Source organism: Equus caballus, chromosome 8, assembly GCF_041296265.1.
Source record: "Equus caballus isolate H_3958 breed thoroughbred chromosome 8, TB-T2T, whole genome shotgun sequence".
NCBI classification, from domain to species: domain Eukaryota; kingdom Metazoa; phylum Chordata; class Mammalia; order Perissodactyla; family Equidae; genus Equus; species Equus caballus.
Window position 1 is genome coordinate 728,755 of NC_091691.1, and position 124,081 is coordinate 852,835.

At 48.9% G+C, this 124,081-nt stretch overlaps 5 protein-coding genes across 8 annotated transcripts; 3 read left to right on the forward strand and 2 right to left on the reverse strand.

Annotated features, from left to right (window-relative positions):
- Positions 1-10,888: 10,888 nt before the first annotated feature.
- Positions 10,889-17,248, reverse strand: LOC102149136 (uncharacterized). The gene is made up of 6 exons (XM_070275925.1): positions 17,206-17,248; positions 15,094-15,783; positions 12,929-13,040; positions 12,347-12,503; positions 12,133-12,204; positions 10,889-11,532 (listed from the first exon to the last, which is right to left on the reverse strand). The coding sequence occupies exons 1-4, from the start codon at positions 17,246-17,248 to the stop codon at positions 12,482-12,484; spliced, it is 867 nt and encodes a 288-aa protein (XP_070132026.1). The 3' UTR covers positions 10,889-11,532; positions 12,133-12,204; positions 12,347-12,481.
- Positions 17,249-47,883: 30,635 nt separating this feature from the next.
- CLDN5 (claudin 5) lies at positions 47,884-50,385 on the forward strand. The gene has a single exon (XM_005614710.4). The coding sequence runs from the start codon at positions 49,089-49,091 to the stop codon at positions 49,743-49,745; it is 657 nt and encodes a 218-aa protein (XP_005614767.2). The 5' UTR covers positions 47,884-49,088; the 3' UTR covers positions 49,746-50,385.
- A 2,625-nt stretch (positions 50,386-53,010) lies between these two features.
- CDC45 (cell division cycle 45) lies at positions 53,011-90,286 on the reverse strand. The gene is made up of 19 exons (XM_001488568.6): positions 90,147-90,286; positions 89,962-90,021; positions 89,035-89,127; positions 87,794-87,931; positions 86,458-86,604; positions 76,411-76,466; positions 75,059-75,107; positions 73,639-73,700; positions 71,352-71,402; positions 69,844-69,963; positions 67,898-68,029; positions 67,555-67,653; positions 66,802-66,963; positions 61,570-61,708; positions 61,404-61,487; positions 59,893-60,011; positions 56,765-56,841; positions 54,731-54,797; positions 53,011-53,142 (listed from the first exon to the last, which is right to left on the reverse strand). Exons 1-18 carry the CDS (start codon positions 90,195-90,197, stop codon positions 54,733-54,735), a joined length of 1,704 nt encoding a protein of 567 aa, XP_001488618.1. The 5' UTR covers positions 90,198-90,286; the 3' UTR covers positions 53,011-53,142; positions 54,731-54,732.
- Positions 90,287-90,410: 124 nt separating this feature from the next.
- On the forward strand, positions 90,411-114,953 carry UFD1 (ubiquitin recognition factor in ER associated degradation 1). 4 transcript variants are annotated; one of them, XM_070275947.1, is made up of 13 exons: positions 90,411-90,724; positions 90,849-91,024; positions 94,002-94,134; positions 94,705-94,737; positions 97,701-97,822; positions 100,721-100,851; positions 103,167-103,239; positions 107,663-107,731; positions 108,609-108,674; positions 108,938-108,985; positions 109,618-109,706; positions 110,642-110,723; positions 113,958-114,953. In XM_070275947.1, the coding sequence occupies exons 2-13, from the start codon at positions 91,022-91,024 to the stop codon at positions 114,030-114,032; spliced, it is 924 nt and encodes a 307-aa protein (XP_070132048.1). In that variant the 5' UTR covers positions 90,411-90,724; positions 90,849-91,021; the 3' UTR covers positions 114,033-114,953. The 4 variants fall into 4 exon arrangements, with proteins under 4 accessions (XP_070132048.1, XP_070132050.1, XP_070132049.1 ...); XM_070275949.1 differs by having other exon boundaries at positions 90,457-90,724; positions 94,002-94,108; XM_070275948.1 differs by having other exon boundaries at positions 90,568-91,024; positions 94,002-94,108.
- Positions 114,954-116,663: 1,710 nt separating this feature from the next.
- Positions 116,664-120,811, forward strand: C8H22orf39 (chromosome 8 C22orf39 homolog). The gene is made up of 3 exons (XM_023648113.2): positions 116,664-116,768; positions 116,909-117,076; positions 119,815-120,811. The coding sequence occupies exons 1-3, from the start codon at positions 116,745-116,747 to the stop codon at positions 119,941-119,943; spliced, it is 321 nt and encodes a 106-aa protein (XP_023503881.1). The 5' UTR covers positions 116,664-116,744; the 3' UTR covers positions 119,944-120,811.
- The last annotated feature ends 3,270 nt before the right edge of the window (positions 120,812-124,081 follow it).

Genomic DNA, 124,081 nt, shown 5'->3' on the forward strand with positions numbered 1-124,081 from the left:
GGAAGGCTTTTAAATACAACTTCTATTTCTTTAGCACATGTGGGGCCACTCTGATTTTCTCTTTCTTCTTGAGTTGTTTTTGGTAACTTGAGTATTTTAGATAGTCTACTTCATCCAAGTTTTTGGATTTACTGGCATAAAGTTGTTCATAGTGTTCCCCTATTTTCCTTTTAATGTTTGTGGAATCTATTCTGTTATTTCTCTCTTTTCTCATAGTGATAATTTCTGTCTTTTTTTCTTTTTCTTAAGCAGTCTAACTGGAGGTTAATTGTATTGATCTTTTGAAAGAACCAGGTACTGGTTTCATTGATTTTTACCTATTGTTTGTCTGCTTTCTATTTCACTGATTTCAGTTGTTTACTATTTTCTTCTTTATATTTTAGGCTTAATTTGCTCTCCTATTTTTAGCTTCCTAAATGTGAAGTTTAGATCATTGGTTTTTAAGACTTTTCGACTTTTCCAGTACAAATATATATACGTGTGTGTGCATATATATATATATATACATTGCTGAGGAAGATTCGCCCTGAGCTAACATCTGTGCCAGTCTTCCTCTATTTTGTATGTGGGATGCCACCACAACATGGCCACAACATGTGGTGTAGATCTGTGCCCGGGAACAAAACCCAGGCCACCGAGCATGCTGAACTTAACCACTAGGCCACAGGACCAGCTCCCCCCCAAAAACATTTTAAAGTATAAATTTCCCTCTAAACTGCTTTAGTTGCATCCTGCCAATTTTATGTTATTTTTTTACATCATTCAATTTAAAATATCTTCTAATTTACTTTGTGACTTCTTTCTTATGGGTTATTTGAAAATGTGTTAATTTACAAATATTTAGGGATTTTTCCAGGTATCTTTCTGTTATTAATATGCAAGTCAATTTTTCTTGTGGTCAGAGAACATACCTTGTATCCTTAAACTGATTTTCTGCCCACTTGTTCTATCACTTACTGTGAGAAATGTGTTGGAATCTCTAAGCACAAGTGTTTCTCTACTTATCCTTTTAGTTATGTCAGTCTTTGTGTGATGTAATTTAAAGCTCTGTATTGGGTGCTTATATATTTCAGATAATTATGTCTTCTTGATGAGTTGATCTCTTTATCAGCACGAAATATCCCTCTCTGTCTCTAGTAACAGTCCTCGTTCTGAATTCTACTTTGTCAGATATTAATAGAGCCACTCCGGCATTCTCATAATTCATATTTGCATGATCTTTTTCCATTCCTTTACTCTTTTGCATTTTCATTGTGGTAACATATACGTAAAATTATCATTTTAACTATTTTTTAAAGTGTACAATTTAGTGATATTAAAAACTTTCAAACATTGTGCAGCCCTCACCATCATCCATCCCCATAACTCTTTTCATCTTGTGAAACTGAAACTCATACCCATCAAACAAGAACTCTGCATTCCCCCCGCCCCCACACAGCTCCTGGTAACCTGTCTTCTGCTTTCTGTCTCTGTGAATCTGCCTATATTGGGTACTTCATATAAGTGGAATCACACAGCATTTGTCCTTTTGTGTCTGTCCTATTTCACTTAGCATAATATCTTCAAGGCTCATCCATGTTGTAGCACATATCAGAATTTCATTCCTTTTTATGGCTGAATAATATTCCATTGTGTGTACATACCACATCTTGTTATCTATCCATCTGTTGGTGGACACTTAGGTTGTTTCCACCTTTTGGCTATTATGAATAATGCTGCTATGAGCATCTGTGTACAAGTATCTGTTTGAATCCCTGCTTTCAATTCTTTTGGGTATATACCTACGAGTGGAATTCCTGGGTCATACGGTAATTCTATATTTAACTTTTTAAGGAATTGTCATACTGTTTTCTACAGTGGTTCCACCAGGAATGCACAAGTGTTCCAATTTCTCCATACCCTCACCAACACTTGTTATTTCCTGTTTTGATAGTAACCATCCAAATGGGTGTGAGGGGCTATCTTACTGTGGTCGTCATTTGTATTTCCCTGATGACTAGTGATGTTGAGCATCTTTACATGTGCTTATTGGCCATTCACATGTCTTATTTGGAGAAATGTCTATTCAACTCTTTTGTCCAATTTTGAATTCGGTTATTTGGTTTTTCGTTGTGGAGTAACATTCTGATTTTTCTAAAACACATTTTATCTTGACTTGTCTTGCCAACTGAGACGTTTTATTTTGAGCATCAGAAGCTGAAAGAAAAAACTACTAATTCGTATTCAAAGCCACATTCTTTCTTCCACTGGGTGCCATAATTTTTAACCAGAATGCCATTCCATTTAAATGATTAAATGTATAGAAATATGAGATTTACATTTCTTGCCATCATTCATGTAATAATCCACATTTAGCAATGTGGCAGGAAAAACTTGTACATAACTGCAAAATGAAAATCTGTTTCTTCCTATCCTCCTGGAACGTTAGCATTCCTCAAATTACTGATATTCATGATTTTGACCACACTTTCTTATAGATATGTGGCACCAACTCTGACAGTAAATGAATGGTGATCAGATTGAAGTACCTCTCTTCCTATGTGTTTCAAAACAGTGACAGGAAATGGAAAAAGGGAAAACACCTCAGAATTTGCAAGCTAGTGATGGAGCCCTGACCAGCACAGGAAGGAAATGACCTTGGGAACACCTGTGTAGCAGCTAGAGCCAGGCTTGCCTCTCTCGGATGTCGTGCAAACAGCACGCGTGCCCGCTTGGGGCGGGTAACTGACAGCACGCTGGGCACAGCCCGCCCGGGGCTGCCAGACCCGGACTCCACCAGTTCACCTCTCCCTCAGCCTTTCCTTCCAGAAGACTCACTTTGGACACAAACTGAAATACTTACACACGGCATGATACGATATCTGGGGGTGTTTCTAATTAATCCCGGCATAGGGGCAGGCGGCCTGGATGAAACAGGACGGCCGTGAATCGGGACCTGTGGGTCTGGGCGATGGGTCACAGGGGTCACTACACTATTCTATTTGTGCACATATTTGTATTTGCCTACAATAAAGTTGTTTTTAAAAAAGAACCTTCGTCCCTCCCTTTCTCTCCTTGGAATTTGCTAAACCTCCAAATGTTAATAATGTTCTCTAAACACAAACAAAAGTGTGATTATCTCAGCAGAAACGCGTCAGCGCTAGTCTTACAGATGAGCTCTGCATCTGCTCACTCAGCGTGTACTGACGCCCCAGGTCCTCTCCTGTCGTCGAGGAGTAGTGGTGAGCAGGTGTCCTATGGGGGAGGGTTGGGACGCAAAGTGGGGACAGAGTGGAGAGCGGAGCCAAGCAAGGGTGGGCCATGGGGCTGGGGGCTCTGTGAGGCTGCAGTGCGGTCAGGCTGGGCTGGGCTGAGGCCTCGCAGGCCCTGGACAGACTGTGGCTTGTATCCAGGAGACAAGGACCTGCCTTCACACAGGCCTGACTAACCATTAACCACATTCCAACCAGTTTGTTGTTTTACCAAGGGATAAAGAGGGACCCCGCCCAAGGACAGGAGGAACCCAGCCTGCGCCGTCTCCACAGCCTGGTAGCCAACAGGCACCAAGCGATCGGCCAAGGAAGGCAGCGGCACAGGCTGTCCTCAGGCTGCAGAGCTGGGCTCTGCTGTGGCGAGGAGGAGGGTGCTGGTCCTCCAGCCTCCCACCCAGGGCTCACTGCCTCTGACAGCCCCACAGAGCAGAGGCCACTTCTCATGGCTCCTTCTCTCTTGAACTCCAGCAGTGTCAGAACTGTCAGATGCAGGAAGGAGCCAAACAGTTCTCTTAGTGACAGAAACTTGAGGCCTGGTGAGACCGGGGGCTCTTCCACTGGAGCCTTGACTTTCCACACTCACGACACAGTTGTTCACTCTTTCTTCCAGCAGATACTTCTGGGGTGCCTACCACCACCAGGCCCCAGGTGTGCTAGCACCTGAGAAAGCAGGATCTGGGCAGACTTGGAGGAAGGGAGCGGGGGATGGGGCCAATTCAAGAAAGCAGGAAAAACCTGTGCAAAGGCTCCGGGGTGAGACCATGCCTGGTCTGCCGGGGACCAAGGCGGCTCGTGTGAGTGGGAGAGCTGCAGGTCGCACAGGCCATGGCTACAGTGGGGCCTTTGGCTGTTACTAGGCGAATGGGGGCCACAGCAGGGGTCTGAGCAACGAGCAAGAGGATCTGAGGAGTCAGGTCTTCTCTCTCACACAATTGGAGAGAAGGTCCCTGGGTGAAAGGACCGTTTGACTTTGCTCATTATTTCCCACAGGGCTTCCCTGGCACACATCTGACATGACAACTGCCAGGGAATCGATCCTGAAGGCCAATCACCAAAACTAAGGTGACAGCAGACTTCCAGGCTCATTAAACTAATTTCTTCGAAGTATTAAGAAGAAAGTGCTTGAATTAAAATAATTCACCCTAAGACACAGGGATGGTTCAACATCTGCAAGGCAATCAACGTGATACACCACATTAACAAAATGAGAAACAAACACCACGTGATCATCTCAATAGATGCAGAGAAAGCATTTGACAAAATCCAACATCCATTTACAATAAAAACTCTCAATAAAATGGGTATAGAAGGAAAGTATCTCAACATAATAAAGGTCATATATGACAAACCCACAGCCAACATCATACTCAACGGACAAAAACTGAAAGCCATCCCCCTGAGAACAGGAACAAGCCAAGGGTGCCCACTGTCACCACTCTTATTCAACATAGTACTGGAGGTTTTGGCCAGAGCAATTCACCAGGAAAAAGAAATAAAAGGAATCCAAATAGGCAACGAAGCAGTGAAACTCTCGCTGTTTGCAGACGACATGATCTTATATATAGAAAATCCCAAAGAATCCAATGGAAAACTATTAGAAATAATCAACAACTACAGCAAAGTTGCAGTGTATAAAATCAATTTAGATAAATCAGTAGCATTTCTATACTCTAATAACGAACTAACAGAAAAAGAACTCAAGAACACAATACCATTCACAATGGCAACAAAAAGAATAAAATACCTCAGGGTGAATTTAACCAAGGAAGTGAAGAACCTATACAATGAAAATTACAAGACTTTCCTGAAAGAAATCGATGACGGCATAAAGAGATGGAAAGACATTCCAAGTACATGGATTGGAAGAATAAACATAGTTAAAATGTCCATTCTACCTAAAGCAATCTACAGATTCAACACAATCCCAATCAGAAACCCAGTGACATTCCTTACAGAAATAGAACAAAGAATCCTAAAATTCATATGGGGCAACAAAAGACCCTGAATTGCTAAAGCAATCCTGAGAAAAAGAACAAAGCTGGAGGCATCACAATCCCTGACTTCAAAACATACTACAAAGCTAGAGTAATCAAAACAGCATGGTACTGGTACAAAAACAGGCGCACAGATCAATGGAACAGAATTGAAAGCCCAGAAATAAAACCACCCATCTATGGACAGCTAATCTTCAACAAAGGAACTGAGGGCCTACAAAGAAGGAAAGAAAGTCTCTTCAACAAATGGTGCTGGGAAAACTGGAAAGCCACATGTAAGAGAATGAAAATTGACCATTCTTTTTCACCATTAACAAAAATAAACTCAAAATGGACCAAAGACCTAAAGGTAAGACCTGAAACCATAAGGCTTCTAGAAGTAAAAATAGGCAGTACACACACTCTTTGACATCAGTATCAAAAGGATCTTTTTGGACACCATGTCTTCTCAGACAAGGGAAACAATAGAAAGAATAAACAAATGGGACTTCATCAGACTAAAGAGCTTCTTCAAGGCAAGGAAAACAGGATTAAAACAAAAAAACAACCAACCAATTGGGAAAAAATATTTGCAAGTCATATATCCGATAAAGGGTTAATCTCCATAATATGTAAAGAACACACACAACTCAACAACAAAAAATCAAACAACCCGATCAAAAAATGGGCAGGGGACATGAACAGACATTTCTCCAAATAAGATATATGGATGGCCAATAGGCACATGGAAAGATGCTCATCATCACTGATCATCAGGGAAATGCAAATCAAAACTATACTAAGATATCACCTTAAACCCATCAGAATGGCAAAAACAACCAAAACAAAAAGTAACAAATGTTGGAGAGGTTGTGGAGAAAAAGGAACCCTCATACACTGCTTGTTGGAATGCAAACTGGTACAGCCACTATGGAAAATAGTATGGAGATTTATCAAAAAATTAAAATAGAAATAACATATGACCCAGCCATCCCACTACTGGGTATCTATCCAAAGAACTTGAAATCAGCAATTCCAAAAGTCCCATGCACCCCTATGTTCATTGCAGCATTACTTACAATAGCCAAGATGTGGAAGCAACCTAAGTGTCCCTCAACTGATGAGTGGATAAAGAATACTACTCAGCCATAAAAAAGGATAAAATCATCCCATTTGCAACAACATAGATGGACCTTGAGGGTATTATTTAAGTGAAATAAGCCAGATAGAGAAAGACAATCTCTGTATGACTCCACTCACATGTGGAAGTTAAACATGTAGACAAAGAGAACAGATTAGTGGTTACCAGGGGAAACGGGGTGGGGGTGGGCACAAAGGGTGAAGGGGTGCACCTCCAACACGACTGACAGACAATAACGTACAACTGAAATTTCACAAGGTTGTAAACTATCATAATCTCAATAAAAACTTAAAAAAAAATAATTCACCATAAGATGTGAATAAATGAAAATGAATGTCAAAACCTTCCATGGGGCTGGCCCAGTGGTGCAGCAGTTAAGTTCACATGTTCCACTTCGGTGGCCCGGGATTTGCCAGTTTGGATCCCGGGTGTGGACATGGCACAGCTTGGCAAGCCACGCTGTGGCAGGCGTCCCACATATAAAGTAGAGGAAGATGGGCACAGATGTTAGCTCAGGGCCAGTCTTCCTCAAAAATCAAATAAACAAAAGGACAAAACAAACAAACAAACAAACCTCCAGAAAAGCTTACGGTGCTTATTTACCCAGCATCTAATTGGTGAAATTTTCAACAGAATAAATTTCCGGCCATGTACAGCATCAAAGAACAAGTGTGTCCAGGGCCTAGGAGACACAGAAAGCAGAGCTCAAGTTCTGGGTCTCTCTAGATTACAGGATCCAGAGGTCCCTAGGAGCTCCCATCCATGACCACTGCCACCCCCTGTCCAGTTCCATCTGGTCCTGACCAGAACGCCCAGAGTGGCCGTGACTCCTCAGGTCCTGCCCGTTACCCGGTCCTGGGCCTCAGCTCATGGGCCCCCTAGGCAGGGCTAACTCACGCGTCATCCGGCCCAGAGCTCACAGTTTGGATGTTCAGCAGCCTAGCCTCTGCTCCCATCTTTAAAAACAAGTGGACACAAGCTGTCTGATTCCACCGATGTGAAACACCCAGGCAAACCAACCGAGACAGAAAGCAGATTTTCAGGGGCTGAGGGGAGTGGGGAGAAACGGGAATGACTGCTTAAGGGGTTCAGGGTTTCTTTTGGGGGTGAACAGGTCCTAAAATTGATTGTGGTGATGGTTGCACAACTCTGTGGATATGCTACAAACTGTTGAATTGTATACTTCAGATGGGTGAAGTGTATGGTATGGGAATTATATCTCAATAAAGCTGGTATAAAACAAAGAAACAAAACAAATCAAGCAAGAAGAGGGAGATAGGAGAAGGTGACACCCCCAAGAGCTGGGGACAGAACTGTCTGTGCGCAGCCCGGGAACTAACTATGGAGGACGAGGGGGGTGCAGAGGAAGACTGGGGGGCAACTGGGCAGGCAGCCTGGACAGCCCCTGGGGCCAGAGCCCTGGGGGCTTCCAGCCTTGACCATGGAGTGTTTGGAAGAACATGGGGTCAGAAGCCAGCTCACCAAGATTCTGGTGATAGCCTGGGCCTCAGACACCCCCGCCCCGCGCAGCAAAACCCAGAGAGAAGACACAGCAAGGAAAATCGCTCCACTTCTGGCCTCGCTGCTGCAGCGCCAACAAGCACATCAGGCCACACCAGGGACCTTCCGTCAATGACTCACCTTCCTGAAATCATCACGCTTCACAACCTGCATCCTATACGGATGGATCCCCCAGGGTCCCACAGCTCCAAGGACTGGAAGATTCCACACATTCTCAAGAACTACATTCTGCTTTTCAAACCAAACATCTTTGTGACATGTTGATAGTCACTCTTTTCCCCCACTGGCCACCCGGGAAACTGAACTGACAGCACGAGCAGGGGCAAGGCTCACGCCAGAAATGTACAGTGTCCTGAGATGCTCACCAGTGACAGCCCAAGTGAAGTCAGACCTGGGAGGCCTTCAGGGCCCAACACCCACCAGTGTATCATTCAAAGCTGTCACAGAAGCAGAAGCCAGGGCTCCACCCTCAGCGTAAGCTCCCGGGCAGGTCACCTCACCCTCAGGAACCTGCAGGGTATGTTCTGTGGAGTGTCCTCGATCTTAAGGGGCCAAGAGCAGAGTTGTCAAGATGCTTCAAGGAGAATAAGCAGGGCCTGATGATGACAGACACGGGGCACAGAGGGGGACATGGAAGAAGGGAAACTTCTCAGACTGCTATCTAAAGGTGGGCATGCCCTTTTTAAGGAGCTATTAACAATTAACATCCATATCATATAAAGAACTGTTACAACTCAATAAAGAAAAAGGAAAGCAACCCCAAAGAAAAACGGGCAGAAGTTACAATTTTCTCACGGTAATTACCTATAGTCAATAAACATTTAAAGATGCATAAATTTGCAAGTAATTGGTGGAATGTAAATTAAAGTATCGATAAGACAAGCTTTTTCACCCAACAGATTAGAAAAAACTTAAGAAGGGTAAAAGCCAGTGCTGCTGAAAGTGTGGGGAAACAGGCCTTCTCGGGGCCATTGGGCAGCATCTGCCAAAACTCCAAAGTGTTTGCACTCCAACCCAGCGATTCCACCTGGAGGAATCCAGCCTCCAAAAATACACACAAATGAACACACACACTCAAGGACACTCACTGCAGTGTTATTTTTAATAGCAGGAAATCTACAGACAACCTAAGTGTCCTTCAACAGAGAAACGAGTGAACAAATGACGATGTCCCCATATAAGCAGGGACTCCACAGGCGTGAAGAGAAGGTCGGAACATGTTACCAGGGACGCCATGTGTAGGATGGGGTTTCCAGAGACTTTCATTGTAACTCTGTATTAAACTTTCATACAGAAAAATCAGAAAAAAAACTTCAAAGGAAACAAGCTACTGAGGTGATGATTATGGACCCACTTAAGTAAAATATAAAACCAAGTATACAGACACATATGTACATACATGGAACTGTACAGAAAGGCTCTGAGGGCTCATATCTGTATGCTCCTGTTATGGTTTAACTTTTTTCTTTTTGAAGGCAACATGTTCTGAGTTTTTATTTTTATACTTGTTATCCAATTTTTTTTTTTTTGAGGAAGATTAGCCCTGAGCTAACATTGCCACCAATCCTTCTTTTTACTGAGGGAGGTTGGCTCTGAGCTAAGATCTGTGCCCATGTCCCTCTACTTTATAGGTAGGATGCCTGCCACAGCATGGCTTGACAAGCAGTGCATAGGTCCAGGCCCAGGATCTGAACCAGCAACGCTCAGGCCGCCAAAGCAGGGTGCACAAACTTCACCACTACGCCACCAGGCAGGCCCCTATGTTTTAACATTTTTATGACAACCATGCTTAAGCATAACTTTAATTTCAAAAGGAAAAAATCCAGCCTGGGCTAGAGCCTATGCTGGAGACAGCCAACAGAATGCTGTTCCGGTTTCCTGCTGGTTTGTGACTCTCCCCCACCATCGCCCATGTGGGAAGAAACCCTCAGATCCCTTATGACCATCGCCCTCGGGGGAGGAGTCCCTCAGATCCCTTATGGCCCATCGGAGGAGGAGTCCCTCAGATCCCTTATGGCCCATCGGGGGAGGAGTCCCTCAGATCCTTTCTACCATTGCTGTGGGGGAGGAGTCCCTCAGATCCTTTCTACCATTGCTGTGGGGGAGGAGTTCTCCAGCTCCTTTCTCCATCCAGATCCCTGCTCTGAGCTCCAAGTCTTTACAACCAGTCTCCATGGCAACACCGCCCTCCAACTCCACCAAATGAAAGCAGGACTTGTCCTCCACACTGATCCCTCCCTCTGGTGTCCCATCTCAGCACAGGACAGGCCACCACCTCCACAATGACCCCCCTCTCCCTGACTGTATCCACACTGTCACCAAATCTTAAATCTCTCTCAGACACATCTTTGCTCCCACCTCCCCCTGCCCCACAGAGAGCCTCAGTCTCCCACCTGCTCGTCAACTCCTACCCCCGCATTCGCCCTCCATGTTGCAGCCAAAATGGCAGCCTGAGAAGAGGAAGTTGATTTGTAGTTACTTCCTGCTTCAACTCTTCACTGACTGTCCACGGCTCCCAGGATCAGGGGCAATTCCTTAACAAGGCCTGGCAACGCGCCTGGCCGCCTCCCAGCCACCCTCCCCACCCCCTGGGCTCCAGCATCCTGACCCGCCTCAGGTCCTGGGTGCTGCACAGGAGAGCCCCATCTTCTGGAACTCTCTTCTCCTTCTCCCTCTGCCCCACAGTGCCCAGTTAATTCCTAGTCATGCTTTAGACTTCAGCTCGGTCCTTAATCCTTCCGTGCTTATTCTGACCCTCCCCCTAACAGCTTCCGCTGTTCAAGGTTTCCATAATACCCTGTCACCGTGCTTCAAAGAATTCCTCTCTGTTTGAAATCCAGTATTTCTGTGATGTTAGATTAACGTCTGCCCCCCAGCTCTGAGCGCCGTGAAAGCAGAGAATAGTCACAGCGTCCAGACGCCCAGCACAGCGTCTGGGCAAGGCTGGGCGCAGAGGGTAGAGAGCGGATCAAAGGCTTAAACAAATGTTTAAATACTCTACATATCTTTAGACCTTTTTATTTTAGAATTTTCAAATGTACACAGAAGCAGAGAGAAGAGTAGACGGAACTCCCATGTGGCCATCATCCAGCTTCAATTACCACCAGCGTGCTGCCATCTTTTCTACCCACCCCCTCATACCCTTTTTCTTCTTCTTTTTTTGTTTTTTGAGGAAGATTAGCCCTGAGCTAACATCTGCTGCCAATCCTCCTCTTTTTGCTGAGGAAGATGCCCTAACATCCATGCCCATCTTCCTCTACTTTATATGTGGGACGCCTGCCACAGCATGGCTTGCCGAGCGGTGTCATGTCCGCACCCAGGTGGCACATGCGAACTTCACTGCTGCGCCACCAGGCCGGCCCCTTTTTTCTCCTTTTACTCATAAAAACTTCAGCACGTAGCTATACTTTTACGCACATAAATGCACATACAGGGGGAACACTGTGCATGTACCCAGAGGCGCACACACAACGACCGGGCAGCACGCTGTCCGCAGCGAGCACCGTGCGGGGCTCTGTGGGCCACGCGCTCGGGTCCTCAGGCAGCCTCAGCAGGGCCCTCGACACAGCCGCCCAGGACTTCAGGTGGTAAAGTTATTTGGCTGGGAGCCGAATCTCTTCCAGCACGCTGTCACACCCTTCCCGACCTGAACAAACACAAAGAGACACGTCCCATCGAGTCACCCACTTGGCTGAACTGTGCACCTGGTCACCCTCTGGGACGCTTCCTTTACGGGCGTTCTTCTCCCCTACACAAAGCATGCCTACGAAGCAAACGGAGAACGACAAAAACAGGAAGGCCCGAGCCTGCGGAGGCTGAGGAGCCAAGGCCTGCCCGAAAATGGGGACAGGCTCCGAACCTGGACCCCAAAGAAAACAAACGATGCCATGGTTTCCATGCCCACTTCCAAAGAAATATAGTAGGGAGGGTCCATCGCAGTTACAAGCAGGCACTGCCAGCACTTGCTGATTGTATGACAAAAAGGGACAAATATGTTTATCCCAACTCACAAGTCATTTCACAGCTGTTCGTTTTGGCAGCCACCACTGTGGAGGCAGTGTGGGCTCGTGGCACACATCTTCACCGGCACCCTCAGGGGACTCTCATATGCCAAAGGCACATACGTGTCCAAAGGAAAACAGGTTGAAGCAACAGAGTCAATATTTAAAAGCACAGGAAAGCTTTTTTAAAAAAGCCCACTAATAAACTTAAGAGCTTTATCAGTGCCCACGCCTTATCCACTTACCAAACCAGATCACACGCTGCTTCCAGCCAACTCTCCGGGCCGGATGCACTGAGCAGGCCACCGCATGGAACCCTGTTGAGAGGCCCACGTTGGCTGAGCGTCCCTCCGCGGTGGCCTGTGCTGAACCAGCCGCCCAGCCTTCCCTGCCCGTCAGCTCCCCGCTCCAAGCAGCGCCCGAGACTCCCCCAGTCGCCCCCATGCTCCGTCTCCGCACCAGCACGCCTGAGTCTCCAAGGCCAGGACCAGCAAGCGACACACTCGGTCAGGGGGCTTCGGCCTTCCCAGGGCCGCGAGTCGCTCTAACCTCGCTCCGCCTCACTCAATCCCACCATCAGTAAAAACGGGATGGTCACACCGAGCTCATGAGGGTGCTGTGAAGATTAAATGAGAAAATACATATGAAGCATTCAACAAATATTAACTATTTTTATTAGCCTTTGAAGATTTCAAATTTGGTTAAAAATTATGAGTAAAAACTCCAAAGTTATTTATAAATTAACTTCAGATAAACCATTATTGCTACTTTATTAAAAAAAACATTAATTTGTTATTTACATTGTTCTGACCGGAACTATGAAATCCTTCTGGGATACAGTTCAGATAGTCGAGGGAAAGAAAAAGTCCTTCAGATGGCTGTGGAACCTCTGACAAGGTACCTAATAGCATCATGCCTTAATCTCAGCTATGAAATGCGATAACAATTAGCCTACTCTGAAAAGCGGCAATAACAAACAATAAAAGCTGCTGTTCCACTCTTACGCACCTAGCAAACACACGATACTTTGAAAACACTCACTGGATGTTGAGAGAAGGCAGGCTCCTGGCAAAGCCCCATGGGCCTGGGTTCCTCCCATGAGACTCCTGGTAGTTTGCATCCACACCATTAAACTCCGAGAGCCAGCTCCTCTCTGCACAGACACAGAGGCACACGGGTGATCACTGGAAGTTACAATACCAAGGAAGAGCTTGGGGATCACCCAGTGCGAAACCATCATTTTAAAGACAGCCTTGCCAAGGCCGTTCAGACACACCTCAGTGCAATCCCTGCTGGCCAGCACCCTGTCATCATGCAGCCTCCACCTTGCCCAGCAACTGGGGAATGCTCACTCACGCCATGCTCTTCTGGGAGATTTGATGTGGACCATAGCCAAATCTGCACCTCTAATTGGGCCTTATATTTTTACCTTTACTTGTATTGCCTGTGTCTTTTACACTGCAGCAGTCCAGCTGAATCCCTGGCACCCAGAACACTGGAAAGTGCTAAGTAAATATCTTGTCGAGTGACTCACCCCAGCATTATGAGGTAGGTACTGCCATCCCTACGTTGCACGTGAGGAGACAAGCTTACCAAGGTTAAGTCAACTGCCAGTCGCCTTAGCTAGTAAACTGCCATTAGGTATCTTGACTGGGATGTCCCCAAGGCCCCATGCACCCACCCTCCCCACTCCGCCTCCACTGCCCCTCCACCAGTCTCCTTCCTGTACTCCCCACGCTGGCCCTGCTCCTGCCCTGGCCCTGCTGAACTGTCCAGGTTCAGCCCCCGACTCTGGCTCCCCAGCACTTCCTGCCACGCCCTTCCCTACAAGCTTCTCCTCTTTTGAGCTTTTCCCTACAATGCACCCAGGCTAAGCCCTCCCAAGCCAAATCTGAATGAGCTCTCCTGCAAGTAAAGCCTTGCCATGGCTCCCCACACCCTTGAGAATAAAACTCAAGCTCTACCTCCCACTTCACACGCCAGCACCTGGCTCGATGAGATCCTCTCCACTCCAGTGTCTGCTTCTAACTCTCCAAACACATCACAAACGGCCTGGCCTTCCTGCTCACACACTTTCTGTGCCTCAGATGCTCATATTGCCTGGCAATTCCAGTTTCCCTGACGCTCAGGCCTCCCTCCTTCGGGAAGCCCTCCCTGCCCCAACCCCACCTCAGGCTCAGGCAGGGACACGTGATGCTCGTCACCACATGTACAGAGATATAATCACCTAGTTACGCATCCACCTCCTGGATTCAACAACAAACGCCTTAAGGGCAGAGACTAGGTCTTTTTTATCTCGGATGCTGAGCACCTGGCACAAGGTCTGCACTTCACAGAAACTCAAATGTCTTAATGACTCAGTCCCCCTGGTTCTCCAGAACTAGGAGTCATCTTAGATTCAGCTGTGATGGGTAGCCAGTGACGCCTGTTGATTATCTCCAAAATCTCTCTGAAATCCTGCTTAAATCCTGCTTCCATCTCCATCCCCACTGCACTCCCCGGGCTGAAATTAACTTCCTTCCTCCAACATCCCCTTTGTACAAATACAATTCCTATCTGGTTCCTGCCAGAGTCGCTTTACTGAAACACACATCTGTTGTTAGTTCCATGCCTGAGGACCCTCTGCAGCTTTTCACCACTTGCAGGGGCACTGGGGGTCCTCCACACTCTTTCCCCCTGTCCCCCTCCAAGCCCACCTACTGTCTACCCACAGGCCCAACACTGGTCTGGCAGCCATTCTCAGAACTCTCCAGACACATCGATGGCCCGTGCAGGCTTTCAGGCATCCCTTTTGCCAGGAGCGGCCCACTGCCACCTCATCTTCAAGGCCCAGTTTAGAGGTCATCTCCTGGGTGGAACCTGCGCGGACTCCCCCTCCTGCCACGCAGAACTCACGCCTGGCCTCCACTCTGTCCTCTACCGCACTTTCAACGCTACCCCTTTCACTGCAAGGTCTGGTCCCTCACTGGGCCCCCCGCAGGTGAGCCAGGCCAGGCCCAGGCCGTGGCACCCGCTGCAAGCACGCGCGTGAGTCAGCCACAGGCCAGGCTGTTTCCTTCGATTTAACAAGTGCAGTGTTGAACAGCGGCGCACCCTGCCCGCTGTAACAATGGGAATAAAGAGCTCAGGAATAAGACGTGCCTGGCTCAAAGCCAGGGGGTGGGCAGGGCTGGGACCCGGACCATCGGACTAGAAGTCTTATTCACCAACAGTTAAACAAAACCCCGCACAGCCGGCGACGGCGGGCCTAAGAAACCACGGGGGGCTCCGGGGCCGGCGCCGGCAGTTCCGCACCGCCGCCACCGCGCTCCTGCGGACCGAGCTCCTTCTATCTGCAACTCCCCGCCGCGGAGCCGAGCGTTCCGTTCCCTGCACACACTCTGCTTCCCGCAGCCGAAGTGGGAACTTGCGGGGACGCTGATGCTTACGGCGCCCGCCAGCGAGAAGCAGACTGGGCCGACCGCACCGCTCTCCTGAGCCGGGCACGCCTCCAGCCTCGGCGCCCCGGTGCGCATGCGCCCCCGGCCGCCGCCCGCCCCCGGCTCGCGTGCACACGCCGCGCCGCGCCCGCCGTGCGCACGCGCATGCGCAGCCCGCCCTGGCACGCGCCTCGGTCCCTGGGGCGGCGGCGCGGCCCGGGCGGGGCGCGTGGGCCCGGCTCCCTCTGCCGGCCTGCGCGCCGGCCTCCCGAGCGCCCACGCTGGGTGTCCCGGACCGGCCGGGGGTGAGCGGGCGCCGGGGCTCCGGGTCGTGGGCCCGCGCCTCCCTCCCGGCCACGGGCGGACCCTGTTCGTCTTGAGTGGCGGCCGAGCGCACGGCTCTGCGGGCCGCGTCTCCCCGGCCTGTCCTCCGCGGCAGGCGGCCCCGAGGGCGGAGGCGGTCCACCTCTTCTGGGCCTCAGTGCCGCAGCCGGAAGGCGGGCAGTGATCGTGATCGTGCCTCCCGGGGCGGGCTGCACGTGAGGTCACATGAGTTAGCGTAAGTGGAGAATGAGAGTGGTCCCTGGCAAGCGCTAGATGAGCGTTTTGGTGTTATTATTACCGGTTTTATTAGAGCTGTGTGTAACGGGATGTTTAATGGGCCTTTTCCTGTTACCCTGGAATTTATGAGTCACGGTGCAAAGATGACCCAGATGCGTTTCGCATCCCACACGGTAAAGAGAATTCGCAACATAAAAGCACCCAGAGCTTGCTAAAGAGCTGCAGAACCAGACCTGCCAGAGGAGAAGAGAGCGTGGGGGAATGTGGGGACAGAGATGGCGATATTCCATGTCTTGATTGGGTGGTAGAATTCAGAGACCTCTACACCTAAAGAGGGTGCTGTGTAAATTGCACCTCAAACCTGAAGAAAATTAATTTTCTGGGAGACTCCATTAAGAAAACGAAAGGCAAGCCCCAGACTGAGAGGTTATGAAAACACATATCTGATAAAGGACTTCTATCCAGAACAGGTAAAGAACTCATTCAACCGTGTAATAAAACTGCAAACAACAGAAGCTTCCCAGAAGGAGATACACAGATGGCAAATAAGTACAAGAAGGATGCTCGACCATCATCTTCATGAGGGAAACACAAAGCCACAGTGAGACACGGCCACACCATTGTCCGTCCACTCGAGTGGCCAAAGAAGGCTGACATCGGCAAGCACCAAGGTTGCAGAGCTGCTGAAATTCTCATCCGTTGCAGACAAGAGGGCAAAATGGTACAACCAATTTGGAAGCATTTTGGTGGTTTCTTCTAAAGTTGCCATACACTTACCCTTCAACCCAGTACTCCCACTCCTAGGTACTTACCCAACAGGGACGAAAACGTGTCCGCACCAGACTTGTACTAAGTTCTCACATTTTTAATTGGATCTCCAGTTATCACGATACGAAGGTTGTAGTTGGTCACGCTGATTCAAGCACTTGTTGCCATTCATTTTATTGTGACTCCTGAGGACATGTTGATAATTTTCTATTGGTTTCACTCATATCTCATGCAGTTATAAAAACAGTCTATATACTGGAGGTTTGTGGGTACTCATTTTCATTCTTTGGCTCAGCAAAGACTAGGGTTAAGTGTCTGGCCCTTTGCTGGTCCCTGTGTCTACAGAGATGACCAGTCACGTCCTTGTGGACTAGTGGAGGGCAGAGTAGCAACTGGCCACGAGCCCTGACTTGAGCGACTGCCCGGTAAGATCCTGATTCTGATCCTGACTCTGCCACTCCCTAGCCCCGTGACAAGTCAGTGTCATCCTCTAGACAGTGGGTGTTCTGGTGGCTGAGCTCGAAGATTAGAATCTGTGATATTATGAGTTATGATAAGAAATTCAATCACCTGTGCTCAACAATGGGGATATATTCTCAGAAAGCTGCGTCATCAGGCGATTTCCTTGTTGTGTGAACTTCGTAGAGTGTACTTACGAACCTAGCTGGTAGCCGGCTGCACACCGAGGCTCTGTGGTTAGCCTGGTGCTCCTCGGCTGCAAAGCTGTGCAGCATGTCACTGTCCTGAGTACTGGAGGCAACTGTGACACAACAGTATTTGTATATTTAGACATATCAAAACAGAAATAGCACAGTAAAAATATGGTATAAAAGATAAAAAATGGCACATCTGTATGGGGCGCTTACCGTGAATGGAGCTTGCAGGTCTGGAAGCTGCTCTGGGTGAGTGAGTGGGTGATGAGTGAGCAAAGGCCTCGGATGTTCCTGGACACTGCCGCAGACGTTATAAACTGTACACTTAGGCTACACTAAATTTATAAAAAAAGATTTTTCTTTCTTTAATAATAAACTAACCTTAGCTTACTGTACCTTTTTTATTTTATATACTTTAATTTTTTTAACTTTTTGACTCTTTTGTGATAAGACAGCTTAAAATGCAAACACATTGTACAGCTGTACAAAACTTTTCTTTGTATCCTTATTCTATAAGCTTTTTAAATTTTTTTATTTTATTCTTTTACTTCTTAAACTTTTTTTTTAAAAAGTAAGACTAATGCACACATTAGCGTAGACCTGCACAGGGTCAGGATCCTCAGTATCACTGTCTTCCATCTCCACATCTTGTCCCACTTGCCAAGGTCTTCAGGGACAATATCACACGTGGACTGTCGTCTCCTATGGTCACAGTGCCTCCTCCTGGAACACCTCCTAGAGGGCCTGCCTGAGGCGCTTCTTGAGGAGTGTCACTCTTTCAGAAATATGACTATGGCGGTTTGCTTGGTTTGTTTCTTTTTTTTATCATAGATTTGCTTGTAAGCAGATAACACACCATACACATTCCTCTCTATTAATGAAAACCTTTCAGTGTTGGGGTGCATGTTTTCAAACCTTTTAAGAGGCATGTCGAGCAAAAGCGTCTGCTGAACCCCTCACTGAATTTTCTTGGGGGTTCCTTTTCTTGTCTTGTGGTTTCCTTTTCTCTTGCCTCTTTTTTAGCTATGCATTCCTGTCCGGTTCCAACAACTCGTCGTCCGTCAGTTCCTTAGGAACCACCTCCAGGAGCTTCTCAACGTCGTTCTCACCCAGGTTAAAGTTGTTTGCCGTCTCAGCCACGGCCTTGTTGACTTTTGCAGCCTCCTCATCCTTGGCAAATCCTTTGGAGTCATATACGAACCTCCTGAGTGTCTTCTTCCAGATGCCATTCATACACTCCTTGGTGACATGACTCCAAGCCCAAGCAACGTTCTTGATGTAGTCGTAGATGTTGTAATCCTTCCAGAACTGCATCAGTGTCTTCCTCATGTTACTGAACCAGGTTCGTTTTTGCCCACCGCCCAGAAAGCCAAACACCGAGACACCGAGATTGCAGCAGAGAGAGGGTTTACTCATTAGGCAGCTGCGTGAGGAAGGGAGAGCATGAGGCTCAAATTTGCTTCCCTGCAAATAGGGACTCAGGGATATTTATGGGATGGGGGAAAGGTGGTCTGAAATGTGGAGAGAGGTGATTGGAGGTGAGGAGGGGTGAGGTCATTGATGACCTGCACAAGTGTAGTCAGATTCCATGCCTCTTCACAGGACGCATGTACACAAAGTGGCAGCATTAGCATGATCTGAGGGTGGAGTTTTTATCCTCTTGACATCAAAAGGTCACGTATTGGTGGCGTAGCAGTTAAGTGTTCACATTCTGCTTCGGCGGCCCAGGGTTCGCTGGTTCGGATCCCGCGTGGGGACATGGCACCACTTGGCACGCCATGCTGTGGTAGGAGTCCCACATATAAAGTAGAGGAAGATGGGCACAGATGTTAGCTCAGGCCCAGTCTTCTGCAACAAAAAGAGGAGGACTGGCAGCAGATGTTAGCTCAGGGCTAATCTGCCTCAAAAAATAAATAACAGATTTTTTTTAAAAAGGGGTCACCTATCGGACATCTCCACCTGCCCAGTTGATGAGTTGGTGGTCTCAACAGGCCCGAACTGGACAAAGGGGTTCTAATTCCTGAAAAACAGCTCACACACCCATTACCATGGTGACCCAGGCTGCAGGGAGATGTTATCTGTAGGAGCCTAGTTGGAGTCAGACAGCATGTTGCCTAAGCAGCACAGTTAATGATGGGCGAGTTAAACAGCTGAAAGCTACAATCAGTAATTGAAAACAGGAAAAAACTTCAGTACCTAGATACTTAATCATCAATGGCTGTTTGCCAGTTTCATTCAGTTGCAACAATAGCCTGGGCAAAGGTCCTACTCAGGTAGCAGGTCTTAAAAGATGTTATAACTCCTTGATCCATTGGTTGGATCAAAGAAGTGGTATTTGGAGGGAGAAACGCCACTTCGATACTGAGATAAAGATCACCAATAAAAGGAGGATGTCTGGGGACATTATCAACAATAAGCGAAAATCTTGAAAGGCATGCTTTTCCCCAAACAGCAGTTCTCCATTTTGCTGGCACAGCAATTCAGGAGGGCATCTTGGAAGAGGAGCTGAGTCATCCATGACTTCTCACTGCTGTAGTACACTGCCAGTGTGTACTTATCAGTGTGCTTGAAGGCCTGGGGTTCTCACTGGGCCAGATCATAAAGGGTTTCAATTTGTAGCCTGCAACATTACCCCCAAGTAAGACTGTCCTTAAAAGCCTTAAAGGCCGGCATTGACTTGGCCTCCTTAGGGATGAAAGTCCTTTCAGACAGCCATTTCTAAAATAGGGAGGTTTCATCCATAGTGAATATTTGCTCTGGCAAGTAATTTTTCGCCACAATCAGCTTTTCTAGAGTTTCCAAAAATTCTTCAGCTGCCTTCATATCAGCACTCACAGACTCACCCCTCACTTTCACATTATGTGATGAATGATGATTCTTGAATTGTTTAAACCACCCAGAGCTGGCAGTAAATTCAACGTCGCAGTCAGGTCCAGCCTTTTCTTTCAACGTCACAGCAAACTTTTTGCTTTGGCTGTGATCGTCATGGTGCTGAGAGGGATCCACGTCTCTATCTGGTCTTCAGTCCAGGTCATGAGAAATTTGTCCACATCTGATATAGGCCCCTCTCTAATTTTTGTTATTCTTGTTGCCTTCAATGAAGCAGATCCTTTAACAGCTTCCATCACTTTGTTCCTGTTCTTCAGGATCGCAGCTGCGGTGGAATGGGACATGCCTGACTGGTGAGCAATTACCATCACTGATTTTCCACCTTTGTAGTCGTTAATGACTTTTAATTTCATTTCCAGGTCAATCACTCAATGTGGCCTCTTACTGGCAACATTAGCCATGGGTTTTGTATGCTTAGGGGCTGTGATGAACAAAACAACATGAGATTAAATCAAGCCCAAGAGAAATGATACAATTAAGAGAAGCAGTAAACACAAGATGTCTGAGGCTGCTGCCAGCACAGTACAGCAAACTATTTTATAGTAAACTGTTTTTAATGAGCACTGTAGAAAGAGTGCTCTCTAAAATAATGATAACAATTATCGTATAGTAAACACGTAAACCCATAACACAGTCACTTATTATCAAGTATTACATAGTGTACATAGTAGTATGTGCTATGCTTTTAAAAGTGACTGGCAGCACAGTAGGTTTGTTTACACTAGCATCACCGCAAACAGGTGAACAATGTGTGCGCTGCAGTGTTACAATGGTTACGATGTCACTAGGTGATAGGAATTTTTCAGCTCCATTATAATCTTATGGGACCACATCATATATGTGGTCTGTCTTTGACCAAAATGTCGTTATGTGGCACAAGCCTGCATATATTTGGTCTTCGTCCTGTTCCTGGCACAGAGCTCCCAAAACTCTTGGAGTTTCCTAAGTCATGAGAGCAGTAAATGTCTTTTGTTATTTTAGTGAGGTGGCTCTTGAAAAGCACCTAAGGATGGAGCCTGGTTGCTGAAGGAACCAACCATGATTAGAGGGTTGGACCTTTCCGTCCCACCCGGACCTCCAGGGAGGGGAGAGGGACGGGAGATGGAGTTCCGTCACCAGTGGCCAGGCCAATGATTTAATCAGTCACGCCTGCGTAATGAAGCCTCTATAAAAACCTGAAAGGATGGAGTTTGGAGAGCTTCTGGGTCAGTGAGCATGTGGAGATTTGGGGAGAGTGATGTGCTCCCAGAGAGCATGGAAGCTCCACGTCTTTCCTGACCTTGTCCTACGCATGGCTTCCATCTGGCTGTTCCTGAGTTACATCCTTTTATAATAAACTGGTAATCTAGTGAGTAAACTGTTTTTCTGAGCTCTGTGAGCTGTTTCAGCAAATTAATCGAAGCCAAGGAGGGGATCGTTGGCACTTCTGATCTACAGCCAGTTGGTCAGAAGCACAGGTGACAACCTGGACTTGTGACTTGACGTCTGAAATGGAGACAGTCTTGTGGGACTGAGCCCTCAACCTGTGGACTCTCACAGTCTCTCCAGGTGGAGAGTGTCAGACTTGAGTTAAATTGTAAGACATCCAGCTTGTGTTGGAGAATTGCTTGGTGGTGGGGAAAAAAACCCACCCAGGGGAATTGGGAGCAGAATCAGAGAGTCGTATGTGTGCATTCCTCTGAACAGCACCTGGCGCGCAGCAGGTGCCAAGTGAGTGCGTTTGCTGCTGCTGTCATCATTACATCACTGGCTGATTAGCTCTGATGGGTTTTGGCACCATGCTGATGACACGTAGGACACACTTAGCTCATGTGGCAGGTATGTAGAGAAGAGGAAAGTGGGAGATGCCGACCACACCTGGCCCTGAACCGAGGACGAGCGGAGCTGGTTCTCACTGCTCGCAGTGCCAGGGGTGAGCGCAGAAGGACTGCCCCCAACGAAGACATGGATTCTTTTCACACAGCACAGTGTTTGCCTTGTGGACTGTGAGTTGGCAGGGGCCTCTAACTGGGGTCATATCTGCTGTTGCCTGTGGGGTTCCCTGGGCCCCTTGAGCTCATTTCAGGAGGCCTGTAGAGCAAGAGGCAAGGTTGGCCTGAGTGCCGGGCATGTCGTGTCTGTCACGGCACCGCCCTGCCTGTTAGAGTAGGCAGGGACACTCCTCCACCTTCCTGTGTCCACGGCTGGCCCAGCCGCCTGCTGTTTCTTCTGAGAAAGCTGCCTGCCACAGCAGCCCTCCCTGGCCGCTCGAGGCACTGTGAGAAAACTCCCCGTATCCCCAAGCCCATCACTCAGCTCTTAAGAGCACAGTGTCACCCTGGCTGGGGGGTGTCAGAAAGCTCAGGTCCTGGTCACACCTCCCACTGATCCCTCCCTCCCTGTCCCTACCCTGGGCTCCGCGGAGAAGATGAGCTTTTCTGACTTTTCTGTTTGGGGGCACCTCCCAGGCTGGCACAGCACGTCTGGGAAGGGAGAAACGCCTCCCCATGGACAGGACGAGAAGTCTCTGGCATTTGCTTTGGACAAGAGGGCTTTGGGCCAGACAGTCTAGACAGCCTTCACCCCCAAAACAGCCCTGACAGCAGGGGGGTCAGAGGGAGCCGCATCCCTCCACTGTCCAGGGGCACAGCTGTCATCGCCTCTTCCTCCAGGAGTACCCATCCCCACTTGGTTCCCCAGGACATCCTGTCGGGCGGCCCGTTGCCCAGACCTCTGAGACAGTTGGCTGGGGAATCCATGGTGTGAGCTAAGCCAACTGGCCACAGCCGGCTTCCAAGCAACGTTTGTTTTTGATTTTGTCCTTGCATTTTTAAGCCCCAAAGACTACCGGTTCTGGGAAGGACCGGGTCACTCTGTGACCTTGGGAAGGTCCCTTGCAGCCTCTGTGACTCCGTGTTGCTGCTCTTGGCTTGCTTGGATTGCAGCGTCCTCCTCATCTTGTTGGCAGTCGGCAGCCAGTGCCTGCTTCTCGGGAGGGAGGTGGCGAGGACATGGTCTGTGCTAAAGGAGAGGAGCCCTGCTCCACTGGTGCCCTTCCCAAGGTGCCAGGTCGCACGGTGTAGCCACAGGCGCTGGCCGATGGGTGGTAGGCAGGGCTGGGCTGGCAGAGCACTGAGAGGCAAGGCAGGGTTGTTGGCCAGTAGCCCCGTCCTGCTGACTTCTCCATCACTTTTCTTTGTTTGTTTTATTATAAAGATAACAGCTGCGTGTAAGAAAGTTCAAGTATAAAGAAAAAAAGTAAGATTTGCCTGGTCTCACTCCAGCCCCTCCCTGGAGGCTGCACCATTTCTGTTTCCAGTTCTTACTGTGGTTACTGCTGTAACTCTAAAGTGTACACCTCGTGTCTTCATTTCTCAACTGTAGACAGTTTCTCTTGGTTCTGTTCCATGAAAAATGTGAAGTGAACACATTTACACATTTACACTCTCTTCCTCTCAACCTCCCAGCTTGTTTGTTATTACTGTTAGCTCTTCCAATCCAGTGCTCCCCAACAGGGCCCACAGAGCACCTCCCTAAAATGCAGATTCCCAGGCCACAGACAAAAGTATCGGCATTTGTGGTGGGACCTAGGACTATGCATTTATAATCACCACCCCTAGTTAATTCTTGTGTGTACTAAAGTTAGAGAAATATCATCCCAATGCCTACCTTTACAGCTAAGTAAATCTCTTATCCATTGAGATGCTTTGTCTGCTTTATCAGAAACCCACCTAAGGAGTGATGTCAGCAAAATGGAGGAGTAAGGAACTCCACATTCCACCCCTATAAAAGCAATGAAAACTTGGGCAAAAACTGTCAGGATCAACTTTTTTGGAACTCTGGAAATTAACCAAAGGCTTGCAGCAACCTGAGGAAAACTTATTCAAGAAAAACGGCTGATTGCCGGGAAAAAATAAAGGCTGAAATCTTCCCAAATATGATGAATTTTGAGTTAGTAATAAAAAATGTCAACAAATAAAAGCCCAGGACCTGATAGTTTTACTGGTGAATTCTACCAAATGTTTAAAGAAGAATTAACACCAATCCTTCTCAAACAATTCCAAAAAATAGAAGAGGGGACACTTCCTAATTCATTCCATGAAGCTAGTGTTACCCTGATACCAAAGACACACAAGGCCATCAAAAGAAAAATGCAGATCAATATCTGTCATGAATGTAGATGCAAAAATCATCATCAAAATGCCAGCAAACAAACTCCAGCAGCATATTGAAAGAAATTACATGCCACAACCAAGTGGTTGGATTTATCCTAGGAATTCAAGGTTGGCTTAACATAGACAAATCAATCATAGGCCAGCCCAGTGGCATAGCAATTAAGTTTGTATGTTCCACTTCAGTGGCCCAGGGTTCGCCAGTTTAGATCCCAGGTGCGGTCCTGCACACCACTTGTCAAGCCATGCTGTGGCAGGCGGCCCACATATAAAGTAGAGGAAGATGGGCCCAGATGTTAGCTCAGGGCTAATCTTCCTCAAAAAAAAAATCAATCAATGTAATATACTATATTAATACAACAAAAGGGAAAAACATGCAATCATCTCAATAGACAGAAAAAGCATCTGACAAAGTCAAACACCCTAGCACGATAAAAACATGCCACAAACTAGGAAAAGAAAGGGACTTTCTCAATCTGATAAAGAGCATCTATGAAAAACCCACAGCTGACATACTTAATGGTGAAAGACTGAACAACTTTTCCCGTAAGATCAGGAACAGGACAAAGACGTCCACTCTCACTGTTTCTATTTAACGTTATACCAGGGGTTCTAGGCAGGGCACTTAGACAAGGAAAAAGAAAAATCAGAAAGAAAGAAGTAAAACTACCTCTATTTGCAGATGACATAACGTTGTATATAGAACACCCTAAAGAATCTACAAAAAACTATTAGAGCTAATAAATGAGTTCAGTAAAGTTGCAGGATACAAGATCAATATACAAAATAAGTTATACTTCTATACACTAGCAACGAGCAATCTGAAAATGAAATTAAGAAAACAATTCCATTTATAATAGCATAAAAAGAATAAAGTACTTAGGAATGAATTTAACCAAAGAAGTGCAAGTCTGGTATATTGAAAACTACAAAACATTAAAAGAAAACGGACCGGAAGACTTACTATCAAGATGGGAATGCTCCCCGATTGACATTCGGATTTAATGCACTCCCTATCCAAATTCTAACTGTCTTGTTAAAGAAATGGACAAGCTGATTCTGAAATCCCTATTGCTGGGATACAGATTTGCAAAGGAGACAGAAGAGCCAAAGCAGCAGGAACAATGTTAAAAGACTCACGCTTTCTGATTTCAAAACGTAATACAAAACTACACTGATCAACACTGTGTGGCGCTGGCATGAGGATAGACATAAAGACCAATGGAATAGAATTGAAGGTCCAAAAATAAATCCATACATTTACAGTCAATTGATTTTTGACAAGGCTGCCAAGACCATTTGGTGGGGAAAGAACAGTCTCTTCAAAGAATGGCGCTGGGAAAATTGGATATTCACATAACAAGGAATGAACTTGGACCCCTACTTCTACTATATATGAAATTAACTTGGGGGCCGGCCTCATGGCCGAGTGGTTGGATTTGTGCACTCCGCTTTGGCGGCCCAGGGTTAGGATCCTGGGTGTGGACATGGCACCGCTCATGAGGCCATGCTGAGGTGGCATCCCACATAACACAACCAGAGGCGCTCACAGCTAGAATATACAACTATGTACCGGGTGGCTTTGGGGAGAAGAAAAAAAAAATTGGCAACAGGTGTTAGCGCAGGTGCCAGTCTTCAAAAAAAGAAAAAAATGCAAAGTACTTAAAAAAAAAGAAATTAACTTAAAGTGGACTAAATACCCAAATGTAAGAGCTAAAACTGTAAAAATTCTAGAAGAAAACATAGGTGAAAATCTGCATGACTTTAGATTAGACAGCAATTCCTTAGATATGACACCAAAAGCACAAGCAATCAAAGAAAAAATAGATAAATTGTATTTCACCAAAATTAAAAACTTTTGTGCACCAAAGGGCTTTATCAATAAGTGAAAAGACAACTCGCAGAATGGGAGAAAATGTTTGTAAGTCATATATCTGGTAAGGGTTGAGTATACAGAATACATGAAGAACTCTTATGACTCAACTAAAAAAAAGTAACTCAGTTAAAAAATAGGCAAGAGACTTGAATAGACAGTTCTCCAAAGAAGATATACAATGGCCAATAAGCACACGGAAAGATGCTAAACATCATTAGTCATTAGGGAAATGCAAATCAAAACCATGAGACTCCACTTCACTAGGATGGATGTAATCAAAAAGAAAATCAACACTAGCAAGTGTTGGTGAGGATGTGGAGAAATTGGAACCCTCAGACATCGCTAGTGGGAATGCAAACTGGTGCAACTGCTATGGAAAGGTTTAGCAGCTCCTCAAAAAGTTAAAAAGAGCATTACCACATGACCCAGCAATTCCTCCTCTAGTTATTCAAAAGAAATGGACCCTATGTCCACACAGAAACTTGTACACAATTGTTCATAGCAGCTTTGTTCAAAATAGCCAAAAAGTGGAAACAAACCAAATGTCCATCGACTGATGAATGGATATACAAACTGTGGCATATCCTTACAATGGAATACTATTCAGCCTTAAAAAGGATTAAAGTGCTGACACAGGCTACAATGTGGATGAACCTAGAAAACATTACGCTAAGTAGAAGAAGCCAGACACAAAAGGCCACATATTGTATGACACCACTCTTATGAAATGTCCAAAACAGGCAAATTCCTACAGACAGAGAGTAGAGTAGCACTTACCGGGGCTTTACTATTATTTCATGTTGTCAAGGTTTCTAACACTGGCCTCTCTTCTCTCATTAGCTGGCTGCCATGTGGGACTTCCTGTTGGCTGTGCAGTTTTCCTGGCGGCTGGTGTGGATTTCTCTGGTGGTCACACTGGCCTGCTGCTCCTGGAGCTTGGGCTCTGCATGGGAGGGTGGCTGTGGGAAGCGGGGGTCCTGCCCAAGGCCAGGCTGCTCTGTATGATGCACGGTGGGGGCTGCTGGCAGATGCTCGCCCCACATCATCTGAGCCCGGAGCATGTTACCTACATTCTTCTACTTTCTTTGGGAAAAAATGCTTTTTTATTGTGAGAGATAACATTCAACATAAACTAACAGCTTCACAAATTCTTATAAAGAAATGTTCATGTTGTCACTCCCCAGGTTTCACTTCAGGATCTCCTTGTATCCTGTCCACTCACCTCTCTCCAGGATAAAGGGTGTCCTCACTTTCATGGTAATCATTCCTTTGTTCTTCTTGATAGTTTTACCACTGTATATGCATTCCTACACAATATGGCTTAGTTTTGCCTACTTTTAAACTTTATAGAAATGGAATCTGTTTATCTACCCTGCATAGCAAACACCTCAAACCTCAGGGGCCTGAAACAAGCATCATTTTATTACTCTCCCTCCAGTCCTAGGGTCGACCAGTCTCAGCGGCCGGTTCCTGCCCAAGGCCTGGCATGTTGTCACGGGGGTGGGGGTCAGCTTGAGAACTCCCTCCTTCTATCTCTGGTAGTTGATGCTGGCTGTCGGCTGGAATATCCACATGTGGCTTCTCCATCCGATCAGAGCTTGCTCATTACCTGGTGCCTGGGCACCGAGAGGGAGCTGCTGAAGCAGACCAGGAGGAAGCTATATTGCCCTTTAAGACCTAGCCTGGAAGTCACTTAGCATCATTCTTGTCATGGCCTTCCCAGGTCCCAGGGGAGGGAATAGAGACCCAACATTTCACCAGGGGGAGCGCCAACATCCTGCTGTAAGAAGAGCCTGTGTGTGTCCACCCGTGTGCATAGCAGCTTTATTGCAATAGCCAAAAGGTAGAAGCAACCCAAGGTCCATTGGCAGAGGAATAGATAAATGTGTTCTATCCATACATTGGAATATTATTCAGTCTTAAAAAGGAAGGAAATTCTGAAACATGCCACAATAGGATGAACCTGGAGGACATTATGTTAAGTGAAACCAGTCAGTCACAAAAAGACAAATAATGTGTGATTCCACTTACACGAGGTACCTAAAATAGTCAGATTCATAGAGGCAGAAGATAGAATGGAGGCTGCCAGGGGCTGGGGAGGGACACAGGAGCTGTTGTGTAATGGGGACAGAATTTCTGCTTGAGAGGATGAAAAAGTTCTGGAGATGGATGGTGATGGTTGCACAACAATATGAATGTACTTAATGCCACTGAATTGTACACTTAAAAATGGTTAGGATGGTAAATTTATATGTGTATTTTACCACAATTTTTTTTCTTTTTGTGAGGGAGATTGGCCCTGAGCTAACATCTGTGCCAATCTCCCTCTATTTTACGTGGGACGCCTCCACAGCATGCCTTGATGAACAGTGCCAGGTCTGAATGGGGATATGAACACACGAACCCCAGCCCACCAAAGTGGAGCGTGCGAACTTAACCACTATGCCACGGGGCCTGTCCCCACAATTTTTTAAAAATTAAGTTAAATTAAAAAAAGAGAATGTGCAATGAGAGATATTTTGGATATCTCTGAGTTTGTGGCAACTTTGGAAAATACTGTCTGTCACAGAATCATACAATATACAGTTTGGGGTCTTGTCTCTCTCATCTCTCACTTGATACTATGTTTGTAAAATTCACAGAACTTGCATGTTGCTCCATTTGCCCATTTTCACAGCTGCGTAACATCTGCATAACCCACATGGCTAGGCCACCGTGTATTTATCCCATCCACTGTGGGTGGACAATTGTGTGCACTCCAGTGTGGGGCTAAAAACAACGCTGCTATGGACATTCTTGTTCATGGACCCTGGGACACATGGGCACTTGTTTCTCTGGCTCACGGATGGGGGCTCATGCAACTTTTTAAGATAACTGGCAAACTACTGTCCGCAGTGGTTGTGCCGCGTGCATGCCCACAGGTGTGAGAGGGCCTGCCGCTTTGCCTCCTCCCCAACACCCTAGCAACGCCAGGAGGCCTTTAACTGACCCCACCTGGTTTCTCTCCTGGCAGGACCGGCCTTTGTTTCCCCCCAGCTGCTCGGAGGAGGGCTGGCATTTGCAGAAGCGCTTGTCTGCTTCTTCCACAGCCGCAGCCACCACCCCAGGCCCTCCTGGGTCAAGGGGCTCCCACGGCTACGGCTGGAAGCTGCGGCCCTGCTTCTCCCGGGCCCGTGGCTCCTCGTCTGCACACGGGGTCGGTGTTCACCTCAGCCCGGGTTTATCCCTCTGTCTCACCTATCTCCTTCCTCTCTTCCAACAGCTCTTCAAAGTCTCTCAAACTTTCTGACCCCCTGATGATATGCTTTATTGTTTTCCGTGTCACCGTGAGTTTGTTAGCTTTCAGTGTCTTGCCTGTTGGATGCGATGGGACGCTGCGATGGGAGGGAGGGGAGTCTGCAGGCAGGTTGTGTCCCGTCTTGAAGTCCGTCTTCCGCCCAGGGTCTCTGACTCACTGCTGTCTCTCTGGCCCTGAGCCCAGCACCTGGCCAGGGATGGTCCCCTCCCCTGAGAGTTGGAGGCCGGTGTCCTGCTAAGTCTGTGGCCACCCAGCTGAGAGACTACACTTCACCTTTCCTGGAAGCTGGGTGTGGCCATGTGACCACCGGGGGACGGCAGCTTCCGGGAAACATTAACTTCCCAGGAACCTGGGCTCTTGGCTTTGTGTGCTGCTAAGTCTGAGGCCACCCAGCTGAGAGACTACACTTCACCTTTCCTGGAAGCTGGGTGTGGCCATGTGACCACCGGGGGACGGCAGCTTCTGGGAAACATTAACTTCCCAGGAACCTGGGCTCTTGGCTTTGTTCCCCTGAGCTCTCTTCCAGCACTAGCCCTCGCCCTCTCGTTGCTCCGCTGTCTCCTCCCTCATCCCTTACCACCACCCCCCATCACCTCCCCGCCCCTGGTGCTTGTTACTGCTCTTGTCCAGGGTGTGCCCTTTCACAGAATGTCCTTTCCCACCTTCTCTCTGGTGAACTCCTACCCATTCCTCTAAACCCATGTAAGGGCAGCTCCCCTCCACAGCCGCCCAGTCTCCCAGGTAGGTGGCCATGTCCTCTCTGCCCAGCCCTTCTCCACCTCCTGTCCCTCAGTCTGTGGGGTCTGGGATGAGAGCAGCAGAAGGCATGTCCTGGGCATGGTGGACATGCATTGGGTCAGCATTTGCTGCAGGGCGGGGCCAGCCAGGGCCGGGCACAGGGCGAGGCATCCGCAGCTCTGCCTCTTTGGTGAAAATGTGAAGAGAAGGAGGCATCTACAGGGGCAAACAAGGGCAGCCGAGGGGAGAATGCACAGGCTGCAGGCCCTACCAGCCTCTGGGGGCGAGAGGGTGAGCGGGCACCGGGAGGCGCCACTTCCTCTGGATCCTGGGAAGGGCGCGGGCTGGGATAGTGTCCCCAGATCCTTGGCATGGTGGGCCTGGCCCTGCTTGGCATGGTCTGATGTCCAGCTCTGACTCACTGCTTGTTTGGGCAAACGCTGGCCTGGATGCCAAGTCCTGAGGGCTTGACAAAGGCAGGGTAAGCTGGAGATAGGATCTGAGGCCGGGCTCCTGGGAACGGTGTGGGTGCTTGGCCTGTGTCCACAGCGCTTCCTGCTCCTGGCTCTCTGTCTGGCGAGCTGGGTGCGGCTACCGTCTGAGGAGGCAGGAGGTGGAGGAGATCCTCTGTAGGTGGGCCCTACACACGAGTCCTGAGTGTGTGACACAACCACAGGGCACCAGGGACAACAGCATGGGAGCTGGCAGCAGGTGACAGGGTTAAAACATTCCAAGGATTTGATGTTTTGGGGGAGGAGGGCAAAGACATTAACTTCAGAGGTTACTAACTTTAGAGGGTGACCACTGGCATAGGCTCAGAAGGTACCATTTCCAAACAGGTAAAGGGGAAAAATGGGAATAAAAAAGGACAAAAAAATTAACCCGAAAGAAGATGGAAAGAAAGAGTGGGCAGAAGCTGGACATAAGGTGTTACAAATAAATCCAAATGCACCTGTAGTCACAAAAAATGGAAGGGACCAAATGCTCCATGATGCGGGGTCAGTGAGCCGAGGAGTCGAAAGAAAGATTTCTTAGACTCTTAAGATCTGGCAGTAGTGCTCTTTTATTTAGAGAATAGTATGGAATAGCATGAGGACAGGACCCATGGGCAGTCGGAGCTTCTGCTGCCCCAAGTTGAGGGTTAGAGCTAAATTTAAGGCATAGGTATGTGAGTTAGCTCTTTACAAGACAAAGGAAAGAATATGAAAAAAAGTTAAAATGGTATCAGTGCGGGTGGGGTCTGGTCATTGGGTGATCCCATGACTTTTAGACAAGAATCAAATCGGATTAAGTAAAGGTCAGAAGCCACCACCCTAAATCAGTTACATGAGATTGCCAGACAGCAACCCGCTTAAGTTCTTGCCTTCCCCATTAAGAGTTTCTAGGGACAAGGTGATCTCTCTTCTTCCTGGTACAGAGAGGGAGGCAACTTTTACAGATAGAGATTTACCTTACAAATGTAAATGTGTCCCAAGAAGGGCAAGTTCCATTCCCCAGAGCCTCCCTCCCTGTCCCAGTTTATCAAAAGCAATCAGCCCCAAACAGTCCCGATGCCAAAGAGACATATCCTGGGGTGGCCAATTTCAGGTCCCTACAAGGTCATCCCCCTTCCTTCACAAGTGCAAATATCTCTGGAAGAGCAAGCAAATTCCAGTCCTCGGAGCCTGCTTCTCATCTGCAATTTTAAAAGTAACCAGCCTAAAATCCTCATCACTCCAGACAGAGAAAAAGATTGCCACATTGTATGAAGAACAATCTAGGTTTCTGCAATTACAGGAGAGCCTCCTGAAACATAAAGAGAGTATACTGAAGGTCGAGGGAGAGAAAGATCCACCATGCTATGACTAGCCAAGAGCAAGTTCCTGAGCCGGGTCAATAGCCGATGAAACACAACTGAAGGCAGCAAAGCCCAAAGCTGACTTGTTGAAAATACAAATATAAAGCCAAGCTTCTGGTAGTATTAACAAGAAAAAGAGGAGGCACAGGTAAAAACATTAGGAAAGAAAACGAGATTTAACCGTGGAGGCTCCAGCAAGTGACGGGAAAGGCAGGAGGCTGTCCGCTTCACGCCCGTAAGTGTGCCAACCGGCGAACCGGATAGTTTCTTAGAAAACACAGTTTTCCAGAATGGAATCCAAAAGAAATAAAAACCCTGAACTGTCTTACAATTAAAGAAACATACTCAGTATTTAAAAACCTGCCACTCCCCCACCACAAATGTTCAAATAGCTTTGCACACAAATCCTACCTTTCAAGGAGACCACGCCAATCTTGTACAAGTTATTTCAGCAAATAGAAGAACAGGAAACACTTCCACCTCATTTTCACAAGGCTGGTATAACCTTGATATGCAACCTGAACAAGAACAGGACAAGAAACAGAATTACTGGTAAATGTCACTCATGACTGTGGACGCAAACTGAATCCCACAGCGTATCCACACGGTCAGTCACGGCTGGGTCGGGTCTGTCCCTAACATGCAAGGGTGGCTCAACGCTACACAGTTACACAGTGTCAATCACCACAGTGACAGGAGGCGGGAGGGAAGCCACAGTAATATTTAAATAGATGCAGAAAACACTATCCAAAGATGTTCAATTCATTCATGATAAAAATTTAAAAAGAACAAAAGCAGGGATAGAAGCTAACCGAATAAAGGGCATCTACTAAGAAACTACGGCAGACCACACAATGATGAAAGCGTTTCCCACAAGATCCGAGACTTGACGGGACACTCACGATGAGGACGTCCATGTAACGAGCTGCTGGACCTCCCAGCCAGGGCAGTGGAACAAGAAGGGCAAGCAAAGTACACGACTTAGAAAGAAAAGCACAACGCTGTCATTGTTTGCAGATGATATGATTATCTATGCGGAAAACCCAAAGATATCTACAAACAAATTATTAGAATTAAATATATTGCTGAATTCAAAGTGAAATTCGTTTGCATTTCTATACATTAGCAAAAATCAGTTAGAAAATGCAACTTAAAAAAGATTTTAAAAATAGCGACAAAAATATAAAGAATCCAGGAATAAATCTAGTTAAAGAAGTGCAAACCTCTAACATAGTAAAAATAATATCTGTGGCCCTTGGTATGGGCCATTACTACTCTAAGCACTTTAATCCATGTGCTGGTTTAATCCTCACCGCATCCCAAGAAGACGCTGTCCTTACCTTCCCACCTTGCAGCCACCCAGGTTTGGGCCCGTGGAAGGAGGATTCAGGCACAGCCAGCCCAGCCCCAGAAGCTGGACTCTAGCCACTGTGCTTCACTGCCACTTGTTGGTAGTTGTTGCCTTGGTGTAAACATAATACACGTGGATACTAGAAAAATTACTAAAAAAGAAAAAAATCAAGAAGAAAATATGATCAGCTCATTCCCCCACCACTGCTACCTTGTTCTTGGACACTCCCTCTGGCTTCCCTTCTAGTTCACTCCCATAGGGTGTGGGCCATGCCAGCGCTGGGGCCCACAGCCCCTCCGCAGGGACCCGCACACAGCCCAGGCAGGCTTTACCCTAAATCCTCTCAAGTCTGATTCTTTTTTTTCTTGGTGAGGAAGATTCATCCTGAGCTAACATCCATTGCCAATCCTCCTCTTTTTTTTTTTTTTTTTCGCTTGGGGAAGATTAGTCCTGAGTTAACATCTGTGCCAACCTTCCTCTATTTTGTATGTGGGATGCCTCCACAGCATGGCTGATGAGCGGAGTAAGTGCACACCTGGGATCCAAACCTGCGAACCCCAGGCCTCCAAAGCAGAATGCATGGAACTTTAATCACTCGGCCATGAGCTGGCCCCTCAAGTGTGATTCTTGAAGGATGAGATCTTGGCTGATGGGACAAAACTTTTTCTTTTGCTTGGTGTTTTGTTAAGTAAACAAACTCAAAATCAGAGTTTTTCTCTACTTTTTTGCTATCAGACGTACTCCCTGTCCTCAGGGAGGCTTCCTGGGGTGGGCTGCTTGTTTGGTGGTGTCCCCCTTGCTGGCGACCCTCAGCTGGTATCTGTCAGTGGGAAGGAGAGCTCTCCCCCGCCTCTCGCTGGTGGCAGAACTCCCGACTCAACCTCTTGATGGTGCTGTGAACTCGCCTGCTGTCATCACGGGCTCTCCCATGAGCTCCGGGGAGTGAGCCCGCCGGGCTGCCTTCTGAGGCTGTGTTGGGGGTCAGGAGACGCCGGGGGTGTGTCACCTTCTCCTCTTGGGTGGGGACACAGGACTCCCTGCCATTGTGGTGTTGTCCCGGTGCTAGAGGCCCAGACCAGTTCAGCCTCCTCTCGGCACCTTTGAGCTCTCCTTGGGCTGACTTCTGAATGACTTCCAGAGTTCGCAGTTGTACTGAGCGGAGAGGAGCAGGGGGACATGAGTCTGTGCCATCTTGCCCTGACCGGAATCATCCTTTTACTACTTTAGCCTATTTGTGTCTTTCTGTTTAGGGTGAGTTTCTTGTAGGCAGCATATGGTTAGGTGTTGCTTTTTTAATCCAATCTAACAGTCTTGGCCTTCTAACTGGGATGTTTAGACCATTAATATTTAATGTGATAACGGAGATGGTTGGGTTTAAATCTAGCAGCTTGCTATTTGTCTTTTTTATTTGTGCCATCTGTTAATTGTTCCTCTTTTCCTTTTTTTGGTCTTTTTGGGTTAATTAAGTATCTTTTAAGATTCCATTTTATCTTCTTTGATTGCTTATTACTATACTGCTTTCTTCTGTTTTGTTTTTTAGTGGTGTCTTTACTGTTCGTAGTACAGATTTTTGACATATCACAGTCTACCTTCAAGTAATAGTATATGATTCACATATAAATATAAAGACCTTATAATAATATGCTTCCATGTCTCCCCTCTCAGCCTTTGTGCAAATATTGCCATCCGTTTTACTTGTACATCCCCACAATACATTGTTGTAATTTTTGTGCTAAGCAATAAAGTATTTTAGAAGAGATTTTAACAATAATTTAGAATTTGTCAAATTGACTCTCATATTTACCATTTCTGGTGCTCTGTATTCCTCTGTGTACATTCACTTTCCCATCTGGTGTCATTTTCCTTGTGCCTAAAGGACTTCCTTTAACATTTCTTTGTAGTGTAGATCTGTTGGTGATGAATTCTTTCAGCTCCTGTATGATTGAAAAAAGTTATTTTGCTTTTAGGCCAGCCCCAGTGGCCTAGTGATGAATTTTGGTGCACTCTGCGTCGGTGGCCTGGGTTGGACCTACGCTGCTCATCAGTTAGCGGCCATGCTACTGCAGCAGCCCACACTACAAAGAAAAAAAGAGCAACATTGGTGACGGATGTTAGCTCAGGGTGAATCTTCCTCAGCAACAAAAAAAGGTTTTTTTAAAAAAACTTTTTCTTTTGAAATAATTATAAATGCACAGAAGCTTACAAATAAGTAAAGTCTTGTGTACCCCTCACTTAGTTATCTCCAATGATTACATCTTACGTAATTATAGTGCCATATCAAAACCAGGAATTTGACATTGGTACAATGCGTATATGTAATTCTGTATCATTATACATACACAATGTGTGTGTGTGTTATTCTATATATGCATGTATATAATTTATCACATGTGTAGATTCAAGTGACCACAGCTGAATTGAGATACAGACTACTGCATCACCACACAGATCTGCTTCCTACTATCCCTTAATAGCTATACCCACCCCCTCCATCCCCTACAATCCCCAACGTCTAGGAAACACTGTTTCCAGCTTCATAGTTTTGTCATTTTATAGAAATGGAACCATATAGTATGTAGCCATTTGAGATTGGCTTTTCTCACTTAATACCCTTGAGATCCACTCAAGTTGTTGCGCATATCAATGGTTTGTTCTCTTTTATTGCTCAGTTGTATTCCAAGCTATGAATGTACCATAGTTTGTTTAACCACCAACTTATTTAGCGACATTTTGATTGCTTTCAGTTTGGGGCTATTACAAATAAAGCTGCTATAAACAATCATGTACAGGTTTTTGTGTGGTCATAAGTTTTCATTTCTCCAGGATAAGTCCTCAGAAGTGCAATTGCTGGATCATATGGTAGTATATGTTTAGTTTTTCAGGAAACTGCCAAACTGTTTGCCAGGGTGACTGTACCATTTTAGTCTCCCACCAGCACTGTGTGAGAGACTCGTTTCCTCTGCATCCTCACTAGCATTTGGTGCTGTCATTTTTTATTTCAGTTGTTCTAATAGATATAATGATTTCTTGTCCTTAAATATGTAACGATCATGTCATCCTTAAATCTTAATTTTCTTTTCCCTAATGGATAATGATGTTGAACATCTTTTTATTTGCTTACTTGCCATCCTCTTTGGTGAAATGTGTCTGCATGTCTTTTGACCAATTTCTAATTGGACTGCTTGTTTTTTTTAATACTGAATTTTGAGAGTTCTTGATACATTCTGGATACTAGTCCTTTGTTGGACATGTGGAATGCAAATATTTTCTTCCTTCCGTCTTTTCATCCTTTTAAAAACATCTTTCACAAAGCAAAAGTCAATTTTGATGAAGAAACACTAATCATTTTCTCCTTTTATGATTGTGCTTTTGGTACGTGTACATCCCAAAGATATTCTCCAGAGTTAGCTTCTAAAATTTCTATGGTTTTATATTTTATACTAGGATTCATTTTGAGATTTTGTTTTTATGGTGCAAGGTTTAGATTGAGGTTGATTTTTTTCCTATGGATATCCAATTGTTTAGCATATTTGTTGAAAAGATTATCCTTCCTCCATTGAATTGGGTTTTTTTTTTATGGTGGTAAAAGATACATCATATAACATTTATCATTTTAACTGTTTTTACATTCATGTTGCTGTGCAACCGTCACCGCCATCCACCTTCAGGACATTTTCGTCATCCCACACTGGAACTCTGCACCCATAAGCAGTAATGGCCCCTTCTCCCCTCACCGGCAGCCATGATTCGACTTCCTGTCTCTATGAATTTGACTACTCTAGGTACCTCATATTAATGGAATCATACAATATCTGTCCTTTTGTGACTGGCTTATTTCACTTAGCGTCACGTCTTCGAGGTTCATTCATGTTGTAGCAGGTGTCAGGATGTCCTTCCTTTTTAGGACTGAGTCCACTGTATGGATAGACCACGTTGTGCTTATCCATTCATCTTTTGGTGGACATTTGGGTTGTTTCCACCTCTCGGCTACTGTGAATAGTGCTGCTATGAATATGGGTGTACAAATATCTCTTGGAGACCCTGCTTTTGCTTCTTTTGGATACATGCCGAGAAGTGGAATTGCTGGATTATATGGTAATTCTATTTTTAATCTTTTGAGGAACTGCCATACTATTTCCTATAGCAGCTGCACCATTTTATATTTCCACCAACAGTGCACAAGGGTTCCAATTTCTCCACATCCCCATCAGCACTTATCATTTTCTAGGTTTTTTTTATGGTAAGCCATCTTAATGGGTGTGAGGTAATATCTCGTTGTGGCTTTGATTTGCATTTCCCTAATCTTTAGGGAAGTGCGTCTTTTCATATGCTTGTTGGCCATTTGTATGTTATCTTTGGAGAAATGACTATTCAAGTCCTTTGTCAATTTTTAAGTCAGGTTATTTGTTTTTTTGTGGTTGAGTTGGGAGTTTTTTAAAATTATGAATTCAATTTCCTTAATTTTTATAGGGCTATCCAAATTATCTATTTCATAAGGTGGTAATTTGTGTTTTCTAGGTGTTCCATTTTGTCAAAGTTGTCATATTTATTTGTGCAGTGTTGTTCATCATATTCCCTTATTCTTCTTTTGATGTCTGCAGAGTCTGTAGTGATAGCCCATTTCATTGCTAATATTGGTAATTTATGTTTTCTCTCTTTTTATCTTTGTCAGTATTGCTAGAGGTTTGCCAACTTGCTTGATCCTGTCAAAGAACCGTTATATTTCTTTAAATTTAATGTGTCATTAAATTATTTTAAATCTGTTGGAGTTTTTTGGCATGATTAAGATAGACTTATTCTATTCTACCCTTACTCTTTTTTTTAAACAGCTTTCTTGAGATATAATTTACATACCATACAATTCACCCATTTCAAGTATACAATTAAGTGGGTTTTAGTTTATTCACAGAATTGTGCCACAATTTTGGAACATTTTCCTCACCTACAAAAGAAACTATGTGTTCATTAGCAGTCACTTTCCAGTCACTCCCCATTTCCCCTCCATTCCCCTCCAAGTCCTAGGGTGGCCATAAAACTAGTTTCTTTCTATACAGATGAGCTATTTTGCAGATTGTGTGTACATAAAATCAAATAATAAGTGTGTCTTTGTGCCTAGCTTTTCACTTCGCGTAACCTTTTCTCAGTTCATCCATGTTGCATTCCTCTTCATGTCTGAGTACTTATGGCTGAGTAATACTCCCTTGTGTGGATACACCACATTTGTTTGTCAGTTCATTTGTTGATGGACACGTGGGGTGTTTCCACTTTTTGACTACTGCGAAGAATGCCGCTCTGAGCATTCATGCACAAGTTTTCATGCAGACATATGTTTTCATTTCTCTTGACTGGGTACCTAGACTGGAATTGCTGGGTCATATGGTAACTTCATGTTGTTTAACCTTTTCAGGAACTGCCAGACTGTTTTCCAAAGTGACTTCATCATTTTACATTCCCATCAGCAATGTACGAGGGCTCCAGTTTCTCCACATCTTCACCAACGCTTGTTATCTTCTGTGTTTTTTATAAGAGCCATCCTGATGGGTGTGATGCTGTATCTCATTGCGGTTTTGATTTACATTTTCCTAAGGACTAATGATGTTGAGTATCTTCCCATGTACTTATTGGCCATTTGTATATCTTGTTTGGAGGACTGTCTATTCAGATCTTTGACCATTTTTAACTGGGTTATTTTTTTATTGATCTATAAGAGTTTTTCATCTATTTTAGATGCAAATTCCTTATCACATATATGATTGTATGTGTTTGTCCTATTCTGTGGGTTGTCTTTACACTTTCTTGATGCTGTCCTGTTAAGCACAAAAGTTTTTAATTTTGATGAAATCCAATTCATTTAGTCCTTTTTCTTTTGTCACTTGTGGTTTTCGCGTTGTATCTAAGAAGGCTTTGCTTACCCCAAGGACACAAACATTTACTCGTATGTTTTATTCTAAGAGTTGGGTCCATGATGCATGGGCAGTTAAATTTTGTGTATGGTGTCAGAAAGAGGTCCAACTTCATTTATTCGCATGTGGACATCCAATTTTCCCAGCTCTTTTTTGTTGCAAAGATTTCTTTACTTGTTGAATTTCTTGGCAGCCTTGTCAAAAATCAATCGACCATAAATGTGAGGGGTTTTTCCTGGAATCTCAATTATATTTCGTCAATCCATGTGTCTATGCTTATATCAGTACCACACTGTTTTTGAGGGGTTTTTTGTTTGTTTGTTTGAGGAAGACTGGCCCCGAGCTAACATCCGTGCCCATCTTCCTCTACTTTATATGTGGGACGCCTACCACAGCATGGTGTGCCAAGCAGTGCCATGTCTGCACCCGGGATCCGAACTGGCAAACCCCGGGCCGCCGAAGCGGAACGTGTGAACTTAACTGCTGCGCCGCTGGGCCGGCCCCTTGTACACACTGTTTTGATTACTGTAACTTTGCAGTAAGCTTTGAAATCAGTTTTAAGTCCTCCAACTTCATTCTTCTTTTTCAGGATCGTTTTGGTTATTCTGGATCTCTTGCATTTCCATATGAATTTTAGGGTCAACTTGTCCATTTCTGCCTTATAAGCCGTCTGGCATTTTCATAGGGATTTTGCTGAATCTGTACTTCAATTTAGGGAGTATTTCCATCTTCATAATAATAACTGTTCTGCCCTATGAACACGAGGTCTTTCCATTTATTTAGGTCCTATTTAACTTCTTTCAACAATGTTTGTGGTTTTCAGAGTACAAGTTTTTCACTTATTTTGTTAAATTCCTAAGTATTTTATTCTTTTATGTACTTTATTCTTTTCAATACTATCATAAATATAATTGTTTTCTTAATTTTATCTTCATATTGTTCATTGTGTATAGAAACACAATTGTTTTTGTATATGAATCTTGTACCCTGTATCCTTAATAAACTTGTTTGTTAATTCTAATAATTTTTTAGTGGGTTATTTGGGATTTCCTACATACAATATGATTTCATCTATAAATAGTGAGAGTTTTACTTCTTCCTTTCCAACCGTGGCCTTCTAATTCTTTTCCTGCCTAACTGTCCTGTTTAAAACCCCCAGTACGATATTAAATAGAAGTAGTGAGAGCAGCATCCTTATTCTTGATTCTAGGGGGAATGTTCCCACTCTTTCATCACTAATATGACATCAGCTTTGGGTTTTTCATAGACGCCCTCTGTCACATGGAGGAGAAGCCCTTCTATTCCTAGTTGGCTGTGTTTTTATGAAGAAATGTTGTTGGATTTGTCACATGCTTTTTCTGCGTCTATTGAGATGATCATATTGTTTTTGGTCTTGATTCTGTCAATATGGTGTACTACATTAATTGATTTTTGGATGTTAAACCAATTTTGCGTTCCTGGAATAAATTCCATTTAGTCATGTTATGTAGTCGTTTTTACGTGTTGCTGGATTTAGTTTGCTAGTATATTGTTGAATATTTTTTTATCTCTGTTCCTAAGAATTATTGGTTGTAGTTTTCTTGTGATGTCTGTGTCTGACTCTGGATCAGGGCAACTCTGGCCTCACAGAGCAGGTTAGGAAGTGTTGCCCTCTCTTCTGTTTTTTTTTTTTTTTTGTAAGAGTTTAAGATAGATTGATATTCTTTAAATATTTGGTAGAGGGGCGGGCCCAGTGACGCAGTGGTTAAGTGCACACGTTTCGGTTTGGTGGCCCGGGGTTTGCTGGTTCAAATCCCAGGTGCGGACATGGCACCACTTGGCAAGCCATACTGTGGTAGGTGTCCCACATATAAAGTAGAGGAAGATGGGCATGGATGTTAGATCAGGGCCAGTCTTCCTCAGCAAAGAGAGGAGGATTGGCAGTAGACAGCTCAGGGCTCATCTTCCTCAAAAAACATATATATATGTATATTTGGTAGAATTTACCAGTGGAGCCATCAGGTACTGGACTTCTGTTTGTTGGAAGCTTTTAAAATTATGAGCTCAATCTCTTTACTTGTTATAGATCTGTTCAGATTGCCTATTTCTTCTTGAGTCAGGTTTGGTAGCTTGTGTTTCTAGGAATTTGTCTATTTCATCTAGGTTATCTACGTTCTTGGCATGCAATTGTTCATAGTATTCCCTTATAATCACTTTTATTATTAGTGAGATATCATTAGCGATCTTTCATTCCTGATTTCATTAATTTGCGTCTTCTCTCTTTTTTTAGGTCAATTTAGCTAAAGGTTTGTTAATTTTGTTGACTTTTCCATGAACCAACTTTTGCTTTCATTGATTTGGAGGTTTTTTTTAACGGCCCATATATGTGATCCGTCTTGGCATAGGTTCTCTGGGCACTTGAAAAGAATGTATATTCTACTGTTGTTGGGGAGTGTTACATAAATCTTGACTAGATCCAATTGTTTGATGGTGTTGTTGAGTTTTTCTTGCTGACTTTTTGTCTAATTGTTCTATCAACTGTTAAGAGAGGAATGTTGAAGCTTCTACTATAATTGTCAATTTGTCTATTTCTTCATTCAGTTTTATCAGTTTTTGCTTCATATATTTTCCAGCTCTGTTGTTTGATACACACACATTTAGGATTGCTAATTGACTCTTTTATCATTATGTAATATCTTTCTCTATCCCTGGTAATTTTCTTGATGAAGTCTACTTTATCTGATATTAATATAGCCACTCCTTCATTTATTTGATTAATGTTTGCATAGCATGTCTTTTTTTATCATTTTGCTTTCAACCTACGTGTGTCATTCTATTTGAATTGAGTTTCTTTTGAATAGCACATATCTGAGTTATTTTATTTTCCTTCTCTACCAAACTGTATTGTTTAATTGTTGTATTTAGACCGTTTACATTTAATGTAATTATTAATATGGTAGAGCTTAAGTCTGCCACTTTATTTTTGTTTTCTGCTTACTTTCTCTCTTTTTGTTTCTCTGTTTACCATTTCCTGCCTTCCTGTGGTTTACGTGAGCATCTTTTAGAATTACATTTTGAATTATCTATAGTGTTTTTGAGTGTATCTCTTTGTATAGCTTTTTAATGGTTGCTCTGGGATTACGCTATATACACATAACTCATCAAAGTCTACTGGTGTCAACATTTTGCCAGTTGGAATGAAGTATAGAAACCTTCCTTCCTTTATGTCCCATTACCCTCCCCTATTTATAATATAAATACCTTATATATTTCCCCTACATACACTGAGAACCACTTTAGACACTGTAATAATTTTTGCTTCAATCATCAAACATAATTTAGAAAACTCAAGAGGAGAAGGCAGGTCTATTGTGTTTGTCAAGATTTTGCTTATCATGTTCTTTCTTCCTTTGGCTTATCATGTTCTTTTGCTTATCATGTCCCAAGGTTCTTCCTTTTATCATTTCCTTTCTGTTTAAAGAACATCCTTTAGCCATTCTTTGAGGTTACATCTGCTAATGACAAATTCTCTTAGTTTTCCTTCATCTGAGAAAATATTTATTTCCCCTTCATTACTGAAGAACATATTCAGTAGATATAGAATTCTGGGTTGATATTTTTTCTTTCCAGGACTTAAAAAAAAGTGCTTTCTCTGGTGTCTGTGGTTTCTGATGAGAAATCCTTGGTTGTTTGATTTGTTTTTCCCCCTAAGGTGAGCTGTCCTTTTTCTCTGGCTCCTTTCAACATTTTTCTTTGTCTTTAGTTTTCAGAAGTTTAATTATGATGTGTCTTGGTGTGGATTTCTTTGGGTTTATCCTGTTTGTGGTTTCAGGCAACATCTTGAATCTGTAGGTTTTTTCTTTTCTTTTTGCTAAATCTAGGAAGTTTCCAGCTATTATTTCTTTGAGTACTTTTTTTTATCCCCACCCTCTTTCTCCTCTCCATTTAGAATTCCAATGACATGGGTGTTAGATCTTTTGTTATGATCCCACATATCCTGAGGCTCTGTTCTTTTCTTTCTTTCTATTTCTTTAAAAGATTTTATTTTTCCTTTTTCTCCCCAAAGGCCCCCAGTACACAGTTGTGCATCTTTAGTTGTGGGTCCTTCCAGTTGTGGGATGTGGGACGCCGCCTCAGCATGGCTTGATGAACGGTGCCATGTCCGCACCCAGTATCCAAACTGGCAAAACCCTGGGCCGCCGAACTGGAGCGTGCAAACTTTACCACTCGGCCATGGGGCCGGCCCCTCTTTTCTTTTTGTTTCAGTCTACATTCTCTCTCTTGTTTGGAGGGAATAATTTCATTATTCTATATTCAAATTTACTGATTCTTTCCTCTATTACCCCCATTTTACTGTCATGAGGAGAGGCAGAAGAAAACTATAAGAAAATGTAATAATTTGTATCTTCTGGATATAGAAGGACTTTTTGATGGTTAAAAATAAAGATAGAAATCATATAGGGAAAACCTTAATAGATTCCAATACTCAAAATTTTAAACTTCTATAAGAGCATGAAAAAAATCATTAATAGATTAGTAGCAAATGTCAAAATGTATGTGCCACATATATGATAACAAGTAATGTTTCTAACATATAAAGTGAGAAAAACATCAATGCTCTATGTGGGTACATAGAGAATTCACTGAGGAGGAAATATAAATGAGCAATATAGATTAGAAAAAATTTTAACCTCATAACTGTTTAAAGAAATGCAAATTAAAGCAGGGTACCATGTTCTCCCTATCCGATTAGTAAACTTTTAAAACTGTGCCTCCCCAGCTATGGTGACAGGCGGTGAAAATATACACTCAGATGATGGGTCTACATGATGCAACCTCCGGGTATGAGCCAGAAATTCTACTTTGAGGAATATTTCCTGAGGAAATTATCCAAAATACCAAGGCTTATGAATAATGACATTCACAGCGGCATTATTTATAATAAAAAAATCTTGAGGGGCTGTTGCATACTTAGCAGAATGATCATCATTGTTGACGTTAACCCAGCATCCACCTTGAGCCAGGAAGTGCTGTCCACTCAGCCCCGTGACAGCCCTTTGATGTCAAACCTGCTACCATCCCCATTCTACAGAACAGATTGCCCTGGTCACACCCCATCCCCGAGAGTGGTGGAGACACATGATTCATTCTGTCCTGGCTCTGTCCAGCTGCAGCGCATCTTCTGGGCAGTTGGAAACAATGATAATCATGAGAGTGTTTTTAACAAAGTAGGGGCATGTTTACAATATGATGCTAAATGAAAAGGGAGGATCCAGAATCACTCTATAATTTTAAGTGGAAAGGGTATAAAATTGCTGCAAAATGCAGCATTCAGAGAAGGAAGGAATCTGAGAAGTAAGAGGTTGGAGGAGAGAAGGTGGACAGAGGGACCATGGGGGCAGTGCAGGCACAAGGGGTGAAGGGTGGGGGGTGGGGGGCTGCTTCTGGCTCCCGGGGGCATTGCTGCCATTTCACAGGGCCTTGGCTGGCCTCCCCTGGGCTCTGGTGGGGTCTTGGATCACACAGAGACCACCATTCAGTGTGGTCTGCAAAGGGATGAGGGGTCTGCAGGACCCTGGGGTTCTGTCAGTCAGAGCTCCCTGGCTCCCACTCCCCAACCCTCTGGGGAATGTAAAGCAACAGTGCCCTCCAGTTTTGACAAACAGCCAGTGGCACCCACTCTGTTGGATGGCACTGAAGTCGGATGAGCTGTGAAGGTCAAGGGAGCCAGGAGAGATGTCTCAGGAACCTGGAAGACACTATGGAATGGCAGCAGAGGACCCAGGATCGGCGACGGCATCCCCTCCAATCTTGCAGCCTCCACAGTGGAGGGCTTCATAAGCAATGGTGAAACTAAGGCAAAAAGAGGCCCATTCACTAGTCTGGATTGTGAACTCATTGGCTGTTTGTCAAAGGAGTTCTGCGCATCAGCACAGGAGCCCATGCCCCTCCCATGCAGGCCCCCTCAGGCCTCCAGAGCAGGGCCCAGTGATGCTGGAGACCCAGGCTGCTTCTCAGAGTACTGAGCTTCATCGAGAAAGGGCAGCAGGCAGTGCTCTGTGCTCAGAGGCTCCGCAAACATCTGCTGCACTGAAGGAAAACCTCCTTAACTCTTTCAAAGCTGAAAGATAGAAGGAACATTGTTTTTCACTTCCTCCGAAACAAAATTTGTTAACTAAGAGCTTCCCAAACCCCAATCCCCAGGAATCAGGAGCCTAAATTTAGATTGTCCTTGGAAGGTCACTGGATCACCCTGGCGAAGGGTCAGCCAGCAGCTGCTCAAGATAAACTTTACTTTTCTGCCGACTCAGGCCTTTCCCTCACACAATTAATGAGATCCTGCCACACTTCCCCTGGGAAGAGAACAATAGCTGTGGATGAGCAGGTGGCCTTGGCCAGCACGCTGGCCTGGGAGCCCCTCGCCAGAGATCAGGCATTCGCGTCCCTGCCCAGGCCAGGACCGCTCTGATGCGGGCCTGCAGGCCCTAGCCCACCGAACCACCCAGCCTCTGTCTGTCCCTTGGACGCCGAGCCCCTTCCCACCTCGGGCTCTTAAGTGGTCATTCTTCCCTAGATCTTGGCTGAACTGTCAGCTCCTCAGAGGGGCCCTCCTCACTCTGCGTCACGCTGCCGTCTCTTCCCCGAAGCCGTGGGCACCCCTGAAACGGCTCTACCCACCTGCTAGTTGCAGGTTTTGCTGTTGGTTCCTGGAGGGCAGGAGCTCCCTGGGCTGTGTGCTCTGCTCAGAGACAGCACTTGGCACCTTGTAGGGGGTCAGGAGATCCTAGCCAGTGGAAGGAAGGGCGGGTGTGTCCTCATGGCCCTCCTGGGTCTGTGCTGGGTCACTGTGAAGCCCCTCCTGATCAGTGTGGGTTTGTGGGGGTCAGTGTCAGCCCTTTCTGCCCTCTCTGGGCCTCTCTGTGGTGGCTCTGATTCCACTGTGGGCGACACGGTGGTGTCAGGGTAGAAGTCAGATTGTGATAAGTGCAGCCTGAGGCTCCTTCGCCAGCTCCCCGAGATACCGTGAGGCTGTTCCCAAAGAGATGTGGGCCACACTGGGGGTGCCAGGCTGGGGGGGTCTCTGGGATGGGCCCAAAGTGGTTGGAGAGAAGGACAGCAGCTGGGCAGGCAAAGGGAGAGCGCCTCGTGCTGGCTGGAGCCCCAAGCTGGCTGGAGAGGGTGGTAGGCGGCCAGAGGTCAGCCGTGGCTCACAGGCAGTCCCCTGCCTGGACAGAGGCATGAAAATGGCCACTGTGTTGAGGCTCATTCCTGGATACTGGTGGGGAAAACCAACAAGCAAATGGACAATTCCAGCTTGGGCCTCTGGGAGCAAGGCAGGTGGACTGGGGCAGAAAGGCATCCGAGAGGACGTGACCTCGGTAACACAACTTAGAAGATGAGCAGGTCCACACTCAAGGGACCTGCACTGCAGACAGAAGAGGCTGTGGGTGAGAGACAGACCAGTCTGAGGACCCAGAGGTAGGCGAGTCTGGATGGAGCATGGAGTGTGTGCTGCTGCACTAGCTAGGCCCAACATCACCCAGAGGCCATGCTCGGGAGTCAGCACTTTGTTCATGGGCAGTGTGAGCCACAGAAGGTTTCAGGCAGACTGTGACCCCGGAGAGGGACCTGCCAGGAGGGCCCAGCTTCGCTGAGGAGAATAGATCCAGCGGGCAAGGGCAGGGCCTGGATGGCCTGAGGAGGCCACAGCAGTCTCCTGGGAAGATGGCAGTGCGGTGTAGTGGGAGGGCCTTGGGCAAGTCCCTGTCTCAGGCCAGCGGGGAACAGGATTGAAAGGGTGGGGTGGGTGGTATGGCTGGGCCCCCTAGAGTGGGCAGGAGGAGGGGACATCCAGGAGGGTCTGCAGGGTGGAGGGGGAGGGGCCCACAGGTCTGCAGCAAGAAGGGAGCAGGGAGTAAGGTGGTGGCTGAGAGGAGGCAGTGGTCCTCAACTCCCCATCCTGTGTAGGGAGTGAGGGGTTGGGGGCTAGGAAGGCGGTAAACTCCTGCTACCACACACACACACACACACAGACAGGGTCCAGCAAACCTGCCTTGGGCACCTCCACATGCTGGATGAACAAATAGGGTGCTGGCCTCATCTCAGAGCTATCTGAGGCGGGAGAAGGAACAGGGCCCAGGAAGGGCAGATTCGTCAAAGCCCCAGGCCGTGGCGGGCCTCAACACCAGGCCTTCTCTGTGGAGGGCCCTGCCTGCTGGAGCCAAGCACCTCGGACGGGAGGAAAGAACAGGGTGTCCCAGCGGCCTCAGTTCAAGACTGAGTGCAGACTTCACTGGAAACAAAAGGGCTGACAGGGAGTGGGGAGGGGGCTGCAAGAAAAGGGCTGGTGTCCCTATGGGATTTTTGGCTGCCGGGCCTGGTGCCTCCACCTGAGCCTCAGGGGGGCCCAGTGTCCATCCTAGCTGGCCTTTCAAGAAACGGCTGGGCCATTGTGCAGAAGAATGCCCGGAAATCCCGACCCTCCCGCCTCCAGCAAGGATGGGGGCTCTTCCTCCGGGTCAGGAAACTCCAAGTTGGCTTCCGGAGGGTGGCCTGGGGGCTGGGGTGCCGGGAGTATCACTGCCACTAGTGGGAGGACAGCGCACAGCCCTTTGTGTCCCCGAGTGTGTCTCCTGAGGGCCAGGCCTTGGGGCCTGGAGCCACTCCCGGGAGGACAGCCTGCATGCTGGTCCTCGGGGAACTCTGGGGACTTCCTGAAGTGCTGTCATCTGGAGCTGGGCCTCAAAGGATGGGGGATGGGCAGCATCTCAGGAAGAGGAACAGCCCGTGCGAAAGTTGGGGGGTCTGGGAAGGCTAGAGGCAGGGGCGGAGTACGGGTCTCCGGAGGCCGTGGAAAGGCCTGCTTTGTGCTGGGGCCTCAGGCCCCAGGGAGGCGGTGATCTGGTGGGCGGTGGCGCTGGGCAGGCATTTGGACGGGGCTGGAGCCCCAGGACTGACCCGCACAGGCCTGCCTGGCCTCTTGGCCTGTGGGAGAGAGTCTCAGGACTCAGAGCGGCGCCGTGCAGTAAGGGTGTGAAGGGCCTGGGCTGGGCGTGGACTCCAGGGCGAGCTTCCTGGAGGAGTAGACTGAGCTGTGCTTGATTAACCCGGGAGAAGGGCCCCTAGAGTCCGTCACGCAGGCCTCTGCGCGGTGGTGGTGGTGGCGGGGAGCTCCCGCAAACCTTGGCGAGGGAAGAGCGGAGTTGGCCTGGGTGGGAGGGACCATCAGGCTGGTTCGGGGATGTGGCGGGGGAAGTTGGTACGGACCCAGGTGATGCAGCTCCTTAAATGGGGAGGCTGGGACACTCAAAGAGGTGGCCCGCGGACCGTGCGCGCAGCTGCCCCAAGCCAGCCCGCAGCGCGCTCGGCCGTGACTGCGCCAACTATGTGTGGGGGGCTCGGGGCGGCGGCCGGACAAGGAGCGGTCCCGGCGCCCTCCGCTCCCCCAACGCGCAGTTGTTCTCCTAACTGTCTGCCGGGGCGCCTGTGATTGGCTGCAGACCGCTGGCCCCCACGCGGATTGGCCGCTCAGGCACAGGGGGCCTGGACCGAGGAGCAGAGTCCGCCCCCGAACCTTCAAATGGGAAGCCCCCGGAAAGTGCCCGCACACCCGAGGCTGTTCTGCAGACCCGCGGGGTAGGCGGACGGAGGGCGGTGAGCCGAGCACGAGGGCGCGGAGGCATTAGGGCCAGCGCAGGGCGCCGAACCGCTCGGCCGAGACACCGCTGCGCCCGCCCGGAGGCCCCGGGGCCGTCGGGCGTGCGTCTTGCCTCCAGCCATGGGGTCGGCGGCGCTGGAGATCCTCGGCTTGGTGCTGTGCCTGGTGGGCTGGGTGGGCCTGATCTTGTCGTGCGGGCTGCCTATGTGGCAGGTGACTGCCTTCCTGGACCACAACATCGTGACGGCGCAGACAACCTGGAAGGGGCTATGGATGTCGTGTGTGGTGCAGAGCACGGGGCACATGCAGTGCAAGGTGTACGACTCGGTGCTGGCGCTGAGCACCGAGGTGCAGGCGGCGCGGGCGCTCACGGTGGGCGCCGTGCTGCTGGCACTCGTCGCGCTCTTCGTGACCCTGGCGGGCGCGCAGTGCACCACCTGCGTGGCCCCTGGGCCCGGCAAGGCGCGCGTAGCCCTCACCGGCGGCGCGCTCTACGCGCTCTGCGGGCTGCTGGCGCTCGTGCCGCTCTGCTGGTTCGCCAACATCGTGGTCCGCGAGTTCTATGACCCGGCGGTGCCCATGTCGCAGAAGTACGAGCTGGGCGCGGCGCTGTACATCGGCTGGGCCGCCTCAGCGCTGCTCATGTGCGGCGGCGGGCTCGTGTGCTGCGGAGCCTGGGTCTGCGCCGGCCGCCCCGACCTCAGCTTCCCCGTCAAGTACTCGGCGCCGCGGCGGCCCACGGCCAGCGGTGACTACGACAAGAAGAACTATGTCTGATGGTGCCGGGCACGGCGGGGCCCCTCGCACCAGCCACGCCCGCGAGCGGGAGGACTGGCCTCCACCCGGCCGCGCCGCGCACAGGCTCCGCGGAATGCCCATCTCTGCGCCCGCCCGCGGCCCTCCAACGGGACCCTGCCCGCCCCCGCAGCCCGTCCTCTCTGACTGCCGCTAGCTGGGCCTTGGGCCGCGCGCTGCCCTGAACAGGCGATGCGCCCTTGGGAGGTCTTCCTCCGTTTCTTTTTCCGTGCGCAGTGCTGGCTCCAACGTGGGCGGGGCGCGGGTTTCTTCGGCTGTGAGGGCTCTGGACTGAAGATGCTGCTTCTCTCCCTGACCCTTGGGGTCTTGGATGCCCCCATACTCTCCAGCGGCTCCTGCTGATTCCAGAGGGGCTGATGCAGAGCCCAGGACCCCCAGCCTGGGCTGCCTGAGGGATGTGTACTGCTGGCCTTTACCCCATCAGCCAGGCCTGGGCCCGGGGGGACCAAGAGATCGGCCTGGACCTCCCTGCCTCACCCCAGCAGCTCCCCAGGCGAGGCTTATGGGCACCAGAGCCCGCGTGTGGGGCTGGGGCTCTGCTCTCCTCTGCAGCTTGGCGGGGAGGGTAAGAATTCGCTTAGTAAATGGTTTCAATACCCTCCCAGCTGTGTCCTGTCCTCTGTCAGTCTCTGCCTGTGTCCAGCACCCTCCCTTCATTCATCCACCCACCAGCTCCTCCCCAAAAGGCTTCTGTGGGGACTTCCCAGAGCTGGCCCCTGGCTCCAGAAGATCCCATGGCCTTTTGCCAAGTCTTCTCTGCCACCTGGTCACCTTTCCTGAATGAGAAACAGCCACAGCTCACTGCCACCCAGGAAGGTGAGATCTGCAATCAAAAGAGCCACTGCTGAATCAGGGAGCTGGGGAGGAGGGGGGAAGTGAGGCAGACCCTAGCAGAGGATGCAGGCTGGAACCCCCACCCCTGACTCAGCCAGTGCTTGGTTTTGGAATGCAGGAAGTACTGGGGGTAGGCTGCCAGGCTGCTGGCTTTGCCTAGAAGAGGCTGGGCTGAATCCACCTGCCTTCTCAGGGCTCGCCTATCTCTGGGTCACATCAAATGACCAGACAGACATCTGTACAATACCAACTGGGTGGGCCCTTTCTACCAAGGGTGCAACGGAATGGGTCAATCCAGGATGTGTGCTGGGCTCTAGCAGAGCTGGCTGCAGGTCAACAAGCACCTTGCCATGGGGAGGAGGCACCTGTGGCCAGTTGCCCAGAGAGTGCCTGGGCTGGGCTCCAGCCCCTCTGTCCTGGCTCTTCTGCCAGCCTCAGTGTGGGTCTGTGCAGGGCCCATGCCCACCGAGCTGGCTTGGCGACCAGCCGACTTGTGCTGACCATCAGTACCTCTGTGCCAGGCCCTACTGGGAGCACCCTGAGTGACTCTCTTGTGGGTGGGACCCCTGGGAGCCAGGGCTGGCCCCGGCCAGGCACCTGGAGATGGGGGTCCCAGGAGGGCAGAGCATACCAGAGCTGTATGTTATAGCTACCGAGAGCTCAATGCTTCCAGCTCTAATTCTAGACACTTTGAATTAATGCATTTTGACTGTCTGCCAAAGGGTGGGGCATGAGAGAGCAGTGGACAGGTGCAGGGGCTACAGGGAGGAGCTCCAAGCCCAGTCAGTGGGACAGCTTGGCACCTGCCACCAACGCCAGCCTTGGGGGCCCTGTCCAGAAATGCCTGGGCTGCATCCAGTGGCAAGGAGTCTCCCAGGCCTGGCCAGGATCCCACGTTGTGGGAAAGGGGGAGAACCTGAGGACATGGGCTCAGAGGGGCTCAGGACAGCTGCTGTGGACACTGCCCTGAATCCCAGGAGTTCCAGTGGAACCAGCAAGTGGGAGCCTGAGCTCCCAACGACAGGATGAGCTGCAGAGGGATGGGCCCCATGGCGCAGAGGTCCTCAGCAGTGAGCCCATGGCAGCCCTGCCTGGGCCTGTGCACCAGGGACCAAGAACAGCCCTGGTGTGCAGGAGTGTGATCTTGGCTCTTGGCAGGGCTGGAACAAAGGTCCTCACACTGCTGCTCCCGGCCGCGGGGGCAGCCAGTGCCAGGTACAAGGTGTTTGGACAGAAGCGCCAGCCCGAGGCAGCATCCCACACAAGCCCAGAACTCGCCGACTCCTTCAGGCCCCAGGCATCAGCTGGGATTCCGAAGGCAGCTGCACAGCCCCAGCTTTCACAAATGGTGGGGAGCTTGAGGGTCCTGGGGGAGCCAGGCTGCCGCCTGACCAGGAAGAGCAGGAAGGGCAGGAGCAAACTCCACTGCCAGAAGTCAGGCGAGAAAAGCTGACCTCTAGTGCTGCTGACCCCGCTGTGCCCACTACCCCTTCTCAAGGGCCACCCGAGACCTGGCCCCACACACTCATGTCCTCAGTTCCAGGTCACTCTTTCTGGGCCTTTCTCCACCAACCGGAAGCCTTCCCAAACCGCCCTGAGTCCTCCAGCCTGTGGCCCCAGGCGCCACACCCAGGCCCCATCTCTCTGGCTCGCCTGCTTCCCTGGCAGCTCCGCCCCAGGCGGGGGCCACAGACGGCCTCAGCCACTTGTGTGAGCAGCTCTTTCCTCCCCGAAGGGCAGGAATGGCATCCTCTGCACCTCCATATGCTCTAGGCACAGATGGGAGAGTGGGACCAGCTGGTCCCCCGCTCCCCTGAGAATCTGTTCTGAAGACTCTGGAGCTTGTTGAGATCCTGTCCAGCAGACCTTCTGTGACAAGGCGCAGGTGAAGCCAGCCTTGGGAGTACAGTGCCTCCACCTGTGGCCCCTCAGCCAGCCCTGCCATTCCCGGCTTAGGGCCTCGCCCTTGCTATTGCTGCCCAACTTGCCCAGCAGCCTGGCAGTGCCTGCTGTGTGCCTGCAGGGGTGAAGGGCGCCTGGACAGCTTCGGGGGGCAGGGGCAGGCTCGAGATGGGAGCACGGTCAAGATGGTGGACTTGAGATGCTGCCAAGGCCAGGTGGACAGGGGGCAGTGGTAGGAGGGTGGACAGAGCAGGTCCTGGCTGGCATCACTAGGCAGTGGGTCAGCACAGCTGCTGTGTGAAGAACTAGGTGCTAAGGGGCCCAGCGTCTGCCTATTGCTGTCCAGGGAGCCTGGAGGCCACCCCCTGTGCTGACTTCCTGCCAAGGCTCGAGGGTGCCCAGGGCACAGGAGCAAGGCTCCCCTGGACCCACCGAAGGCGCAGGGCATGACCAAGCGCCGGCCCTGTGACCAGAGCCAAGACTGGAGCACTGAACCGAAAATAAGCATTTTATTCCATTAAAACCAACTGCTCTGACTCTAAAATTATGTCCTAACTTACAATCCAAATAAAAGCCAGTTAATATAAATAAGGAGGAGGAGGTCATTTCTGAAGAAATCAGACTGGAAAAGAGAAAAAGAGAAATAAGTAAATTTCAAACATTCTGATGTCTCCCCAAATCAAGCAAACTGTCCAGGCCTTCCCTTGGACATGCTGGGTGTTGCTTCTGCGCAGCCTCCACCCCTCACGGGGGGAGCAGGGGGAGTCCATGGGTGGAGGGCCACCCCAGAACTGCCGAGGCACCTGCCGTCCCCACTGCAGCCCCTGGCTGGGTCCAGGCTGCTGTCCGCTTGAGAACCCCCGAAGGCCGCACAGCCCCCAGCACTGTCTCTTTGCAGACCCTGCCCAGCGACCTGTCCAGCCCCCGACCTGAGGTGCCCTCACAGGGTTTCTCCCCTTGCCTAGGGCATCTCCCCTGGTCCCCAGCACACTGCTCCTCATCCTTCCCGCTGGCCCCTGCACTCTGTCTTGGTGGCAGGACACAGCAGAGCTGGTATCATCACTGAGCGGTCGCAGGGCAGGGGTACACCTCAAATGCCAGCCCCACTGCCCGAGAGCCCCACTTGCAACCTTTGACTTGGTCATAAACTTACACCTCTGCCCCCACCTGAAGGCCCTGTGCTCAGCACTTGTTGTCCAAGGGGTGTCAGCCCCATTTCAGATGAGGAAGCAGGTGCAGTCTGGTGAGGTACCCGACAGACCTTGCTGAAGATCCAAAGGGCCTGACCCCAGAGCCCCTCTTCCACACGGGCCCTGTGTGCCCCGGCCCACCCTGAGAGGGCATGTGGGGTCCCTGACGCCCCCTATGCCATTCTCGGCAGAGCCCACTTGGGCTCGACAGGGGAATGGGTGCCTGCCCCCCTGCAGCTTCTAGCTCACTGTGGGAGTGGGGAGCGGAAGGACCCTGGCCGGCACGAGGGGATCCCTATGTCACAGCCTGGGCTGGGCGTGGGTGCCCACTGTGTGAGGGGCCCTGGGCTGAGAAGTGATCACTAGACACCAATCAGACCCTCCCACCCATTTCCCAAGGGGCCCTTCAAGAAAGAGGTGGCATGTGGGGCACAGGGGAGAGCCCCGGCTGTTGAGCTCACAGTGGACTGTTAGTGACTGCATGCTGGTGCAGGCTTACACAGAGCGGACATTTTGTGATTCTCAGCTGAGTGGCTGCCAACAGCTTTCATCTCTCAAAAGTCAAGCGCACGAGAGCCGGGATAAACGCCTCTGCGGGCCCCAGCCCAGAGCCTGACATGAGGCTGCAAGGGGCAGCAAGGCTCCAGGTGGACCCCTAGGGGTGCCCTCCTTCCCAGCAGAGCCAGGCCTACGAGTCCGTGGTGTGGTCAGGAGAGGGTAAATGCCAGTTCTTTCTGAAGGGATCCCAGGAGCCTAATGAAATTAGCTCCCTCAACAATGCTCCATTGTGGCACTGCCACCAGGCCAGGGACAGACATCCTCGGGAAAAATGTGTTGGCCCCAAATCTCCTCAGGAGTTCTGTTCCCAGGAGCTCTGAAACCCAAGTAGAAGCCTGGCTTGAGAAGGAAAGAAGCAGGGAAACCAAAACGGGGAGGTGGGAGGGGCCCTCTGTGCACTTCAACAGGGCCGCTGCCTGCCGCCTCCAAGGGCCCCAGTGAACACCAGCACCCCCAACTCACCCTCAGGACAGGAGGGAAACAAGTGCATCCAGAAATTTGCTCCGATCTTCTGCTTTCAGCTCAATTACTTAAGTAATGAAAGAAAAACATCTTGTGAGACGGAGGAGTAGGGACAGGAGTGAGAAAAACAAGTCAGAGTATATTAACTCCCTCGTTTCGATCATCCAAGAGCGGAGTAACCTTCCAGCACATTCCAAAATGGAGTCGCCTCCTCAATGGCATGGAATATTCTGGACTAATTCTCTGTCCCTCTGTATTCAATCCTCAGAAACTGCTGGCTGCCCTGTTGGTGAGGCTGGGGTTGTGGTCTGTGGGGAAGGCCCTCCAGACAGCCAGGTGACCAGCAGTGACAGCCAATGTAGGGGACCTGGGGGATGTGACGACTCAGAACACCACAGATCTGGGCAGAGCCCTGTCCCACGGTGGGGTGTGGGAGGCCCTGAGGAAGGGCAGGAGGTCAGCCTTCCGTCTCGCTCTGGCCAGTCTCTCAGCTTCAGTGTTCTCTTCTGTAGAAGGGGGACATGATGCAAACTGCCCCTGTCCCTGGGGGGCCATGCGGCTCAGACAAGCATGTGGGCCCTCATCAGCCTGGGCAGAACTGGGCCCACCTGGTCCTGTAAGCCATTTGTGCCTCAGGCCATGGCTCTAGAAGCCCCAGGCCCAGCCCACCCAGGCTCCCTCTGACCTCAGGTGCTCCCCTCACAGGGGAGGTCAAATCCTCCCACAAACCCCAGCCCACAAACCTCCCTGTGCGGAGAGGCCGGGACATCCTGCAGGCCAGCCCACGCCCACCTCTGCTGCTTTGTGGGCATAAAACAGGACTCGGTGGGCTGCTGCTGGAGGTGAACCCACACCACACAGCCGCAGCCTGAGCTGGCCCAGCGAGAAGCCGACTCTGGACAACCGAGGCCACTGGGATGAAGACTGGACTCTGACTACAGTGACTGTCATCGTTAAGGACTCAGATGGTGGTGATGCAAGAAAATGTCCTTCCTGAGACAGGGGTATTATGGGCTGAAGTGCATACCCTCCAAATTCCTATGATGAAGGCCTAACCCTAGCATCTCGGGGTGTGACTGTATTTGGATTTGGGGCTTTAAAGAGGTGATTAGGTTAAAGGAAGCCGTTAGGGCGGGCCCTAATCCAGTTTGGCTGGTGTCCTTACAAGAAGAGGAGCTTAAGATACAGATACAGAGGGACGACCAGGTGAGGATACAGGGACTCAGCAGCTGTCTACAAGCCAAGGAGAGAGGCCTCAGGAGAAACCAACCCTGTGGACACCTTGATCTCAGACTTCCAGCCCCCAGAAAGGCGAGAAATACATTTCTGTTGTTTAAACCCCTCAGTCTGTGGGACTTTGTTATGGTAGCCTGAGCTGACCTAACACAAGGGGTGAAGTGTCAATATGTCTGTTTTACTTTAAAATCTGTTGGCAAGAAAAAAGCAAATATGGTCAAATGTGAACAGTGTTCCACACTGGCATCTGGAGAAGCCACAAGGTGGTGTGGGGGCCACTGGTCAGCCCGCAGGTGTGGACTCCTAAAGCCACCACCCAGGCCAGGTTCTTCCATTCTCTGGGCTCATGCAACACAGGGGTGGGGCCAGTGCCCGAGCCATCACATAGGACCATGCGGCAGCCTCAGGAGGGACCCGTAGCTAGAGATGGTGCCCTCGGGTTGCCACAGGGCCTGCTGCTTGTGTACCCACAGAAGGGGCAGCAGACCCTGATGGGCCAGTCCTCCAGGCCTGTTGGTGAAGTGGTCTCAAGAGATGGATTATAAGGCTGGAGCCAGGTCTGCAGCTCCCTGGGCACTTGTTCTCCCTCCAAGGGCCTGCCCTGGGAGCCCCTCAGGGCCTAGACAGGAGGCGCAGGACCCTCAGCATGCCTGCACTCCCTGAGCTGCCTGGTGCGGCCGGGCCCAGGGCTGGTTGTGGTAGGACGAGAGGTCTGCTCGCAGGGTGCCTCCAGCAAAGCCAGCTTCCCTGGTTCTGAAGCCAGCGATGACACTGAGGCCCAGCTCAGTGGACTCTTACCTGAGAGGTCGAAATGGTTGTGCAGCGTCCGGGAGTTAGTGCCCTCCGCTGCCTTCTCAAACGCCCGCCCAAAAAAGCTGTGGACACACAAGAGGCACATTGGGGACCTGTCCACTGCAATGGACCCTTTCCATGTCCCCAGGACAGACACTAGAGGTGGCCCAGACTCTTCCCCGGCTGCCAGTTCTGCCTGTCAGCACTCGTGCTCCTTCCTGGGCCGCTGACCTCTGAGACCTCCCCCCTACTCAGTGGACAGTCACTGTCTTTCACTGCTGCTCCACACCTGCATCCAGCCGAGCCCTTCTCAGCCTTCAGAGTGTAAGTATCCCTTTGCACCTCCCAGGGCTTCATGCTCACCGCCCGGACAGTGGCCTCCTGCGTGCCCAGCACTGTGCTGGCAGCTAGGGCAGGCAACAGGCAGACACTCAGTGGGAGCCACGCTGGGCTGGGGGTCTTAGAGAAGACCAGGTCCCACACAGAAGGGTGGCACTGGGAGGAGCCTGCAGGGCCAGGCTGCAGCATGTAGCTGGAACTCGGCCCAGTGAGGGCAGGATGCAGGAGCACCCCCAGGTGTGGCCCAGCCAGAGCTGCCAAGAGGACGCAGGCTGGTGGAAAGACAGCCAGGAATACAGACCCACTCCCTGGGGGCTCAGGGCCACTATAGGAAAGGGCTGTCAGCAGAGGGAGAGTGTCAATAGGACGGGCTCTTGGGCCTGTCATGGAGGACAGACAGAGGGGCATGTGCTTTGAGCCTCCACAGCAACTCCCACACAAGACCGTGCCCATCGGTCAGAGCTAACCACTACTCAGCACAGCCATACACAGCGATGAACCGATGGTCAGTGAGGACGCAGGCAGCTGTGGTGGTCCATGGGGGAAGGGCTCCTGGCCGCCTTGGAATCCAGCCCAGGAGCCCCTGGCCAGCTCCAACCTGCACGACTGTGAATCTGAGACCCACAGCAGAGCTCTGGAAAGCAGCTCGGCAACATGGAAGGACTCTTCTTAAAAAAGTCCACTGTCTCTCCCAACTTGCTCCTAAACAGCCTCTGCAGACGCAGAGTCATGACAAAGCTCATGGTCAAGTCAAGGTCAAAGCTCATGACAGCAGAGCTGGGATTGATCCAGATCCAGGACCAGTGTCTTCCACGGTAAAGCCCGATGAGAGCTAAATGGGAAAAACAAGGGGCACAGGACACTGAGCGGTCTGTGGCCTGCAAGCTGCCCTGCTGGGGAGCTGGGTGGCGGCATCCCGCTGCCCACTGTCGCTAGGCATCTGACCAAGGTCACCTCTTGGGATGTGTTGGGGAGCACTGGGCCTGGGGCACTGACTTTGCCTGGGATGCAAAGACATCTAAGGATGGTGAGAGGCAGCCCCTGATATTAGTCACCAGGTTCTCCAGCCGTGCAGAGCATGCAGGGGCAGCAGGGAGAAGCTGGGGGAGCCCCTGAGCCCCTGCCTGCAGGCCGACAGCAGGCCTGGGTGGATAGGGCAGGAGGCAACCCAGCCCTGCTGTAGGAGGTGGGCAGATGCAGGGCGGGGGGGGCCAGAAAGAGGGTTACAAGAGACTTCTCAAAAGTGACAAGCTGTGCACTCACAAGGTTCCCGGCACACTGTCTACAGTAACACAAAGTTGGACACAGCTCGAACGTCCAACAGGAGACGACAGGCAAACGTCACCTCCACTTAGCAGACTACTTAACATCAGAAGTCACCTTCATAAAGACGTGCACCAAGAAGGGTGATGCTCAGCGAGAAAACAAGACACACACAGTAACCACACCACTGATGGAAGTCCAAACATGTCTCCTGGACTTTCAACAGAGAAAAGGCTGAGGGAAGACAGGGAGCCACGACGCCGCAGCCTGAGTGCCGGCAGCAGTTCTGCTGGTTTCTGCTGGGCGGGTGGGGCTGTGCTCTGAGAGGGGACACCCTCCACATGCTACCCAAACCATGGAGGTGCCAGTGAACCAGCTTCGGTACGGCAGGCAGCTGGGGTGGCCACATCCCCGCACCACGCAGCAACTGTCTTGTATTTCAGCTCTCAGAACTGAACTTATAAATGTGTTTGGCACATGCCTAAATTTGAGATCCGGTGAGCAGTGAACTTGACTCTTGGGGATGTGGGTAGGGATCGACACCCTGCCCTGCTCCCCTCAAAGGTCGATGTGAGGCTCAGAAAAGATGGGCAGCGATCATTCACAAGGGTTTTGAAGACAATGTGCACAGCTGGTCTCGAGGAACCTTACAGGTGAGGCCTAATTTTTGGGGTGGCTGATCTGAGACCCCTCATATTTTCAGTGCAAACTTTTCACTCCTCAGAAGAGGGTTCAGGCCCTGGGAGGGCTGGGGTTCCCGCCCGAGACTGCAGAGAGCGAGGGCCCCTCACCACACTTCACTGCAGGCCCAGCCCACCCTCGGGGTGTCTGACCTGGGTGCTCCTGGGGGAGCCAGACACCCTTGCCTGGGCAGCCTGGGACAGTCCAGCTCGGGGTCGGGGGTGGCGCATGGCACATCCACTGCCACCCCTATGCTCCCCTGCACCAGGCTGGGATCGGGGCTACTGAGAGGCCTCAAGTTCACTTAGAGCAAAACCTTAATAACCTGGAGCCTAACACACAGAGCACCCCTTAGTAAGCCCGTGTGCCGGTGTCTGTGGTGCACTTTTAGAATGAGGTCCTGACAACGTGCTACCAGGATCTGAGACACGCCCCGCAGGGGACCAGGCAGGCACAGTTCATGGCCAGCTCTGCCACGTACCGGCCCACCCTCCTGTCCTTGGGGCTCGCCTGCCTCCTGCACCTCCGCAGGCTGGACCCGGGTGCTGCTCACCCGTCGTGTCCTGCTTGGTGCACGTGCTTGATGCTGACCCAAGACTGTCTTCATTGACTCCATTACTCATTTAGGAATGCAAACTAACAGCATTCAGAAGTCCAGTCAAGGGGTAAGGCAGAGGCTTGATGGCTAACCTGCCTCCCACGCACTTAAGCCCTCACAGCCCTGCCTCGTGGTGGAAAAGGCTGTCCTTGGAGTGGCACTGAGGGCAAACATCACCGGACTCAGCAGGGCCCACGGGCCAGTGACACCCCTGTGGCCCCCAAACTCCCAGGATGAGTGGAACCCAGCTCACTTCTTTCTGTCCGAGCTGTCGGTCTCTGGGGGAATGCCCACCATAGTCACTGTGCCCTGTTCCACACTCAGGGGGGCAGCCATCACCAAGGGCAGCAGCTTGCAGCGCCGGTTCTTTGTCTGCGGAGGCAAAGTGCATTCTCAGCTCGGGCCCTGTGGGGTGAGCACACTGATCGGCGCCCAGGAGCCCTGACAGCGCCAACCACTCACTCCCCCAAAGCCTCCAGGGCCTTCTTTTCACCAGAGATGCTCAAGTCTCCATGCAGCCGCCCCTAGGCCATGACACCATGTCCCCAGCCTCTTTCTGTGCCCTGAGCCCAGCCCCACTGCCCCTTGGCTGTTCCCTCCCTCACCTCCCTTAGGTCCTGATGCAGTTGTTACCTCCTCCAGGAGGCACTCCCCAACAATGCCTTCTCCCTCATCCTGCTTCATCTTTCCATGGTGTGTGCCACCACCTGACACTGCACATACTCAGTCCTCGTCTGTCACCCTCGCCAGCACGTGTGCTCCCTCAAGGTGGAGACTTGAGTGTTTCCTTCACTGATGTGCCCACTGCACCCACACCCTACACAACGAAGGTGACCAACTGTCCCAGTTTGTCCAGGACTGAGGGACGTCCCAGGACATGAACTGGGATGGTTGGTCACCCTACAACATCAGAGCCTGGCAGGTGGTGGTTGCTGAATAATCAGATAAATGATGGATCCTGTGAGGTGAGTGTTCAGTCACCCATTTTACAGATGAAGAAACCGAGGCTCAGAGGTCAAATAACCGACCTCACATCACAGGACTAGTAAACGAGGAGGCTGAGATTTAAACCCAGTCTGGACTGGGGACTTGGAGCTCATGTTTTGTTCCTAGTTCATCTTTTGTCCTCACTTGACTGTCTTCATGTAACACTCAGATAATCGTTTTATTGGTCAGTTCAGCAGAAATAATCTCAACCTCCCAGTAAACACCTTGTTTAAAGCCCCCCCAGTATACACCCTCAAGGGATTGTTGAAAGGTGCGGATCACCCTTTCTGAGACCATGCCCAGGGATGAGCCTGACATAGCTGGGTAGGACCCCTGCCCAAATGCCAGCTGAGTTAAGGGGTGTCACGGGCCAAGGCAGAAGGGTGCTAGGCTGTACAGAAGACAGAACTACGCACAGAAAAGGGAAAGTCAGCCCAGAAAACAAACTTCTCCTAGGAAGCAAGTCTGTCTTACAACTAACCTCATCTTTCCCTGATCTGCCACAGTGAGTGCAAGCCCAAGCCCCACAGGCTCCATGAGGCTCCCTCTACTCATCTGAGCGATCTGGGTGGTGGGTGAGTGACAAAATCGGAGCTTATGGGAACCAGAAGGTTCCCAGGGGTTAGCTGAAGAAAACACAGCTTAGAAAAAGTGAGGGATTTGTCCAGACCCCACAGCCGGCAAACTGCCACTGATACCCCAAGGCCAGCTTCTGGAGCCCAGTCTGAGCACTGCCCGAGTGCCCACCTTCCAGCACCCACCCATGCGGCTCCTCACCGAGCACACAAACGATTTGAGCAGGTGTCTGCTGAGCAGGCTCAGGGATGCTGGCTTGGAGAACAACACCAGGTCCGGAGTGCCCTGGCGGGGAGGAGACAGAGATGGTTACAGGGGGCCACCAGCAGGCACGGCCCAGTGCCCGTGTGTCCGCAAGAAGCCTGACCTCCATGAGGGAGCAGTAGAGGAAGGGCCCTTGGGAGATGACGAGGTTGGTGCAGAGGCAACTGGCGATGGTCTGCTGCGTGGCTCGCAGCTGCTTCTTGGCGAGTTCCAGGCCATGGTACAGCTTGTCCAGGTTACTCCTGTAACACAGCAGACACACAGCTGCAGCACGGAGTCACACTTAGAACACCTTGTTCCTGCGTCAGGAGGGGGTGTAGGGATGAAAGTTCATTTCTCCCCCTCCTGAGTCTCCTTTCATGTGAAAGGAATAAAAAATGTATAAACCCACAGTGATGGACACGAGAAATGGGAAGGGGTGCTGGCACCAGAAGACAGGAGACTGAAAGCCCACAGAGGGAAGACTGCCCAGCAGGCCCTAGCAGGTGCCTGGAGGGCTCTGAGAGAGGAGGGCCTTGGGCAGGGGCTGGGGGAAGGACCAGGGACCCAATCACCTGACAGGTGGATTTTACCCTTCCCCCACAAAAAGGAGTACATTAAAATGAACCCCGTGGTGAAGTGAGGTCCCCAAGCAAAGCCTGTGTACCTAGCAGTTAAGGGTCCCAAAATGTCACATTAACTCCCCGCTCGCCAAGATGAAGTGATGCCTTCCGGCCTGTAGGCTGTGCCCAGAGATTCAGGGTTCACCAGGCTTCCACAGCCCCCCTCTTGACTGTGAAGGACCACCAGACATTCGAGAAAGACCTGTGGCCTGACAAAATGATCCTAAGGAAACAGGGATAATTTGGAGAACAAAAGAAAACTTAACACAAATTCACTCAAAGCCTAGAGGATCAAGTCAAGAAAACCTTCCTTAACATCAATAACAAGACAAAGACATGGAAAATATAAGGCAAAAGTCAGAGACAGAGTATCTTTCCAGGAAGTCTAGGAGAATAAAAACACTGATGTATGTGGGGGGAAGTCATAAAGCAGTAGCCCAAAAGCATTCCCAAGCTGAAATACACAGGCCTTGACTGAAAGGGCTCACCTAAAACTTAGTGCAATCCATGAAAGAAGATCTGCCCTAGACACGTCACTCTGAGGCTCTAGGACACTGAGAATAAAAGGCCCTGAAAGCTTCTTCAGGCAAGGTGGGGCATAGTCACAAAGAAACAAGAACCAAAATGGCTCAGACTTCTCATTAGCACCACTGGCTGCTGGAAGACAGAGGAGCAATAGAATCCACATTCAACAGGAAATTACCTTCAACCTTAAATTCTATTTGAGCTAAACCAGCAATCAGATAAGGGCAGAACAAGCATATTGTCAGACATGCAAGAACTCAGAACGTTTACCTCACATATGTCCTTTCTTTAAAAATGACTCAAGGGGCCGGCCCCATGGCTTAGTAGTTAAGTTCACATGCTTCAGTGGCTCGGGGTTCGGTCCCCAGGCGCAGACCTACACCACTCGTCGGTGGCCATGCTGTGGCAGTGACCCACATACAAAATAGAGGAAGACTGGCACAGATGTTAGCTCAGGGAGAATCTTCTTCAAGCAAAAAGAGGAAGACTGGCAATGATGTTAACTCAGGGCGAATATTCTTCAAGCAAAAAGAGGAAGATTGGCACAGATGTTAGCTCAGGGCAAATCTTCCTCAACAACCACAAAAAACAACCAAAAAGACTGACTCAAAAATTTTGCTCTTGGGGGCTGGCCCCGTGGCCGAGTGGTTAAGTTCGTGCGCTCCGCTCTGGTGGCCCAGGGTTTCACGGGTTCGAATCCTGGGTGCTGACATGGCACTGCTCATCACGCCATGCTGAGGCAGCATCACACATGCCACAACTAGAAGGACCCACAACTAAAAATACACAACTATGTACCGTGGGGCTTTAGGGAGAAAAAGGAAAAATAAAATCTTTAAAAAAAAAAATTTTGCTCTAGCAAAACAAAGGAGTGAAAAAACAAAGACAAGGATCCCAAGAAATGGGAGACCTAAGCCAGGGGCACAGTCCAGGGCCATCAGTGGTGGCAGCAGGCAGCAGGCCTGGAAAGCTGCGGGTCCAGGCTGGGGTCAGGACACAGAGCCCTAGGCTCTCCTGGACGAAAGGTGCTCCGGGGGTACCTGCTGGGAGGAGAACTGGGGAAACTGAATATGATAAAGGAGGCAATTAACAGTTCCAGGAAGACAAAGAGCTGCACCAGAAAGTATGGTACCACTGCACACGATCGATTCTGGCATATTTTATTAGCTCAATGAAGTAACACCATTGATTTTCACCATTTAGAATCAACCTATAGCCAAAGATGAGGTGACTTGCATTCTATTCTCTAATCCAAGATTAAGTGTTATCAACCTTGAAAATGTAAAAATAGATTTCAGAAACTGTGAGGTGTGGGGAAGGAGAAAAGTAGGGATGCTAACATCTTTTTCTTACGCAGTAGGGAGACAAGAGACACTGGCGAGAGAACAAGGCATAAGAATGTTAAAGTTACAAAGCAGCTAAAAATAGTGCATAACTATACCGACAGGAGGGGCAGGAGCAGAAAAGTGGGATGAATGCTCTTTTGTCATAGCAGGAAGTCAGAGACAATGGCTAACAGTGACCCATCAACTCCAGGACAAAGGCGGCAGCATTGGTAATAGTTTTTGGATTTCCTCATATTTCTAGACAAAAATCGACAGAGTAACTACATGACAAAACCAAAAACTAGGACTCACATTTACAACACAATAAGGGAATGAGGGAACACCACAGACTCCAAAATCTAAGCAGGTGGAAAGAGACCACCAACTGGCCACAAGACTGGCATATTGTTGGTGTCAGTGTGGGAGGGAGTAGAGAAGCACTGAGACCTAAGAATGAGGAGAAACCCCAGGCAACTGGGGAACTGTGGCTAAAACTGAGAAGGGTTTAGCCCTGTCCAAGAGCAGATGAGTGCAAGGGCCCGTGGAAAAGTGCAAGGGGCATGGTAAAGACCAGGTGGCCGGGGCAGTCTAGCACCTGGAAGTCCCACCTGACCGGCCAGAGCTCTTCTCCACACTGGGCCTCTCACTGAGGAGAAAGTGCTGAGAATGGAATCAAAATTGAACAAGATACAGACAATATAGAAAAAGAAAGAGAAGATACAGACATAAACGCACTGGGATTGTAGTGGAGGTTTTAGCCAGGGCAGTCGAGCAAGAAAATGAAATAAAAGACACAGATTCGAAAGGAAGAAGTAAAACCATCTCTATTTGCAGATGACATGATCTTGTATATAGGAAATCCTAAGGAATCCACTAAAAAACTATTAGAACTAATAAACGAGTTACAGGATATAAGATCAATATACAAAAATCAATTGTATTTCTATGCAGTAGCAATGAGCAAATAAAAAATGAAATTAACAAGTCAATTTACAATAGCATCAAAAAAATATTTAGGAATAAATCTAACAAAAGAAGTGCAAATTATTCCCTGAAAACTATAAAACGTTGAAAGAAATTAAAGAGGATCTAAGTAAATGGAAAAACATCCCATGCTCATGGATTGGAAGACTTAATATTGCTAAGATACAATACCCCCAGACTTATCTATAGATGCAATGCAATCTGACTTCTTTGCAGAAATTGTCAAGCTGATGCTAAAACTTATATGGAAATTCAAGGAACTCAGAATAGTCCAAACGTGCTACAAAGCTAGAGTAATCATAACAGTATGGTATTGGCTTAAGCTTAGACATATTGATTGATGGGACGGAAATGAGAGTCCAGAAATAAATTCCTCTGCTTATGGTCAACTGATATTCAACATGGTGCCAAATTAATTAAATGGGGGAAAGAAGTCCTGTCAACAGATGGTGTGAGAACAATTGGATGTCCACACGCAAAAGAATTGAGTTGGATCCTTTCCCTACACCAGACATAAAAATTAACTTCAAATGAATCATGCACCTAATGTAAAGACGAAAACTATAAAACTCTTATAGAAAACAGAGGTGTGAATCTTTGTGACCTTGGATTAGGCAATAGTTTCATAGATATGACACCAAAAGCACAGGAAACAAAAGAAAAAAATAGATAACCTGGACATCAGCAAAATTAAAAGCTTTTGTGCTTCAAGGAACAACATCAAGAAAGTAAAAAGAAAACCCACAAGATGGAAGAAAATATTTGTAAATTATGTATCTGATAAGGGACTTGTATTCATAACATATAAAACAATTATTACAACTCACTAATAAAAAGACATACAATCCAATTTAAAAATGGACAAAGGATTCAAATAGACAATTCTCCAGACAAGATATACAAATGGCCAATAAGCAAGTGAAAAGCTGCTCATCATTAGAATTCTAACACATGCTACAACATGGATGGATGAACCTTGAAAACATTATTCTAAGTGAAAGAAAGCAGTCCAGTAAGGATCACATATTGTCTGATTTCGTTGATACGAAATGTTTAGAATAGCAGCAAATCTATGGAGACAAAGTAGATTAGTGGTTGCCTAGCACTGGGAGAGATGGGGGATTTGGGAGGTGATGGCTAAGGGGAGCGGGGTTTCTTTTTGGGGCAATGAAAATGTAGCACAGTTTAAAAACTGTGTGCTAGGGAACAGGAGCAGGAAACCTTAGAAAGCAGGCCCCTACGTTTTTTAACTCCACACAAAAATAACGGTAGTGGCAGCTCTCTGAAGTTAGAACAGCTGTCAGAATCATGCCTCCTCCTAAAAAGTCAGGGAAACTAAATTCACAAAAACATGAGCAATAGACAAGTACTAAGGTCAAATCCTCTCAGAGTTACCAAGAAAAAGGAGGCGAAGGAGCAGACCAGCATGCCCCTGACATGCCCAAAGATCCAAACTATCATGTTCTATGTCAAAACAAGCTAAAATATATTAGAAAAATAATATAAGACATCTCAGGAAGTGAGGTAAGAAAAAAGCAGAAATAAAAGAAAAATAATCGAGATAAGAAAACTAAACTAGAAGAAACACAAGAATGAACACTACAAATAATGCCTTAAGAGATGAAAAAGGAGAAAATTTTACAAATCAAAAGGGAAAAAGAAGAGATGAAAAGGATTCAAGAGGAAGTGGCACATACTGAGGACGGGCAGGAAACGTGTCCTGTGCAGCCCTGGCTCGGGTGGACAGTGGCTCCAATTGGCACCCAAACAGTTTCCGCAGGACACAGTCACTCCCACGCCCCGGGGTGGGGGGGGTCCATGCAAGCTGCCTCCCTGGGTGGTGAGGCTGAGGGCCAGAGGTGGCCCAAGGGGATGGAGGTCCACGGTCATGCCCTCTACCTAGAGAGGCTGTCCAGAGCCTGGATGAAGTTATCTGTTCCTGAGCTGTCCTTCTCGGGGCTCTCCATTAGCGACATGGTTGCAAAGACCACATCACTGGCCAGGAACTTGTGCTTGAAGCCAAAATGAATGCTGAAAGTCTGTACTCGCATGTCCCTCATCCTGCAATGAGAGGAAGTGATGCGGCTGTGAGGCTGCATGTGCGGGAGTGAGTTCTTCCCTCCAGGCCAGGCCCCCGTGAATGCTCTGCAGCACAGTCTCTCTGGTCAGAGAATGGAGGGGTCAGAAGGCTCAGGCACACCAGCCCTGCAGCCCAGAGCACCGAAGGCCTCCTCCAAAGCTGCTCAGCTGGTTGGGGGCAGGGCGGGAATAAGCTACCGGGCCGGGATGTGTGTGGTCCTCTCCTGAGCCCTTGGATGCCAGGCATGGGTCCCTCAGCAGTGCCGGAGGATGCGGGCGGGCAGAGCTTGCCTGAGCCTGGCCCCAGTCGGCCCTTCTCAGGCCCATTTCCTGTGTCCGGGGAGGGACAGGCTGGGTCGCCCTCAAAGGTCCACACCTTGGCCCCAGGATTTAAGGACTCTAGACCTTTCAGGCACTTTAAGAAGTCTGATTTTTAACCCAAAGGGAACGCACTTTGGGAGAGGCTAGACAGGTCATGCTCATTTGTGTATTCTTGGGGTTTTTTGCGTTATTTTAGGAATGTGGTTAAAGCTGAAGCCTTAAAGAAGCTTAATAAGAAAAATATGTGTTTACCCAAATTTATTTGCAGACTCTTCAATCATCTCCCGCAAATTCTCCTTCAAAGAGATGTCCATGGACTGAAACTTCTGCTTCACCTGTTTCAGGGGAAGACTGGAAGGACAGCAAGTGCTGGTCACACGAGCAACCTGGCTTTAAATCGAGACACCGACGGAGGGGAAGAGCCCCTTGACGGCCCCGCAGGCCAACAGGGGATGCCCTGGTGGGGGCCTCCAGACGACCTCGAGGTGAGGAACTTAGGGCAGGAGCAGGCAGCATCTGGATGATACCGCCAAGTCGGTCATGATGAAGGGGAGGTGCTTTTCCCTTGGGGACTATGGGTGAGGTGGTCACTCACCCCATGTCCGCGAGGAACTCCTGGAGCCGCTTCTGCCCGTGCACCGACCACAGCTTGAACCTGGCCGCAGTGTAGCATGTGTTGCACAGGCTCTCATGGAGGGACCAGTGCTGGTAGAGCGCCAGGCGGAGGCTGGGCCTGCAGTCAAGGAGGCTGTGGCCGCACAGTGACCCAGGGCCTGGGCAGGACACGGCCCCACCCACCCCTTGACGCCCACCTACAGACTCTCTAGCAGACGGTCAGCTCCACGCGCAGGGCGTGCCTGCACAACTAGCTATCACATGAGTGACCTGGAGCTCTCTGATTTGACCAGTACAGGGAGCTTGTGAGGTGGGGGGCACACACCATTATCCCCATTGGACAGACAAGGAAACCGAGGGGCAGGGATTCTGAGAGTCCAGGGACTGTGCTCACAGAGAGCCCTTGTGGCCACACAGGGCTTGGGAGGCCCAATAGGGCGTTGCCAGCCCAGGCGGTCATCCCGTCTGCCCCCTGTGTGCTCTACCTTGCCTGCCCTCCCTCCTACTCGTGCCTTTGCTGAGACCCCCTCAGTGAAGGCCTCATCCCCACACCTCTTCTTGAACGTGCCGTTCACCACTCATGGGGCCATGAGCGTGGCTGTGCATGAGGACAGTCCTGCCCCCCAGCAGGCCTTCCCTCCTACACCCCAAGGGTCTTGGCAGGACGCCAGGCTAGCCCTGCCTCCATCCTGAGGTCACAGTGGTGCCCTGCCACTGCTCCTGCCGACACACCGGCCCCCCAGGCCCAGCCTCTGGGCACACAGTGGGCTCTGTCCTCAGTGTTGCCCCTCTCAACAGGACAGCTGCTGTCCTCCCTGCCCACTCCCCAGGCACGTCCTGGGGCCTGCATGTCACGTGTCAGGACCTGGCTCCTGGTGGGCCCCTGTATGCCGGACGCAGCCACCCTCTCTGGAGCTGGGCTGGTCCACACCCAGCACCTATTCCTACACTTGTCACAGGCACCTCCCACCTGACCTGTCCAAACTCACGTTTACTTGTCCCTGGCCATTTTAGCACAGGTACAGGGCAGCACTGTCCCTGCCACCACTCCATCCACCACCAAAGCAGCGACCCTGGCCACACCTCATGCTTGCTGCCACAGTCTGGCCTGAGCCACCATCCTGTCTCCTTGCTCCTAGTCACCAGTCCCGGGACCTTTGAAACACCCACAATTGAACTCAAGTCACTGCTCTGGGCTCACAGAGCCATCAGCTCTGGCCTGTCTGAACTTCAGACCCTACCCATCTCTCCAGCCCCTTCCTTGAGCTCACCTCAGGGCCTTTGCACAGCCACGGCCTCTGCCCAGGCTGTTCCCCCTACCACCGAACATGGCTGAGTCTTGGCCTAAGATGGCGCCTCCCCAAGGTTTTCCTGAGCACTGCGGTCTGAGGGCTGCCTGATCACTTCATCGACACTCACATTCTCCTCGTGAAATGTTGCACTCTGTAATCATACTCTGGCTGGCTTCTTCCCTGACTGGCTTGGCAGCGGTCTGTGAACAGTGCTTAACTGCCTGTACTGCCTAGGTGGACCACGGCACTCACCCGCACGGACCTAGCACCAGGCCCACAGTTAGCCCTACAGAGATGCTTGATGCTTCTAAACACAGTGCTGGCACTTAGGAGCCAGAGCCACACAGAGCAGCCAGGACAGAGCCTGCTGCCCAGGACCCAGTGCTTTGCCCAGCCCGGGCAGCACGCCAGGGCCCCTTTACCCAAAGCCTCTCGTCCCATCTGCTGCCTGTCCCAGAGACACAGCAGCCACAGCCACACAACCCAGACCTGCAGCTCTGTGGCGAGAACATGCCACCCATGGGCAACATGGGCTGGGGCCTGCAGAGGTGACACAGCAAACAGTGCACTGCTGAGCAAAACTTCTGAGGGCAGGGGTGCTGCCTGCACCTCACAGCTGGAGCCTCAAGGATACTCGTACTCAAAGGAGATCCGTGTGCAGTCGACAGAGAGGGCGTTCTCCTCATCCTCGTTCCGGTGGTTGTGTCGGGACACGTGGCGCTGTAGGACACCAACGTCAGTCACGTACTTCATCCTGGAAGGAAAGCACTGTGCCTGGGGGGCTCCCATCTCCCCTCACATGGAGCCCAGCCATGTGGTTTCCCTCCCTCCCTCAAGGCCTCCCCACTCCGGGAGGCTCAGGGGCCGGCCCACCACATGGCTGTTCCCGTCCAGGACTGAGGAAACTCTGCCACCTCTGCATGGAAACCAAGCAGGACAGTGGCAGCTGTTCCAGGCAGCTGGGGGTACATGAGTGGAAAGAGCTGGAAGGGGTGGGCTCCTGCCCGCCTCCCACTTGCATTTTCCTCTGGGCGGCAGCTGCCCCATCATCACTTGTTTGAGACCTCCTGAGGGTGGGCACTGTGGGAGGCCACGGGGCCACCCGCCGGTCACGGTCAAGTGGACAAACCCCAAAGTGACGAGAATCCACAGCAGAAGGTACAGACCCTGCATAGGAAGTGTTCCTGAGCACAGCGGGAGAGGGGCCTCACTCGAGGGGCGGCCACAGGCCAGGGACCGTGCCTGGTGCTGTGCACACCCCATGCTATCCTTAACAGAGAAGGGGAGTGAGGCCCAGGAAGACGGCAGGCCGGGCCAAGGTGACACATCCAGGAGGCACGCCAGGCCTGAGAATCAGGACCCTCCTGGACCCTAGGCCATTACACAGAACTTGGACAGGCAGGGTGGGGTTGGAGGAGGCAGGAAAGCGGGACACGGGGCTTCTATGAACTGTACGCGGAGGCCATGCCAGGCTCAGGTCCCTGGGACAGGGTTAGCATCTGGGGGTCAAGGTCCCTGTCAATTCCCTTAGAGTCCCCACCTGACAGCCACCAGAGGAGTGGGGACGAAGGAGGGTGCCGGCACCCTGGCCCTCCCCGGTGCCTGCGTTCTGGGGCAGCCCTTTAGTCCACCGTTGGAGTCAGACAGTTGGGGAGCACCAAAGCCTGCCCATTGAGGGGCAAAACAAGATTCAGCTCCATGCTTGCCCTCCTCGCAGCCGTCTCCAGCCCTCTCCTTGCCTTTGAGCTCAGACCCACTCCTCTGGCAGGATGCTCAGGGCCCTCACATCCTCCGACCTGTGTCCGCTGTGCACGGGCCAGCTCTGCGCCCAGCCCTGCCCACAGCATAGGGCTCCAAGGGTGGGAGACTGCGCTCCCTCCTCTCACCTCTGGCTCCACCTGCTGGGCTCCCTGAGGGTGGACAAAGCGTCCACACAAGGTCACACACTACTCTGCCAGAGGTCCCAGTACTAAGCCCTTCCTCGGTGACAATGATGCAGACCCAAGGCCAGCCCCTTCCTCCGTGGGGCTCTAAGGTGATGCTGCCACCCGTCTCCCTACTGCAAACTTGGGTTGTGGACAAGCCATGCATGTTGTCACAGAACGGGCTGACCTTGGACAGCCCTAGGGAGTGCGTCCTTACTGGGTGATCTTGTCTTGTACCCATTGGTCCGTTAGTCCAACAATGGCCCACCTGGAAAGAGAGGAGAGGGCAATGGAGTGGTGAACAGGGCAGGACAGGCGCCACTCACAGGAGTGTCCTGTCAGCATGGCCAGGCCCAGGCCTGCCCTCAGACAGGTGTCTCCTCTCTGCAGAGTGGATAGGTTACAGGGGGTGATTCAGGGCTCCCAGTACAGTATCACCACTGTGGGAGCTATGGGTACACAAGGAGGGAGATCTCCTGGGACGAGGATGGCAGGCCTGATGTGGGCAGGGCTCCACTGTGTCCTGGCTCTCCACCCACGTCCTGCCACCAAGGCACTGTGGGAGACAGCCACACTCAGGCGCTGGCAGACCCTGGCATGTCACACCACCTCCCTGAGACCCTCACATCCCCCACCCTCTGAGATACACCCGCAGCACAGCAGACCCCAGTCATGTCCACATCTCCCTGTCCTTCCCATGGAAAATGGCAGGACACAGTAACAGCATTTAGGCCACTTAAGAACCTTCCAAGCTCCTCCCTCTAAGCTCATCTATTGTGGATCAGATATGGGAGACCCAGGCTGGGCCTGACCTCCCTGGGATCACGGCTGGCCCATAGCAGGAGTGACCAGGACCCCAGGTGTGGTTAGTCATCCCAGCTGTGATCCCCATTGGTCCCCAGGTGCCATCCTTCAAGATACCCCTACAGGCCCACAGCCAGGAACAGGCAGGGATGCTGCATGCAGAGTAAGATGGAAGAGGCCCTGGAAGGTTCACCTTTTGGGGGGCAGGGTGCCGGAGTACCCCACCACATCCCCCAACACAATGCCCCTTCTGCCTCAGAAGGATTTCCTCAGAAAAGGCTACCTTGGTGTGGGGCTGGCCCAGTGGCCAAGTGGTTAAGTTTGCTTGCTCTGCTTCACTGGCCCAGGGTTCGCTGGTTCGGATCCTGGGCATGGACACACTGCTCATTAAGCCATGCTCTGGTAGCATCCCACAGAGAAGAACTAGAATGACTTGTAACTAGGATATACAACTACGTGCTGGGGCTTTGGGGGAAAAAAAGAAGGTTGGCAATAGATGTTAGCTCAGGGCCAATCTTCTTCACCAGGAAAAAAAAAAAAGAGCCCCCCTGTCCCCAGTTGTCTTCCCTGACCAACTCCACCTCCTCCCCACATTCCATGTGTGCATTTATACCAGGTTATTTTGCATTTGTCCTTATGCCCTTTCTGGAGTTTTCTGGAGGCATTTCACAGGGGTATATCCGGACATCACCGCTAACTGAAGGAGCTCACAGTGGGTGGGATGCTGAAGGCACCACTGAGCACACAGCAGGCACCCACTAAAGGCTCCCGGATGCTGATGTGGCTTGCACGTGCCCATGGCTACAGGGCCCGTGACAGGCTCCCACCTGGCCTTACTGCGGGAGCCCTCAACGCACAAACCAGCCCTGTGTCAGGGTGCCAGGGCTGTCTGTCCACACTGTGGAGGGGACCCGAGATGAGGGCTGAGCCTGCTGCTGAGGATGGCGGGTGGACATGCACCAGGCACCGGCCTGGGGCAATGACAGAGCCCCCTGGGCCTAGCCTTAGACAGTGCCCAGGCCCTGCCCTGGCCCCAGCTGTCCTGAGGCCCTGCATCAGAGCAGGCGTTATAATCCCCGTGCTAGGGAGTCAGGGCCAGAAGGGGCCTTGTGAGACCACCATGCTGCAGGGGAGAAAACCAGGATCTGCAGGTGAGGGCTGAGGGGGTGGAGCAGGCCAGACCTACGGTTTCTTCACTCAGAAAGACTCTGCAGGTTTAGTTTCTAAACCAACATGAGTCACAGCACATTGGGAGTTTTACAGCACCCAGCGGGCCGAGGGTCCCGCTGCAGTCCATGCGGCAAACCCTGCAGCCAAATGGCTCTTCCTGCGTCGGGTCTCACCACGCGCCAGGGCTGCCAAGATGTCTAGAAAGGGCTGCTTCATTTAAATCTCATGCTCCTTCTGTTTCCCAAATGTCCTGGGCAGCAAGGCTGAGCAGCAGGGTGGGAACGGCGGAGCGCCCCAACCCCGCTCCAACCCTCTGCACTCTGCACCCCGCAAGTTTGCGTGCAGCCGGGAGCCTACACTTAGGAAGACCAGAGCCGTCCACATTCCCAGAAGGGGGCTGTGCCTGATGTTCCTGGTGCAGACCACATGGTGACGTCTCCCTCCAGACCCTGCCCTCACTGTGGGAGGACAGAGCTGCCGAGAAGGTAGCCAGCCACATGTGGCACTGACCTTGACTGGGGCCTACATACCATAGCATGTCATTCAGGTCCTTGGACATCATCCATGCCAGGTCGAACATCACCATGGCTGACTGCAAGAAAGAGAGAAGCCTGAGGCCAAAGGCAGTTGTGCTCATGGAAAGAGCGCACGCTGGGGCTGGGCACACAGCTGGGCCAGACCTGCTTGGAGCTCTGGCTGAGCCCCTGCAGATTGAGGGTCTGCCTGGCAAGGGCCCGTGGGTGGACTCCAGGCTAAACCAAGGGAAGAAGACGGAGTAACTCAACTGACCCACACCGTCTCCTCTGCTAACTCAAGTCAGTACTGTGTGCACACTTCATCATGCAGCTGGGGGGCGGGGCAGCCAGGTGCAGTGCTAAGCTGGGGCCTCCAGACATCTCATTGGGTGCCTCAGTGATGCCTGAGGGAGGCACTGAAGCTGGGAGGTTGGGGACCCTGTCATCTGCATGACCCTGCTTCCACATGCTCCTCCTGGCTTGCTGGTGGCCTTGCACAAATCCTGAGAAAGCCAGGTGAGACAGGGCCTTGGTTCCAGTTACTTGGACATTAAAGAGGAAAGGGCCTCAGGACCCCCTAACAGGACTGTCGACTGATGGAAGCATCTAACTTCCTGTGAGCAGAGGGTCTGGGTTTTGGGAGGAGACGAGGACGGAGGATCAATATCTCGCTTGAAGACTCTAAAGTTCCCTTAGCTGTGAGATGCTGGGCTGCCCCCCAGGGAGGATTTCCAAGGGAACCATCCATGTCTCTGGCCAGCACCTGCCGTCCCACCCACACCTTCTCAGAGTGAGCACCATCCAACCCACCCACTGCTCAGAATTTCCCATGTGCCAGGGCAGAGCAGAGAGGGTAAGAGGATGGCCCTTCAAAGGACAATGGGACCTTGACATAAAAGGGACACTGGAAATATGATGCTCAGAGTCCAAGGCCCTCGGGTCAAATTCTAAGACGAAACATGGGCACTTTACTGGAAACTTATCTTCTTGGGCTTCTAAGGCCCTGGGCTCAGCTCAACACCATCAGAATCAACACAGCAGGTTTTCTGTATGAAATTCTGTTCTGTAACACACAGGCTGATGAGCCTTTCTTAGTCTAGAGTTTTAGCTTCTTGCACAGAGACTAATACAAACTCGTTCTGTATATTTGATGATAAACAAGAACAACAGCTGCTGCTCTTGAGCACATATTGGATGTGAGGGACCATCGTAACAACTGCCTCTGAAATGAGGACTGTTATCTTCTGTTACAGAGAAGGAGGGGTTTAAGGCTCAAAGAGGCTGCACCACCTGCCCAAGGTCACACAGTGGGAAGCTATGGGGCTCAGATTCAAACCAGGCTTCCGTGGCTCTAAAACCTGCACTCAGTCCTCATGTTTCAGGACACTGAGCCCGAGTCAGAACTTTGTGGTGAATTCCACCTCTCCGTGCTTACCGACGTCCCGTGATATTCATACTGCTCATAGTCAAAGAGGATGTCTCTTCTGTAATGACACAAAACACAGGTCTTCAACAGCAAGCAGTATAGGAAGCAAACATTTGGAAAAATGCCAAAACTCACCAGTACTCAGAGAAATGCGATTAAGTCATGGTACTCTTTGTTTTCACTTACTGGCTCTTTCGCAGAGAGTGTATGCACAATGCTGGGAAGGGAACAAAACTGATGCAATCCACTTGTGACAATGGGAGACGTACAGTGGCATAGTCCTAGAATCCTGCTTCTGAGAAATTATCCCAAGACAACCATTCAAAGGAACAAGCAAGACAAAATTCCTCTGTGTATAAGGTTGTTCACCACAGCCTTATTTGTCACAGAAAATGCTGGAAGTAACTTCTGGTTCAAAAAAGAAGGGGAATGGCCAATTACGTACTATGCCATTTATAAAGGCTGTTCAGAACTATGGTTACATTAAGTCGAAAAATGCAAAACTGGTGTGATTATGTAAAATATGCAAGGTATGGATAACCCAGGAAGATCAATCCAAAGCGAGAATCTCTTCCCATTAGTGAAAATTTTCCTTACATTTCTTGAAATGGTTTTCCCTCATCTTTCCAAGAGGGGGGTGCTGAGCACACGCCCTCAGCTGGAACAGAGGAGACGGGGGGGTGCTGGGACACCCAGGAGACCTTCAAGGACTAGGACAGCAAGGAGCCCCCAGCCCAAGAACTCTGCTGCATGTTCACCTCAAGCTAGAATAACCTTGCCAACGTTTTCATTTTAAAGCACTTCAGTTTTCTAATTTGCAGTATGGAGTGGAATTATAGATGTTAGTTTCCTTTTCATACTTTTCTTTCTATGAAAGGTTTTACACAACTGGTGTTGATGTCATCTGTAAGAATTTTGAAATACAAGTATCTAGATCTAGAAAACTATGAAAATAAAGAACTAGGGGCCTGACGGACAGCATATATTTGGGAGACCTTTGGGTCTGGGCTTGTCTCTCATGGGACCAGATAGTGACATGGAGGGGATGCAGAGCTCTTTTGAAACTCAGGAGCCACACGCTTTCTCCTGCAGCAACTGGCCCAGAGGTTCCAAACTAAACGAACTAGCCTAAAATGGAAAAACATGCATGCAGCCCCCAGGGAAAAAAACAGGCGCCAGGGACCCGAGTCCCACAGGGGCATGGGCTCTGTTACAAAGGAGTGGGCTCCGTGACAGGGGCGTGGGCTCTGTGACAGGGCAGTGGGCTCCGTGACGGGGGCATGGGTTCTGAGAAGGAGCAGTGGGCTCCGTGATGGGGGTGTGGGCTCTGTGATGGGGGCTGCTGCTTGAAGCACACTCACCTCCGGGCCTCCCACTCCCTTCGTTGCCTCCTCTTCATGGTTTGCTCCACTATTTCCTGAGGTAGTGACAAAGAGAAAAGGGTGAGCAAATGAGCCAGGAATCATCTCTATAGCCTGAGAAGGTCCCCACCGGGCAGAAGCCCCTGGGCTCTGATCCCTAAGGGAAACCTGGCTCATCCCAGTGCCTACCACAGCCTGCTCCTGGAGAAGGATGGTGCCGAGGCAGGTGTGGCTGGGACCCCTCTGGCCCGTCGGCACTTCAGACACTGTGGACGGGAACAGAGGCTTCCTCAGTGCCTGTGTCCTCGCCCGCTCTCTGTCACCCTCACCACGTGTGCCCAGGATACGCCCACACCTCACACTGGCTTTCTCCCCAGATTAATAAGAGCTGTGATTCTCCCATCCTACCATTTACCAGCAAGTATTCTGATTCTAGGCATAACCTCATTATCAGTTCTCACAACAAAGCAAGAGGTAGTGAATGTGGCAGTTTTAAAATCCATACACCCCAGACTGCTGCTTCTAGAAAGATGGGGCAGATGTATCTTGCCTTATACATCCACTAACTACACCTAAAAATCTGGATGTTATCTATGAAACAAACAAAATAAGACTCTAAAAGGTGGAGAGGAAGGCTGACCAGGTAGGGCCTCCGGGACTGAGAAATTACACGGTAATGAGTTCTCTGGTTTTTCTTTATGGCTCATATATCCCAGACATGGAGCTGAAGAAGCTGGCAACCTGAAAACGCTAAGAGGTACAGAGAAAAAAATCCCCCCCCAAAGTCAAAGGACCAGGAAGGAGCAACCTCAAAAGAGAGAAAACTTTTAGACAATAACTGCTCTACTCCAGTCACCACCATCAACAACACTGTGCCCCACCCCCCCCGCCCAGCAGATGCCGAGGGGGAGCCTAGACTCCTACCCTTGTGAGCGCCTCCCACCTGTAACAGCTCCACCTTCTACCTGTAATATCTCCCAACACCCCCACTGGGGTGTCAGAGGAGGCCACATAGGGAGCCTGGACCTTCCTTGCCCAGTGCTAACAAGGAGCCACTCCTCTCGGGGGTTAACAGAGGTCAAGGAGAACCTGAACTTGTACTTCCACCTGGCTGTCAAGAGGCCACACCACCTCCTCCCTCCTTTGCCAGAGTGGTGTCAGAGAAAGCAGATAAAACAGAAGACTTAAATAAGACACAGAGTCTTATAACACAAAAATGTCCAGGTTTCATTTGAAAAAATCACTCATCATACCAAGAACCAGAAAGATCCCAAAATGAATAAAAGAGGACAATCCACAGATGCCAACACCAAGACGGCAGAGAAGTCAGAATTATCTGACAAGGACGTTAAAGCAGCCATCACAAAAATGCTTCAACAAGCAATTACAAACACGCTTGAAACAAATGAAAACATAGGAAACCTCAGCAAAGCAATGGTCGATGAAAGAAGAACCAAATCAAAACTTAGAACTGAAAAGTACAATAAGTGAAATATCAACTCAGTGCATGGGCTCAAGAGCAGAATGGAGAGACAGAGAAAAACACCAGCAGTGAATCAGCAGATACGATGATAAAAATTACCCAGTCTGAGCAACAGGGAAAAACCCGTCTGAAAAAAACCCAAGTAAAGAGAGCCTCAGGGACATGCAGGACTACAATGAAAGACCTGACACTCTGTCATCGGTGTCCTGGAAGGAGAGGAGAAAGAAGGTGGGATGAAAATGAACTTTAGGAAATAATGGCTGGAAATTTGGCAAGAGACATAGATCTATAGATGTAAGAAGCTGACTGAATCGCAAAAAGGCTAAACCCAAAGAAATCCACACTAAGACGCATTATAACTAAACTTCTGAACACTAAAGACAAAAAATATCAAAAACAGCAAAAGAAAAATGACATCTTACCTATGGGAGAGAAACGGTTTGAATGATAGATTTCTCGTCAGAAACCATGGAGGCCAGAGGAAGTGGCACACCATTTTTCTTTTTAAATTATTTTCTTAAAATTGAAGTTAAATAACATTTTTCAAGTGCTGAAAGAAAAGAAGAACTGTTCATCCCAAATCCTACAATCAATGAAAATATCTTTCAGGAATAAAGGGAAATCAAGAAATTCTTAGAAGGAAAGCTAAGAGAATTTATTGCCAGCAGACCTGCCCTAAAAAAAAGTTGGTTAAAGGAGGTTCTGTAAACAGACAGGAAATGACAAAAGAAGAAACTTTGGAACATCAGGATGGAAGAAAACATGACAAGCAAAAATTGGGTCAATACAATAGGCTTTCCTTATTCTCTTGAGTTTTATAATCATGCTTGATTATTGAAGCAAAAATTATACCACTGTATGATATGGTTCTAAATGTATGTGGAGGAAATGTTTAAGAGAATTATATTACAAACTGGGGAGAATAAGGGACGTGAAGGAAGATAAGGTTTCTACATTGAACTCAAACTGGTACAATGATGATGCCAGTAGACTGTGATAAGTTAAGGATATATAAGTAACACTTGCAGCAACCACTAAAAATATTATACAAACAGATACACAAACACTAGAGGTAAATCAAAACAGAATTCTAAAAAAAAAAAGAAAAAGCCAACAGATATGAAAAACAGAGAACAAATAGAAAATATAAAATGAAAATAAAAAGGTCAGACTTAACCCCTCACCTATCAATAATTAAAATTAATGTAAATGGTCTAAACACATCAATTAAAAGACAGAGATTAGCTTTAAAAAAAACATGATCCAACTCTATGCTATTTAAAGAAACTCATATACTCTGATTTCTCTTCAGATAATATAAATCTTTTGCCGTTTTTTTTTTTTGAGGAAGATTAGCCCTGAGCTAACTGCTGCCAATCCTCCTCTTTTTGCTGAGGAAGACTGGCCCTGAGCTATCATCCATGCCCATCTTCCTCTACTTCATATGTGGGACACCTACCACAGCATGGCGTGCCAAGTGGTGCCATGTCCGCACCCAGGATCTGAACTGGCAAACCCTGGGCAGCCAAAGTGGAATGTGGGCACTTAACTGCTGCGCCACTGGGCCAGCCCCATTGCCTTTTTTTAAAGAAACTCAGTACAAATATAACAATATAGGTAGGTTGAAAGTATAAGGTGGTAAATGATAAAGCATGCAAGCATTAATCAAAGGAAAACAAGAGTGCACTATTATTATCAGATAAATCAGACTTCAGAGCAAAGAAAATGACCAGAAATACTAAATAATAATAAAAATTTCAGTCAACCAAGAGGACACAACAATTCTAAACATGTATTGTGCACCAAACAACGGGGCTGTAAAACATGTGAAGCAAAAATTGATAGAACTGAAAGGAGAAAATGACAAATCTACAATTATAGCTGGAGACTTCACCATCTCTCTCTTCAGAATTGATAGAATAGCTAGACAGAAAAGCAGCAAGGAAAGAGAACTCAACAACACCATCATCCAACTGTATCTAACTGACACTTGTTGAACATTCTGTTCTACAACAGTAGAATACCTATTCTTTTCAAATGGTCACAGAACATATATCAAGATAGATCATATCCTGGGCCATAAAAAAAAATCTCGACAAATGTAAAAGAACTGAAATCACATCGAGTGTATTCTTCAACCACAACAGAATCAAACTAGAAATTAATAATCAAAAGATAAGAGGAGGGGCCAGCCTGGTGGCGCAGCAGTTAAGTTCACATGTTCCGCTTCAGCGGCCTGGGGTTCACCAGTTTGGATCCTGGGTGCGGACATGGCACAGCTTGGCAAGCCATGCTGTGGCAGGCATCCCACATATAAAGTAGAGGAAGATGGGCATGAATGTTAGTCAGGGCCAGTCTTCCTCAGCAAAAAGAGGAGGATTGGCAGCAGATGTTAGCTCAGGGCTAATCTTTCTCAAAAAAAAAACCAAAAAAACAAAAAAAAGATAAGAGGACAATCTCCAAACACTTTGAAACTAACCAGCATACTTCAAAATAATCCATGGGTCAAAGAGGAAGTCCCAAGGGAAATTAAAAAAAAATACACAGAAGGGAATGAAAGTGAAAATAAATACATCAAAAATATATGGGACACACTGAAAGCAGTGCTTACAGGGAAATTTATAGCACTAAATACACCCATTAGGAAAGAAGAAAAGTCTCACATCAATAATCTAAGCTGCTTCCAGAACAAGAAGAGTAAAATAAACCAAAGCAAGCAGAAGGAAGGAAACAATAAAGAGGGAACACTTGCCAATTCATTTTATGAAGATAGTATTACCCTGATACCAAAACCAGACAAACACAGTACAAAAAAGAAAACTACAGACCAATATCCCTAATGAAAATAAATGCAAAATCCTTAATAAAATATTAGCAAATAGAATTTTGCAAGTTATAAAAATAATTATATACCCTGACTAAGTAAGTTTTATTCCTGAGATGCAAGGCTGGTTCAATATTAAAAAAAAAAAACAATCAATATAATCCACCATATTAACAGGTTAAAGAAGAAAAGTTACACTGTCTTATCAATTAGTGCAGAACAAGTACTAGACAAAATTTAACATCCATTCATGATAAAACAAAAAAAAAAAGGGGGGGAAATACAGGGAAACTTCCTCTATTTGGTAGAGAGCATCTACAAAACCCTACAGCCAGCATCATACTTAATGGTGAAAGACTGGACGCTTTCTGTCTATGAACACAAAAAGGCAAAGATGTGCACTCTCATTACTCTTATTCAACACAGTGTTGGAAGTTCCAGCCAGAGTAATAAGTCAAGAAAAGGAAATAAAATGCATACAAATCAGAAAAGAACTAAAACTGTCCCTATTTGTAGATGACACAATTGTCTATGTAGCAAATCCCAAGGAATCTACAAAAAACTCCTCGCACTAATAAGTGAGCTCAGCAAGGCACCAGACATAAGACAAACATAAATCAATTGTACTTCCATATATTAGCAATGAACAAATAGATATTAAAATTAAAATACAACATCATTTACAATCACTCCAAAAAAAGGGAAATACTTAGATGTGAATCTGACAAAACAGTATAGGATTGTATGCTGAAAAGCATACAATGCTGATAAAAGAAATCTAAGAGGATTTAAATAAATGGAGAGACATACTATGTTCATGGATTACAAGACTCAACACAATAAAGATGTCAACTTGCCCCAAATTCATATACAGGTTTACGCAATTCCTGTCAAAAATCTCAGCAAGATTTTTTGTAAGTATAAAGAAAATTATGCTAAAAACGATATAGAAAGGTAAAGGACATAGAATAGCTAACACAATTTTGAAAAAGAATAAAGTGGGAGTACTTAGTCTATCTGATTTCAAGGCTTAATAGATAGCTACAGCAGTCAAGACTGCGGTTTGGCAGAGGGGTAAACACATAGATCAATGGAATAGAGCAGAGAATCCCTAAAGAGATCCACACAAATATGCCATATTGATTTCAATGGAGGAAGGACAGCCTTTTCAACAAATGGTGCTGGAACAACTGGACACCCACAGACAAATAAATGAACACTGACCTAAACCTCACACCTTAAACAAAATGAACTGAAAATGGACCACAGACACAAATGGAAAACATAAAACCATAAAACTTTTAGTATAAAACAGGAGAAAATCTTTGGGATTTAGGGCTAGGCAGACTTTTTAGACTTGACACCAAAGGCACAATCTTTAAAAGGAAAAATCAATAAATTGGACTTTGTCAAAATTAAAAACACTTGTTCTGCATTAGACCATGTTAAGAGGATGAAAAGACAAGCTACAGAGTGGGAGAAAATATCTGCAAACCGCATCTGACAAAATACTAGTATCTCGAATATATAAAACTTAACAGTATAAAAACAAACAATTTAATTAGAAATTGGGCAAAAGACATGAAGAGACATTTCACCCAAGAGGATATACAGATGGCAAATAAGCACATGAACAGATATTCAACATCATTTGCATTAGAGAAATGCAAACTAAAACCACAATGAGATATCACTACAACCTATCAGAATGGCTAAAATAAAAAAGTGATATCACAAAATGCTGGCAAAGATGTGGAAAAACTGGATCACTCATGGATCGTTGGTCAGAACGTAAGATGGTACGGATATTCTGGAAGAGTTTGGCACTTTTGTAAAAACCTGACCATGTAACTACCATACAACCCAGCAAATGAACTCTAGTCATTTACCCCAGAGAAATGAAGATTTGTGCTCAGACACAAAAACCTGTATACAATGTTTACAGCAGTTCTACTCATAATGGCCAGAAACTGGAAACAACCCAGATGTCCTTCAGTGGTTGGCCTTCAGTGGCTAAATGAAAATGCGGTCCATCCACACCACGGAAGCCTACTCAGTAATAAAGGGGAATCAACTATTGAAACACACAAAAACCTAGATGAATCTCCAGGGAATTATGCCAAGCAAAAAGCCAACTCCCAAAGATTATATACTGTATGATTTCATTTATGTAATATTATGGAAATGATAAAATTATGGAAATGGAGAAGAGATTAGTGGTTGCCAGGAGCTAAGGAGGGGGTGGGGGAGGAGAGAAGTAGGTGTGGCTATGAAAGGGCCACAGGAAGCATCCTTCTGGTGACGGAAATGTCCTATATCTTGACTATATCAATGGTAACATCCTGGTTGTTATATCGTACCAGAGTTTTGCAATATGTCACCATTGAGGGAAAGTCGGTTAAGTATATAAGTGACTTTATCTTATTTCTTACATCTGCATGTGAATCTACAATGATCTCAAAGTAGAAAGTTTAACGATAAAAAAACAAAAGGTCCTGATGAGGGAACTTTTTGGGGGTGAAGGAACTGTTCTCTGTTATGAAGTGCTAGTAGTCACATGACTTTATACATCTGTCAAATCTCAATGAATTTTATACCTGGTAAATTTGATTATGTAGAAATTACCTCAAAAAAAGATGATTAACAAAACCCCCACTATGTGAGAATTCTTTGACCCTCCCCAAAGTGTACACTGGAGTCCTGCCCCCTCCCCTCGTGGCTGTGGGATGCTGGGGGACTCTGAGACTGGTCAGGAGGGCCATGCAGCGGCTGCCCTGTTGGCTGGAACATCCATGCTGGGAGTCTGAGATGCCGTGTTGTGAGGAAGCCATGCGTAATGAAGGCCTCCTGCAGGCACTTGCATCAGCAGTCCTGGTTTGGCACCATCCCAGAAGCCTGGGTGTTTGACGTGAGAGCCCATGAGCTTTCCCAAGATTCCAGCCCCAAGAGACAGCATCCCTGCTAGGCTCGGCTCAAAATCCCGACCCATGGAATCCATGAGCCTAAGAAAATGGTTGTTTTAAGCTGCAAGTTTTGGAGTCATTTGTTAAACACCAGGAGTAAAATAGTCAAGTATGATATTACCCTTATTTTACAGAGATACAGAGAGGGCACTTGCCTAAGGTCACATAGCTAGTAATGGCAGATCCAAAACTTGAACCCAGGTGACCTGAACAACAATATAACAGCACCTGTGGAGTAAGTGTAATTACATTCATTTTACAGCGGAATCTCATCTTTGCCGGGCCCAGCTTTAAATTAGTCCCACCTCTAAAAGACAAACACTTTTCTTGACCCTATGCCTTCTTTTCGACTCTCTTTATAGCAAAACTCTTTGAAAATGTTATTTATGGCCTGTTGTCTCTAAGCCTCCTCGAGTGTGCAGTCCCACTAATAAAAATATTTCTGAGAATATACCTCTAATGTACGTTCATTTATAAATCATGTATAGATTTTAATGATATATAAATTCTTCTCAAAAATGCTAAATCTTATTAAAATCATGCCTCTAGCCCTAATTTACAGATTATAGAAAATGCAGGGAACGAGGAGCAATAAAATTACTCTACGTAAAAACAAGTGATAAATACTAGAAAACTGGACTGGCCTCTAATGTTATTCAAAACAAAACAGGAAAAAAAAAAGATGGGGTACTGTTTTAGGTTAAAAGACAATAAAGAAACAGTTAAATACAAATGTGCCAACCTTGACTGGGTGATGGTCCAGAGACAAAAACAGCTACAAAATCTATTTTGGGGACAATTAAATAAATTTAAATATGATTTGAATATTAAATGATATTAAGACATTATTAATTTCTTATGTGTGATAAAAGTATTGTATTTATGAAGGAGAATCCCCTTATTCTTAGGAGATGTATATGGAAGAATTTAGGGGAGAATGTCATGGTATTTGTAACTTATTCTCAAGTGATCTAGCAAAAAATAAAGCATATATAGCTATACAGCGAGAAGGCAGATGTGGCAAAGTGTGAACAATTGTTGAATCTAGATGGAAGATATATGGCTATTCATCATATTATCCTTTTAACAATTGTACATGTTTGGAAAAAATTTCAAGATAAAAAGTCAGCGAGAAATTATGCATATTCCATATCGTATTATATAAAGCATTCACAAACTCAGATTTTAAATGGACATGCTAAGCACGTAAACGGAAGCTCTAATGTGTTCTTACATTGCACCAAGGCCACGGACTTCGGGTTTGTTGCCAAACCCACTGGTCAGTTCTCACCTGCCCGTTCATTTTCGCTGTTGGTCGCACCCCATCAACTGTCCTTCCCCCTTGAGCCCTGCGTCTGTGGACGCTCTGCGGTGGACACCCCTCTTGGGAATCCTCCTGGCTCCTTACCTCCTCATTCAGGTCTCTGGTCAAGTGTCCTTGGCCACCTTCATAAACCAGCCACCCATTGCCTGTCTAGTCCCCACCTTGCTTTATTTTTACTCATAATATGTATCTCCACCTGAAACCATCCTGTAACCGTGCTTGTTTACATGGTCCTTATCTCTCTCCCCCACTGGAAAGGAAGCTTCATGAAAGCAGGACTTTGTTCTCCCCATGGTACCCTCGGAGCCTGACGGGTACCTGGCACATAGGTGTTGAAAAAGTATTTATTAGTCAGAGTGGAGAATTCCAAGACTCGTATCTGCAGAACACGAACGTTTCCAGGGAAAATCCCAGCAGATATTGACATGTGGGCTGATGAGAAGCAATTCATCAATAGCTAAGGCTGCTATCAAAAAGAGGGAGCATTCAGAGGACAAAAAAGAGCTCTTAGGAATCAACGATTAGAGGATAAGGACCAAAAGTCTGCTGGAAAATAGAACACATCAAGAACGGGTAAGAGGAAAGAAAATCTCAGAGCAGGTCTGAAAGGCCCCTGATCAGACCACCAGAAACTCTAGTGAAAGGAGTGGGCGAAGGGAGGAAGGTTTAAGGACATTCCTAGCTTTGAAGGACACGGCCCCCACATGGACAGTGCCCTGAACGTCCCAAACATGGCTCTAAAGGGCTCTGCTAAAGGCCCTTGTCAAGCCAAGGATGATAAGGATGAAGGGAAGACCCTAAAACATTCCAGAGGCAAATTTCAGCATGCACACCAAGGACCAGGAGCCACGGGCATCAGCTTCTTCAACACCGAGCACTACAAGAAAACAAGGCCCTCATATTACACGAACAGCTGCTGCCTATCTGTAATCCTACATCTAGTAGAAGCCACAAGCTCTGGCCAGGCCCCAGATTGGGTAAGTGGGTTAGACCCAAGGCTCATGAGGCACAAACCACTCATATCTTTGCACATGAGATGCTTGCCCTGGAATGACCATCTGGGACCAAGCCAGGCTGAGGGCAGCAGACCCATGTCACTCCGCCACGGTGACGCACAGAGAGCGAATCTGGAGGGGAGTCGGGAACATGAGAGACATGCTATTTATCATTTCTTCATATTGCTTTTTAAAAATGTTTGCTATCTAGGCAATGAGCTGAGCTATCCTAAGTCTCATTTCATCTGACAGGATTCTACTGGATAAATGAGCAAACTGTAGCTCAGAGAAGTCCAGTAACCTGCCTGAAGCCACACAACCAGGGGATAGCAGAGCCCAGAGGCAGCACACACACCTGTTGTCTTATAGCTCTGCCTGGGCCCAGCAGACTCCAGGCTGACCTCTGACCTCTGTGAGTGACAAGTTCCTTAAGACGGCAGTGAGAGGCCCAAACCTACCTCTTCTAACCGTGTCCGCTTCTCGGAGGGCTCTGATCCTTTGTCGCTTTCATTAGCCGAGTGCTCTTCATCCTCCTCTTCATCCCTAAAGATGTCATCGTAGGCGGGAATTTCAAGGTCGTCATCTTGTTTAATGAGTAGCTTGATCTAAAATTAAAACAAAAAGCAATCAGGTTTCTCCTCTCTCCTTGACAGAAAACTATTCATCATACATTTTTCTCTTGTAGAATCTTATTTTCTAATGAGCTGACTCATAAGTTTCCTCTACATATAAATAACCACCTGTCTGAGAAGAATTTCAGACTTCTCAGGCATTTTCTTTTTTTTTTTTTTTAAAGATTTTTTTTTTTTATTTTTCCTTTTTCTCCCCAAGCCCCCCAGTACATAGTTGTATATTCTTCGTTGTGGGTCCTTCTAGTTGTGGCACGTGGGACGCTGCCTCAGCGTGGTTTGATGAGCAGTGCCATGTCCGCGCCCAGGATTCGAACCAACGAAACACTGGGCCGCCTGCAGCGGAGCGCGCGAACTTAACCACTCGGCCACGGGGCCAGCCCCTCTCAGGCATTTTCTTGTTCTCATTTCCACTCAGTGAGGCACTGGAGTTGCAATGCATAGTATATAGAAACAGCAAAAGTTTGAAAACTCTCTATAGTCACTTAAGTCTGGGAAAAAAGCTCCCTGTTATGCCACACACCCAGCCAACAGATGAACACACCACGACTTGGCCTCTGACAAAAGACATGACGATAGGCCACCCCTAATGGGGTACATTCTGTCTCTAAAGCAGGTCCAGGCCGACTGCTCCTGGAGAGATCCTTCACATGAGAATGCTGGGGCCACCCTTTGTCAGCGTGGGAGGTGAAGACCAACGGTTAGGTCGCTGCTCTGGGCTGGGCTCCGTGCTCGCTGTTGGAGGTTCAAGGAGTGAGCACAGCAGCGCCCTCTCGGGCTCACAGCGGCCTCTCCCACTGCTGTCTTGCTGGTCCTTACACCACCCTCAGATGGGCAGGGCAGGTCCCAGCCCATTTACAGGGCAAATGCCTCTGAGATTCCCTGATATTCAACGAGACTGGGCAGCCCTGAGCTCCAAGGGCAGACTCAGGGCAAGGTTCTGGTCCCACCACCTCCCAGGTCAAGCAAATCCACAAATGCATTCTGAGCACCTCCGAGGGTAAGGTGCCGCGCTTCTCATCAAAGATGGACAAGTTCTTGTCCTCAGGCTGCTCCAACTCCTGTAGGGGAGGTGGATAGAGGCCACGTTGTCTGTGGCATAAAAAGGTACAATCAGGTTGATGGGACAACTCAGGCGAGGCATGGGCCCCAAAGGCCTCATTACCTGGGTATCATTGTATACATTCACGACATTGACTGGCCTGTGGGTGTCGCACACAAAAAATATGGCATCTTCATCGGGCTGAAGGATATCCAATAGGTCTACGTTAGCTCCACAGTTTATGAGGACAAAAGAACGAAACTGAAAAAAGAAGAGGACATTGTGAAGTAAGTGCACCGCGGAGGCCCCTTTACCTCAGCACACTAGGCCTGAGTCCTTCTGCTGACACACATCAAGCCCCTGACACTGGGCAAGGCTCTGAGGGCAAGGGCCTCCCAAGATGGCAATGGCTGGCCTGTGTTAAGAGCTTTAACGTACTCCATGTGCTATTTCATATTCATGATGACACCGTGAGATACCCCATGGCTGGCACCGTGGCTCTCTCCACTTCGCCAAGGAACGTGCAGAGGATCAGCATGCCCCAGTCTCATGCACAGGGGCAAGAAGCTGATGAGGAGCAGGTGGAAACTTCAAATGCATACCTGGGCCTCTCCAGATCTCAGTCACTCTACGGTGCTGTGCTGCTCCTCTATACTAACAGCATTGTACAGGTTTACACTTTTAGCAAACCTTGGGCAGCCCATACTTAATGGGCACCTAAATATTCAATTAAGTCTCTTATTATATCCTATCACTATAGAGAATCCTTTCCTTACAAATACCAACTGGCACAGGTCCCTCCCGTGATGACAGGAGCTCCAGGTGAGGATTTATCTTTGGCAGACAATCCTAGATGTGGCTAGACTCCAGGGAGCTGTGGGGACCGTGGGGTCTAAGATGTCCCACATCTCATTATAGGCCCCATGAAGACGTGGTAGGAGTCCTGGCCTCTACTATTTAAATTATGAAAAGAGAAGATATGTTCCTGGATTTCAAGTTGGAAATTAGAATACATTTTCTTGGGAAGAGAATGTAAAATAGTGGTCTAATCTAAAGTAATTTTAACTAGGCCATATCAAAAACTAACTGCTAAATTCCAGGCACCTTACAATGAAATGTCTGCACACAAATTCAAAGTTAGAGGCTATCCATATTCACTCTTTTTTTGTTGTTGCCCATATTGTCCCTACAACTTGAGGGTAAGTCATGTGGCCATATAGCTCATTTTTCTCTTTCGTACTGCCTAATATAGTTGATACTTACATACATATGCAACCTATTGTGGAAATAGAAAGAATGCTAAATGTTAAGAAATTGCAGTTGAGTAGAAAAAGTCTAATTATTCTAAAATGCATCTCTCATACCTGTTCTTTATGCTCAAGAAATGCAGTTTCAAGTTCTTGCCACCCAGAAACTGGAACCAGTGTATATTGCACGTGGTCACACTGGAACAGGGCCTGGAGAGAGATTATTTTCAAAGCCTATTATAATTAGGGGGTCTGCATTTCCCTTGAAATGCACTTAGAAAAAAATAAGATAGGCTGAGAGACAAACAACATGTGATAAAGTAAGGTTCGTGAAATGTTAAAGGAGAAACTAGGTGATGGGGATATGCGTGTTCACTGCACCAATCTGTCAACATTGCTGTATTTTTTAAAATTACCAAAGGAAAACACTGGGAGAAAAGCTGATCTTATTTCTAGGTCTTCTGAGAAATAGTTCATGACCCAAGGGCCTGCCGAAGTTCATGTAAACATGGCACCACATTCAAAACTCAACCAAGCAAGCCTCTTGCATAACAGACTAAGGAATCTTGTATTTCCAGTATTGCTTATGACACTACTATGCCCTCAGTTGTCACAGATTCCTCTGTCTCAGACCCCACATCTGAGAAGCCACTACAGGTGGGTCCATAGGCCTTTCGAATGCAGCCATTTTTTGCCTAGGTTACAGCAAAAATACTAACTAGTCTCCTTGCCTTTTGCCTAATCCTTCTCTAACCCACCCAATACTGTCCTGCTGGGGATGCGACCTCTCAGAGTCCCCCTTGCCAGCTTTCGGTTGCCATTGCTCCAGCCCCCACCCCTCCTGAGCTCTCACCCGGGTGGGGTTCCCTTACTCCGCTCCTCATCTCCCGCCCGGCGGCCTCCCCCACCGCGTTCCCTCTGGATTCTAAGCCCCCACTTCCTGCCCCCACTCTCTGCCCTCCCCGCGCCCCTACCAGCCGCCCAGGCCCAGCCTGCACCCTCCCCTCTCACCCTGGCCCCACCCTCCCAGTCCGCAGGGCTCACCTGAAGGATCTTGCAAGCACACAGGGCGTCCACGTCCGAAGCCACGAAGAGAAGAACCCTCTGTCGGGGGAAGAGTCGGGGAGCTGAGCGCTGCGACCTGAACCCATCTCCTCCCGCTCTCCCATGGCCGCTCCCCCTCATCTCTTTCCCCCAAAAAGCCCTCGGGGTCCAAGAAAGGGGGTCACCTGGCTCTGGACCACCTCGTAGAACTCCTTGCGGAAATCGGACACGAACATGGCCACGGCGGCCGGACACCAAGAGCTCGCGCTGAGACACCAAGAGCTCCGGCCGCGGTCAAGACTCCCGCCAAATCAGGGCTCTTCCGATTGGCCCAGGGGCCAACCCATAGCTACTTAGTTCCCGGCCCGTCCTCTTTTCTGATTGGTCCATATTTAAGGCGGGCAACAGGCAAGACGCAAACGCAGTTGCCCACTTCAACTCTGATTCCCGTTTACCCAGAAACCCGACTCTCGGTGGACATCTTTACTTTGGGAAGAGCAGCCCATTACCTCCCACTGGGAGCTCCAGGAAAAATTTATTTATTCCCATCGTAAATTAAATTTACTTATGCATCGAACGAGAGCATCAGTTTACGATTTCAATGGGCTCTCGGTCTAGTTTGAAGGCGGATGTGTAGCTTACTTCCGCCCGAGTCCTCGATGGCTACGGCAAAGGCCGGAAGGTCTACATGCATTCTGGGTAGTGTAGTCAGTAAGGAGAATGGGCCCAACTAAACTCGTCTAGAGGGGAGTACTATCAAAATGTAATTTAAAATAATTATAAACATTACTCTAGAGTGGGTCACACGATAGGAGACGGTATTTCAGTGCTTATTCCGTGGAAATTTTAGACCCTAGCGCCTTTGCCTCGCTTTTTCTCTTTTGCAGCCGACTCCTGCCCTCGGCGCCTCCCCCCGGGTCTCAGGCCCAGCACTTCCGGTGAGCCTCCTGGGCGTCGGAGCCGAGGAGGCGGCGGCGGAGGCTGTGGGGAGAGCGGTCGGTGGGCTCCCATCGGAGCTTTCCCTGGGCGAAGCGGCGTCTGCGAGGCAGAGGTGTCCATCATGGTGAGCGCGGCTGGGCAGGGGCGGGGAGCTGGGGCTGCGACCGGGAGCTGGGGCTGAGGGCTGAGGGCCGACGCTGGGCCCGGCGGGGCGAACGTGACGGCCACGGAGATGCCGAGTCACCTCGGCTGGAGCCCGGCCCGGGCGCCCCCGGCCGGAGCCGGACCCCTGACCACCAACGGCCTCGGCTCGTCTCCGCTTGTCCGGGGCATGGTTCGCATTTCCTCTCAGTTGGACTTGAACTCCTTGAGGGGAAAAAGGAGCCTTCTAGTTGCAAGTGCTAGACACGTGGCAGGTTTCCATAAACATCAAATTAATTGGAAGGTTGTTGGGGGCGAGGAGCAGAATCAGGGGTCCCAGGGAGAATGCGGGGGGCCACCCCGCTGGAAGGGAACGGCAGCTCCCCGAGCCCAGTGCCTCGGGTGTGCTGAGGCCTTCGGCTCTCTGAGCGGTTGGGTAAGGATAACAGTGGGAGTTCCTAGTCGCCGGCGCGTTTTCCATTGCGCAGCTTTTCTTTAACGCCTGCAGTTCCTCATTGCGACGCATCCCGTTTAGTCCCTACAGTGCCCTTGGAGGCACGGGTGGTTGTTATTTTAACCATGAGAAAACGGAGGTTTAAAGAGGTAGATAGTCTACTCGGGGTCAGAAAAGTGAGGAGTGGAAATCTGAAGCCAAGTCTGTCTGTCTGCAAAGCTGTCTCTTTAGCATTGTACAGCGTGGCCTCAGTGTGGCCTGTTTTTTTCAGTGAAAACAAGGAACGACTATTAGATTTTATCCCAAGCATGTCAGTATTGAATCATATTTCTCTTCTCAACTCTGTCCACTTAGCAGACATTGAATACCTGCTAGGTCTAGGCAATGTGCTAGGCGTTGGGTTCATAAAGGAAAGTAGGACTTGGGGTAGGGAGCAGGAGGGCAGGGCATAAGGTCAGGATCATGGGTAGATGGAAGGCAGATGGAAGGCAGATTGTTAGGGATGTTGAATACGTTGTGCACTGTTCCTCTGTGATGTTGTGAAGAGAAGTGGCTTAGACGGGGAGGTGGTGAGAGGGCTCCCCGGGGTGCCCACGCCTCTCTCTTCTTTCATCTGGAAATCCTGTTTCATTTGTTAGGCTTCTGGCCAAGCTTTGTTCAACAGAGCTGCTGTTGAAAAAGAGAGATAAAGGTTTGAAAACTACTGTGCTCGAGCTCCAGGGAGTGAAGAGCCATTTGAGATTTTAAGCAGGAGCATGCTATATTTGCTTTTTAGAAAGGGAGCTCATTCAGCTTACTAATTTTGGAATTGCTAGTAAACTACCTATCAGTAGATGGCTTGCCCTCTACTTAATTTATATTTGAAACCAAGTCAAGAAATATTTGTCTATTGTGAGAGTTTATTTTAACTTATGGTAAAAAACACGTAACAGAAAGTTACCATCTTAACCGTTTTTAAGTGTACAGTTCAGTAGTGTTAACCATTCCCGCTGTTGTGTAATGACTCTCCAGAACTTTTTCATCTTGCAAACCTGACACTCTAGCCATTTAACAACAGTTCACTACTTCCCCTCCCCCAGCCCCTGGCAACTGCATTCTACTTTCTGTTTCTCTGAATTTGATGACTCTAGGGATCTCATATAAGTGGAATCATACAGCATTTGTCTTTTTGTGACTAGCTTATTTCGCTTACCATAATGTCCTCAAGGTTCATCCTCTGTGTAGCATGTGACAGAATTTCCTTCGTTTTTAAGGCTGATTGATATTCCATTGTATGGATATACCACGGTTTGTTTATCTGTTCATCCATCGGTGGACACTTGGGTTGTTTCCACCTCTTTGCTATTGTAAATAGTGCTGCTGTGAATATGGGTGTACAGATATCTCTTCAGGACTCTGTTTTCAGTTTTTTTGGATATTGTGTAATTGTGTATTCTTTTTTTAAAACATCCTGGTAATTGCAATAATTTGAGAAGACCCTAGATTGCCATGGAATGTGTTGGCTAAGCCTCAGAGTAATCCACAGTTTAAGATCTGGGATCTTAGCTTTGTGATGGCACCATGTCTTGGCTTTACTTATGAATGGGAGGAAGTACTATGGCATAGCATGTGAGAGCACATTGGAGGGGCACCATCCCAGACCTTGGGCAGAGCAGGAAGTTTCCTGGAGCAAGGAAAGGATGGTCGTGGAAGCCAGGGGAAGGCAGGGGTGCAAACGCTGGGCACCTGCTCTTCCTGCTGCCTGGAATGCCATTCCCTGCTTTCTGCTGGCTCCCTTTCCTGGCATTCAGGTCTTTGCAGAGTGCCTTCTTGACCAGCCGTTTAAAGCAGCATTCCCAGGAACTCTCTGTCTCTTACTCTCTTGTCCTCAGAGCATTCATCACTGCCAGACACGCAGGCGTTTTCTTTGCCTGTTTCTTATTTTGAATGTTGGCTCCACCAGGGCAGAGATTGTACCTGTTTTGTTGGTAAGCAGACATAACTAGAGTGATGTTTCCCTGGTGCTTAGATCAAGCCTGGCAGATAGTGGGCACTCAGCAAATAGATGTTTTTTAAATTAATGAGAAGAGAAAAAGTGTCCAGGCCGAGGAACTAGCCTTGCAGGGACGTGGCATGTGTAGGAGATTGTGGGGCCATCAGAAACCAGTCCTTGAGGTGTGTGCAAGGTCTGCCTGGATCCTGAGGTGTTTGCAGGCTGAAAGAGATTAAGGATGGCTGGCCGTGGCCAGTTTTATATTTTAGTAAGTTCATACCATCTGAAAACAGTGGAGACTAAATCGGTGGGACGAGACTGGGCATGGCAGAATGGGTGGAAACAGAGATTTGAGATTCACTGTGCTACCGGGAAGTGTTCAGGCAGACTGCTCTGATCCATCAGGATTTCGAGGCCATTTGCTCTTCGACAGCATTTAGCGCAGTATTAACTACCCTGACCTGTTTGGGCTTTTGACGAGAAGAAATGTACCTTTGTTCTGTTCTAACTCCAGCATTTCTTTCCTCCTCCTAGTTTTCTTTCAACATGTTTGACCACCCGATTCCCCGGGTCTTCCAGAACCGCTTCTCCACACAGTACCGCTGCTTCTCCGTGTCCATGCTCGCGGGGCCGAATGACAGGTCAGATGTGGAGAAAGGAGGGAAGAGTATGTGCTTGTTTTTATTTTGAATAGTAACCTTTCATGCCCTCAGCCTGCAGTGCTTGTAGTCCTCACCAGTCCTTATTTTGCATGTGTAACCAAAGCTAGTTACAGTGAAAATGTTGCTTGCCGCAGACTTGCTGGTGGGGGGGGTGGGAGGGGAATCCTAATTATGATTAGATTTATGGCCCTGTGGCCAAGTGGTTGAGTTTGCACCTTCCACTTCAGTGGCCCAGGGTTCGTGGGTTCGGATCCTGGGTGCAAACCTACACACTGCTCATCAAGCCGTGCTGTGGTGGTGTCCCACATAGAAGAACTAGAATGACCTACAGCTAGGATATACAACTATGTACTGGGGCTTTGGGGAGGAAAAAAAAATTTATGGCTAGTAGCCATTAGGTTCCCCTAATGTAAATTCCAGCAAGTAAATTCTTTATGAAAGATCATTATAAAATTCTGGCTACTCTACAAGGATTGTTGAATATGTTTTTAGATATAACAGAAACTGCATTTTGGCTTTTATTCTGTCCTTTTAATTTTCATTTTCTTAATATTTCTTATATGTTCTTTCTACAGTAATTATGCCTCCTTCAGCCTTAGATCAACTCAGTAAGTATTTTCCATGTGACTTGAGAACTGGGGTGATGTAAATATGGATGCTAGGAACTCAGCACACCCTCCTCAGTATGTCCAGACACAGGCAACCTTTGTCATGTCTGGTCAGGGGTTGACCCTGGTGCATGCATGCTGGGCTGGGAGAGCTGGGGCCGCAGATGCCCAGTGAGGTGGTGGCCAGCTGTGCAGGCTAGGGGCCAGTGAGTACTCAGCTCCAGGACCCTCCTCTGCAGGGGGTACCACTCCCCTGACACACACATACATACACCCTATCTTGGGTCCCATCAGGAGTAAAGGAGGGTGTGAGCATCAGTGCTTTCTTTCCACAGTTCCGGGCCAGCTGATGCAATAGGCTGGGCTTACTAGGTTTTCTCCTGAAGGCCGGTGGTCAGCTCCCAAGAGAATGCTTCGAGGCAGGGGTCTCATCTCCTCCCCCAACATCTTTCCTCAGCTCTGGCCTGAATTTCTAACCCCCTCTTTCCTACTGCATGTGTAGCTTGTCTCTTCCGCCCCAAAAGCTGCTCCTCTCACTGGGGCCTGCCTCTTTCTAGGAGCAAGAAAAGTCCCCCAGTTGTGAGAGAGGCCATGCTTTCCCTCCCTTCCCCCAACCTCTCATCCCCTGAGAGCAACTTGAAGACCTCGTGGTCCCGGCCTGACTCCACCTGGACTCAGAAAACCTGATCACAGGCGCAGTCATTGCCTTTTGAGATTTAGTGATGTTTCTGGTGTGAATTCCTCCCATCCAAGACAGGAGACGTGGAGGCCTGCTGGCGGGTCCACTCCTGGTGTTGGGTGCACATGGCTGCAAGGTGGGGAAAGGGCACTGGTTCTGGTGTCGCTCCAGCTCAGGCTTTGCACCTTACCCGGCCTGACTCTAGAGTAGTCACTTGGCCCCCCTGAACCCCAGTGTCCTCATCTTTAAATGAGGATACACATAGCCTGTGTGGCTAGAGTACTTCCCCCTGGATGGTGCCCTCTGATGTGTGTATGAACAGCCCAAGCCCACGTGACACCAATCAGAAGGCAGGAGGTGGCCTTTGGCTAGCAGAGCTTAACTGATGCCAGCAGCAGCAGCAGCAGCAAAGCAGGCCTTTAATTCTGGCCTCAGTCAGAGGGTGGATAGAGCCATGGGGTTCACAGCCCTCAGGCAGGCCCTTGTCATCACAGAGGAGGGAATAAGACCCCCAGAGAGCCTGCTTTTCTGGTTGAGCTGACATAGGAGCTAAGCACCAGGTGTGACCCTTGGCATAGGTGTCTGAGAAGGGACTCAGGATTGGGACAGTGGGGCTTAGATCAGTGTTGTTCAGATCTTTTAAGTCATGGAAGAAACTTTGTCCAAATGAAATAGGGAGTCCTAATTTATTAAAAGGGTCGCTGCTCAGATTAGAGGAGATGAGGCCTCCAGGCGGAGGGCTCGGGAACCCCAAGACACGTTTCTAAATCACAAAATGCAGTTTGAAAACCACTGAGGAACACAAGGGTCTTTTCCAATGGCAGGAATCTTGGACCCTTGGCTGGAGCCTGATCCCAGTTCACCCTGACTGACTATGGTTCAGCTCCATGGCTCTAGAGCTGGGAGGCACCCTGTTGACAGAGGGCCTGGCCTCTGGGCCCTTGGCCACTGTACTGCCAACATCCAAGTCACCTTTGGTGATGGGGGGAACACTCCTGCCCACTGCTGCCTCCACAGTGAGGCACCACTTCCAGTGGCTCTTGCCTCTCAGTGACTTCCTGCCCAAGCTCATTAAGTCGATCTGCTTCACCAGAAGTTTTAGGGAGATCCCGAACAGAGTCTGCCATACCTCCTGCTGCTGAATGGCACTTCTGTTCCCGTGTTTGCCTAAACCAACAGGCTAAAGTGGGCCTCACGGGTTAAGGTGCAGACCTGGGCCAGCCATCTGGGTCGAATCCTGGTGTTGCCACTCCTGGGCTATGTGATCCTGGGCATGTTGCCGCACCTGCATGTCTGAGTTCCTTGTAGATAAAAGGGATAATGACAGTACATACATCACAGTTTTGCGAAGACTGAGCAAGGGCCTGGCGCATGACAAACACTGTCACTATGTCAGTCCATCCCGGACTCTTCCCCCTGGTCCCTGATTCTCCTGAGTTCTGCTTCAGTTCGCCAGCCCCTCCTTTCTGTGCCCCCTGCACTCCTGAGTCAGCATATCAGCTGTCCTGTTTGCCTGCCTCTGGCCATCCATGTGGCCTCACCTTAGGGACCACTAGAGTGAGGGGATGTACCATGTCATGACCTGCCGAGAGCCCACACTGCTGACCAGTTCCATCCTGTGTGGTGTCCTGCCCGATCTCCCTCCCCTCCCACCCATTGCCACACCCTGTCCCCATGCCCCCATCTCACCTAATTGCCAGTCATTCCCCAGTTGGCTGGGTTCCTCTTCCCTCCATGCGTTTGCTCAGGCTGCTTCCTCTGCCTGGAGTTCTCTGCCTGGCATGCTGCCTGTGACTCGTGACTCGCCTGGAGGAAGCCCTACAGGAGCCCTCCTGCTGCCCCTCCCTTCCCTCAACGCCACAGCATCGGAGTGTACTTGTTTTCTTTCTTGCCTTTCTAACTGGAAACTTTGGAAGGCAGGGATTTTGTCCAGAACATGGGTGGCACTCAAATTATTTGCAAATAAATGAGTGAACATGCCACTTTTTAAAATTGGGATTTCAGAAAATCACAAGTATGAGCTGGTGCTGTGTTTCTGACTCATTGACCATTCCCGAGCTACTCCAGGCCAAGTGCTATGCTCTTGCAGGGAGTGTGGGGTCTGGTGGGTGGGCAGACACCCAGGGACTAAGTGCCACATGGGTCTGGGAGCCTGCTCTGGGGGTTGAGGCTGCATGGAGCCGCAGTGGACCCCTGAGGAGGCTGTTTTCCAGGGGAGGGCTTTGAAGGAGCAGTTTCTCTCCCTGGCAGAAGCCGTGCCTCATAGCCTCTCTCTCCTTTTTAGGCCGACTCAACATTACCTACCCGATGCTGTTCAAGCTGACCAACAAGAACTCGGACCGCATGACGCACTGTGGCGTGCTGGAGTTCGTGGCCGACGAAGGCATCTGCTACCTCCCACATTGGGTGAGTGGGGCCGCCCCGTCTCTGGAGAGAGGGGCCTCGTAGGCAGGGACGCCCCAAGCATGTGCACAAGTCCTGCCTCTGAAACAGTGGCAGGGCTAGAGGGAGGGGATTCGGGGCAGTGCGCCACGTGCCGGGGCGACCTTTTCTTCCACAGTCGCTCAACTGGTAGGCTAGAAACCACAGCCAGCTGTTAAACTGTGATCTCCTAAGTCAGGCTTTTTTACAAATAATGAAGCAGGAGTATTTTTGAAATGGTCTAAGTGTAGAATTTTAGATTTTTATACATTTTCTCCTCATTTTTAGTAGTTTCTCTTCCAGTTCTGTCACGACATGTGTGTGTTTAGACACTTGCCTGTAACTGAGTTTTCCCAAAGCTGTGGAAATGAAGCCTCTCTTTTGCACTCAGGCTTTCTCTGGAGGCTGAGTCCTTCCTGAGTGTGAGGCCTGGCCACCTCTCCCCACAGGAGCCCTGACGCCCTCACACCTGTGTCTGGCCTCTCCAGTGCTATTTCTCAGTCTTGTCCTGTGGGGAGGTCTTACTTGTGCCTCCAAGCCCAGATCTGATTCATTTCCCTGCTCACTTGCCCTCCCCAGCACTTGCCACGCAGGGCCTCACTGTCATGTGTGGTCTGCATGTGCCCCTCACAGGCGTGAGGCCTGTCCTGCTCATCTGGGAGAGCGCTGTGATTGGCTGAAGTGTAGGGCAGTGACAACTTCCTGGGGCCACTCTGGATCTGCAGAGGCCCCTCTGTGGCCCGTCTGTAGAGGTGAAAGAGGAGCTGGTGATACTGGGATACACATGACCTCAAAGGTTCTCTCTCCAACACGCAGACTTGGAGTTTGGGTGGTCCTTTGTCCAGGCTCTCAGACCACTTTGGACCCCAAAATTCGCTGAATCCCTTTTGCCAGGAAACATCACATCCCCTGGGAAGCCTCTTTCGGTAGCATGGAGCTGCCTGCCCGCCTCTTCCTGGGCTGGTCTTGCAGCTCTTGGCAGGAGTAGGTGGTTGCCTGGAGTCTCCCAGCAGCTGCAGCAGAGCTAGTCTAAGGGCCTCCTGGCTCCCAGCAGGAGTACGAGCCAGTGCTTTCTGTTGGCTGATTGGCAGGCTCCATCCCACCCGGCGCCCTGGCTTCTTCAGGACTAGTGAGCCTGAAACAGGCGCTGGCCTTGGTTCCAGCACCTGGGCTCTCATTTGCTGACCTAGACCAAGATCCCTGCCCAGGGCCACTGCGAGTGCGTGGCTATGTACTGCCAGATGCCTGTCGTCCTGTGTGCACTCCGTGGTCCTCGCTGCCCTCCGGGGCTTAAGTATAACACGGCCTGGGCCGGGTCTGGAGCACGCCTCCTCGCTGCCCTTGGGCTCTTACCCCTTTCTCTCCCCAAGTCCTGTCTGAACCTGCTCTTCAACCATGGGCAGGTGACCTGAGCTGCTGCCTTTCCTCCTTGAGCTGCCTGTGGCTCTGTCCTTCCTTCTGCCGTTAGTTATCCTCCTTGCCGTCACTGACAGATTTCCCAACAAGTCCTTAACGGACTGTGAACTTGACCTGCAGCAGGCTGACTTCCACCCCTTAGAGTGCTTCCTATGAAAGCTTCACTCTCCAAGGTCACCAAACCTCTCAGTTGTCAAATTCATTGCCTCTCCATCCTACTCGGCCTGCCTGCGGCATTTGGTGGAGCATCCACTCCTCCATTTCTGTCATTCCCTGCCTGGTAAGCACCCTTCGATGCGAGTGAGCTGGGGCCTCTGCAGGCTTGTCCACGGGGCCCTGTTCACCCTTCAGCTTCGCTCATGGCTCTGCCTGCCCTGGCCTTGGCCTCCCTCACCCCTGCACCTTGTCCCTCAGCTGTTCAAGGCACATCCTAACCACCAGTTTTGAGCCCCTGTGGGTAGCGGCTCTGTGGGAACAGTGAAGCGTTCCTTTCACCTTTCTGGTCTGGCGTTCTTGAAAGGATGTGATGCCTGGGATTGGCTCCAGGGCAGCCCACTGTGGGATGGGGCCGGGGAGTAGGGCAATGATAGGTGAAGCGAAGTCAGCCGTAACCCAATTACTGTTGAAGCTGGGGGTGGGTTTGTAGAGGCCCACTCATGCAGTTCTCTCTACTTTTGTATGTTTGAAATTCCCTTTAAGAAGGTTTAAAATAAGAAAAGCAAAAAACATTCCAGGACATGCAGAGTTTCTCATTTCTGGCCCAACCTCCTTGCCTCGGACTCCTGAGTCTTGGCCTGGCTGCAGGGTCCCAGCTCCCGGCACACCAGATACTCCTGGGCCTTAGTTCACATTTTTCCGTCTCATTGCTCAGTGGGCATCTGCCTCGCAGGGTGGTTTAATCGACGTGGAGGGGTGTCTGTGTGGGTTTTATATAACCTCCTGTAGCAGACATCTCTGGGGCCTTGTTACCACCCTGCGGCCTCAGCTGTGGGACCCTTCCATGCGAGGTCAGTCCGCCTGGTACTGTCATCATCCTCCCTCAGGTGCAGCCCTGTTTGCCCCACGGCCTTATAAGTTGGGCATGAGACAGCTTGAAAGTTGGGGTGGTGAGCTTCCCTGGGGAAACACTGAGCCCTGAGGATGTCTGGAGCTGGTGGGCCATGCTGCACCCCCCCAACCCTTCCAGCAGAGATGCCACATGCCAGCTACCACAGCCTCGGTAGCACCCCTTATTGGCCTCCTTCTTTCCACATCTTTGTCTCATTTGCTTGCTTGCTTTTTCTTCCTTCCTGACATCAAACTACAATTCGATGACCTGTCCCCAAGTCCTTGTCTCAAGCTGCTCTTCTGGGGACCCAAGCAAGAGGCCATCTGAATGTCAGACTTTGGCCTGCCTGGTGTACGGATCAGTGGCGCTCATGCTGGCCACTTGGTTTCCAGGAGTCTCATGTAGCCTTCTTCTTTTAGATGATGCAGAATTTGCTCTTGGAAGAAGGGGGCCTGGTTCAGGTGGAGAGTGTCAACCTTCAAGTGGCCACATACTCCAAATTCCAGCCTCAGAGCCCTGACTTCCTGGACATCACCAACCCCAAAGCAGTGTATCCTTTTGAAATAAGAAGGGCTCTTCAGACGAGGGAGAGGGCTGCTGACATTCGGTGAGCAGCGAGTGCTTGGTTGAGCACATGCTTACTTTGGGGACCACACTTTTGTTCGTGATTGAAGTTGTGATTTTGAGACTAAGGGCATTCAGCCAGCATGTCCGCCATGCCTCCTGGACCTGGGCCTGGACAAGCGTGCTGCATGCTGGGTGCTCTGAATACTCTGCGCACACTCCTGGAGGGCAAAGTAGAACCCTTTCTTCAGGTGGACTGTGACACCTGGCACAAAGCCCAGTGTGTTCTGGTGGAAGAGGGGCCAGCTGGTCTGCCTCTCAGCCCCAAACCCCTCGTGGGCCCCTGGTGCCCCAGCTCAGCCATGAATTCACTGCTCAAACTCACCTTTTACCCAGGTTTAGGGCTTTTCACTCAAAACCAGTAGGGATCATTCATTTAGTACATTTTCTGTCTCTCAGAAAGAGGAAAGCAAAGGTTTGAGGTTCTAGTGATTTTTTTTTTTTGTATGTTCTGTGAACTTAAGCCAGATGCATGTGTTTACAATTTAAGGGGTGACCAGTATGGGCGAGGGGCGTCCTTCGTGTGGACTTTGGTTGAGATCTCTAGCGTGGAGATCCCAGTTTGGCTTGTTGAGATCATGTGATAGAACGAGCACTCCACTCCCTATTTGTCTTTAAAAAAGCATGATTGAAAAAGACGGTTGAACAACACAGACAGGTAGACAGTTAAAAAAAAAGCTGCCTCTACCCTTCCCACCTGCTCACTTTTCCCAGGCCAGAGCCTGGGAGCAAGCTGCTGCTGGTCATGTCCTGGACGCAGGTGAGCTGTGTTAAGTCCTCTGACCCTGTCTGTGTATGGGCGTGTCCAGTCCCTTGTGGACACAGCAGTCGGTGGACACTTCCTGCAGGCAGGACTGTTCTGTGGCAAGGTCTGGCTGGAGCACTGCCTTTGAGGTGCTTTTCTGGCTGTGAGTGGCCAGGAGTAGGGCCTGGCTCTGTGACCAGAACCCCTTGCATTTGACTTTGGTCAAGTAAAGTTGCGATGCAGACTTTACCAGATTTCCCTCAGAGGCTGTTTCTGTCAGCATAGTTAACTTGTGAACGCGTGGAGAGAGGGCGTCACCTTCATCAGCTGAGAGGCAGCCGGGTGCTCCCTGATCTGGCTGACAGTCTGGGTAAAGGCAGTCTTAGTGGAGAGCAGAGGAGGTAGGGGGCATGCAGAGATGCGGTGCAGGAGCCAGCTCCGCCCTCAGGCCAAGTGGGCTGGGTCTGACAGCTCAGGGGTCACCGGGGGAAGTCAAGGACAGGGCAGCCCTGCAGTGTGGCGTTTCATGGGAGGGAGTGAAGATGGTGTGCCACACAAGATCCTTTGCACAAAGCTGTTATCATCCTGGAAGGCTGTTTGACCAAGAGAAGGGAACACAGACAGCCTGGCTGTTTCTCCCTCAGTCAGACTCTGAGATCTTCACGCAGTTGTGCCACGTCACAGTGGCAGATTCTGGAGCCACGTTTTATGTTCAACCTTTACATTGAAAACAGTTCAGTAAATTGATTGGGATGACATGGTTAAAAATATTTTGTGTGATTAAGCATTATTCCCTTATCTGGGCATTTGGGTTATTCAGTTTTTAAGAATTTATTATTATTTACTATTATAAAAAGGGCTTACAGGTTACTTTTTCCTTTTTAATTTTTATTTTGGAACATACTTCTGAAGTTGGGTTACTGCCCAAAAGACAGAAACAGCAAAAGTGTAAATGAAAACATCTTTGATGTAGAGGAACTTTTGATGGGACCTATCTGATTCATTCAATCTTTTTTTCTTTTGTGCTCCCATGGGATTTTTTTAAATCAACTCATTGATGGATAATTAACATACAATAAAATGCACACATTGGTGAGTTTGACAAACGTGTACACCAGTGTAACCAGACTTTTCCATCTCCCAAAACGTTCTCTGCCCGTCCTTGCCTGACCCCTGGCCCCAGCAACCTCTCAGCTGCTTCCTGCCCACAGAGAGCTGTCTTTCTTAGGGTTCCATGTGAAGGGCATCTTACCACTCTGGCTGATTCTTTCCCTCAGCAGAGTGAGACTCATCCATGTTATTGTGCATTAGAAGCCAATTCCTTATTGCTGATTGGTATCCTGCTGTATCAAACCTGTGGATTTTAATACCAGCCTGGTACACTTCTGTCCAGTACACTCAGTCTGTGACAGTGACCACCTACACCCCTCACAGAAAGTTGGTTCAGATTCAAGCTATCTATCTTGCCATGTTGCCTTGACAACGTGTGTCTGCAGATTAGAAAACGCATTGAGAAACTTTGCCTGTCTGACCACCGGGGATGTGATTGCCATTAACTACAATGAGAAGGTGGGTGTCTCAGCCACGGGGCCAGTAGGGACTGGAGCCCAGCTTGGTGTAGGTTGCACCTAATCACAACCACTTGCAGTGCCATTCTGATGTCTGAATGGAGTTCTTTTTAAGGAAGGTATGCCTGGCTTTTATTAACTAATTGCTGCATACTGTTCCCTTTTCTAATCTTTATGGGTCCATATTTGGAGCCCTGTACTAATCATTCAACAACTCTGTGTCGAGAAATCATTGATTGCATTTAGAAGTGAATGAGCTTAACGTCGTTGTACTTACTCATTGTACCTCTGTGTACCATGGTGGCAAGACTGCCCATCTCCTCAGTTAGAAAGGTCTCCATTCTACCTGTAATCTGAGCTAAGCCCTTTGCTGGGCTGCGGGAACACAGAAGTGAGCTGGCCTGGGTCCCTGTCATGTGATTCCTTCCCTTGGAAGTAGACAGGCCCTCTTGGAGCTGGCCCTGCAGTGCACTCCAAGTGCCGTGGGACAGGTGGGAAGCAAGCCTGGGTGCACTGGGGACAGTGCTGCCTGAAGTCATCTTTCCTTGTGAGGGCGCACATCCCCTTCCCCTGTTGTCTTTGGTTTTGGTTTTCCCTTAGCAGCTCCTCTGCTCTTGACCCTTCTTGATACAAAGCTTTCGGGTCTGAACACCTCTTATTGTTGATCCCAGATTCTGTGGTGTCTGGATCTAGACAACTGAGCTGTAAAGTGAAATACCGTACAGTGTCCTCAATTTTCTCATTCATTTCATGCATAATAGACAGATGAGTTCCCACAAAATTCAAGATGCCATCCACTTCCCCGTTATCCATGGCAACATGTCTGAGGGAAGAAGTAACAGTTGGCAAACGTGCTGATAGCCCATCCCTCCTCAGGGATGGAGCACAACAATGTGGTTGCCACCCATCCACTGTGACCATGGATGATTGACCCTCATGGAGCTGCTGCCAGGGCAGACCCCCTGGTACTCAGGAGTGACCACAGCCCCAGCCTGGCTTTCCCAGAGGCCAGCTCTTGACTCCTTCACACACTCTCTTGTCCCCTCTGGGACTGGGGCACTCACAGCTGTGAACAGGAGCCTGAGGTCCAGCCAGTCCCCGCCTTCAGGATCAGGAAGCCAGTTGTTCCCTCAGTGTCATTACAGGGATCCAGTGTGTTCTCTGAAGTTTCCCTCTATCTGAGGTATCTGATACTGAGAACACTTTTTTTTCAGTTTTGGGGGTTTTGAATCACACTTTTTTTTAAGGTATGATTTTTGGTGAGGAAGATTGGCCCTGAGCTAACATCTGGTGCATCTTCCTCTTCTTGTTTTCTCCCCAAATCCCCAGTACATATTTGTATATCCTAGTTGTAAGTCATTCTAGTCTTCTACATGGGATGCCACCACAGCATGGCTTGATGAACAGCGTGTAGGTCTGTACCCAGGATCCGAAGCCAAGCGCACAAACTGAATCACTATACCACCAGGCCGGCCCCCATGAGTCACACTTTCTATGTGTTCATAAGCTAACAAATAATTTTGTGGGGCCGGCCCCATGACTGAGTGGTTAAGTTCACGCACTCTGCTTTGGCAGCCCAGGGTTTCGCTGGTTCAGATGCTGGGCATGGACATGGCACCGCTCATCAGGCCATGTTGAGGCGGCATCCCACATGCCAGAACTAGAAGGACCCACAACTAAAATGTACAAGTATGTACTGGGGGGATTCTGGGAGAAAAAGCAGGAAAAAGAAAAAAAGATTGGCAACAGTTGTTAGCTCAGGTGCCAATCTTAAAAAAAAAAAGGAAAGAAAGAAAGAAAGAATCTTGTTGCCTTTAGCTTTGTGGGGGAACATTTTAGGTATTACCTACCTAAACTGAACACTTCAAGCTTTTATAATTACAGGAAGGCTTAATGTTATTGTTTTTAATATCAAGATAGTAACACTAAATATGACTCAAATTGATGATAAAGATAATGAAGGAGGGTGAGTTACACAGCATAGACATAGGATTGACATGTATTTTTGGATGTCCACTTTTGGAAGTACAGGAGATGAGATACTCCAAAGGGCCCTTCTGATAAAACTCAATTAAATCAGTATAAAACCCAGATTACTAATACATTGTTGGGCTCGCAAGAAATATAGAAGTTTTCAAGAATCTCTCAACAGGGTTGACCTGAGGGCAAATGGCCTTGTCAGTGCTGTGTTGGGAGGTCTGAATCGCAGATTTCCACATTAAAGTGGAACTCTTAAAGGGGCCAAAATAGCCCCGTGGGTGGATGTTGTCCTCATCCCAGGAGAGGGAACTCAAATTCTCTCTGGGAAAAGCACCCCCAGTTTAGTTAAGCCCTCGGGATTGCTATAGATTGAACAAGCAAACAGGAGCTCATAATAAAACCACCAGCCAGCCAAAGCAGAGACGACAAAAGCAGATTTAGACCCGCTAGGGAATCAGTGTTGGAATTTTCAGGAGCAAATATAATATAATTAGGTATAAATTGTTCAAAGAAATTAAAAAGCAGAATCATGAAATTTAGCAAGCAACAAAAGACTCAAAAAAACCAGGAAGATTTGAAAAACAATCAAAGTGTTAAACAACAGCTTACAAAGAATTAATGAAATGAAAGTTAAATCTGGAGAAATGCCTTAGAATTCTGCACAGAGAAGCAAGGCAAGGGAGCATATGAGAGAGTGAGGTCCTGGAGATCCTGAGACACACAGGCATGCTCAGAAACATTCCAGCAGGAGAGAACGGAGGAGTGGAGTGGCAAGATGGTGAAGAGATAACAAGTGAGATTGCTTTAGAATTCACCATCAGCCCAGTTACAGAAAGTACAATGTATATCAAAGAGTATAAGTTGCAGATAGCAAATACCAGACTCGGAGGGGGGAGTGGAGGGAAAACACGCTACTTGCAAAGGAGCGCCTCAGAGCTGTTATGGCCCAAGCAGCGAGAAAGTAACTGTCAGCAAGCCTTTAGGGAATGAGGGCAAAATCAAAATATTTTCAGATAAACAAAATCTGAGAGAGTTTATTTACCAGTGGAGCTTCAAAAGTATTATCCTAGAAGGAAAGTCTAGGGTTCCAGAAGGAATGGTAAACAGATAAACTGGCAAATATGAAGCAAGTCATGGTAAACATTACCACATAAAGCAGTAATAATATTTAATGTATAAGGCTTAAAAGATGACCTCGAAAATACTAGAAAAGAGTAAGTCTAGAGAGTTGCTCAGAATTCAAGTGTTCTCTATTTACAATTCAATAAAGTTAATAAAAATAACTGAAAACTACATACATGAGGAATGTTGAAAAGTAGTTTAAAATTATTCTTTTAGATACAGCATGACAATACATAAAACTAAAAAATGTCACAAAAGTGTTTGTCCTTACTACATGCAACATACTATAGTATTTCTATCGTACTATCTTCCAGAATTTTTCTCTCCTAGTTCTGGTTGCAGCACACTTGGTTTAATGACCTGCTAATTACCGTGATCTGCAGTTTGAAAACACTACTGCAGAGAAACATGAATATGTCCTCCTAGAGACACGTAGATATCCGAATGTTCATAGCGCGTTGTTAGTGATTGCAAAACAGATGCAAACAGCCCAGATGTTGAGTGGAGAAATTGTGATACATCCACACAGTGACATACATATTCATTTCTACTTATCTTCTATTAAATAAAGAGGAAAGTTAAAAAAATAGATGAGTACGTTGAGCCTTCTCACTTTACTTTGGTGACCCTCCCCCTTGTGTTTAGGGGTCTTTTTATTGGTGAGACTTTCCGGATTGTTCATTATAAAAGCAAGACATACTCTAGGTAAAAAGAAAGGACCTTAAATGATGCAGGAAAAAGTAGATTCTGCCACTTTTCGTTCCTGTCCTTCTGGGCTTTTTTATGTACTTTTTTATATACATGAGATCAGACTAGACACACGCAACAGAACTGGTTTTTTAACTTCTTTTCCTGTTGGCTGCGTAGTATTCCACTGGTGACTATAATTTATGTATATATGAATAAATATCATTCATTTACTCTGTTGATAGGCAATTTGGGTATACACTATTATTAGCAATGTCAGAGTGAGCATTCTTAGAATTTTCTCGTTGGGTATTTAGCTAATTATTTACTTAGAATAAATTCCTAGAAATAAACTTTCTGGGTTAAAGGTTGTGAGTGTCTTTTGCAGTTTGTTGTGTAACTCCCTTATCTGATTTGAACCACTTACGGGGAACAGCCTCTGCTGAGTGATGGGCATCAAGGCAGCCCACCCCGACAGCCCCATTGTCTGAGCAAGAGATGTGGCTGGGGGAGGGTGTCCTGGAGGTGAATGATGTGTCTGTAGGAGCCAGGTAGGGAGCTGCAGTAATGTGAACAGTGACAGCCCCCAGTGCTGCCACAAAATCATCTGACTGATTTCTGTGTTCTTCTCACAGATCTATGAACTTCGGGTAATGGAGACTAAGCCTGACAAGGCCGTGTCCATCATCGAGTGTGACATGAATGTGAGTGGCTTTGCTGCTTACAGTGTGCTTGGGCCGGAGCAAGATGGGTAGTTCGTGGCCCCTGTAGGCCACTGCCCCAGGAGAGTCTCACTCAGCCCCTGGGACTATTTGGCTGAAAGAGGAGGAAGATGCTGCTAGAACATTGTGAGGGGGCTGCTGACCTTGTGATTCATCTCAGGGCCAGTGGAGGTGGCAGATCAGCCGCCAGTTCTGAGATGGCTAAATCCACCAGCATCTCAGACCTGCTGAGGAGTGAATGTTCTTAGAAGCTAAGGAACACTTCTCAGCTTCTGGGTAGGAAAGAACTATTGGTACACACATGAGCATGGTGGATCTCCAGGGAATCGTGCTGAGCAGAAAGGGCCAGTCCCAAAAGGTTACACACTGTCTGCTTCCGTTTATATAATATTCTTGAAATGATAAAACTTTAGAAATGGACAACAACTAGTGGTTGCTAGGAGTGAGGGATGGTGGAGAGGGCCGGGAGGGAGGTAGGTGTCATTATAAAAGGACAACACAGGGGGCCCCTATGATGGAGGAGCTGTTCAGTATCTGGACTGTGGGAGTGGATACGCCAACCTAACTGGTGATAAAATTGGGAGAACTTAACACAGACACACAGAAGTAAGTATGTGTAAAACTGGGGAAATCTGGGTAAGGGCTGGATTGTGTGGATGTCGATATTCTGCAGGTGACATGCTGTACTGTAATTTCGTAAAATATGGCCATTGGGGAAGTGGGCAAAGTGTATGAGGCATCTTTCTGTATCATGTCTTACACTGCATGTGAACCTACAGTTGTCTCAGTTAAAAGCAGAAAGCTAAGGGAGCCTAAATGTGGCCATGTCTCAAATTTTACTTTCATCTTGGGAATACAGGTGGACTTTGATGCTCCCCTGGGCTACAAAGAGCCTGAAAGACAAGTCCAGCACGAGGAGTCAACCGTAAGTCATTTCCCCAGCGTCTCTCCCCAGTCATGGCATGCTTTGCCCTCTGGAACAGTGCATCCTGGGAGTGTCTCACAGCTGGCCCATGTTTGGCCTCTGCTGGTGCCAACACAGCCACGTTCCCTGCTTCTTGTCCAGCCCTGCTCCCAGGGGACACCCAGCTGTTGGGGTGCAGGGACAGCAGTAGCAATGAGAGGCCCCAGGGAAAAGCTGGGGTGTCCCTGCTGAGAAGCTCATCTGTTTTTCTGTCCCCCTGTCAGGAAGGTGAAGCTGACCATAGCGGCTATGCTGGAGAGCTGGGCTTCCGTGTGAGTACCAGGCCACACATTTAACTTTCTGTGCTCCCGCCATGCCATCTGCTCCTTCCAGCATTCTCTATAACACTCCGGGGACCTCGGCAGGGATTGGTCCTCTGGTGTTCGTGCACATGTGTATCTGGCTCTGTCTCAGTTGCCAAACCCTTGAACATCCACTTTCTCCTGCAATCCTCCCAACAACTCTGTAAGGCAGCCCCAACTTTTTCTTCTTCTTTTAAAAAATTTCTAGTCCACCAAAAAGTTAAATAGTATGAGAGACACAACATATACTTTTTGCTTGGATTCACCACATGTGACCACATTTGCTTTATCTCTCTCTAAGAGCACGTTCTCTTTTTATTTGTACTGTTTGAAAGTAAGCTGTGACATGACCCTCCCGCCCCTGGGGGGCGACTGTCTTTGGGCCCGGAGGCTCCCGTCAGCTCACAGCAGTCTCCTGAGGGGTTGGGCAGAGAGCTGTCGGCTGCCCGCGCTTGGCAGCTGCGATTGAGAGCTTCAGTCCTGAGGAGATCTGGGTGGTGTCCCCGCGCACATCCCTGCAGCAGTCTGAGCAAAGGGCAACTTTGTGTTTGCTCTTATTCTTGGGGCTCAGTGCACGCACCCTCTCCTGCTTGTCTCCCTAGGCCTTCTCTGGCTCCGGGAATAGACTGGATGGGAAGAAGAAAGGTGTGGAGCCCAGCCCTTCCCCAATCAAACCTGGAGACATTAAAAGGTGGGTCTGTCTTTGCTCTGCTCCTGCCCGATGCTTTGTCATCATGCAAGGAGGGTCTACACCAGACCCCTGGGATGGGACAGCCTCACTCCAGCTCTGGAGACAAAGCCTGGATCAGGGAGTCTGGCAGGTGGATGAATGTCCCCCATCTGCTCTCCTTGGTGGGCTGGAGCACGTCGTGGGTCTCTGTTTCCCAGGGGAAGTATATTGATGCCTTTCCCTGTCATCCACCAAGCCTCTCCTCAGGTAATGTTGGCCGTGCAGCCTCCCTCTGTGCCTTTAGTTCAGCCTCCACTACCCGCAAGCGGCACCTGATCAGATCTCTCACTTATTTAAAACCTTTCTGATCCTGGTTAGTAATCTGCCTATTTTCCTGTTTTGTGACTTCAAATAATTGATCAGGTCACATTATCTCAACTTCCTTCAAAGAGGCAGGAGCTGCCTCACTTAGATATGTTTCTGTTGTTTGGTCCAGGGACGCTCAGAGCAGATTCCCTGCTCTGGTGGCCGTCACGGTGGTGGCAAAATGAGATATATCACCTGTCTGCTGCGTGTGTTAGAGCAGAAGGAGAATGTGGGAAATGGGGTTTTTACCTAGACTCTTCAGGAGTGAAATGAGTTTAGTGTGAGTGGAGCTCTTCCAGGGTGATCCATGAGGCTGGAGGACGGAGACGGTGAGGGCCTCCCAAGCCTCCAGGTGACCCCTCACCACAGACAAGGCCTCAAGTCTGCTGACCCCAGCCCTATCCCTCCTGCAGGGGTGCTGGGGCGCACCAGAAGGCTGGCCCAAGGCCAGGGCAAGGTACAGCCACATACCGCAGAATGACAGTCACCAAGAGGACACTTGTCTCTTCTGCTTTGCTTCCTCTTGATTGTTAAAGATGAATTTTAGTCCCTTTTTCCTGGAACTAACATTTCTCTTCCTCTCTTTACAGAGGAATTCCCAATTATGAATTTAAACTTGGTAAGATCACTTTCATCAGAAATTCACGTCCACTGGTCAAAAAGGTTGAGGAAGTGAGTATATTTCGTGGGTAATGAGAAGTATTATTTGCTAGTGATGACTAGGGGAGTTCTTTCCATTCTGAATATGGGTGTTTCTGGCGTCACCTGGCAACAGTGATCAGCAAGATACTAGCTCACAGAGCCCTTGCCAGGTGCCAGACCCCATGCTGAGTGCTTTATACTTAACTCTTTAATCCCTGGGACAGTGCCGTGAGGCCGCTGCTGTGGTTGCATTGTTACAGATGTGAACATAAAGGTGCGTGAAGGTTGGGGCACCCAGGGCCGGGGGCAGAGCTCCTGACCACAGCATGGTCACCTCCGTGCTACCACACTCCAGAAAAGGCCTCTACTGAGACCTGAGGAGAGCAGCCTCCCTGAGCCTGGGAGTTCTCCTGTGACTGGAAGGGAAGGCTGCAGCTGGGGGCCGGAGGTGTTGGCAAAGGGGAGGTTCCACCTAGTGGGCACTTCTTCCAGGTGCTGGAAACTTGCTCAGAAACTCAGCACCCCCTACTGCAGATGGCCCACCTCACTCAGTAGCTGTGGCTGTGTGTGCTGTGTATTTCTAGAACACTAGCACTTTAGACCCAACACTTTCCTGGTTCCTTTTCTCAAAAGCTTGATCTCTTGCGGATTTAGGGGGAGGGCAGAGGGCAGGCGTGCTGTGAACCCGTTCAGGATGGGCTGCTAGATGGGACCAGTCACTGGCCAGTTCCTGGCTGTGGCGCTGTCACCAGCCCCTCTTGACCACTGAACCCTCTCTACCTTTGGGCTGGTTGGGGACAGAGACCATTGTGCTGCACACCCCAGCCCCCATCACAGCCCCTCCTGGCCTTAATGTTCCTCAGGTTGACACAGTGTTGGGAGCTTTCCAGGCTCAGAGGAGTAAATGTGGTACCTGATCACACTTTACCCTCCGAGTCCTCCTTGAGGCCCCATCCAGGCCTTTGCCATCTGCAGGCTGGGGCTCACTGAGTTGGGCCTAAAGGCCTCAGTAGGAGTCATCCTCAAAGCTGACTTGTGAACCGACTGTGGGAGATGTATGAAAGGGAGGGGGAGGCTGGCAGGCACAACTGGAGCTGTTTTATCGATAAATAAATATTTAAGAAGAAATGTATGAAGATGAGATTAAAGGCACATACTTAGCTCTACTCCATCCTGAAACCACACTAAAGCTACGGTACAAGGTAATGAAGAAGATGATAAAGACAATGAGGAGAAGAGGCAACTGCAGCAGAACTTTGGAGGCCCCAGAGCAGAAGGACAAGTGGTCGCTGACTTAATAGACCGCGGAAAGCTGCATCCTGAGCGGGCCGTGGGGAAAGCCGAGAGGCAGCTTGGTTAAGTGGTTGAGCTCTCAAAGGGCTCCTCTGGAAATGGGGGCTGAAGACAGAGTGTGTGTCACAAAGCAGTGAGAACCGCAGCCCCCCCTCCCCTCACCCCACTCCAGGGGAAGGCTGGAGGCTCGTCTTCTGGAAAAGGCATCACAAAAGGTTCCTAGGCTGGGGCCACTGGCACAGTGGATAGCAGCATCGAAGTAAGAGAGGGAAGGAGTGATAATTTGCATCCTGAATGTTGCCACCCTTGGTGTCTTTCCCTGCTTGGCTCCCAGGCGCTGGCAGCCAGGCTGGCTTGTTGCAGCTGGAGGAGCTTTCTCTGGACAGTCTGGCGAGCCCCAGGGAAGGTTCCAGCCGGCTCACCCCAGGGTGAAGACCGCAGTCAGAAAGTTTCCACTGCCAATGTCCAAATCCTGAGAGTTCTGAAAAGAGATTAGAGAAACCAAAGGGACAGAAACCATCAGGGAAATAATTGCTCTGAACTGAAGGGCACGAGTTTGCAGATTGGAAGGGCCCACTGAGTGTCCAGCACAGTGAAAGAAACATCTGTAAGCCACTGAGAGAAGCCTCAGAGAAACCAAAACGCTGACACCTTGATCTTGGAGTTCTAGCCTCCAGAATTGGGAGGAGGAAAGTCTGTTGTTAAAGCTGCGGCAGTCTGGGACTTACTTGTTAGGGTGGCCCGAGCGAACTAACACCAACTGAGCTATCAATGAAACGGGCGAGAGTAGAGAAAAGGTATTTTCAGTCACATAAGAGCTCACCAAAAGATACTCCCCATGCACCCTTTCTCAGGAAGCTCCTGGAGGATGTACCTTATTCCATCGCTACTGAAATGATGGAATAAGGTAGAAGTAAGAAAGCCTTGGATCCAGGAAACAAGGGGTTCCCACAGCAATGTGCAGCCCTGGGAGGCTGGCCAGTCCAGGCAGGGCAGCCTGAAGGCCCCAGAAGAGTGCCTTCCTCAAGCAGATGAGATCAGCACACCTGGTGTGATTGAAGGTATGCGGAAGAGAAGCCAGACACAAAATGAAGGCTCTGCAGGAAAGGAAGACTGACTGGCTCAGCTGTGACTCACATTTACATGGTTGCCATCCTGTAAACCCTGTGCAGGCCCTGCTGGGGGTACACCAGCTATATTAGGTGGGGGGCTGGGTGCAGGGATGTGTGTTGGGGAGCTCAGAATCTTCCTTTCCATAGACAACACCTCCAACTGACTAGCAATACAAGCACATGAAAAGATACCTACTATTTTTGAGGGTTCAGAAAAAACAAGCCCGCTTTCTGCTGGTGGGAGAATAGCTTGGTGGAATATTTCTGAGGGCTGGTTAGTCATTATATATTAAAAGCCTTAAAAATATGTGCATCCTTTTACCAAGGAATTCAAATAGGAAAAATCAGAGCCGTGTACAAAGACATTAAGCTGCCAACACACCCATTTAAATTACTGCTAACCTGGAAGAAACGCCCAGTGGGGGAAGAACTGTTTCTCCCATGCGATGGAATTCTCTGTAGCCTTTAGAGTGTACCAGATAAATTCATGGACCTGAGACTCGGGAATTAAGTACTAAAATAGTTTATAGAAGCATATATAGAAAAGTGACCGGAAATGTATTTTTTGGGTGGTGATTTTTCTTTCTGGGGTATATTTTATATTTTTTACTTTGAAAATGTGATGGTTCTGTCAAAGGCTATACATTCAATCTGAGAATAAAGGCTGTGGAGGACACTAGTTGTGATTATGTGGTTTTGTTGTGAATTCAATAGATTATGATTTGTATTTATATTTCAAAGACATTCTGAATAATGTAGAAGTCAGGAAAATGGGTGGATGGTCATGAGCCAACAGAATAAATCATTTTTTATAAACTTCCAAGGAGTTTCTGAAACAGTATTTTATCTTCACACCTAGGATGAAGCTGGAGGCAGATTCGTCGCTTTCTCTGGAGAAGGACAGTCGTTGCGTAAAAAGGGAAGAAAGCCCTAAGTTGGGACTCTTGACTGATTGGAAAATAAAATGATAAATTGCAACATAATGGCTTTTAGTTACTGGCTCTGACGGGGCTGAGACTATCGCAGAGGATGCTCTCTCACTTTAGGTTGGTTTAGAGTTCCTGAGAATTAGCGAGTTTGACCTGGATGTGGAACGGCAGGACTTCTCGGTTGTGTGCTTGATTTGGAGGAAGAAAAAGCTGTCTTTGAGGTTCCTTCTTCGCCATTTCTTTCAGCCCTGGGTGCGCTCCTACTGCCTCAGCGGAAGCAGAGTTCCCTAATTCCTGATAAAAACCAGTAGAGGGGATTGAATTGCTGTAACTTGTGGTGTTCTCTTTCTTTTTTTATTTATCCTTTTTCCTTTCTTTTTCCAGGTCTATAACTTGGATGTTGCCTTTGGCCTAGAAAAAAGTGATTTAAATAGATACTTGTCTATAAAGAGTGGTTAGCCCATTACCCTGGCTGCAATTTAAGTATCTGAGGAAAGGTGTTTCTATTTTTATTTTACATATTGATTTTTTTCAAAAGAACCATTCATCAGGAGGAAATCCTGAAGCATTTCCACTTTTATTTTGATTTCGTTTGGAAATAACTGGCTCCTTAATCTGTTCTATGGTAAAATAACTTTGTGGTGAAGCACAAATGTAAATATTAGAATAAATAAAAGCTAAAGATACGTTCCTCTTTCTCCTTCCCTACCCCGTGCTCCGAGTTTTAATGTATTTAATTATCTTTAATATATTAAATTATCCAAGTTTTGGCTGGCCTGTCTTTACTTTTTATTAGTATTAATTTGGTCTCAGATCTTTTTATAATGTGAGATCTTTTGACTTGTTAATTCAGTTATTTTAATCTTTTGTTCCTTGAAAATAATTCTAAATCAAGAATTTCAAATAAAAACAGGCAATGACTAAGACCTGGATTGCCTCTAAATGTTTGACTAGGTATGTGGAGTGATAGTTGGGCCACTGAACAGGAATTGGAGGAAGGCCTGCTTGCATGTGCCCCTCATTCCATCCTGCATTAGAAAGGAGCCCCTCTGGGGGGCTTCTCCTGGAGAACAAGGCTATCTGACCTTGGGGGTGGGGATGGTCAGGCCCAGCAGGGTCTCCCCTTGTACCAGGTCTCCTGCCTGCAGGCAGAGGGGTCCATTTCTGGATAGGGCTCCTCTCAACACTCAGAAGATGAAAGGATTCCCCTTCATGGGACCCTAGAGTCCACTCATGTGTCCTCAGAGAATGAGCATCAAAGATCTTCATGATGACCAGGGCTGGGCCTTGTGGCCCAAGCCAACATCACTGGCAATGGATGTGATTTCGGAAGGCATGAAGCACTCCTGTGACCTACCTGACCCTCCACTTAAGGGGTCTTGGTTTCACTAGCAGAGGTAGAAGTCCTCCTTGGTGGGTAGGCTGCCTTATTTGCAGGATCACATTGGCTAAGACACTGCCATCTTATGCATAATGAAGAATGTTGGAATAAGATGTTGGCCCTGGGTTTTTGTCTTCCCTAAGCAACACCTACTGTGTATGCAATGAAAGCACCCCTGGTCCTTTGCTGGAGGCACACTCCCCTGCCTGGGTCAGGGGTGGACCCTGTTGGTGGGTCTTCTGGTGACACAGCGGGGTCACCTGGAGCAAAATCTCTGGACGTTACTGCTGTACCCTGGATGCAGCCTTCCTCTCAGTGTCTTCTCCAAGCTTGGTCTGTGAGCCAGCTTGGCAGGATCCCCGTAAAATTGCAGCTTTCTGGCCCACACTCCAGGGAGTCTGACCTAGTCTTACTCCTAGAGTGGCCCCAGCAACCGCCTTGTAAGGGCCTTCTCAGCAGATGATTACGTTCGCAGAAGTTGGAAAACCAACGCATTGGTATTGCAGGGCGTTTCTGCAGGCCCCCCAGACTCTTCTTGACTTTGCTTGTATTGCCTCTTGAGCATCTCTCCTTTATAAACGTTCCATGTCCTTCTTCCCAGCTCTCAGAGTAAAGCTTTCACTCCTAATCAGACATACAAGCCGCCCCTGGGCTTGCAAGGCCCTCTACCCCGTGCCACACACAGCCTCCATGCCTTTGACCGGCTTGCTGCTGTGGTCGCACGATCTTGCCTCCACTTCCAGCCTCGGTTCCCACGCGAGGTCATCCCGCGCCGTGGACCCCACCCCCAACACACACGTCACACCAGCCAACCCCAGCTATTTTGTGAGTCCACCGACCTCGCCCTCGAGTGGACACTCGGGCAGCTTCACTGCACGGAGTTGATGCTCAGATGTGCTTGAGAAATGAACCCGATCTTTGAGATTTATGAAAACAACAAGGTTGCTGAAAACTGGCCTGAACTGCGTGGTTTCAGAAACAGCCAACTTAACGTGGACTTGCAGCCCATCGGCGAAAGACAGCTGTCACCAGCGTGGCCACGCTGGCTGGGCGCGCGGCCTTCTGACCCTCAGGACGCGCCCCGGCCCGCTCCACCCTCGGCCCGGCTCCCCTGCCCTTGGGCCCCGCCCCCCGCGCGCACCCCCGCCCCCGGCTGTTATTGGCTGCCCAGCTCGGACTTCCTGTTTATTGGCGTGTCTCAAGGAGGGGAGCGCGGAGGCGATCGTCATATCTCAGAGTTCATTGGTTCTTGTACCCGTCAATCACTCGGTGCCGGCTTTCTTAAATCGTCATTGGCTAGCGGGCTCAGTAGGCGGGGTTCGGCAGTCGCCGGGACATGGCTGACGGCGGCGGCTGGCGGGTAAGTGTGGTGGGCGCCCGGGACCTGCGGGCCCGGGTCCGACCGTGCGACCGGATTAGCCGAGCCCTGCCCCGGGGGGCCGCGGGGTGGGCCCCGGGGCGGCGGCGCTGCGGTCCGACTCAGACGCACCTCCCCCGCAGCCGCCACGCCCCTGCGAGGCCTACCGCGCGGAATGGGAGCTGTGCCGCAGCGCCGGGCACTTCCTGCACCACTACTACGTCCACGGCGAGCGGCCGGCCTGCGAGCAGTGGCGGCGCGACCTGGCCAGCTGCCGCGCGTGGGAGGAGCGCCGGAGCGCCGGAGCCCAGGTGCGCCGGGGCGGGGTGGCTGCGGCTCCCCGCCGGGGCGCCCGAGGGCGCGGGCCGCAGCCTGCCCACGTTCTCGCCCCAGGGTCTGCAGAGGGGCGCTGCCGGGGTCCCTCTCCTCCTCCTGCTTCCTTTCTTTAGAGAAATATCAAAAATTAGTGTATCGACCGGGCTTTCGGACGGCGTTAAGGACAAAGCGAGGAAGGGGGTGTAGAGCGTTTTGGAGAGAGAGGAGGGACCCCAACAGGGTCGTCAGCTGGCCTGCAGAGGCGGAGATCTCGCTGAGTCTTGAGTGACTGGCAGCCAGCCCCAGCAGACTTCACCCAGCCCCGGGGGGAGGGTGGGCACGACTCAGGAACACAGAGAAGGTCCAGGTGCTTGGAGAAGAAGGAGGGTATGCTGTAGAGGGGTAGGGGATGAGGCTGGAGAGGTACCGGGGACCTGGCTGGCCTTAAAGGGTTTAGATTCCAGCCTAAACGTGTGCTGGGAAGCATGATTTAATTTCTATCTTTAAAAGGTCAGTCTGGCTGCCCGGGTAGGAGAGTGTATTATGGAGGGGCAGGGAGACCTGTACGGAGGTGGTTCCGGTTGTCAGTTGTCATTCAGCAGAGATTGATCATGTTGGGCACTCTTCGGGATACAGGAGTGATGAGAACAGAGCCCCTACCCCCCTGGCACATGCATTCTAGTCTAGAATACCTGGTGCCTTGGAACTGTTGTGGTTGGGGAGATGGAGAAAAGCTGTGAGGGCTCAGTGCTGGCGGGGAGTGCCAGGGGAAGTGGAGTCAGCAGCCAGGCCACTGCTTCAAAGTTGTTATATGTGTGTGGTTATTGAAACAGACAAACTGGTGTGGAAACCAGGCTGCAGAATAAAAGAAAATGGTGACAAGTCCATAATAAGTGGAAGTCCAAAAGGTGGGAAAGATAGCTTCTAATCTATATGGCAAGTGATTAATAACCTTTGTTTGTATGTATGTATATGTGTGTGTGTGTATATATATTTTTTAACTCTTTTTTTTTTTTTGGTGAGGAAGATTGGCCCTGAGCTAACATCTGTTGCCAGTCTTCCTCTTTTGTATGTGGGACGCCACCACATCCTGGCTTGATGAGCGGTGTGTAGATCTGTGCCCATGATCTGAACCCACAGACCCCAGGTCACTGAAGTGGAATGTGTGAAGTTAACCACTATGCCACTGGGCTGGCCCCACATATATGTATTTTTAAAGAGAGCTCTTATGTATCAGGAAGAAAAATGGAGATGATTTGAGAATAGAAAAGTAGGCAAAGGACACAAAAAAGGAATTCAAAAAGAAGACCAAATGGCCTGGTATACAAGTCCAAATGAAAACAAGTGGTTTCTGACAATCCAGCAGAATGTCACAAGTGTCAGTGGGGTTTGGAGAGTCAGGAGTACTTGTGCAGTGTTGGTGGAGTGTCGTGTTCTGATTTCCTAAAAGTCAAATGCATACCTTTTGACCCCACAGTTTTACTTCTGGAAGTTTATCCTAAGGAAGTAATTGGGTAACAGTGCACAGTTAAAAGTTCAAAATGTCCAGGGGCTAGCCTGCTGGTGTAGTGGTTAAGTTTGCATGTGTGTCTTCAGCGTCCTGGGCTTGTCAGGTTCGGATCACTGGCGTGGACTTACACATTGCTCATCACTCCATGCTGTGGCAGCATCCCACATACAAAAAGTAGAGAAAGATTCGCACAGATGTTAACTCAGGGCCAATCTTCCTCACCAAAAAAAAAAAAAAAAAGTCCAAAATGTCCATTGTGCCACTGTTTGTGATAGCGCCAAAACTGAAAGTGTCCTAAATTCTGCTAATAGACATTTGACCAAATAACTTCCACACAGTGGAGTACTACATAGCCATTAAAAAGAATAGATAGTAATCTATCCAGGCATGCAAGGGTGCCTACAGTATATTACTTAGTGAAAAAAGTAGCAAGTATAACAGTAGAAACTTATTCTTTCTTTAGGGAATGTGATAGCTCTAGAATTTGGACCTAAAATTCTGTGGGGAGATAATACCTTCACCTCAGGGCTGGAGGTCTGGGAGTCTTCCATATTCTACTTTGCATTTCTGATTGCTTTTTAAACAAGAACAAACCATTTTGTTTGAAACAATGGAGCTTGTGCGCAGACAGACAAGTGGACAGCTGGAGAAGGTGAGAATATATGTGTAGAGAGGCCAGCATAGCGCCTCCCAAGAGCCCCTCTCGTGGTCGTGATGTACTACCCTGTGCTTATTTTTGGGGGAGAGTGACAGAGAGAAGCTAGTGGACTGGGTGACATCTGTTGTCTGTCTGGACTCCTCGTCTGTCCAGGGCTCTCTGGGCATGTGTCTCTGGCCTCATCTTCCCCCTTCTGGCCACTCTTTCAGACCCTCGTCCCTCCTCCCAGCTCAACCCGCAGCCCTGTCTTAGCAGGTGAATCTGAGTAGGTCAACTGAAGGCATCGAGCCCTGAGCCCCAGGAGAAGACATTTTAAAATTTTCTCAAATTATGGTGATCTACACAAGTTTTTCACAGTAGCTTGGGAGAAAGAATGAGCTAGATCCGTGTGTGCTAAGAGGGAACAATCTCAAGGTTCACTGGGTAGAAGCAGCTGAGTTTCAGAGTGCTGCCTGCCATATGTGCCGTTTGTCCATCTGTGTTGGGGGTGCTGAGGAGGAGGGAGGTACAGGGGCCATGTGAGGGCCCGTGTGAGGCGGGAAGTGACCGGGGTCTCCTTTGTACAGCGGTCCCTCTGCGAGAGCGAGCGTGCAAGAGTCGAGGCTGCACGGAAGCATGCCCTCGTGTGGGCCCCAAGGCAGAGCCCCCCGGCAGACTGGCACCTCCCTCTGCCACAGGAGGAGAAGGACCAGTGATGAGCACCCCTGCACGGCCTCCTCTGGTCTGCTTCAAGTGGGGCTGGCACCCGACGCTAAGGACTGTGACCAACCCAAGCAGTCGAGTGGCTCCCTGGGAGCTTCTGCCTGGCTCGGAACATGGAGCACGATGGCTCAGCCCCGCTTGGCCAGCCCTGCCGTGCACTCAGGGCGCTCCACTGCTGCCACGCTCTGAAAGACAGCTTCCAGGAAACCAAGCACCACCAGACCCCTGTGAGCAGCCAGGTCAGGCTGGCTCGTGCTCGTCCCTGAGGACAGTAGCACAGGAGCTGACCGTCCCAAGGTCTAGAATTCTCAGGTAAACTCTTGAGTGGTAGTGCTGACCCCTGTGGACACTTAGGGGGTCAGAATGTGGTAGCTAAATGGTTGTGCTGCTGTGAATGCCTTACTTGGCCCTGGTGTGGTGATGACTTCATTGCCAGCCACAGGCCACTTGCTCAGTTCCTCTGCAGGCACAGGCAGGGCGTGTCTCGGGACCAGCACGCTTCACCTCGGTGCACAGGTTGGCCCCTTGGAGACCGTATTTAAGAAATGCACACAGCTACAGAACACACAACCTGGCATAAAAAGGGTTCGTGGACTCTTGGCTTAAAACACCCAAGCCGAAGACATGGAATTTTGGTCTCCTTCCCTCAGAATTTCCCCTGGTCATTTTTAGAAAATGTAGAATGTATCAAAAGCCATCTCAAACGTTTGATTCCAAATAGAAGCTGAAAATTAAAACCACAATTTAACTGTTGAAATGGTTAGATTTTGCATCTGACATTGTGCTCGAACACTGTTAGACTTTTGTATGCTTATGCTCTTGTAGATGTTTTTAAAATATATCTATGTGAACCAACAAAAACTCTAGTTCTTGAAGAGGTCTCTTTATTATTGATAATGTGATTTAGCATCTTGTGGCTGCAGAGCAGGCCCCAGTGTGGTGCTCAGGGCCAGGCCAGCCACATGCCCAGTGCCTTCCCCACTGTCTTCCTGGCCAGCAGGACCCACTGTGTCCTAGTACCTCCCTCATGACTGGGCCCCAACCTTGCCACAGGTGGTGAGTCAGACATCTTTTAAATAATTCTTTGGGGCAAAATAATCCATGACTTCATAAGGGTATACATTAAAGAATGAAATTTCCCCTCTTGTGTATGTTCTGTGTGCCACCAGAATCCCTGTGATTGTGTCCCCCTGTGAGTGGTGGGAGGTGTGCACATAGGACCCTGCTAGTCCCTCTGTGTGTGTGTGTCCCTGTGAGTGGTGGGAGGTGTGCACGTAGGACCCTGATAGTCCCTCTGTGTATATGTGTGTGTCCCTGTGAGTGGTGGGAGGTGTGCATGTAGGTCACCAGTAGTGTGTCTGTGTGTACCTATGAGGGGTGCTTGCAAATAGGACTCCAGGAACAGAGGCGAGTCTAAAGAAGAGGCAGGGTCTCCCCATCCCCAGGGGGCCTTGAGGTGTCTAAGCCAACGATGGTGTCTCCATCCTGGCACTGGCTGGGAGAGAGGGAAGGCTGCCAGAGCTCTGTAAGCGTTCTCCTCACTCTGAAACATGGGGCAGGGACATTTGAGTTTTGATCAGCGTGTGATGCCTGGAATTGCAGCAGCTCTTTTGGGGTTCCTGGGGCAGGGCTGGGGCAGGCAAGAAAAGCCTGGGAGCAGCGGCTAACATTGTAGTCCTGAGGGACTCAGCTCATGGGAGCCAAAGTCCCCCTCGTCTGCTTGTGTAGAGCCGTGGGCTGCCTGCAGCTGAGTGCTCTGTTAGGAACCTTCTCAGCTACTCAGTGATTTCCACAAGGAGAGAGAACCATCTCTCTGGACAGAATATTCCTGAATCCCCACCTGTGTTCACCTGTTCACATCTTCTGAGCACCCACTGCACGCCAGGTGGGGTTTGAGGTTCTGGATCACAGTGTTGAAACAGACAAGTTGCCTTCAAAGAGTTCTGGTTGTGGTGTAGGGGCCAGGCATAAACATTTAAACATCGTTAAATAAGTGTCTAAATGATGGTAAGTGCTGTGAAGAAAATGGTCAGAGTGATGAGATAGAGTAGTGTATTTCAGCTTTTGAGATAAAACTGATAGTAGCAAGTGTATTATGTTATGGTCTGGTACCTACTGTTACATTCAGCATATGTTTTTGAAAGAAGCTTCATAAAACAATACTTACTGTACTGTGGGTGATAAACATTGACATTTTCAGTTCTGTGCCATTGAAAATAAACTGCTGTATATGCAATTTGGATGAACTCAAGGAAATTATGCTGAGTTGTAAAAAAAAAATCTTAAAGGGATACATATGGCATGATTCCATTTAGGTAACATTGGTGAAATCATGTAATCAGAGATGGAGAACAGTTAATGTTGTCGGGGATTAGGGATGGAAGGAAGGGGTGGGTGTGGCTTTAAAGGGGTATTTACCATCCTGTGGTGATGGTACCTTGACTGGTGGTTACACAGGGCTGCACATGATAAAATTGTGTAGAGCTAACACACAGATGAGTGCAGACATAATGGGGAATCTGACTGTGCTCTCGGCTGTAATGGTGTCACTCTGGGTCCTGATACTACTTGGTGTGTAAGATGGTAACACTGGGGGAGGCTGGGGGAACTGCACATAGCACCTGCCTGCATATTTATGTCCAACCTCCTGTGAATTTCAAAATAAAAAAGTGCTGGCCATGGCCCACTGAATTGGTTATACAGCCTAACACATAACACCTACTGGTTCAAAAGCACTCCTGCCAAGTACCTGCAGTGGGCGGGGAGGCAGGGAAGGCCTCAGTGTCTGAGCCTTGGCCTGGAGGAGGGGGCTGGAGCTTTGCATGGCAGAGAAAGGGGCCACAGGCCCTGAGCAACAAGTGCCATGTGCCGGCGGGGGCGGGGCATGGGCATCTGCAGTCAGGTCTGGACAGGATTCTCACCTGGAGGTAGCACAAGGCCTGCCTGACTCCCGTTGACAGAGCCTGTGGCTGCTGCACAGGAGGAGCTGGGGGAGCGCCCAGCCTGGACAGGTCAGCTGGCTGCTGCAGTGGAGCAGGCAGAAGGCCACGACAACTTGGGTCACAGAGATGGCAGTGAGGTTGGGAAAAGCCGCTGGCTTCAGTATTTGTCTCACTGGCAGAGCCAAAGCACTTAAAACCCTCAGGCAACATTTTTATCCAGTGAAAACATTTATCTGGTAAGAGTTTTTTTTTAAAGTCACTGATTTCTTTTTAAAGATTGGCACCTGAGCTAACATCTGTTGCCAATCTTTTTTTTTTTTTCCTCCTTCTTCCCCAAAGCCCCCCAGGACATAGTTGTAGGTTCTAGTTGCAGCTCCTTCTGGTTGTGCTATGTGGGACTCTGCCTCAGCATGACCTGGTGAGTGGTGCTAGGTGCGTGCCCAGGATCCGAACCCGCAAAACCCGGGCCGCCAAAGCAGAGCGCGCAAACTCAACCACTTGGCCCTGGGGCCAGCCCCTGGTAAGTTTTTTAACCAAAAGTGAACCACACACTAGGAAAACACACCCTCTGGATTCTTATGCAAAGAAAATGTTTCCCTGGTTTATCTGCACTAAGGTAGTGAGGAGCCGAAAGCCTTTCTGAGGTGGGGATCAAGGCACTAGGAGGAAGGGCTGTTTTCACACTGGGCTGAATTGTGCCCTCCTAGGGGGTTAGAGGTTGAAGCTCTAACCCCTGTACCTCCCAATGTGACTGTTTGGAGACAGGGTGCTTAAAGAGGTAATTAAGTTAGAACGAGGTCACTAGGGTGGGCCCTAATCCACTGTGACTGGTGTGTCCTTATTAAAAGAGATGAGGATACAGGCCCAAAAAGATGACCATGTGAGAACACAGGGAGAAGGTAGCCCTCTGCAAGCCAAGGAGACAGGCCTCAGGAGAAACCAACCCAGCAAGACACCTTGATTTTGGAGTTTTAGCCTCCAGAATTGTGAGAAATCAATTTCTGTTGTTTCGGCCACACATTCTGTGATATTTTTTCTGGCAGCCCCAGCACACTAACATGTTTACTGTTCCAAACTAACAGCCCTTGAGCAAAAGCCTGAGAGCCCTCTGCCCTAGTCAGGCATCACGCCCTCTTGGGGGACACAGCAACTTTGTTAACTAGTATGTCCCTGGCTTGCTCCACTCTCT

Excerpts from the sequence above, each read along its gene's own strand:
- LOC102149136 (XM_070275925.1), bottom strand. The coding sequence starts at position 17,248 with ATGACGCAGCTTTCTGAGAATATATCCCCATTGTTGAGCACAG. Across the intron at positions 15,784-17,205 it reads ATCCCCATTGTTGAGCACAG|GCCCAGAAGAGGTGGACCGC; the intron begins GTGATTGAATTT and ends TGCGGCACTGAG. Across the intron at positions 13,041-15,093 it reads GGGGTTTTGTTTAACTGTTG|AGAGGAGCTGGCTCTCGGAG; the intron begins GTGAATAAGACT and ends GTGTCTGTGCAG.
- CLDN5 (XM_005614710.4), top strand. The coding sequence starts at position 49,089 with ATGGGGTCGGCGGCGCTGGAGATCCTCGGCTTGGTGCTGTGCCTGGTG.
- CDC45 (XM_001488568.6), bottom strand. The coding sequence starts at position 90,197 with ATGTTCGTGTCCGATTTCCGCAAGGAGTTCTACGAGGTGGTCCAGAGC. Across the intron at positions 76,467-86,457 it reads AGCGGACACGGTTAGAAGAG|GAAATAGTGGAGCAAACCAT; the intron begins GTAGGTTTGGGC and ends TCACTACCTCAG. Across the intron at positions 75,108-76,410 it reads AGGGAGTGGGAGGCCCGGAG|AAGAGACATCCTCTTTGACT; the intron begins GTGAGTGTGCTT and ends GTGTCATTACAG.
- UFD1 (XM_070275947.1), top strand. Across the intron at positions 100,852-103,166 it reads ATCACCAACCCCAAAGCAGT|ATTAGAAAACGCATTGAGAA; the intron begins GTATCCTTTTGA and ends GTGTGTCTGCAG. Across the intron at positions 110,724-113,957 it reads TGGTCAAAAAGGTTGAGGAA|GATGAAGCTGGAGGCAGATT; the intron begins GTGAGTATATTT and ends CTTCACACCTAG.
- C8H22orf39 (XM_023648113.2), top strand. The coding sequence starts at position 116,745 with ATGGCTGACGGCGGCGGCTGGCGG. Across the intron at positions 116,769-116,908 it reads CTGACGGCGGCGGCTGGCGG|CCGCCACGCCCCTGCGAGGC; the intron begins GTAAGTGTGGTG and ends CCTCCCCCGCAG. Across the intron at positions 117,077-119,814 it reads GCCGGAGCGCCGGAGCCCAG|CGGTCCCTCTGCGAGAGCGA; the intron begins GTGCGCCGGGGC and ends TCCTTTGTACAG.